The 116854-nt window shown below is 32.2% G+C and overlaps 1 protein-coding gene and 2 long non-coding RNA genes across 4 annotated transcripts; 2 read left to right on the forward strand and 1 right to left on the reverse strand.

Moving 5' to 3' along the window:
• The first annotated feature begins 2352 nt into the window (after positions 1-2352).
• On the forward strand, positions 2353-82351 carry ImpL2 (Ecdysone-inducible gene L2). Of its 2 annotated transcripts, none has more exons than XM_088237786.1 (7): positions 2353-2411; positions 46770-46930; positions 62120-62286; positions 62552-62726; positions 74863-75083; positions 77096-77218; positions 78239-82351. In XM_088237786.1, exons 2-7 carry the CDS (start codon positions 46807-46809, stop codon positions 78242-78244), a joined length of 816 nt encoding a protein of 271 aa, XP_088093912.1. In that variant the 5' UTR covers positions 2353-2411; positions 46770-46806; the 3' UTR covers positions 78245-82351. The 2 variants fall into 2 exon arrangements, with proteins under 2 accessions (XP_088093912.1, XP_088093913.1); XM_088237787.1 differs by lacking the exon at positions 2353-2411 and adding an exon at positions 22589-23122.
• Positions 82352-84740: 2389 nt separating this feature from the next.
• On the reverse strand, positions 84741-93908 carry LOC148273999 (uncharacterized). The gene is made up of 3 exons (XR_015824408.1): positions 93852-93908; positions 90430-90582; positions 84741-84852 (listed from the first exon to the last, which is right to left on the reverse strand). It is a non-coding gene; the product is annotated as an uncharacterized LOC148273999 (long non-coding RNA).
• A 13748-nt stretch (positions 93909-107656) lies between these two features.
• On the forward strand, positions 107657-110849 carry LOC148274000 (uncharacterized). The gene is made up of 3 exons (XR_015824407.1): positions 107657-107725; positions 108936-109121; positions 110761-110849. It is a non-coding gene; the product is annotated as an uncharacterized LOC148274000 (long non-coding RNA).
• Positions 110850-116854: the final 6005 nt, after the last annotated feature.

The following is a 116854-nucleotide window of genomic DNA, read 5'->3' on the forward strand; positions in this document are numbered from 1 at the left end:
AAAAAAATACTATTTTTTTTTTTTAAAGTTCCGAATGCTTGAAGGTCAAATTTTGGAAAAATCTCAATAAAGTATAAAAATTGACATATCTCCCAAACTATTAAACTTTAGCTAAGGAAAGTAAGGTCCAATAATCAGCAAATGACCTCCTCTATATGCGAATTTGCCACGGCGGGTTTAGTTCCAGTCGCTTTACTACTACTACTACTACTACTACTACTACTACTATCACGCCATTTCCCCGTAGGGGTAGGCAGAGAGAATGGACCGCCATACACGTCTATCCTGGCATACATTCCTAGCTTATTCCACATTCATACATCTTGTCATTCATGCCCTTCGGTTCTGTCTGCTTTTGACATGACCAGTTTTAAGATTTTGGTTTATCTGATCATGCCACGTCTTCCTCGGTCGTCCTCGTCTCACGTTGCCTTTCATTTTCGCCACATATACTTGTTTTACCATTCTTTCGTCGTCCATTCGTTCTATGTGATTAAACCATTCAAGAGACCCTTTCTTAATCTTATCAGTTATACTTGACTCAGATTTACACTCTCGCCTGATTTCATCATTCGTAACCCTGTCATACATTGATTCCCTACACATTCGTCTAAGAGACCGCATTTTAACCGCGTTCATTCGGCTTTCATCCTTCCTCTGCCAGTTCCATGTTTCTCTTCCATACATAAGTGTTGAGACTAAAACTCCATTGTGCACTGCCAGTTTAGCTTCGATTACAATATTTTAAACTAGAAATTATTGTGCTTAGTACTCCGTTCATTTTGTTGCCCGCATTCACTCTTCTTTCAACATCTTTTTCTACTTTTCCATCTCTTGAAAACATGCTTCCTAGATACATGTTCTCTAAATCATTTGAATAAATCCGTAGCACGTGACAACAACAACATAAGTGTTGAGACTAAAACTCCATTGTGCACTGCCAGTTTAGCTTCGATTGACATATTTTTAACCAGAAATTACTGTGCTTAGTACTCCGTTCATTTTCTTGCCCGCATTCACTCTTCTTTCAACATCTTTTTCTACTTTTACATCTCTTGAAAACATGCTTCCTAGATACTTGTTCTCTAAATCATTTTAATAAATCCGTAGCACGTGACAACAAAATAAATTATTTTAATTAAATTACAAATTTAAAAGCTTCAATTAAATTAACTCAACAATAGAATCACCATGTAAAGCGCCCTTGAGGTATTTTATTACGAAAATGGCGCTTTATAAGTTATCCATAATTAAATTAATTTAATTAAATTATACACAAACTCTGTATCCATAATATACTTCTACCGACATATTGAAACCATTGTATAAATTCTATGTGTTTTGTTTCAAAGAGAAAAAAAAAATATATAACCCATTACAAACTTTTCTATGTCTCCCTTCATCCCCTCCCCCCTTTTTAAAGTATTTATCCCACAACATAAAACGCTTTTATCACCTAATCCGTGCATGTAGGGGTTGCCTATTAAAATGCATGTCGTGTTGGTTTTATATTTTTATGCAACAATTATGGTGAAGGTGTATAGTGGGTTTATCGCAGGAGGCTAAATTAGCAGTTCACAAGGGAGTTCTAGTTCCAACTCTAATGTAATGTGTGGTAAAACGATGTATGATAGGTGCACAAATGTCGAGATCCGTGAACTGTGTTAGGTTGAGACATGCATTATCAACAGAATCAAGAATGGGGTGCTGCGTTGGTTTAGACATGTAGAGCGAATGGACAGCGAAAGAACGGCTAAAAGGATCTACGATGCGAATGGTGATGGATGCGAAAAACGAGAAAGGCCGAGAAAGACATGGCACGATCAAGTCCAACAAATACTTGAAGATGGACATGTCAAAAGTAGGAATAATCGGCGTGCGTGCATGAGAAGATGTATAAATGTAGAGGAAGCGAGGTCTGTATGCTAAATATAGTGATATGGCGCTCTATCCTCTCTGCCTACCCTTACGGGGAAACGGTGTGATGGTTTGTTGTTGTATAGTGGGTTTCGCATGTTGGTTTAATTGGCGTCCTGATAAAGAGACGGGTACGTCTCGAAACTGGTTGATATTAAAAATTCGGTAAGTAATTATATTTAAGGACATTTTGTGTATTTAATTATTATTTGATGATGTAAAATCTTATCAACACAAGTAAGTTAAAACCATTGAAAAAAATAAAACAATCTTGTGTTAATTTGAACCACTTGTTGCTGGGAGAAATTATTCGCTCATTAAGGGTTGTTAGGGAGACAAATTGCTCTTAACTGTTGCTCACGCATGGTGGCATCCGATGGGGTGGTTCTGTACATATATAAAGGGGATGGAATCTGCTGAAAACGTCTCAGTCCCCTTTTCCAAGTGTTCTAGTGAAGACCCCGGCGCTGAAATCATCCTGAAATTCCTGAAAAGTAAGTGAAACAAAACATATTAAAAAAATATACATGTCAAATAATAAAATTTGACAAATAATGTACAAATTTAATCATCGCCGTCCAGACACTAAAAATGACTGATTTTAGTTAAATATGCAATTTGAAGCGTAAAAGCGTTCTTTACAAGACAAACATCGCCAAGGTAACTTAGAAAAAAGTTTCGTTATCCGATTTTTTTAAACTTCATTTCCTCTTCATTCCCTTTCCATACCTAATGGTGCGTAGGGCACTGCATTGGTACATCAATCGCAGCGTATCTTGATATTTTTTCTTTTTTTCTTACACGAATGTAAGATAGTCTTATAATTAAATATTTCATATCAACCATGCCAGGAATCGAGCCCGAGACCTCTTGCATGGCAGGCAAACGCGCTGACCGCTACACTACGAGGCTGACAGATTTGTTGTTTACCAATAATAATTTATATTTAATATTTTAATTACTTAATGCATTCGCATTAAGTAATTAAAACTAAATCCGAGATAATCGCATTTAAAGCTGTTTTATTCTTTTAACGAATTATTTCTCCCACATTTAATTTTTGTTTTAATTTTTTTTAAAGCTTTATGAGAGAAATCTTCATTCAAGGCATAGCGTAAAATTTTAAATCAACATCTTGCACCTACATGTATAAAAAAAAATTTATAAAATATGTCAATGTTAAATATTTCTAGTCTACAAAAACGTAGAACTAATATTGACTCCATATATATGTTCGGCATACTAAATGGTATAATCGATGTTCCATCATTACTGGGACAAGTAAAATTCAATATTCCGACTCGTAGGTTGAGAAACAATGAAGAACTGTTCATCGATCAGCATAGAACAAACTATGGCCTAAATTCTCCAATGACCCGCCTTTGTCGTATTGTTGACTCAAGAAAAGATCTGGACTTTTTTGGTTTAAGTTTACAACGATTTAAACGAGCACTAAATAAATAGTCCAGATCTTGTCTCGATGTCCCTTATGTTTGTCAATGCTTATTTTTTAAAAAAATGTTTTAAACTATTCTTTTATTGTAATATTTAAACCTTATAAATCGTATATATGGACAATGTCCGTTAATAAATAAATAAATATAAAGACGGTTGACTTAATGCATTCTGTCATTCCTTGATGCATTAAAACACGCAAAAGAAACATTTCTTTAAAAACAATATTTCGAGTTTGTCCAAATTTTTGTAGACAATGACTGGATTCAACTCCCTGGGGAGCTGTTAACATTAACATATTACAATAGAGATGAAGAACATTTTAGAGAATATAATACAGAAGTCTAGGCATCTACAGGGCTTATGACCTATCTTTGGCTGGTTTTAGTGGCCATTTTACACACCGTGTAACGTAAACCATTCTGTCCATATTTTAACATCTATATTCTATCAACTCTTTCATCTGTTGATGTTTGTGAAGTTAAAGAGCTGAAACCTTTATTTATGCGGGTGAGATTCATCTTTTTGAATTATTTCACCTACATACTAGGCAACGCCTGAAAATTTTATGTTTTAAATTTCTATACTTCTTCATGGACCAGGTGGATTTATCAACAATATTTTGAGTTTTTCTGAATTTTTGTAGACAAGGACTGGATTTAACTCCCCAGAGAGCTTTTAATATTAACATATTACTACAGAGATGAAGAACATTTAAGAGAAGGTAATAAAGAAGTCTTCAGAATAACTTCGCAAACATCAACAGATTAAAGTATTAAAGGAATACAGATGTTAAAATATGGGCAGAATGGTAAATGTTACACAGTGTGTGAAGTGGCCATTTAAACCAGCCAATGATAGATCATTCCCCAATGCCCAAAATTCTTAGGTCTGCCAACAAACATACCAATCTTGATTTCTTTGATGACAAGTTGTCTTTTTTCAAACGATCACTGAACTTAATTCAATTAGAAACACCTCTCCCCCGCTTCCACTCCCACTGAGTCTACTATATACCATTGTGTCTTTCTGCTTTCTTTTACAATAATTTTCTTTGTATAAATATGTCCTTTAAAATGCCCATTCAAAAGCCGTAGAGAAGACTATTATCTCGCGTATTTTGTATGTAAATACGCGAGATTAAAGCTTTTTCTACGGCCGCGAGAGCGTTTGGAATATCACTCCTGCTAACTTATATGACACGGTGTTTTCTCACAATGAATCATCATCGTTGAAAACACAAAAGTGAAAAAAAAATTGGCTTAATAATTTACAAATAAAATAATTGAAAAAAAAACATTCTCATTGAGTGGCTGAATAACGAATGCGGGGACGTATATAATAACTTTATAGATTAAAAAAAATTAGAAATATATAATAAAAAAACTAAAATACATAATTAGTTACTAATACGTTAGTATCCAACCATCAAGTGATATTTCCATGTATTCTTACGAATAGATTGTTATCTGAAATTCTGAGTATTTTCAGATAATCTATTTGAAGGGTAAAAATGATGCAACACTCTAGGAGTTGAAAGTATTTTCTGATGCAACATGACAGTGCATTTTAGTCACGAAAAAAAAACTAACTAACAAACCAGCGCGTCGTTTCTCCGCAGGGGTAGGCAGCAGGGTGTATATGCGAACGTGTATAAAAGCGATTATGCGCAGCTTACCATTATATTTGTCTATCCATAATAATGTTTTAAGGTTACTTTATTTACAGAAAAACAAACAAATAATTACTTTTTCTTATAAATCTTGTATTTTTCTCCAAATATAAATGAAAATATTATTCAAGCGCGCCCAGCGCCCGCAATCAGCCGAGCCGATTACTCCAGCTTAGTTATTTATACAAATAAGTGTACTGTATTTTGAACATGTTAAACCCAGTGGCAGGTTTTTTTTCCTAGAGTAAACTTGCAGATAGCACAATTTTTTTGAAGATTCTCGAAGTTATTGTGATATCTCTAAAACAGCATTTCAAACATTATTTCTTAAGGACTATTATTCTTTGAGGTGATACTTTTGACATATTACTCGCAACACATGTGGCGCTTGACGCGGCCGTTTTTGGCATTATTCATTTCTAGAACAAGTCGGCCAGTTGACATTGCAATCGTTATGAGAATACATAATACTGACTAAATTTATTGTGCTACTTTTCATACACTTCTATGTAAGTTTTTAATTTTTTTTTAAAAATAAATATTTGCGTTCTTATGATTTACTCAAATATTTAATTTTGAGGGCCATTTTCAACGAGTTGTAAATAACTCACTATTAGAAAATGGAATCAAGTTGGGGTAGAGTGGGATTCGAACCACGGACCTTTGGTCTGTGAGTGACTAGCCACGGGACCACAACCCGACTTATGTTAAGTTATGTGTTAAATTAATGGATAATATAGCTACAAAATATATCACGAAGTTATGTCGTTTAAGCTGATTTCATAGATGAGAGTTGTTGTATCACACAGAACCACAGAAAAATAACAATTTATATTAGGTATATATCACTTACATTATTAGATACGCCCCTTCTTTATTTACATTTAAGTCAAGATTGAAATGTCACTATCTAAATATTTAAATTGTTTCTTTATCCTTTTTCTTTCCTTCCCATCCCCTCTCCTCTCTTCGTAGTAAAGTGTTAATTTTTAAAAATATATTTATATTTTGTTAATAATTTAATTTTTGTTTTTAATTTTTGTATAAAATTGTAAGATTCAATATGTCCATGTATTTATAATTTTCTCAAATTGAACGGTTTGGGTAGGTAGGAAGAAATTGCCTTAAGGCAATATGCCCGCCCTTATATTTATATATATTGTGTATGTATATAAAGTATCAAATAAAATAAATAGTGTGTACCTACTATGTAGGAACAAATAAATGCTATTTTTTTAAAGATTACCTGTAAATAAAATCACCGTTCGCCACTGGTAGGCCGGATGGGTTAGTTATATAGATATATTCTTTACATATGATTCATTGAATCTTTTATAAACGAGAATACAATTATAACTGTATATATAATTCAATAATTAGTCAATTAAACCTAACAAACGAATACATTTAAATCAACAATCAATTCAAATCAATAAATTAAGATCAGTAAACACGAATCTAATGCCAAGCTGTCCTGTCCTGCAAATATTCTTCGAAAGCAGGCTGTGCTTGACTAAATCTTTGAATTTTTTTGTTGGCAAAGTCTAAATTTCAAGAGGTACCTTGTTGTAAAATAGTATGCAGTTTGACGGAACGCCACACCGCTCTGTCTTTGCATACATACCTCTCTTTCTCTACATTGATACATCTTCTCATGTACGCGCGCCGATTATTACTACTCTTGACATGTCCATCTTCAAGTATTTGATGGACTTGATCGTGCCATGTCTTTCTCGGTCTTCCTTGTTTCCTGCGTCCATCAGTATTCGCATCGTAGATCTTTTTAGCCGTTCTTTCGGTGTGAAATGAGCCAATCATGCGATATCACGCAGTGGGCTCATGGTTTGCACGTGCACAGCGGTCTAGTCTCCGTGAATGTACTGTAGTGCCAAGACATAGTTTTTAATAAATATTCCATGTAAGCAAACGCGCTGACCATTACACCGCGAGGCGGATATTGATGATAAAAAGTAAAACCAAAGTAGGATTAAAAAGATGAAATAACGATGAAGATATCACTATATTTTGAGTTTGTCCAAATATTTGTAGACAAAAGGCTGCATTTCATCCCCTAGGGAGCCATTAAGATTAACAATTTACAACAGGGATGAAGAACATTTTAGAGAAGAAATATGAAAGTCTAGGCATTTACAGGTGGTTACAAATGGTGAATGTTACACAGAGTATAAAGTGGCCACCTCAACCAGCCAACGACAGGTCATAAGCCCTTCCCGACTTCCATATTTCCCTCGCAAAAAAATTTTACCTCTGTTGCAACAAATTTAGAAAAAAAACGCAATTTAAATGTATTATTAAAAAGAGTATATGAGAGAACTTGGCAAGAGTTTTGACGGTTTTTCGCTTCTCAAATATTATGTCCTCAATCTCCGTTGAAATATACGCCAGTGTAATTTGATTATTCATTCTGTAATTAAGTTTTTGATTACGTAATTAAAATTGAGATTAGCCTATTCAAGATGTTTTTGTAACCATTAGGGAATTTAAGGTTATAAATTATAATTGTATGCTACGAAAGTTTGTTCATGGAGGATAAAATTCATATCCATATTATGAAACTGAAAATACCCGTGTTCGTATGTTTGTTTGTCCGTCACAGCGACTCCTCCGAAACGGTAAGTCGTGGTGACGTGAAATTTAGACACGTCATTCAAGATGTAAGGAAGAGGTTCAGTGCTACGGGAAAAACACATTTTAAGGTCAACATTCCATTTTTCGACAAATATTTTTTCTCGTCATTACTCCGCACAAATTAAAACTTTTTGACGCTGAGTCGTAACAACGTGAAATACAAATCTACTACTACTTCTATTACAACATTTCCCCGTAGCGGTAGGAAGAGAGAAAAAACCGCCACACACGTCTATCCTGGCATACATTTCGAGCTTCTTCCACATTCCTACATCTTGTCATACATGTCCTTCGATTGTGCCTGCTTTTGACATGGCCAGACTTAGGATTTTGGTTTATCTGATCATGCCACGTCTTCCTTGGTCGTCCTCGTCTCACGTTACCCTTCATTTACGCCATGTATACTTGCTTTACCATTATTTTTTTTTACATTTTTTTTGCACCACAACAGGCCAGGAGGCCTAATTACAGTGGTGAATTACATCACAGAGCACCCAGGCTTGAGAAAAATCATATTTTAATTTTTGTGTTCTCACCGGGAATCGAACCCGGAACCTCCCGTGCGTGAGTTAAGCGTCTTGACCACTACACCACGCAGGCCACCATTATTTCGTCACCCATTCGTTCAGAGTCAGGGTTCAGGGTCAGAGACCCTTTCTTAATCTTACCACGTATGCCTGACTCAGATTTACACTCTCGCCTGATTAATTATATCAACTTACAGTTATATCAACTCATTTTTTTCTTCTTTAGGTTAACTAATGAGTTGATATAACTAATGAGTTGATATAACTGTAAGTTGATATAACTCATTAGTCAACCCAAAGAAAATTTGTTCATAATGATCCTTAAGATAAAAATAACTTTATTAAATTTACTTTCAAATAACTTTGAATTATCTATCCTTACCTCTGTTTTGTATGAATACATTTAACTCTTTAATACCAGTCCGTCCAGAAGACCAGTCAGATACCAGTCTCGAAGATATTGCGAAAGCGATGAAACCGGTCACTGGATATTCCAAATTTGTGGATTAAAGTATCACTCGTGTTTTATTTATTATTTTATTTATTTAGTTCTATGTAACATAGTCTAATATATATTTACAACACAATATTTACATCTATACTTATTCTAACATTATTTATCACTATTATTCACTTAATATCCTAATTTATAATATTAACTGTTTCATATGTACATTTTCATTAATTATATTCACTATTTACACTATATACTACCTAATATTTTTCACATATATACTTATTACATTTAGGTGCGAAGGTTTTCACGGTCACTGTTATCAATATTATGTATCTTTTTTGGGTGATACCGTGTATGTTGGATTTGATCCGACGTTTCGGCTACCATTGCAGGAGCCATCTTCAGGGAAAACTGTGTGTTTACATACACAGTATCACCCACATACACGGTATCACCCAAAAAAGATACATAATATTTATTACATTTAATTTTAAATATATTTACATTAATTTCATTTTTTATGCTTTCTGGCATTTCTTCAAATAGTTTTATTCCCTTGTACATGCGGCAGTTCTGGGACATTGCTTTTGATTTCTTTTCCAGTCTTATATTTTTAGATCCTCTTGTTGCATAGTTATGAAAGAACTCATTATTTTTTAGTTTATTTTGAAAATATCTCGGTACTATTCCTTTAATAATTTTGTTCATTTCATTGGCAACATTGAATTTGATTCTTTGATCAATTGTCATGATATCTAAAAGTTGAATCATTTTCTTAACATTTGTTCGTCTCCCACATCTTGATATTATCCTCATCGCTTTGTTTTGTATTATTTGGAGTCTCTTAAGATCTCCTTCATTACTTAAATATAAAATAAATTACTTAAATATCAATAATCAATGTGGGGAATGATAATACTTTTAAATATCAGCAGAGAGGTTTCAATGTCTTATTTATTCCTTATCCTTCCTTCCTTCCCCAATCTTTATTATCATATAATAAATTACAATGAACTTCCATCAAGAATTTTCACTTACAAACTTAAACTACAACAGTGTAAGTCACTCTCCAAGAACAAGAGTTTGTCTCTTTTTTTGGAGAGTTATAGTGATAACATTTACCATATGTATAAAAGTAACCTTTTAATGAAATTTATTAATAAAACAATAAAAAATAAATAAATAATAAATAATATCATTCTAAAGAAGATAACGTAAAAAATAATCAAGTATAAATTATACAAATTTATTATGAAGGTTTTGTTGGCTTTTCCTTATAGTAAATATTCTTAAGACCTGTTTGATTTCTAAACTACGTAATGTTTATATTAAAATCTAATACCATGTTCAAAAAAAAAACTAATGCCAAAACGTAAAAAAAAATAAACACGTAAAATCCAACATAATTATTTTCACATATTACAACAGAGGTGAAGAACATTAAAAAAAAAGGGAATAATGAAGTCTAGGCATCCACAGAGGTTATGGCCTGTCATTGGCTGGTTTGAGTGGCCATTTTATACACTGTGTAATATTCAACGTTCTGCCTATATTTGAACACCTATATTCCTTCGATGCATTCATTTGCTGGCGTTTGTTTGGACAAACTCAAAACATTGTTGATAAATCCACCTAGTCCAAGAAGAAGTACATATATAAATTGAAAAATATTTTCAGGCGTTGCCTAGTATGTGGATGAAATAATTCAATCATATGAATCTCACCCGCAACAATAAAGGTTTCAGCTCTTTAACTTCAAAAACGTCAACGGATGGAAGAGTCGAAGGAATATAGATGTTCAAATATAGACAAAATGGTAATTCAACAATATTTTGAGTTTGTCCAAATTTTTTTAGACAAGGACTGGATTCAACTCCCTAGGGAGCTGTTTATATTAACATATTATAACAAAGATGAAGAACATTTAAGAGAAGGTAATATAGAAGTCTAGGCATTTACAGGGCTTTCATAAGCCAAGATGATGCCTGTCAATGGCTGGTTTAAGTGGCCACTTTACACACTGTAACATTTACCATTCTGCCCATATTCAAACATCTTTATTCCTTCAATACTTTCATATGTTGATGTTTGTGAAGCTAAGGAGCTGAAACCTTTATTTATGCGGGTGAGATTCATCTCATTGAATTATTTCGTAAAATAACTTTGAGACTCATCTAATTGAATTATTTCACCTACATACTAGGAAACGCCTAAAAATCTTATTTTTTCAATTTCTATACTTCTTATTTATTTATTGACACTTTATATACATATACAATAAATACACATATAAGGGCGGGCATATTGCCTTAAGGCAATTTCTTCCTACCTACCCAAACCGTTCAGTTTGAGAAAATTATAAATATATGGACATATTGAATCTTACAATTTTATACAAAAATTAAAAGCAAAGATTAACAAAAATAAATATATGTATAAAAAAAAAAAAACACTTTACTATGAAGAGAGGAGAGGGGATGGGAAGGAAAGAAGAAGGATAAAGGAACAATTTAAATATTTAGATAGTGACATTTCAATCTTGACTTAAATGTAAATAAAGAAGGGGCGTCTCTAACATTAGTGGGTAGATTATTCCACAATCGTGCGGCTACTACTGTGAAAGAGTGGAGAAACTTCTTCATGGACCAGGTGGATTTATCAACAAAGTTTCACCCGCATAAATAAAGGTTTCAGCTCTTTAACTTCACAAACATCAACAGATGAAAGAATTGAAGAAATACAAATGTTCGAATATGGGTAGAATGGTGAATGTTACACAGTGTGTAAAGTGGCCACTTAAACCAGCCATTGACAGGTTATAAGCCCTGTAGATGCCTAGACTTCTATATTACTTTCTCTTAAATGTTCTTCATCTCTGTTGTAAAATGTTAAAATGGAAAATGTTACATGAATTCTCCTTGACGTGTTTGGTAAATCGGGTTTACAGCGATTTAAACGAGCACTAAATAAATAGTCCAGATCTTGTCTTGATGTCCCTTATCAATGCTTCTTTTCTTTTTTAAAAATGTTTTAAACTATTTTTTTATTGTAATATTTAAACCCTATAAATCGTATAAATGGACAATGTCCGTTAGTAAATAAATAAATAAATAACCCCCCCAGGCACTCGCAAGCTAAAAAGTAAACGTTATACGTATAAGATATTATTTACCTTTTAATATTTCACCGTTTTTGCTTGTATATGTAATTTTTAATACTATTTAAATGCTATTTGTGTTTTTTTCTTTTTATATACTTATTTTGGCTTGTATACATAATTTCAATTTTTTCAACGTTTTTGATAAAAAAAATAACCTGTATTGGGTGTGCGCATATTTTGTTAATAAAAAAAAAAGATTTTATTTTGTACTAGTTCAGTATGTATATATACATCCATGTAATTTTTAAACTTTTTCAATTTTCTTTCCCAGATTGCATAATGTAAACATTATTTTGAATTTATTTCCATGCCTAGTATTCGGTTTATTCTGTTATTTTCAAGTATTTTTCATACCCTTTTTAATTTGTAGTATATCATAATTTTAATTCTTCTGCTTTTGTTAAATAATATTATAGTTTAAAATTTAAAAACGTCTCTAAAAAAATTATTATCTGTATGTCCCTAAATGAGTTTTTTTTTAAAAAACTCCTTGGGAATATTGTATATAATTATGTATAATATGTTTTCAATATAATAAAAAAAAAAATTAAAAAAAAAATTAAAAATCGGTAGGATTGCAATTGAATTCGATAAATCGGTAGACTGCTCATAATATCGGTAGATCTACCGAAAAATCAGTAGGGTTGGCATCGCAGCCGGCCAATTCCATCAAATGCCTTATATTAGTAATTAAATTTCTTGGAATATTTACGAATCGAAATAATTTTTAATTAATTCTTAAAATTAAAAAAAACAGGTCACACGATTTAATTATGTGTAATTTTTAACGTGTCAAAGAAATCTATGGAATGTGTCGTAAGCGTATTAAAATAATACGCACTTTAAAAACTCATTCAGACCCGTTTATTAAAAATAATATTTAATGTCGCGAAAACAGAATCATTTTATGTTGATACCTATATAATATATTATTTTTTCATGTGTAAGTATTTGTGAATCATTTTAACATGGATTTCGCCCTTGTATATCCACCACCGAGGTCAAATTAAATAAAGATGATGCTTCATAGATCGATTTTTGGAAATTACGTTCTGAAAAATAAGCATTTTAACGAAGCTCATTTGAACACTATTCTTAATTCTATGAATGTAAAATATCGTAATTTTACGGTAATTTTGCCGTGGAAAATGAAGACTGTATTTTTAATTCTTTTATTTATTTATTTGACACTCTATATACCAGTGGCGAACGGTGTCTTTTTTTATAGGTAAGCTTTAATTTTTTTCATAATTTGTACCTGCATGTACATACATACATATAAGTAATCTCGCAAATGAATGGAGGCGTATAAAAAAAAGTATATACAGGTACACGGATTCTTTTTCTATGGTTTTGTGTAAAAACAACTTCATCTCTCCAGCTCCAGTTTCACCTGCTGGCAACAGAAGACGCAATACCTACTTATTTTTAATCAAAATAATTTTAACCAATAACCCAACAAACCTTTGAATACATCTGTTTACTACCAAAAAGTACAATTTATCTTACTTAAATGCACTGTTTTAGCTTTGTTCGGACGAATATGTTAGTTGAAGTGTAAAAACTGAAGTGAAAATATTTTTTTTAGTTTTTGGCTACTTTTCAAAAATGTATTAGCTTTTTTACAATAGGGAAATATCATATACTACAATTACCTAAACAGAATAATCAATTGCATTTTCAAAATCAATATGGATATTGTGGAGACATGTTTTCTTACATAAATGCAAAAAAGAAATATATGTTGCAAGAAAAACGCGACGTGTTTGGCCTTGGTTGTGGTGACGTCAAGATTCGTGATAATTATTGCTACTTTGCCCCAAATAATTAACAAAAAAAATTTTCACTCTACTGTATTTCATAGACCTTTACTCAAGATATTGATGTTATGTTAAAAAGAATTGTGTGATTTGTAATTATGCTTCACCAACTCAATGGAGAACGCTAAGTTTGCGATGTCAAGTAGTGTAATAGAAATCTATTTTTGCAAGATTTAGAGACGGTTTTGAATTACGCTATTATTTAGAAAGGTATGTTTTTATGTATAGTTTATTTTGGCATCAATAACTAATTTTCCATTTTCGGTGAAGTTTGCTTCAAATACTCTCATATCGAAAAAAATAAAAATTAGTATTTCATATCCGTTTTTTACCAAAAATTACCGTAAAATAACGTTTTCTTTACCACCTGAAAAAAAATTAATAAATAAATAAATCATAATATGTAGTAACGTTATTTTTTTAATCTCCTGGCGCTGTCACAATTATTATTACAATTCACCAATACCTAGACTACACCGGCCAGCAGCCAGCGGCCAGCGGCTAGGTAACAAGTATGGTGAAGTTGATATATTTCGTCTGTCTTTATATAAATATAGGTTAAGTATTCAAAAGGTTATAAATTAATTTGTATAAAATTTCTCTATTTACTATTTTTTTTCTCATGTATCTCTATAATAATGTATAAACTTATATGTATGTATATGTATGTGCATGTGTGTGTATGTGTATGTATATATATGTACATGAATGTATGTATATGTGTGTGTATGAATGCATATACATGTGTATGTATGTGTGTATGTTTTCATATATAAAATTAATTAATAATTTTCTATGTACCCATATACATATGTTGGTACATTTTCTTATTTTTACTTATTTATTTATTATATACATACTGCCTAAGCCAATTACAACAGTTACATGAAGAAACATAAATGCAAGAAACTGAACAAAAAAAACAAAAAGAACATAAAACTATTTAGCAAAGACAAACAAGGGCAAAACAATAATTGTATACAATATATTTAAAAAAAACGAAAGACCAAAAACTTTGAGCTAAACCATGCCAATCCAACTTCATCCCACACTGTTTAGTCGCGAAGAGATCTACGAAAAGCCGGAAGATCTATCCCAAAAAATTCCAAGTCGTGTGATGAATTGACTAATCTACACATTCTGGACATTGGGGCATAAAAACCAAAGTTGCTCTTAGAAGATTTTATAAATGGCAGATTTTGACTTCTGGTGACACGGTTGGGAACATGGAAAGCAATTGATTGCAACAGAGATGGGACATCACTTATAGCATTAAGTATTTTGAAAATGCATATAAGGTCCATCTCAGTTCTACGTCTCTCCAATGAAGACAGATTAAGAAATTGCTCTATTTCAAAATAAGAATAATTACCCCTTTGTAATCCGAGCAACCATGCCACTTTTCTTAGAAAACGGTGTTGGACAGACTCGATACGGTCAATATGAGTCCTGTAGAATGGAGACCAAATAGGAGAAGCGTATTCTAGATGGGGTCGAACTAGTGAGCAATAAAGAGTTTTGATGGTATTAATATTTTTAAAGTCCGCCGTCACTCTATTACTCTTGTATCCTTTAGTTTTTCTTATGTTATCTTTAATTTTAACTAAAGTTACATACTTATGTTTCACTGCTGCACTTGAATGTAATTTCTAATATATGTAAAAGCCCGTAGGGCGTGCAGTGTAAACTCAATAGGTCTAGGATTGTAACTTTTTGCCGTATCAGATCTGGCCACTGTTGCACTCCGTCCCATCTTTTTAAAATTAAAATTTTAGACTCCAATGCCTGCGAATGTGGAGGCATTGGAGATCTTAATCACATTTTTTTACATGTCCTTTAATGACTGGGAGGAAAAAAATATTTGATATTTTACTTATGTTTTTTATAACCTTTCCAATTCATTTATCTCAATTTTTTTCTTGTACAAATTGTTTATTGATCAATTCTGTTAATTTTTTTGAAGTTCAAACTGTTTCCTTTTATGATTTGTAATAATTGTGTCATTGAAATAATTATGTTTAAATTAATTCTTTATTTTTTTACAATAAATATATCTTACATTTTTAGGCTTATGTAAAATATTTTGACATTATTACTTCCGACGTTTAATTTTTAATTTTAATTTTAAAAGTTATAATTTATCATTAATATAAGATTAAGTTTGTTAATATTTTGATTATTTTGTTGTAATTTTTCTAGTTATTAAGTTCTATCTTCCTTCTAATTTTACTGTAAGTTTCTATTTTCTGTTGAATAGGCACTATCAGGTTTTGGTGGGTTTTTCTGTTAGTGCCAATTTCAATTTATGTTGAAATTTTTATTGGTTTGGATATGTGTTTATTATTACAATTGATATTTTGATGTTACTCTTGTACTTATATTTTTCTTGTCTTTTGTTTGTATCTATATTGTTATTCCTGTCTGTTTATGTTTTTCTTATGTTTATAAATGTTATTTGTTTTTGGCCGATGTTATCAAGTTTTGGTAGTGGGCCCTAATAAAGAAAAAAAAATAATACGAACGCAAATATTTCTTTTATTTGAAAAAAGTGATTAAGTCAAATGTATGGCGCGATTCAATGAGTTAATGTAATTATTTACGATAATCACATGTTGAAAGAGATTTATGTGTTTCTTAATGGTCCACTTATCTTCCCAATTTCAATGTTCTGATAAGAGTTTTAATTTGAGTTATGAGATACTTATGCCCACGTATTTGAATATATGATTATAATATTATACATTCAGATTCGTTTCTAAGAAATAATTGTGTGCGGGCTAACCCTGTCAAATAGATAAGGCTGTGTTATAATATTATTATAAACACATGTCTGAGAAGTTCGATGAGACAGAAATACAAAAGTACTCAAACATGAATTTCATTTATTTATTTATTTACTTTTTTTTTTTAAAAATATATTTGGACCCCTGTATTTAGTAGCCTCACGTATCATGTACAAGGCTAAGGTACTCGGAAAAAAAAAGTTTTTGTTTGTCTTGGAAATGGGATGTTCGATCACTGATTTTGGTTTATTACCTTTATGAGTCCAATCACCATTGTTGCAAATTTCAAGAGCAATGGCGCGTGATAACTACTTTTTACTACAGTGTGGATATCTGTTAAGGATATTCCATCTTTCCTGCATTCTGCTTCAAGATTATGGCGTTGCAAACTGAAAAATGGGCACTGAAATAACAGATGTTCTATACTCTGTGAAGAAATATCATCGCATGGACAATAGTCATCATTCCTTAATTTAAACCCATATAGATAACTTCTCATAGCTCCGTGTCCGGTAAAAATTTGGGTCGTTTCGAAAGTACTTTGGAAGTTTGCTGCATCAGCCAGCGTTAGGAAAAACATTTTAGTGATTTTACCTGCAGAAGAAGCGCGGTAATGATCCTCCCAACGCTGCAGTATGTTTTGTTTTATACAGCGTTTAGCAAAGCTAAGGGGAAATTCTGAGAAGAAAGGTGCCGTTCTTTTACAAGTTGCGGCTCTTGCTCGTTCATCCGCTCTCTCATTTCCTACGATACCAGCATGTCCTCTTATCCAGCATATTTGAATGTTCATCCCTCTTATTTTTAGATGCTTAATTTTACTCTGAATATCTACAATGAATGGATTTACCGACCGAGTATCTGTTATAGCTTGAACGCCCGAACGACAATCTGATAATATTTTTGCAATAACCCATCTCTCTGGTAGTTTCTTTAATAACCATTCGAGAGCTTCTCGTATTGCGAGTAGTTCAGCCTGGAAAACTGAGCAGAAATTATCTAATTTAAATGTTCTGCCTGGTAATTCTTTATCACTCTCAAAAGGAACGAATGCCGCTCCCACTTTTCCGTCGAGCAGGCTACCATCCGTAAAGATTCTAATTTCGTTGGTAGCATAAGGAGGTATATCTTTGTCAAGTTAAAGAATATTTTCGGGAATTCTTTCGCACGGGTGAGGTAAATCGAAGTAGTTTGCAGTTCCTTGATACTTGCGATCATCTGGAATGGAATACAGCTTACCAAATTTCTTGACATTGTAAATGTCCTTCCTTTATTTATTTACTTAAAGACAGTTTGAAGGCAGAGATATTTCTCCAGACGCGATTTAAACAGAGATACTGTAGTTACATCTCTGATAGTGGATGGGAGATGATTCCGAGAGAGAAATTGTGGATGGGTATTAAAAAGGTGCTTTGAGAATTAGAACGAAGAGGTTAACCACGAATTGGTAAGCGTTTTATTTTTTCACGGAGGTAAATATGAGCGTTTGGACTATCGAGTACAGAGAACAAAAGTGAGATGGAGTGATAGTATCTCCACTGTCAGATGTTGACCCTTCAGTTGCCTATGATAATTTAGATATTATAATAATAATATTTGGCTGATTTATATGGCGCCATTTTTGTGAAATATCACCTTAAGGGCGCTATACAATTGTATACTTAAAGTTACATTACACTAAACTAAACAAACTTACTACTATGCTCTATTTTTTGTAAATTTCTTGATATCATTCTAACTTTGCTAGAATTCTACTCGTCCATGCGCTTTGTAGCTGCACGAGGATTGTTTATCTAGCTTTCATATATCAACTTTAAAATACCTAAACTTTGTAAATGGGGTTTAGAATTCCAATCGTCTATGCGCTTAGTAGCTGCAAGACGTGTTGTAATCTTACCCCTTTTTACTATTCATATTATTTTATTTTTTTTAGTATCATTAATACACAAAATTTATTTGTCAATTTTTAAAATGTGTAACTGGGGGCTAAATTTCTAACTGTCTATGCGCTCTGTAGCTGCAAGACGTCCTGTAATCTAGCTCCTATCTTTTATAATTTTTGATTGATCTTAATTGAAAACGAGGAACTAGAATCCCAACCGTCCATGCGCTCTGTAGCTGCAAGACGCACTGGGATATTTATTAATTGTACAGCGCCCTTGAGGTGATTTTCACAAACATGGCGCTATATAAATTATCCAACTTTATTTATATATATATATTTCCTATCTAACTGCAACTAGAGAACTTTTTAAACAAACTAAGCAATTAAATATAACTGAACTCTTTCAACTAGAATCATTTAAATTTATCCATAAATTAGCCACTAATGTAATTGTAGACGAAGAACTTAAACTTGTAAAAAATTGTAGTCAACATGGACATATACGAGAATATCAGACAAATACCATATGCAACTTTCTAAAACAAGACAAGGACAATCAAGACTAATGATCCAGGGACTGAAATTATACAATAAACTACCAGACAAAACTAAACAAAAGACTCAGACAAAGTTAGAATGATATCAATACATTTATAAAAAATGGTAGTAAATTGGTCAAGTGTTCATGCCAAGAAGTAAGCAATAAAAAACTAAATACATCAAACACTGTTACAACTCCATGTTTAACAACGGGAAATAGATGTCCGGAGAGAAGCTTTTGTAGACAGTAGGTAGATACCGTCACCATGTGGCCCGCTGGCTGCTAGATAGTTTCTGGAAACGCACGTGTGTCATATACTAACTTTAATATTTTATTTTGTTGTCTTTGTAGTATGTTTATGTCATTTTGATATCCTGTTCCCCATAGTAGTCGCGTATAACATATTTTGGTTTTTACACAGGCTTCATACATTAGAATTTTGTTATAGTTTGGACACCTCTGTGCAAAAATATCAGCGTGAAGCAAAAAAACTTCCACATTAATCACTCGCTAATGGGTGCCGTTCACACGTGTTCAACATTTGAGCTATCTTTGGAATGCCAGAGTAGCTAATTACTAACTCTAACTGACTCCCTATTCACACTACCCTCTTATCTAATTCCTTATCTGTCCCTAATCGTTTTCTCACGAGTCTCAAGTGAGAACCGAATCGCTGACTTCGAATCGAATACAATATTCGTTCACATTTTGTAACCGGTTCGGAGACAATCGGTTCTGAATTTGAAAATCTGTTCAGATTTTATTTAATTTTATTTGGGAAATCAACAGTTCTACATACATATTGATAGTAAACAGATATAGTGTATAAACTCAGAACTAATAACAGATTTCCACAAAGTATACAAAGTTAGTTTATTTTATTTTATTTTATTTTATTTATTTAGCATTTCACAGTTTTAAAATGTACAGAGTTTATTTGTTTCAGGTCCCGACTAGCTAGGAAATTCCTGTGTTTAGGAAGGACCTTATTTTATTCATGTGTTTTTTTTTATTTTTAATTTCATTAAACGATGCTTAATAAATTCAAAGAATAATAATAACATTGTAAAAAATCAATAAAAATTTAAATTAGAAAACATGCAAGTAATAATAATAAAAATTTAATCATAAAAATAGATTAGAAAATATGCCATTAATAGTAAATAAATGAGACACAATTATTATAAATTATAAAACATACCGATAATAATAAAGTAAAGAAAATATATTACATATCAAATAAATACATATAAGTTTAAACATATAAACATGTTATTTTCATGTACTCGTAAATCTTTTTCAATAATCAAAGAATTTTTAAATATTTTTTTTAAGAACTGCAAGTTATTGTAAATTGGGCGAAATAAGGACAAGGATGTTTGAAGAGAGGATAAGGAGGGGACGGGAGATGTACATATTTATTATTATAATGTCTACCAAGTTACATAATGCATTTTTAGTGTAAATTTTAAATCTAACAGAGTGATTTTTGTGTAATCTATATCTTTAAATATTGTATTGTACACTGAAAAAGTCATACGAAAAAAAGCATTTTTAACATACGATGTTTTAATTATTGGTACATGAAACAGGTGATACCGTCTACAAATCCTGGCTGGCACATGTATTGTTATTAAACTAAGTAGTTCTGTACAGTCAACTATTCCTGTCATAATTTTGTGAAGCAGTAGTTGGTCCGCACACACTCTGCGGTATTGTAGAGAAGTGATTCGATATTTTATCTTTATTTTTTATTTGTCTTATTGTTCTAAATAGGGAAATATCACATACTGCGAATATCGATAAAAATATATGAAATAGATAAAAAATAATTATTTGTATTTTTCAAATAAATATGGATATTGTGGAGAAATGTTTTCATACAAAAATAAATTTAATAAAAATACGTCGCTAGAAAAACGCAACATGTTTGGGTTTGGTAATTGTGACGACAAGATTAGTGATAATGCGCTAAACAAATTTGGATGGACGTGAACAAATAAACATTAATCGTGACGTATAAGGGGCGTGGTCAACGGCAAGACTGTTTTTGCGGGAATTCAAAATTAAAAAATATTGTTTTTATTTTAATATTATTTTTTTACTAGTTTCAGTATTACAATTCAAGAGTAGTTCAAAATATTAATTTAAAAAAAAAGAAAATAAGCGATGACAAACATAAGGGACATCGAGACAAGATCTGGAGTATTTATTTAGAGCTCGTTTAAATCCTTGTAAACTTAAACCAAAAATGTCCAGATCTTGTCATGAGTTGACAATACGACAAAGACGGGTCATTGGAGAATTAAGGCCATAGTTTGTTATATGCTGATCGATGAACAGTACTTCATTGTTTCTCAATCTACGAGTCAGAATATGGAATTTTACTTGTCCCAATATTCGACATAACCCCTTCATGTAACTTGCCAAACTCACAGTGAAAGGGGCAACGAAAGCAGTAGAGTTAAATTGAATTAAAATCGGTTCATGAAATATTTAAAAAGTGATTCGTTTATTGGCAAAAAAATCATGTTTTTTTCATATTTCTTTTCGGCATCTAATGGTGCATAGGGCAGTGCATTGGAACACCAATCACAGCGTAAATTGAGCATTTTTGTTACATAAGGGTAAGACGACCAGTCTTACGCTTCAGGTACCAGTCCAGGGACTATGATTTATTCTAGTGTGAAAACACTCATTAAAATAAATATTCCAAATCAAACATGTCGGGATTCGAACCCGAGACCTCTTGCACAATATGCAAACGCGCTGACCATTCCGCCACGAGGCCGACCATTTTTTTTAGTTTGAGCGAAACCGACAGGAAGAGAGGGGTGCTTTTTTGATAAAGGATAATTACATAGCAATGAAATACATAACCATCAAACACTTGAAGATGGACATGTCAAGAGTAGGAATAATCGGCGTGCGTGCACGAGAAGATGTATGAATGTAGAGGAAGCGAGGTCTGTACACCAAGATATAGTGATATGGCGTTCTATCCTATCTGCCTACTCCTACAGAAAACGGCGTGATGGTTTGTTTGTTTGTTTGTTGTAATAAATAGACAGTTTTAATATTTTTGTTTAACATCTTTCTCTCTAAAAAATAAAATATTCTGTAAAAGATTCTAAGGTATTTTTTTTACAGTTATAAAAAAAGGAAATAAAACTATGAAAAAAGCATAAAAATATTCCTCATTTAGGGCAACAAAATATATCATATAAAAATGGAGTTCATATCTTTAGTTTGAATCTAGGATAGTGCGTGTTTTTTAAAAGAAGGAAAATTTTGAAAATTTGGGATCAATGAAATATTATCAGTAAAAAAGGAATTAAAAATGTTTCCGAGCTAGCCTCGTTTTACAATGTGGTATTTCTAAGACACGATTCCTTCTTAAACTTGATCTATTTGAATTACTTGTGAATAAATTTCACTGAAATATTTTAAATCCCCTGACTGGCTGGCACCTGAAATGTAATACTGATCACCTTACCTTCATGTAACAGAAGAACAGAATTTTGTTTAATAATTCAGTGCCCTATGCATTATTGGATGCAGATAAGGATTTGACTATGACCGTCATGCAAAGGTGACGTACAAAAAATAACCGGTTAAAAATAGACTAGTTCCTGAATATTAATCGATCTCTTCCGTTCTTGCTACAGACCCGTTCTTCAATCACCAAAGGCATCTGTCATAAGTTACTCGACTTTATTTGAATCAGTTTAAATTCAGCAGCGAACGAAAACACTAGATTCTAATACACAGCTATCTCGTTGAATCACCGTCGTATTTTTATTCCTTAACTTTTCTAAAATAAGCGGCAGATTGTTTACATTATTTTGCCAAACTTTGAATATTGTGTCTCTCGCATTACTATCAAAGCCAGTCTCAGCTGATTACTCTTCAAGAGACCAACACTGTTTTGTTTTAAATATTTTTGCTGTTTGAAAATGTCCAACATGTGCGCCCTTTGATTTTTTGAACGCCGCCCCGTTTTTCGACGCTCTTTTGCTCTATGAGAGAAGAGATATTTCTCCGAAAATCTTTTACAATGCCGGTTAAAAACAGGCAGAATATATTCTACTACTGTACGATAAAATAACGTGTGTAGATTTTTTAACATCGCTTCCTAATAGTAGTTCTTTTTCAAATCGTCAAAATAGAAATTTAATAATAGAAAGTGCATAACGTCAAATTTCAACTGCAAGTAACGTGAAAATTTCATCAGCCCTTCGCTCTGCGATAAATTTTTGGTGAGTCGACATTTGTAACTATTTATTTATATGTTTTATTTATCTTTGTGTACATAATGTTAATTTTACATTGCCGGGGTCATTTCCAAATGGCAATTTCTTCCAACTAACAAATAAAATAAGAGTTTAAATTTTAAAATTCAAGTTACAAAACATAATCTATCGAAACACAAAAAAATGACTTTGTATATAAATTCCCTTAAATCAATACCTTTACTCAATGGGATAGAGGAAAAAAGAGGAAAGAGGAAAGGAGGAGAGATTAAGGAAGAGAAAGGAGATGTTTCTTCAGACGTGATTTAAACAGAGATACAGTAGATATCTTTGATGGTGGATGGGAGATGATTCCACAGTCGAGCCGCATGAACACTATATGAGTTAGAGAAGAAAGAGAAATTGTGGATAGGTAATAAGAGGGTGATTTGAGAATTAGAACGAAGGGGTAAACGATGACTGATAAGCGTTAAAGTTTATCACGCAAGTATATAGGAGCGTTAGGACTATGAAGGAGACTGAACAGAAGTGAGAGGAAGAGATATCCTTTAGCCATTTCAGTTGCCTACGATAATCAGAAATGTGGTCATATTTCCTTAGACTAATGCATGTATTCTGAAGTCGTTCAAGTTTATCGAGTTGTGTACAGCATAAATCAGTCATGGAAACATCAGCGTAATCTAGAATGGGTAGTAGTAATGCTTGTACAAGGGTGCATTTAGTATTAATGGGTAAGAATTTTTAAACCTTCTAGTGAGTGTAGACTGAAGAATATTTTGCGGCTTAATTCATTAGCATGAGCTCGCCAGCATAGATGTTCATCCATTAGCACTCCTAGATTTTTTATAGATTTCCTGTATTTGATATTAGTACTATTGACATTAAGAGGATTAAGTGAAGACACGTCTAACTCATCAAGCGATCTTTGACTACCCGCGAACATAATTTGTGTTTTAGATGGGTTTAGAAGTAAACCATACTTTTTTGTCCATGTTGAAACGCCATTTAGTGTAGGTATTAGACATCGTTTCTATTCTAATATTTATTACTTAATTTAAATACTATAATGCTCTAAACAGTCAATTCATTAATTTATACAAAGATGCATATAATAAAATAAAAAAAAACCTATCCCTAACTCCACAAGGCCAAAAGACCTGTGTTGACTTGGGATACAACATAATGAAAAGTGGAAGCATGCATATTGTTCAATAATACACAAATAACAATTATTACATAAACATATACGAGTATTTATATATAGAGTAACATATAAAAAAAAAAATGTGTTGCTTTTAATTGAAAAAAATCTCTTATTGTTTTTATGTATATTTCATTTTTACTTTTTATGTTTATTCATTTACATATGTTTTTTTTTTCTTTTTAAAACTAGTATTTTACCGTATCTTATTTGAAAAAAAAAAAATTATAAATGGTATATTTTGTAATTTATTTTTGTTCTTCAATTTTTATTATTATCGGTAAGTTTTCCAATTTATATTTTTGTTTAATTTCTTAATTACTCATTTTATATATTATAATGTGTATTTGTGGTTCAATTTTTATTATTATCGGTATGTTTTATAATTTATAATAATTGTGTCTCATTTATTTACTATTAATGGCATATTTTCTAATCTATTTTTATGATTCAATTTTTATTATTATTACTTGCATGTTTTCTAATTTAAATTTATATTGATTTTTTATAATGTTATTATTATTCTTTGAATTTATTAAGCATCATTTAATGAAATTAAAAATAAAAAAAACACATGAATAAAATAAGGTCCTTCCTAAACACAGGAATTTCCTAGCTAGTCGGGACCTGAAACAAATAAACTCTGTACATTTTAAAACGGTGAAATACTAAATAAATAAATAAATAAATTTAAATAAACATCTGGATTAAAACACGATTATTCGTATATAAATCTATGCAATGTCTCGGAGCAGTGTCCTGCAATGGTCTCTTTCCCTTAGACAAAATCCAAACTAGTACACTTCTCTTGAAAATGGCTTTTGTTTTACGGAACTTAACATGTTCATCCAAGGCGTTGCACACTCTTGAAAACTACCGAAAATTACTCAAAATGAATGATTTTAACTAGTATAAAAATAAATGAAATAAATCTAAGTTTCCATGTTTGTTTGCTAATTTGTGGAACCGTGGAATAGGTGAGTATTTGGCATAGTTTGACCTATGCAAATCAACAGCAAAAGAAGTATTTCGTCCCGTCCCACGCTGTCTCACATAAAAATTCACACAATTTAAAAGTTCGGGACTATCAAGAACATTATTGAATAACTTGAAAAGCAGCACTAAATCTGAAATTTTCCTTCTATCACTAATACATATTAATTTTACCTGCTTCATTAAACATTGGAATGTTTAATTTGAAATTTATAAATCGTGTATTAGACCTTCTACATACTGTTTATATGGGTAACATAATAAGGAGACCAAACTGAGGACCCATTTAAAAAAGTGGATTGTGGTCCCGTAGTAGTATTGTGGACTCACAGGCCAAAGGTCCGAGGTTCAAATACCACTCTACCACAACTCGATTTCCATTCTTCCAGCACAAGTCATTTACGACGTTTAGGAAATGGTCTGAAAGATGAAATATTTGAGTAAATAACAAAAACTCAAATATTTCTTTTAAAAAAAAAAAGCTTTATAAATAAAAGACGAGTGATACTTTAATCCACAAATTTGGAATATCCAGTGAGCGGTTTCATCGCTTTAGCGACATCTTCGAGACTGGTATATTTATTAAGGAGTTCAATGCATTTATACAAAACAGAGGTAAGAATAGATTAAATTATTTTATTATTTATTTTTTTATTTTGTTTATTAAGAAAAACAACAGCAATACAAAAAAATATACACAACATTATAAAAAAAAAACATAAAATAAAGCCAAATCAGTTTTCCACATAAATACAATTATAAAAATCCAGTTCAGTTAAATATAATTTATAGAAGTGCATGTGTGCGAGTTTTTTTTTGTGTGTGAGGATGCGTGTGTAAAAAAGTGGAGTGTGGTTTTGGTAAGTATGTGAATATGTGTGTGATTGTTTATAGGTGTGAGGGTAGGTTTAAGGACAGGGTAAGTGTGTATTTGATATGAGTGAATAGAAACAATTTAAAATGGAAGTAAATTAAATAAAGTTATTTTTATCTTAAGGATCATTATCAAAGTTTTTTTTGTGTTAACTAATGAGATGATATTATGGTATTTTAATGCGTTTCAGTATTTAGTATTTATAAAATACTGGTGGAATGTATAATGGTGAATTTTACACAGTGTGTAAAGTGGCCACTTAAAACAGTCAACGACAGTTCATAAGTCCTGTAAATGCCTAGACTCCCATATTCCCTTCTCAAAAATGTTTAGCCTTTCTGTTGCATTAAATTTAAATTAAGATCATTGCCCAAATACTTTTTTCTGTGAACGTTCCCTGCTGTCGTGCGAGTCATATGTAGGTTTTTTTTTTAATATGATCTCTATCAAATCTATCTCTATCAAATCTATTATCACTTAACTTACTTTTATTAAATGGGTACCTCTTTGATATGTCGCGACAATATCACCTTCTTAGTGATTTTTTTAGATATTGCTGAATCAAAGAAGCTATCTTTCACCGGGAGAGAGCTTAACTCTTAAAAGACTGTGGTAAATAATTCCTTTGCGCGCGGTGGTGTAACATCGTGTTACCACTAGTAAAAGACGGAATACTCTAAAATTCAGGCATTAAAAAAATAAAAAAAATATTGGCGTACTGTTTAATAATTCTTTTTCCATAATTTATGCAAATAAAGATATAATTTTGCCCTGTTGTAGGAAAATAAAATAAAAATCATAAATACGCTTCTCATATTGCGCGCGTGCGTCCCCCATCACAGTCATAAACCGACTGAAGACTGAATCTGTTTTACCCAACACCCGCCACAGAACAGCGTCTCTGTCTTCCTTATTATGAGTTCTGTCTTCGTGCTCTCTCTTATAAAAATGTGTTGTTGAATTAGCGGACATTCATTCTTCGCGTAGCAAAGATTTTTTTAGTATTAACATCCAGCATAATTATACAAATTTTATTTTCCAAATCCGGTGTGAAAATGTCCATTTGAAGATTACAAAAAAATACTAGTTTATGGTTTTTAAAAATAAGAGAGATATATTAAATCTTGTGTCCTGTGTCGACTAGTGTGACATCACAGCCACACAAGAGTTAAAAAAAGTTTTACTTACTTCAATCACAATAGTATTAACAATATTTTGAGTTTGTCCAAATTTTTGTAGACCAGGACTGGATTTAACTCCTTGGGGAGCTGTTTATATTAACATTTTACAACAGAGATGAAGAACATTTAATAGAAGGTAATATAGAATCTCACCCGCATAAATAAAGGTTTCAGCTCTTTAACTTCACAAACATCAACAGATGAAAGAATTGAAGGAATATAGATGTTCAAATATAGGCAGAATGGTGAATGTTACACAGTGTGGAAAGTGGCCACTTAAACCAGCCATTGACAGGTCATAAGCCCTGTAGATGCCTAGACTTCTATATTGCCTCATTTAAGGTATTCTTCATTCCTGTTGTAATCTATCTATCTATCTATCTATGCATATAAAAATGAATCGCCGTGTTGTGTCTCGCAAAAACTCGAAAATAGCTTGACAGATTTACGTGCGGTTTTTTGTAAAATGTTCTAATTTACGTCCTTAAGGTTTACAAACAACAACATCTTCAATATGTTGAGTAGAAAAAAAGTTACAAGCATATATGTGTTTTCATCGATTTTCCATGGTCGCATTCGACTGAAATGCATATTCCAAAAAAAATGGAGAATGTTGATTTTTTTTGTAAATGAAATAGTTTGTATTTTAACGTTTACAAACATAAATTATTTTCAATGGAAACTGAATTGATTAATTTCTTATTTTCTACATGCTAACATATTTTTAATGGATTTTTAGTAATGTTTAAAAAAAATAACCGACACTCGAGACATTTTTGAAAAACGGATTCTTACACAGAATGCACCGCTGCCGGTAAGTAGCGAAGAGTTTGACATTTGCAAAAATAATTCTTTATTTAAAAAAATATTATTTCATGCTTTGGAATTCAACCACAAACAAGTACCAAGGTACCTACCTATGTAATTAAATTCAATATTTGAATATTAAAAATGTTTAGTTTTGGAATTCAATAAAAAAAACTTAGGTACCTACATATCAATGAAAAGTAGTTTTCCTTTTATCCAAGTTTTTGCACGCTTTCGCGATACAGCCATTTTTCTTTTATTATTATTTATTTATTGACGGACTTATATAGTCCATTCCAAACACAAACACATTTTCTTTTACTAAATACAGGTACAAATGAAATGAAATACAACGTTATAAAATTAAAGCCCTAACAAAAAAAAATACTACCTCAAGACAAGATCTGGTCCATCTTAGTTTTTTGGTTTCGAATTAAATGTCAAAGTCACGTCAAAACACGGCTGACGATTAAAGAATGACTAAATACGCGTTGGTCAAGAGTTGAGTGTCATAACATTAGAAGGTTCGGGGTAAAACGATGTCTGAGTTTTCTTCATTAACACGTATTCCCGTATTATCTACATGGATTATGGCACTAAAATAGTGATTTTTGCACGTTTTTGATTTGAGCACAACGAAGCCTCTTAGCCAATCATATGAGGAGTTGAAACGAAAAACTAACCCTTATTACGAATATATAATGAGCTCAAAAAAGGGAATAATAAATAACGTGTGTTCTTTTTTACGAAATAACGTTTGCAAAACCAGTTAATGACAGGTAAGCCAATGTTCGGGAATATAAATATTTTTTTAAATCGGAATTCAACCCTAAACAAGTACCGAAGTGCCTACTTAAATTCAATATTTAAATATCAATAGCTTTTTGTTTTGGAATTCAATCATCAACGAGTACCTAAGTACCTTATTTTCAATGAAAAGTCTTTTTCCTTTGGTTCGAATAGTTTTTGCTCGCTTTCACGACACAATCAAGTATTTTTCTTTTCATTTTGAGACAAATATTAAATTACATTTGAATATATTGCATATAAACAAGAAATACAAGAGCGTCAAACAATTTAACTTGCGATCAACCTAGAACCAACAGAAAAAAACAGTTTTGTATATTTAGCAATAAAGTTCTACAATGCACTTTCTAATAGCCTAAAAAATATACAAAACATAAACGTTCTTAAAAAATACCCAAACAAAACAGTTCTTACAGCCCGTGTTAGTGATATGTAATGTTAAATTATCGACTTTTTATTGAAACTATTGTGTCATAATAAATTATAGACCAGCACTATTGCTGATTGGGAATATTTCGTCTAAAAAAAATATGTAATGTAATGAAATATACAAATTTAAAACGATATATTTTGTCATTTTCGTAATTTATTTTGGGTTCGAATAAAATAATGTCAAACTCACATCAAAACACGGCTGGCGATTAAAGAATGACTAAATTCGCGTTGGGCATGAGTTGAGTGTCATAATTTTAGAAGGCTCAGGGTAAAACGCTGTCTGATTTTTCTTCATCAACACGCATTCCCGTATTTTCTCCATAGATTGTGGCACTAGAGTAGTGATTTTGCACGATTTTGATTTGAGCACGATGAGGCCTCTTAGCCAATCACACGTGGAGATAAAAGAAAAAATAAACCCTTATTACGAATATATAAATAGCTTTAAAAAGTCTAAAATAAAAAACGTGTGTAATTAATTACGAAAAAAATGTTTGTTCAACCAGTTAATTGCAGGCAAACTAACGTTCGGGCAGGACAACGTCTGTCGGGTCCGCTTGTTTGTTAATATTTGTTAATTTTTTTCACATTATTAACTATAATTAATTAAAAAAATAATGTGACCTCACTGGGGTGGGGTGGGGGGGGTTACCCTTGCCGACAATATATTTTTTATATCTCAATATGTCATATATTTTTTTTCTTAAGTGGTTTACTTGATATTTTTTTTTTGAATGTGGTAATATTTATATTAACTATCGAGATATTTCATAATAAAATCCTGTCGTGAAGGACAAATTTAATTGAATAGTAACAAATAAATGTTTGATTAAGAAGATAAATCTATGAAAACTAGTTAAATGGTTTGTTTCTTTCTAGAATTATCTAGAAATTTCTAGATAAATGAACTTATTTAAACCCGATAAAATATGAAATCTGCCATTAAAATGTAAGAAATACTCAATTATTATAATTATATAAATAAAAGTCAAACTTGGTAAAGATTATCAGATTGTAGAGTTACCAAAAAGAATAGGACAAAGTTGGGCTGCTTTCGGCAAACTTAAATATATTTGTGAAAATAAACAAGTCCCTATATGCTTGAAAAGACAAGTATATGAATCGTGCATATTGCCGGAGACAACATACGGACTAGAAACCATGTCTATAACACAAAAAAGTAGCCAGAAATTAAAATGCACGCAACGATCCATGGAAAGACAGATGCTCGGTGTATGTCTAAGAGACAGAATAAGAAATGAAGAAATAAGGCGCCAAACTGGAGTCGTGGATATCATGGATCGTACAGCGAAATTGAAATGGCAGTAGGCAGGGCACTCGGCGAGACAAAATGATGGCAGGACATCCAGAATAATAAAGTGGAGACCATGGGCAAATAAAAGAAGTGTTGGAAGGCCACAGAAAAGATAGGTCGACGACAATGCCTCTATTGCCGGTAAAACGTGGATGATGAAAGCAGGTGAAAGGAAGGAATAGAGACGTTTGAAAGACGCCGCCATCCGCCATCCAGCAGTGGAGAGAATAAGGCTGCAGAAGAATATAATATAATATAATCATAATTGTTATAATTATCATCATCACTAGTCTCTTTTCGAACCTAATGGTGCATAGTGAACTGCATTGGTACACCAATCGCACTATATCTTCATGTTCAAGCAAGCATTTTTGGCTTGAACTGGGATTAATTGGAGTTAATGATTGCTTTGAAGTGGTCACTTGTACAATGCCATTAATGTCAGGGCCTCTATGCTAGCGAGACGCTTCTTTCAATGCAGTAACGAAGTGAAGAAAATCATATTTACTTCGTATTTGACGTCCATGTATACAGCGGAACTTTGGAACAACTATACGCAAGGAGCGTGGAATAAATTAAGGATCACGTATAACAACTCATACCGACAATTATTCGGATTGCCTAGGTACTGCAGTGCCTCTGAAATGTTTACAGCTGGACGAATAAACACCTTCGCTGCCCTGCTTCGCCAAAGAGCCTGGAGCCTATGGGAACGCCTAAAAAAGTCTAATAACGAAATTCTCTAAGCCACTGCAGAGTGGATCCAATCACCAATTGTTCAAGCGATGGCGCGATATGTTAAGACAACCATAAGTGCTGCAATATAAAATTTTATTTTATGTTTATATTTATGTTTATTGTTATATTTATGTTTGTTGTTATATTTTTGTTTATATTTATATTTATGTTCATGTTTATATGGTAGAATTGGCTCTGCACTTTATAGCCATTTTACTGGAATAAAAATTTAAATAAATAATAACGGAAGCCTTTTAAAAATGTGAAGGAGAAATATTTTAAAATTAAATTGAGCAAGGAACGCGGAGTAAAAAAAACCACGTGATGATTACACTAACCAGGCGAGCCATAATATGACTTGACCTTATAATGCGGGTATATTTTTACAACTCTAGGGGTTTTTAAAAGTTAATTTGTCACTATATTTCTTTAAACAGACCATCATAGATAAAATAAAAACATGTTTGCATATTTCGATACAAAAAATCCTTAGTTTTCAGAAAACGCGGGAAGATATTCACTCAATACATAATTCAAAATATTCTTGACGTCAATGGAACGATAATTCTTCTTTTAAATTTTACTTATCTTGTACCGAAACACGGTGGATCAAAACATACGAACATTAAAAAATATATTTTAACTTATGTTTTTTTCACTTTAACTGGCCAAATGATTAAAATATTGCGTGTTTTTATTTATTTATTGTAATTAATTTATTATGGTTCACAAACAATAAAAAAAACATACGACATTGGTATAATCCATGCAAAAAAATGCTTTTGCTGGTTGGCGGAAATTGAATGAATGTTAAAAAAAATGCTTATGTAAAAAAGTTTTATTAAAAAAAAGTAATAATAATCACAATGAACCTATTACAACAGAGATGACCACTTTACACACTGTGTAAGACACACCATTCTGCCCATATTTAAACATCTATATTCCTTCAATACTTTTATCTGTTGATGTTTGTGACGTTAAGGAGCTGAAACCTTTATTCACGTGGGTGAGATTCACCTAATTGAATTATTTCACCTACACACTAGGCAACGCCTGAAAATCTTATTTTTTCCATTTCTATACTTCTTCACGGGCCAGGTGGATTAATATATTAAAAATAATAACAAGTAATGTAATCAAACCACCTTATGACGTATATTCTCCTTAAGCACTTACTCTCAAAACTCAGAAGTTTGGTGTTTTGAGCTTTGGTAAGGTGCCAAGATTCGTACCCAAATAGGAGTACTGTGTATTAAACAAGAGTTGAATAATCGGCATTTTGTTTTGACCGAGTATAAACAAGAGTTTCAGACAATACCCATCATGTTAAAAGTTGCTTCAGCAATTCCTTGGCGAATTGCGAGCTCTTTGTGCATGCCACCATCCTTAGTTATGTGAACTCCCAAGTATTTAAAGCTGTCAGCTTTCTCGATCCTCTGTCTATTCTTATAGAGAGGCTGATCAGGGTCAGGACAGGATTTGTTGCACATAATCTGAGTCTTTTTGGTATTGATACCAAGGACCCAGACGAGTAGAGTTTTCATGCAGTTTGTCAACGATTTCCTGAAAATCACTAACAGACTTTTCAAAAAGTATTGCATCGTCAGCATACTCCAAGTTGCACAACTTTAGAGTTAGTTCACTTCTATGCCTCGATCAGGTGGTATTGATTGAAGCAAGGAACTCCGAAATAAAATCAAAAATCACCTAATAACAAAAAACACTATTCTGATAGTAAAATTCAGTAGAATCCCAAGAATTTTGATCCACCGCGCATACTTGTCATAATATCATATATTATACATTTTGCTTACAAATAATGATAATTTAAATAATTGTTTATTATATTTGATACCCTATCATTCATAAATTTCAATACAATAATTTATTTAAAAAATCAATGTCATAGATAAAACTGTATCAATCATATAAATTTGTTATTAATATTCAAAGCATTAACTTTGTGGCCAAACATTTTGATAAATGTAATTAAATATTTGTATATAATCACTTACCGGTTTTGAGACGTACTCGTCTCTTCGTCATACGAACATATTTGGTTTAATTATTTTTAAAAAAAAACTTACATTACTTTTAATTTTTTAGAAACAAAAATTAAACCTAAAAATTATATAGCACACAAAAGTTTATATTAAATTAGATAATAAAATATTTAAAAGGATTAATAAAACAAGAAAATCAGAAAGTAATGTTTTATATAACAATTATACGAAAGGTTTAATTATCATTCACCATCAAAAGTTCAATTGGTTTGATCTATAAGAACAACATCCTAAACTGAATAGATCCGATACGTAAAAAAAACTATTGCCGAGTTCCTTGAGTCTATTTCATTCAACATAACAAGTATACACTGTCCGTGAATTGTTGCTATAAAACGTTGGCACCCGTCCAGTAATTCTTCCAGGCACCCCGAAGTTGATGAGAGATAACAGTTCAGGGCTATCACATTTTGAGTTTACAATTATTACATTTTATTTTTTTAGAGTTATTTTTTATCATTGATATACTTAAGCATAAACTTCGATTCGTGACAAGGAGCTGAGTTCTATTGAAATACAGCAACACCTTTAGGACAACATTTACTCAGTTCTGTACTCAAGTGCTGCTCCAATAAAGATTTATACTTTAGGCCTTAAGCTTTCATTCCTTCTATTGGTATCAAAGATCTAGTCCCCATATACGAAAAGCAACCCCAAAACATCTTCCTCACAGGATACTTCACCATTTGCTTGGTCAATATGAGCCACAGTTAGTTTTTCATCCCCAATTTTTCTAACAAATTTTGTGAGATATCCCTGCACGAAAAAGTGGGTCTCATCTGAAAACAGCACCTTCTTTCAGTCTTCTACAGTCCATTTGGTATATTTTCTAGCCCAAATGAGCCCTTGCTTCATCATACTTGACGTCAGGAGTTGTTTCTTCTGTGGTCGAATTGTTTTTCTTCCAGATTCAACGAGTCTTCTTCGTACTGTTAGTCATGTATCATCACCCCAGTGGCTGCCAAATCTCGTGGAAGTTCGTAACTTGTTTTTTTGGGGTTGAACTTATTATTTCTGATTAAAGATATTTCATTTCAGACACTAGTTTTCCGATTTCTTCCACATTTTTTTCCACAATATGTCACACATAAAGAAAAGTTTGAGAAAATTCAATGGACATTTCTTAGACATCTTAACTGGAGATGCAGGTATACCGATCTCAATTATATGTCTTCCTGCAAAAAACACCACTTGTTTACTTTAGAAGATCGCCGTCTACTGTTGGACATGGGGGTGCTTCATGACATATTCAGTGGACGCCTTGATAGTCCGGCTCTTTTGTCAGAGTTATCATTAAATGTCCCCGGCTACCGCACCCGTCACACGTCGAGCTCTCTATTTCATGTGCCAGCAGTTCGTACGAACTATGCCCAGAACTCTCCACTTATACGTTTTGCTAGTGAATATAATTTGAACTTTCCCCTTATTGATCCATTTGATAGTAAAAAAATTACATTTAAAATGCGCGTCTTAAAACATACTTTTTTGTCTTATACTTAGTTTCAATAATAAAGTTTTATTTTGTTTTATTAAATTTTATCTCTAATTCTTAATATTTTAAATATATTTATATTTTCGATACCTGACACCCTCTTTCCAATATAACACCCACACACCCACCCTCTCATTCACTTACACTCACACAAACACACTAGTATGTATTGTACGTGTATTTAATGTATTTCTGTGGATATCTGTCATTGGTTTTATTCTCTGTATATGTTATTTGTTATATTTGTATTACATGTATTACTGTTGATATCCCCAATAAATAAAAAAATAAAAAATAAAAAAAATCCCGATTCTCTTTGCTTCAACTGACCCTTTTTCTCTTTTCAGCTTAATAATCTGGCTGACTGCTCTCTGACTCACAAAACATTCATTTGTAATCTTCTCTGAGTCATTGATTTATGTTCACTTAAGGTTATAATCTTTTCCCTTTTCCTCGGCAAGATATCCATGATTTAAACCAACTCAAAAACACTGTTTATATGCAAGCAATTTATAAAATAAGTCCTTTATTGAGAAAAAAAAGCCGTATAGCAACACCAACGAATATATGAGCTCCGAAAGGATAAATAAACTATAATTCACAATTTTTGGTGCTAAACAACTGTCAAATTGACATATGAGTGTTGCTATACGGCTTTGTTAAGAAAAAATGTAATACGATAAGTACGATACGTAAGAACATGGTATTATCTTTATATATATAATTCCTCCGTACTTGTGATATCACCGTACTTCTCCTAAACGGCTTAACCGATTTACGTGCGGTTTTCAGATAAATATAGATCTTCGCGCTGTGCATGTTCGTAGAAATTTTCAATCTAATATCTAAAAAAGAAGTGAGAAGCATAAATGTTTTATTCATCTACTACCAGAGTTGCATTCGAGGAGAATGCATTTGCAAAAAAATGGCAAAATGTTATTTTTTGTGTATAAAAGACGTTTGTTTTTCAATGTTAACAAACAGCATTTGTTTTTTGTGGATCTAAATTAGATTCTTCTTAAATTAAATTCCTTATAATTTGTACTCATTTTATAGGATTTTTGGTGACACCAAAATAATATTAAATTCACATTTTTAAAAATCGTATTCCTACAAAGGTACTTCCCTCTGTTGGTGAGACGACCGGAGTTTGACGTTTGCAAAAAGAATGTCATATCTGAAAAAATATTTATTTTATGTTTTGGAATTCAACCATAAACAAGTACCTACTTAAATTCAATACTTTTTAAATATCATCAATTTTTAGTTTTGGAATTAATCCACAAACAAGTACCTAGATGAAAAGTATTTTTCCAAGCAGGCAAGCCGACGTTCAGGCAGGACAACGTCTGTCGGGTCCGCTAGTTTATTAAATAAATAAAATACGAGTGATACTTTAATCCACAAATTTGGAATATCCAGTGACCGGTTTCATCGCTTTCGCGACATCTTCGAGACTGGTATCTTTATTAAAAAGTTAAATGTATTTATACAAAACAGAGGTAAGGATAGATAATTCAAAGTTATATGAAAGTAAATTAAATAAAGTTATTTTTATCTTAAGGATCATTATCAATTTTTTTTCGGATTAACTAATGAGATGATATAATGGTATTTTAATGCGTTTAAGTATTTAGTATTCATAAAATACTGGTGGAATGTAGAATGGTGACCGGTTTCATCGCTTTCGCGACATCTTCGAGACTGGTATCTTTATTAAAAAGTTAAATGTATTTATACAGAACAGAGGTAAGGATAGATAATTCAAAGTTATATGAAAGTAAATTAAATAAAGTTATTTTTATCTTAAGGATCATTATCAAATTTTTTTCGGATTAACTAATGAGATGATATAACGTTATTTTAATGAGTTTAAGTATTTTATTTTATTTTTAATGACCCATCTTTCGTGAGTGTGATTTTTGTCAATTATGATTTCTGAAAAACAAAGGGTAAAAAGTCATTAGTAAAAATATATTACAATGGGTAAAGTAATGGAGAATGCACGTGTGTTATCTGTTCATTAAGTAATTCTTCGTCGGGTTTATTTTTGCTGCAATATGAATTATTTTAACATTATTTTTCAATTCAAAGGAATGTTTATTTTATATTAAATGATTGGCAAAATTTTAATTATCTTTGTTATTAGACCATGATTGTATGTGCTCTTTTATGCGTGTTTTAAAGGCTCTACCCGTTTGGCTTACGTAGCATGTATTTTTACAGCGGTTACAATTAAGAAGATAAGTTCCTGAGTTTGAAAATTTATATTTTTAGTCTTTAGTATTTATATATTTACTTTAGATGTCGCGCAAGTGATGAAACCGGTCACTGGATATTCCAAATTTGTGGATTAAAGTATCACTCGTCGTTTATTTATATAATAAATTCCAATCGTCTATGCGCTTAGTAGCTGCAAGACGTGTTGTAATCTTACTCCTTTTTACTATTCATATTATTTTATTTTTTTAGTATCATTAATACACTAAATTTATTTGTCAATTTTTAAAATGTGTAAATGGGGGCTAAATTTCTAACTGTCTATTCGCTCTGTAGCTGCAAGACGTCCTGTAATCTAGCTCCTATCTGTTATAATTTTTGATTGATCTTAATTGAAAACGAGGAACTAGAATCCCAACCGTCCATGCGCTCTGTAGCTGCAAGACGTACTGGGATATTTATTAATTGTACAGCGCCCTTGAGGTGATTTTCACAAAAATGGCGCTATATAAATTATTCAACTATATATATAATGAACTTCCATCAAGAATTTTCACTTACAAACTTAAATGTTTTACATGGTATTACAATAAGTCTTAATTTTCTTTCAAAGTTTGAATAACGAAGATTGATTTTATTAAAAAAAATATAAAAAAATCGATGAAGAGTAAATTAATTACTTTACAGAAGGCAAAATCCAAGCAAGAATTTCATTATTTTCACATTCCTAAAAATAACATTTTTAATTATCTTTCAAAAAAAGAAAAATATCTTAAAATATCAAGTAATACGGAATCTCAGAAATTTTCACAAGGACACTGCGTAGTTAAGCGATTTATAAATATTTTTTTCAGTATGTTCAAATGTTTGTAGACATGGGTGAATTTTCGGCTGGATTCATCGAGATTGAAATTTATTGCGACAGAGAGGGTAAACATTTTTGAGACGAGAATATTAAACAAGGCTTTAAACCTGTCGTTAGCACCAGCCAACCATTAAGTTTTCAATCCCTTGGCTAGCGTTTCGGATTCGGGGATCAGGCGTTCGAGGTTCGAGCCCCACTCTACTCCAACTTTATTCCTATTTTCCAATTGTGAGTTATTTACAACTCGTTAAAAATGGCCCCCAAAATTGAAATATTTATCTATCTCAAAATTTCAGGTTTCAGCCCCGTTATTTCTTTTATCATTATTCATAATCATCATTTCCTTTCCGCATCTAATGGTGCACAGGGCACTGCATTGGTACTCCAATCGCAGCTTATCTTGATCATTTCTGTTTCTTGAAGGTAAGATGATGAGAGTTTTTCGCTTCAGGTGCTAGTCTAGGGACTATGAAATATTCTGATGCAAAAACACCTTTTTAAATAAATATTTCATGTTAAATATGGCGGTAATCAAACTCAAGACCTCTTGCGAGGTTGGCAAACACGCTGATCACTACAGAACTAAAACAAAGCTTATGATTGTTGAAAGAGCCAATATGCTACAACCATTAAATCGACTTCGAGACTTTGAAAAAGCGCAAAAAAAAAATATTTTTGCTCATTCATATCTGCGGGCTATGCATGCACATTGGGGTGGACGATAGTTTTTTTTCTAATTTAGAAATGAAAGGGGTCTAAAAAGTTGCATTTTGGATTACTCGTAATACAAAAAATATTTTATACTACTTTTAGTCCTCAACCAGAGCTTGAAATTTTCGAAAAAGTCAATTTTATGCGCTAAACCGGCTGTCATTTCGTATTTAAGTGAGAAAATTAGTCTAATTAAATTGTATAACGTGCATAAAACCTTATTTAATAAGCATCTAAGGGCGAGTTGCACTTTGTTTTATAATAAATAGGTAGCATTGTTTTAATGAGTCATTGTTTTCGTCAATATTTTCCAGGCGCTCAACGGAATTAGTTCCGCGGAGTGTATTTTTTTTGCATTTCGGTAGTTAAAAAACGTGTTCAAATTTGTAACGTGATTAAGTTATATCTTTACTAACAAAATATAATTTTATCAATAAAGATAATTAACAAAATGTTCAGACAGTTATAAACTTCAAACCTAGGTTGAGGGCCAAAAGTAGTATGGAATATTTTTTTAATAATTTTTACGTTCAATGTGATCTAAAAATATAACTTTTTAGACCACATGTCTAAAAAAATAAAAAACTTCATACATCATCAGCCCACTCTAATGCACATCAGAAATTAAAAGTCGTATCCTAATCGCAAAAAACGCCATGACTCAATAGGGTATTTTCACGTTTTTTTTTTATTTTGCAAAAAAATAGAAAAAAAAAATACGATGGTAACTGTACAGTTTTTATTTTTTTATGTCCACGCGTTAATTTTTCAGAGCGGTTTAAAAACGGATACTTTGAATTGGCGCCAAAACGAACATTCGGATGCCGTATGGGCTTGTGACGTCACGCGTTACGAATTTGACTGACCGTTCAAACAAATTCATACGAATTTGTATAGCCTACGTGTTGTTTTTGTTGTAATTGGTTGTTTTAACTAATTAACGCGCATAAAATGTCTTTAGTTATAAGATACAAGTACTGTTTAATTCCGATGCGCACAAACCCTACGGTGAAGACGCAAAATAAAGCTTTTTTCGCCATTCCTAGTACTTAATGAAAAAATGCAGAAAAAATGGTTTAACGCATTTGAACGTTATGAAACGAGATGTTAAAAAAAACAAACCACTATTCTTTTTTCCGTAGGTCTTGTTCAGTACAAAATACTATATTTTATGGTGTAGACTGTAGACTATAAACATTTACTAACAGTAGGTACTGAAATTAGCACTTATAAAGCTTGACAGGTACTACAATACTAAAATAGTTTATTTTTTGAACGTTATTGTTTATATTTGTATTATATTTCTGTACTTATGTTACTTAGTATAATTTGTGGAACTGTTGGTTTTCTATATGAATAAAAAAAAAAAAAACAAAAAAATTCCTGTATGAAAACCTACCTTATTTATTTGTGAAATTTATTGCATTTACAAAATGGCAACTAACCTTGAGATGCTGGACAGTCTTCACACTTGCAAGAATCTATTATTTCCTAGACTTCATCGCAAATCAACGTCACCGAGTACGATTTGGTTCTAACTTTAAGTTCTGCTGGGGTGACTCGACCTTTTACCATTCAAATATCACCCGTCCGTTTTACTTGAATGTAATCTATGGCACTGTCTCCGTAATTTACCCTAGCTGATATATTAATAAGTAAATCACATTTAATAAAAAAAGGCATTAACACGCACTCGAGCAACAGAGATGTTTACAAGCAATGGTATTTTATGGATTATGTTGTGTCAAAGTCACGTTACTTCCCTTTTGCATTAAATGTACGCTAAACAATATATTTATAGTACATGCAAATAACACAACTATCTGAATGAATACATTCTGGAAGCAAACATTATATATTTGCTTACCTTACGGCCTTTACATTTCAATACTCGAACTTAAAATGTTTGTATTGGATGAGAAAAAAATACCCATCATGATTATATCTATTTTGGGCAAGTTATCGGACTTTCCTTGTAAAAAACCAATTTTAGTCATAATGCTATGGAAGTTTATAAATGAAAACAAAAAAAAAACAAAGGAAAAGACGAAATTTAACTAGAAAAAACAAATAAAAAGCCACAAGCCGCCCGCGTCGGAGTATCTCAGTATAGGATTTGAGTGAACGTAGGATATATAAGTCACGCGTGACGTCATCAACCCTTTTGGCCAGTTACGGGCCGTTTTATTTCTATCAAACTTTAAATAGGAAATTATAAATGAAAACATTCATTTCAGATTTTGATAGTAATATGGTACGAATCGTAAAAATATTCTTTAAATACTGAATACATTAAAAATCATATCCCCAGTTTATGAAAATACCCTATTGATTAAAATTTGGCAAGATCAGGGCATCTTGAAGGAAACTAAAATGTTTGTAATGCGTACGCTGGTGTTTCCAATATTCTCATATGGCGCAGAAACGTGAACTATTAAATCGCGTGAGCAGAAGAGAATAGATGCCTTCGAGATGTGGTATTGGCGTCAAATGCTGAGTATCCCATGGACAGCTAAAAGAACAAATGTTTCCATACTGCAGGAACTCAACGTGGAAGTTTGCTTATCAGCCATATGCTGGCAACGTATTCTGCAGTTCTTTGGACATAGCTAGACGTGTCTTAAAAAATCACGAGCAGCGTGCCAAGACGAAAAAGCAGAGACAGACCTGCAGCTGGATGGATCAACCAGGTGAAAACAATGTCACGGGCGAACCGTGGAGCTGTGAAGATGGCACAGAGCCGTGAAGGATGGAGACGCATTGTCAATGGAATGGCTGGGGAGAGTACCAACGATCATGCCTCTCAGAACTGAGGAACGTCAGAGAAGAAGTAACAAAATATTTGTGCCATTAAAATATGTATGTGTAAAGAAAAGTGAAACCGCGTCAGGTACGGGCCAAGTGCTTTCACATTCTCAGGTTTGACCAATGGATCCCCGAAGATGCGGCTTCTTTTGGGATATAAAGCATCACATTTACATAACATGTGTGAAGGTGTTTCATCGTCTGCTCGGCAGAACCTTCATCTTGAAGTTTAACAGCAAGGTGTTTATTTAATCTGCAGTGCCCAGGCTCTAGTGATAATCCTCACCTGGCTTCGGATTTTGGTATAATGAATCGAAATGATAAAAAAAAACCAGTTAAAAGAAGGAAAAATCTTTATAAACTCTATCGTTTCAAGTTCTTAGAAATCAATTCTAAGAAACACTAAAGATAAGAATATGTAAACTTTTTAGACACTAAAAATGATTCAAAAGTAATGTCTTAAAATGTTTTTTTTTTTTTAAGCTTCAATGACAATTGACAATCAAAACTGTGTCCCGGCGGATAAAGAATACAGTTCTATGCGTGAAATAGAACCAGAAACCTGGACGAGCGCTTTCGACCCGAAGCGATGGTTGCTCTCGATGTTGATACTTCTGTATTCTTGGGCATGAAATTAGATTCGAAGGGGTCTCATTTTGCTGGATTATCGAACAGATTTAGTTCTGCAGCCAAAGCTGTTAAAAGGTTCGACATCTTACTGATGTAGAAACAGCTAGGTTGGTCTATTTCACTTACTTCCACGGCGTTGTCTTACGGTATACTGCTGTGGGGAAGTTCTGCAGATATTGATTCTTTTTTGTGCTGAAGACGAGAGCTGTTCGAGCAATTTACAATATGAATCCTAGAGAATCACTTAGAGATCAGTTTAAAGAAATCAATATATTGACAGTCACATGTCAATATATTTATGAAAACTGTGAGAAGAGATTTCCATAGGTTTAACACGAGAAATAAAAAAATACTAGTTGTGCCCACTACTAGACTGTAAAAAATCAATAAAAGGGTATTTTCACAAGTCAGGAATAACGTAAAAAATATTACCCATATTTCGAGCGGATTTTTCAATTCTAATGTTATAACTATCAATGCATTCAAAACATGTTTTCATTTATAATATTCGGGTTGAAAAATGGTCTATTAAATATTTAAAAAAAACTACTGAATTTCCTCATCATACCTTGTTAAAGAAGCTTATGAAGCTTAGAAATCAGTCAGTAGAAAAGAAAATCTTCTACTACTACTACTACCATCACGCCATTTTCCCGTAGGGTTAGGCAGAGAAAATGGACTACTCTAGCTTTTTTCACATTAATACATCTTGTCATACAAGCCCTTTGGTTCTGCCTGCTTTTGACATGACCAGACTTAAGATTTTGGTTTATCTGATCATGCCACGACTTCCTTGGACGTCCTCGTCTCACGTTACCGTTCATTTTCGCCATATACACTTGTTTCACCATTCTTTCATCATCCATGACCAAACCATCTCGGAGACCTTTTCTTAATTTTATCAATTATACCCGACTCAGATTTACATTTTCGCCGGATTTTATCATTAGTAGTCCTATCATACATTGATTTTCCACACATTTGTCTTAGATATCGCTGTTCAATCGCATTTACTCGGCTTTCATCCATCCTGTACTAGTTCCATACTTAAGTGTTTGGACTAAATCTCCGTTGGCACTGCCAGTTTAGCTTCGATTGACATATTTTTTATTAGCAATAACTGTGCTTAGTGCTCCGTTTATTTTGCTGCCCGCATTCACTCTCCTTTCAACATCTTTTTGCACTCTTCCATCTCTTGAAAACATGCTTCCCAGATACAAAAAAAATGGTTAAAAACAAAGTTTTTTCATATTTATTTTTTGTACATTACTTTAGTTTCTTCTGTATTAATAATATTTAAATTTGATAATGGAACATAGACACGTTCCGGTTTTGAATTTCAAATCTTCGGAAAAGGAACACAAGGAGCATTATTGGATATTCAATAGGTATATGAAGCGAGGGAAATTCGAATATTCAAACATATTTTAGAACCTATTTAAACCGTTACTATAGGGAGACAAACTTTAGTTTGCCTTCATTCCGCCATTAGCACATGTCGCATTTAGCGCGAATTACATTTTAAATTTTTGTTTCGAACGCATTCCATTACTCATTTTAAAAAGTTTAAAAAAAAAATAATGTTCTAGAATTTAATTCAACAAATTTTAAATTCGAGTATTTAGAAAGATTCTGATTTCGACACCAAAATACAACTGTGATAAATAAATATTTATAATTAACAAATTTTTTTTTTTGCGATAGTGCTTTTTGAGGAAAAAAAGTAAGTGTATGATATTTTTTTATTAAATAATGTGTAAAGTGGCAAATTGAACCAGCCAATGACTGTGAGCCATTCAAAAATGTCTAGATTTCAACAATGTTTTAGTATGTCCAAATGCTTGCAGACTGGCTGGATTTCCTCCCTAGGGAATTATTCATGTTCTAATTTATTTCAACAAAGAGGGAAAATATTATTGAGAAGGGAATATGGACATCCAGGCATTTACAGGGCTTATGACCTGTCATTGGCTGTTTAAGTTAAATGCCTGGACGTCCATATTCCCTTCTCAATAATATTTTCCCTCTCTGTTGAAATAAATTAAAATATGAATAATTCCCTAGAGAGAAAATACAGCCAGTCTGCAAGCATTTGGACATACTCAAACATTGTTGAATGAACTACCTGGTAAAAGAAGAAGTATGAAAATTGGAAAATTGTTTTCAGGCGTTGCCTATTAGGTGATTTGGTTCAGCCGGATGAATCTCACTCACATTATAAAAGTTTCAGCTCCTTAACTTCACAAAAGTCAACAGATGGAAGAGTTGAGGAAATGTAGGTGTTCAAACATGGGCAGAATGGTGATTGTTACACAGTGTGTAAAGTGGCCTCTTAAACCAGCCAATGACAGGTCATAAGCCCTGTAAATGCCTAGACGTCCATCCCTGTTGTAATTTGTTAATTAAAATTGTTTCGCCTTGTTTTTGTGATAGAGCCCACTTCAAATCGATTATAAACTCCAATAAATCACAATTCAAGCAAAAATGCTCGCTTGTACATGATTTTTATAAGACTTTTGACGAACGAAATATTTTTGTATAGTAGCAACTTTCTTACGCCTGGATACTCTTATATGTCAATAGGCCAGAATCTAGCTATATTTTTTTTTGCATCTAGCATCTCGTTTCGGAAACTGACAGTTATGTCAGAATTTAATTCGACTTCAAAATTTACGTTTTTCTCTCTTATATTTTAAATAGGCTTTTAGTTTAATTAAAATTTAATTTAATTTTGTTTATTCAGAAAAACAACAGCAATACAAAAAAATATACACAACATTATAAAAAAACATAAAATAACAGTTTTCCACATAAATACAATTATAAAAATCCAGATCAGTAAAAAAAATTGCCAACCTCAAAACGAATTACAATTTAAGTAAACCGTTATCAAAGGTAAAATCGCTCAGTGACACAAATTTTTTTTCTGCGCACTTTTAATGCGTAGATAAACGTATCGAGGGGTTGTAGACCCGTCGGTATAAACCGACGTACTTACATAAAAACTTGATGGTGGGGGGATCGGTAGTATATCTTAGTTATCTCGGTAGATAAAATTTTATCTTCAACTACGACATCATACTGAAGCTATGTCATTTTAGAGCGTAGATATGTGTACCGTGACGTACGCTTCCACTTGTTTAACATCGATGTACCTACCCAAAACTTGAAAGTGGGGGGTCGGTAGTATATCGTCGTAATCGGGAGAGAATTTATCTTTAACTATACCGTAAAGGTGAAGGTATGACGTCTTTATCTTCCCATCATAATCGAGGCACAGGTATACATCATACATTCTATAGACTATTTCTTGCAAATCCTCCTTGCTGCTTGCTAAAAGAAATGCATCATCAGCGTACTGAAAAATTAATAATATTTCCTTCAAAACCCATACATTATATCTCTTTCATACAGTTTTCCATGCTTAAATGAATGTTAATTATCAAATAACATGATTTATTTATTAGTTGGGATAATATACAGGCAAAACAGAATAATAATATATTTTGTAAATCAATTATGTCATTTTGTACCTGCATTATACCTTAAAAAAATCAAATTTCTGACATTTCTAACCTAAAACTAAAAATTTGAAAAGTAAATTCGAAAAACGCATGAAAAATTGTTTTAGAATCTTTTTAACCTTTTTAACACTTTGTATCCCGGAGCCGTGTAAACACGCGATTATGTAACCATGCGTTGTGTCCCGGTCCCGTGTTTTCACGTGGTTTACAAGCTGTCTAAAAATGCGCATTTTATTGACATCTAGTGACTTTTATTAGTACTTTTTTGCTGCTGGTAAACCACGTGAAAACACGAGACCGGGACACAACGCATGGTTATTACAATCACGTGTTTACACGGATCCAGGATTTGTATCCTATTGTGCTTTGTAGGACAAAACAAGGAGTGAGGCCCTGTATATGTGCGGACATTGCAATGCGCAATGTGGCTCTCCATAAAGGCCAATGTTGGTAAAACTATCATAAAAAATTCTTATTTAATTATTTCAAATAAATCTGAGAAGTTTTAATTGATTTAACCCAGTATTTTCACAATTATTACACTTTTATGAAACCCTTCACCGAGCATGAAATTTCACAAAAATGGGCCGGGCACGGGGTAAATTCTATGTGTATTCGGCAGGTGCTCAAAGTGTTAAGTTTCTGTAAAGCTAGGGTTTCCTAGGACAGCGGTGCCCGCGTCTTAACGGCCGTAGTGAACGGTGATGCGGTGGACAGCCGTCGTAACGGTGCCTAGAGAGTGGTTTCCTAGGAAAACGGTGTTATCAACACCATTTAACACCGTTTCTCTAGGAAACCCCTCCTCTAGTCGACGTTACGACGGCTGTCCACCGCATCACCGTTCACTACAGCCGTTAAGATACGGGCACCACTGTCCTAGGAAACCCTAGCTTAACAGTCATAGGCTTCGTTTTCCATATTGAGTCCCAAGTTGTGGTAACTAACTCCATAAATTGTGGTAAATAACTCCATGAATTTGATTGTTTCAGTTTCCGTTTTCCAAACTCGTAATAGAAGCTTCTCATCATGATGGTGACCTTCTTCACAGCAGCGTTGGTGATGCTAGCCAGCACCGGTTTCGTGGCAGCCCTTCCCATGTACCAAGGCAACCAGGATGACAACCAAGTCGACAATTCTCTGTCAGCAAACTGTAAGTTATCATTTTTTAATATACTTTAGACGCCTGTAGTTAGTTGCAGTTTACGTCTTGTACAAGACTATGGAACAATGAAAAATTCTCAAATTATTATTTTGGCAATGGGAAAATTGATAATTGATTCTGGTTAATTACTTTAATGCGTCACATCACCATTGTTGCAAAATCCAATTTCAAGAAACGCATGATAACTTTTTTTGATAACAATGTGAATATCATCATAATCACAGCCTTGGCTGTATCCAAGAGTTTTCTCCACTCTTGCCGGTCTGCAGCCCTTCCTCTCCAGTTCCTCACTTCCAACAAGCCGTATCCGCACTGATGTAGTCTACCCATCGCATTTTGGGCCTTCCTGGCCTTCGTCGTATATGTGGCACAGCGACAATCAGGCATTTTATGGGGTTTTTGTTGTCAATTCTAATTATATGGACAGCCCCCCTCGATCGCTCAACCTGATGGAGTTAATTACATCAGGCGCTCCATAGATGTCATATAGCTCCCTATTTTAGCGACAACGCCAATGGTTGATTTCTCTCACAGGGCCATAGAGAACTCTGAAGATTCCTATTTAGAAAGCTTCAATAGTTCCATCAGTATTCTTTGTTAGAAACCAATTTTCGGAGGCATGTATCAGGATTGGTTTGATCAGAGTTTTCTTCAATATTATCTTAGTACTCGTATTTTTTCGTATTGGCTTATGAACAATGTGACTATCCACTAGAGATATTTCATCTTTCCTACATTCTGCTTCAAGATTATTGCGTTACAAGCTGTTAAACAGACATTGAAATAACAAAAATTCGACACTCTGTGAAGAGATATTATCGCACGGGCAAAAGTCATCATTCCTTATTTTAACTTTCCCCTCCCGGTGATGTGTAGCTAGTACAAATTACGTCTTTTTTCTAAGCATTTTATCGAAAATCGGAGATAAACATTGTCGAGGCGATGAAATAAAAGAGTACCGAATATACGACTGTCTCAAAGACTCTTTACGTCTCACTCTCGATGCTATATGTATATTCACGAGCGAGAGAGACAATTTCACGCATCACGCACATAGCCTGTACCACTGCCACATTAAGCCAGTTATGCGTTCAGTTGCTCTCGGAGCTTTGTTACGGGGATCCTCTTGCTCGTGCTGCGAGCGTCAGCCTATGATTGTTTCCCGGTTTTAGCTATTAGATTAAAAATATTAACGCTTTTGACTATTATTATTAACGTTTTTTTATCTCTCATTGAATACATTTTTGTTATTTTCTTAGGTTAACCTTTTCTTTTATTTTTCTTTTATTTCTTTTTTATTTTATTTACATTTTTTAGATCTGAATTTTAATAGGTAATTTTCTAATTATTTTTTTTTCTGTAGATAGGAATTAAAATTTTGGATTTACTTTGTTTTGTTTTTTTATCTTGTTTTGATTACATTTATGAGCCCACACTATTTATATATGTGTTTAATTTTTTTCTTATATTTAAAATATATTCAAGTAAAGCAATTTTTTATGTTTATTATTTTATACTTATACAGTATTATGTCTGTACTCTTTTTATTTGATTATTAATTAAAACTCATGTTTGAGCACCCGATGACAAACTATTATTTATTTATATACGGCATTTCTGCCATTTACATTTAAGTGGTATAAAGAGTGCTTAAAAAAAAATATTTAAAAAAAAATCGAGTATGAAATATTAACATACTCGTACTGTACACGTACACATTAATAATTACTTGAAATACATATATATTTTAAAGAAATTATACAATAACAAAATACATTAATCAATAAAATTATAACTATTCCAACCCAATCTTCTGAAGATGATTTGCTCTTTTTGATAAAAATATGTTGGTCACTTTATTTTTTAAGTTAGGCAGAGATAAACTAAATATATCAAAATGTGATGCATATTCATTCCCGGTATTCTGTAATCTAACAATAGGTGAGTTATATTGAGCTACGGTTCGAGAATTTTGACAATAAAATATTGTAGATGTTCTGCTTAATCTAGGTGGTATCTTAATCTATTGAATAGTTTATCGGGACAAAATATAGTTTAATACTTCGTTTTCTTTATGATGTTTTAATATTGTAATGATGTGTATATTTAATTGAAAAAAGACTATGAAAAAAAAAATACAAATGGTTAAAGCAATTGCCCATGAATATTTATTTTTTCGATTTTATATCTTTCATTTTTGCATGTGTACCGAACACAGCACCGGAACGCGAGGAAGTTTTGAACACAGCAAGGGAAGTGTTAAATCTATTTATGTAGATGGTAATAACCATTTCATTCCATTTTATTCAAATTATATATGTGTCTGGTTTAGTGAGCTAATAGATCCCACCTCTTTCTCGCATATGAATTTTTTATATATTAGTCTTGGGTTATTCAATATTTTGGCATTTTTAGAGATCCTGATAAATATGGAGTCGGTCTCGTGGTGGCGCTTGGTCAGCGCGTTTGCCTACCACGAAAGAGGTCTCGGGTTCGATTTCTGACATGGTTGACATAAAATATTTATTTAAAAATGTGTTTTAAAAAAAAAAAAACATAGTCCCCTAGACTGGCACCTGAAGCGTAAGACTGGTCATCTTATATTATTTATTGTTTCAGCATTTACTTTGTGGAAAAACATTTTGAGGATTGGTAATCCTGATTACCCGAAACTAGTCGTATTTTTAATGTATTAAACTCTTGTGTGGTAAATTTACAAAGTGTTTTATTTTAGATAAACTGGCCATCTTACTTTCGTGTAACTAAAATGATTATAATTCGCTGCCATTAGTGTACCAAACAGTGCCCTATGCACCATTAGGTGCGGAAAGGGAATGATGATGATGATGGACTAAATATTTAATTCAAAACTACCTAATATACCAAAATATGAGATACCTATAATTTTTTATGTGTTTAGGTTTACTTATACCCGTATGCAGAGACAAACCTTAAGGTGAGGAAAGTACATTCTATTGTCTTCATCTTCGGGTTATTCTCTGCATTTGAAATTAAAATCACAAACAAGTACCTGGATAAAAAGTGTTTTTCCAAGATAATAGCAGGCAAGCCAACGTTCGGGCACGACAACGTCTTTCGGGTCCGCTAGTATATATATATATATATATGTATATATATTTGAATCCTTAATATAATACTTACAAAAATCGTATTGAACGTATTCAAAATTATTTTCTTAGACAAAAAGATTTCAAAAATAATGTTTCATTTTCAAGTAGGACTGAGTCCGCTAATTTTCACAAGGTTCAAAATCTCGCAACTCGGCGTACCGTACCATGTTGGATATGAGCTTTCTCTACAAAAATGTTAATAACCTAATTGATAGCCCAGAAATTGTTAGAGGCATTTCATATCGAGTCCCTGTCCGTAGAACTCGTCAATCTGTACTCTTCGACATTCCCAACTCAATTACTTATTATATGAAAAATAGCACTCTTCGAAGAATACAAATTTCCCGTAATGACAGTTTTAGTGACATCGACATATTACATTGTAAATACCATATTTTTATCAGATCTGTTGAAGACATTTTAAATTTATCTCCTGCTTGAGTTTTAACTTTTAATTTGACTTATCATTTTATCTTTCAATTTTAAATTTTAAATTTTAATTCTTAATTTTAACTTTTAATTTTAACTTTCAATTTTAACTTTTGAATTTTAATTCTTAATTTTAACTTTTGATTTTAACTTTCAATTTTAACTTTTTCATTTTAATTCTTAATTTTAACTTTTAATTTTAACTTTCAATTTTAACTTTTTCATTTTAATTCTTAATTTTAACTTTTAATTTTAACTTTCAATTTTAACTTTTGAATTTTAATTCTTAATTTTAACTTTTGATTTTAACTTTCAATTTTAACTTTTTCATTTTAATTCTTAATTTTAACTTTTAATTTTAACTTTCAATTTTAACTTTTTCATTTTAATTCTTAATTTTAACTTTTAATTTTAACTTTCAATTTTAACTTTTGAATTTTAATTCTTAATTTTAACTTTTGATTTTAACTTTCAATTTTAACTTTTTCATTTTAATTCTTAATTTTAACTTTTAATTTTAACTTTCAATTTTAACTTTTTAATTTTAATTCTTAATTTTATCTTTTAATTTCAACTTTCGATTTTAACTTTTTAATTTTAATTCTTAATTTTAACTTTTAATTTTAACTTTCAATTTTAACTTTTGAATTTTAATTCTTAATTTTAACTTTTGATTTTAACTTTCAATTTTAACTTTTTCATTTTAATTCTTAATTTTAACTTTTAATTTTAACTTTCAATTTTAACTTTTTAATTTTAATTCTTAATTTTATCTTTTAATTTCAACTTTCGATTTTAACTTTTTAATTTTAATTCTTAATTTTAACTTTTAATTTTAACTTTCAATTTTAACTTTTGAATTTTAATTCTTAATTTTAACTTTTGATTTTAACTTTCAATTTTAACTTTTTCATTTTAATTCTTAACTTTAACTTTTAATTTTAACTTTCAATTTTAACTTTTTAATTTTAATTCTTAATTTTATCTTTTAATTTCAACTTTCGATTTTAACTTTTTAATTTTAATTCTTAATTTTAACTTTTAATTTTAACTTTCAATTTTTACTTTTTAATTTTAATTCTTAATTCTAACTTTTAATTTTAACTTTCAACTTTAACTTTTTAATTTTAATTTTAACTTCAACTTTTGATTTTAATTTTAACTTTTGATTTCAACTCTTAATTTATACTTATTCATATGTACATTTACTACCTGCATCTAATTAATTATTGTTGTGAATTTTTACAAAGAAATATAAATGTTCATGGAAGCAGAGAGAGAGGGAGAAACGTGGAATTGGAGCCATACAATGTCTTCTCCCTTTTATGTACTTTTTATTTAATATTCATATTTTTACTTTTTTGAAATTCAATTATTTTTCCCCTCTCCTCTGCATTCATAATAAATTAGTATGAAATCTGTAATTAGTCTTACTTTTTTAAATTGTTCTTTTGTACCTTGAATTTATATAAAGACTATGATTTCTAATGATAAATAAATATATACATAGTTGGATAATTTGTACAGCGCCATTTTTGTGACAATCACCTCAAGGTATAAATGTATAAACTGAATCAATATAACCAGACGTATTGTAACTTTTATTCTATAAGCCCGCCAATGTTCACTTGACATTATGCAACTAACTAACTAACTAACTAACCATCACGCCATTTCCCGGAGGGGTAGGCAGAGAGGATAGAACGCCACACCACTCTGTCCTGGCACACTTCCTTTGCTTCCTTCACATTCATACATCTTCTCATGCACGCACGTCGATTATTCCGACTTTTCACATGACCACTTTCAAGAATTTGTTGTACTTGATCATGCCATGTCTTTCTCGGCCTTCCTCGACTTCTACAACCAGACACATTCGCATCATAAATCTTTTTAGCCGTTCTTTCATCATTCATTCGCTCCACATGACCGAACCATCGCAAAAGACCTTTCTTCATTTTGTCGATAATGCTTAACTCAGCCTTGCATTCTGCTCTAATTTCGATATTAGGACACCTATCATACATTGTTTTTCCGCACATTCGCCTGAGGGATCGCATTTCAACAGCATTCAGTCTACTTTCGTCCCTTTTTTTCTAACTCCATGCTTCGCTTCCATACATTAGGGTTGGTACCAGAACTCCATTATGAACTGCTAATTTAGCCTCTTGCGATAGACACTTATTTGCTACGACAGACTTTAAGGCACCATTAACTCTGTTACCGGCACTAACCCTCCTTTCAATAACCTTGTCCATATTTCCATCTCTAGTAAACATACTACCCAGATATACAAATTCTTCGACCTGTTTCAAACTATCTCCATTTACTACAATCTTGCATTCAGTCATAGTTACATTTCTTTCAAAGACCATGACGTTCGACTTTTGCACATTCATTAGCAAATCACTCTCCTTGCACACTTCGTAAACCTTTGTAACCAAGGATTGCAGTTCCTCTTCGCTGTCAGCTAGGAGGACTGCGTCATCGGCGTACAGAAGGCAACTGACAATTAGATTACTCATTTTCGCTCCCACATCCATACTTTTCAATTCTTTCATACATTTATCCATGTATTTTTTTTTTTTTTTTTTTTTTTTAGAGTCTTTATTCAATAAAATATACATATTATTACATTATAATACATTATAAAGAAAACAAAGTATTAAGATATATTTTGTCCCGATAAACTATTCAATAATAGTTTGTCATCGGGTGCTCAGACATTAGTTTTAATTAATAATCAAATAAGAAGAGTACAGACATAATACTGTATACGTATAAAATAATAAACATAAAAATAGTTTAAAGATTTTTTTTTTTTTTTTAGTAAGAAAATAGAGTAAAATAATACAATTAAAATTAAAGAATAGTAATTCACTTAAATATATTTTAAATATAAGAAAAAAAAAAAAATAATAGACACATATATAAATAGTGTGTGCTCATAAATGTAATCAAAACAAGATAAAAAAATAAATTAAACAAGGTAAAGTAAATCTAGAATTTCAATTCATATCTACAGAAAAAAAAAAAAATAGTAAGAAAATTAAAAGTACATATTAAAATTAAGATCTAACATTTTACATTTGTAAATGAAATAAGAAAGTAAGAAAGTAATAAAAGAAAAGAAAGGTTAACCCAAGAAAATAACAAAAATGTAATTAATGAGGGATAAAATTTTTTTTTTTTTTTCAAAATATGTATATATGTAAAAAAATAATAATAAGTAAAAAATATTAAAAAATTTAAAAAATGTATTACATAAATATTACATAAATAATAAATCAATATAGGAACGTTTTATCTACTAACCACTTACGTAATAGAAACTTAATTTTATTTTTACTATGACATGTTTTCATGTCAAGTGGCAACAAATTAAATACTTTTGGAACAATATAATCCAACGTACGTTGTCCATATTTATTTTTAAATTTTGGTACTACTAGGCCATCAACAGATGTAAATCTTGTTAGATAGCTGTGTTCTAATTTATTTTTATATATCGAGCTGAACATCTGTTGGATAACAATTTTGCTCCATAAAATACCCTTAACTGGTAAAACATTTAATTTATCATACATAAATGGGGTATTATTCCTCTGATTGTATACATAATTGGGTGCAATCAATTTGACAAGTGCATTTTGAACATTTTGTACATATTTAATGTTTGTTGAACAAGAATGTCCCCAAGCAGTGATCCCGTATCTTATTATAGATTCTCCCAGAGACAAATATACTAATCTTAGTGTGGAGAGAGGAACTAAAAACTTTAATTTGTGTAGTGTATATGTTGAATAACCACGGTGACATTACACATCCCCGTTTGACTCCTTTAGGGATGTCAAACCAGGAAGTTAATGACCCATTTACCCTTACACACGCTACACTATCTTTGTACAAAGAAGCAATAGCGCGGACAAGGTTGTCACTCACTCCATACTCCGATAGAACCATCCATATTTTTTTCCTATCAACTCGATCAAATGCTTTTTGCAAATCAACAAAAGCGCAAAAAAGCTTCTTCACTACATTATGTACAAAGAATTAAATAAATAAAATAAAATGATATGTGATTTAACTTGTTTGAACAGAGTTCTACTCTAAAGACACCATTGTGAAAATCCTATCGCCGGTTATCTAAATCAATGAATAATGCATTTTTTTATCTATGCGCATTATTAACGCATCTTGAATTTTGTTCCATAATGCAAAAGCGACAGATGGAGATAATTTGGAAGTAGATTCAGCATGATGGATCCAATTTCCTGTTGTAATTATGGTAATTGGCAATAGGATGTTGTATTTGGGTCGGCCCGTAATCCCACCTAACATATTCCAGACTGGAGTTAAGTCATTTGATTTTCTCAAACTCATCGCAGAATTAAAAATGACATAAAATACCAAGAGCAAATATTAACTCATTCGGGCCTAAGGGGGTTTCTAGTTTCTAGCAGGCGCGTTCCGCCCATAAATACTGTGAAATATAAAAAATAAATAACATTCATTTTATTATTTACAAAATATTGACTATTTTTTATTTATTAATACACACATTTCATATTTTACAAAATGGAACAGAAAACACTCGCAAAACATTACAAATTTTGCTTGTACTAGGAGTAGGCTCAGTACATAAAGGGTCGGCAAGCCGGAAATATTAGTATGCCTAATGTGGCAATCGGTTCCTATATGAACATATTACAACAGAGATGAAGAACATTTAAGAAAAGGTAATATAGAAGTCTAGGCATCTACACGGCTTATGACCTGACAATGGCTGTAACAAATAAATAACATACATAATTGTATTTTTGTTCCCGCAAAGCCGAAGCTTGTCTGCAGGTTACATTGCATTTAAAAAATATATATATAAGTAAGTACATAGTTTAATATTAATTGAAGAATAAAATATATTTATACACTTAAGTTTCACTTGAAATTAGTAAAATGCAACATTTTCAAAATGATTTGAAAAATATAAAATAATGAAACAAAGTATTATTGTAAATGAATATTACATTTTCTTAACCCATTGTACTTTTTTTTCATATACACAACCCTCTAATCCAACACCGAATATTAAAAAACGATAGCACATTTGGTTAAAATTTAATACAACATTTTTTTAAATCAACATCCTGTAGATTTTAAATGCGTTAGTGTGAATTGTCTGAACGCGCCAGCTTAAGTTAAACCACAAGTATGTTAGTAAAATAATATAACAAAATGTAAAAAGAACAATATTTTGAGTTTGTCCAAATTTTTGTAGACAAGGACTGGATTCAACTCCCTGGGGAGCCGTTTATATTAACATATTACAACAGAGCTAAGAACATTTTAGAGAAAGTAATATAGAAGTCTAGGCATCTACACGGCTTATGACCTGAAAATGAAAGTGTAACATTCACAATTCTACCCATATTTGAACATCTTTATTCCTTCAATTCTTTCATCTGTTGATGTTTGTGAAGTTAAAGAGCCGAAACCTTTATTTATGCGGGTGAGATTCATCTAATTGAATTATTTCACCTACATACTAGGCAACGCCTGAAAATGTTATTTTTTCAATTTCTATACTTCTTCATGGACCAGGTGGATTTATCAACAATATTTTGAGTTTGTCCAAATTTTGGAGACAAGGACTGGATTCAACTCCCTGGGGAGCTTTTTATATTAACATATTACAACAGAGATGAAGAACTTTTAAGAAAAGGTAATATAGAAGTAAAGTGGCCACTTAAACCAGCCATTGACAGGTCATAAGCCCTGTAGATGCGTAGACTTCCATATTACCTTTATATGGGCAAATGCCTGTTCTAACAAACCGATTTGTTGCGGCAAATATGGTTATTGAATATGTTTTCCATAAATAAAAATAATATTACAGAAATAGAAATAAAATTATAGCCCATAAGAGACAAAAAATATATATACAGGTTACGTTAACACAAAAAAAAAATATGTATTAGCATATTTAAGAAAATATTTAGAACAAAGAAAATTTTTAGTTGGTAAAATATTTAAAAAAAAATTACTTCTTAACGTAGCTTCTGGATATCTGTTCTGATGTCCATTACAATACGGATTTGGGCTTGGAGGGGGAGATTTAGCAAAATGTAAATTCTCGCCTTCCGCACAGATAGACCCGGCTTGGAGGGCGAGAACTATTTACGGAGACATGTCACAATAGTTCGTTAAAGGTCGCAGTGACGTCAGGAGCTTGCGTAGCACTGACCCTCGCCTCTAATAATAAAAATAGTGAAAAATTGTTCATTTTTTAAAAACCGTTTTCATTCATTTCGTAAATTTTCGTGGAACTTCGCCGTACAATCAAATGGTCTAATTTTTACGGTGTGTATGAAAACATTTTTATATCCGATTTCCCGTAGCTCTGAACTGCCTCATTACCTCGCGATGTGATACCGAGGTGTACAAAAATAATTGTTTCCAAAGTTCAAGGTGTTACGGCGTTGTATTACGTCACAACAAGCCATTAAAGTGAAATTCAACTCTTGTGTTATCCCCTGACGATTTTAATTTATTCTGTAACAGTATTACGAGTACCTGCGGTATAAAAATATTCTAAAATTCTGAGCAGTTATTTGGTTTTTCTATTTAGTTTTTCTAATTAGTTTTTCTACTTGGTTTTTCGTAATTTTATTTTCTCTCTATCTATCCTCGCCTCTGTTGTATACACCATGATTTAGTCTGACACACGTTTTGTATATCCGAATTATGTTTCCAATTATCATGTATTCATTGTACTATACGACATTTCTTAGGCATCCAGATGTTTACTAACTGAGATGGATATGTTCTCACCATCACTATGGCAGCATCATCTGCATGGCATGTGATGTAAATGACCTTATCTCCCTTAGTAGATTCACTCCTTTTTTATTATTAAAGCGTTATTTATATATATTTATTGTGCTTGTGTAAGAAAAGGTTTAAGGCGTATATATTGTTGTTGTATATTTAGTTATAAAGGTGCTAAACTTGCTTTGTTTCCTTGTTGTTCTCAATATGTGTTATTTTCTAAATGTTAATATTATTTATGTCCCGAATTGAGTTGTTGTAACTCCTGGGAATGTAATTCAACGTATTATACTTGTAAAATATTTTGTGTTATATGATTTATAAATAAAAAAAAATAAAAATCTACTCTTAGGTCAGCATTTGATTCAGGCAGAGAAAAAATTGTCGAAATCCGGCGCTGACCAAGTACCAAGTTCGGAGATCAGCCCCTCTGCCTGGAATCAATTGACATCAAACTTGCGAATCATCGACAGTCCCAATCAACTCAAATCTCAATTTTCCTTCCGAGCGGAACGCACACATTCTTTTGTTTTGCCCTCCCCTAACGGGGGTGGTATTCGGATCCTCTGCCTCTGACCACCCAGGGAGTTCTCTCATTGTAAATATTCGTGTTTTTACTTATGCTTGTTGTGATAGTTAAGTTTTTTTTGTGTTACTATAGTTTTAAGAAATTGTTTTTGTATATTTGGATACATTTATTTATGAAAAATGTTTAATAAAAAAAACTGTATGAACATACAGTCGCGTGCACAGAGTTTTTAACTAGGGTAGGCAGAAAAACAAAAAAAAGATTTACAGAATATAAGTGATAAATCTTACCAGTTTCCTTCACTCGTCACATTCGTTTGAATCACTATGTTGTTGACTCGTAGTTATTGTTGAAATTACCTAAGCCACATTAAAAATTCAAATAAATGCTAAATTTATATAATATATTACTTATTTGTTTATATGATTTATAAAATATATTGTTACGAAATCCTTTTTTTAAATTTATTATTTTCCACTTGTATGTTTATAAATTTTTATAAACCACTTTAATTTAGAGTTATACTTCGACCGGTTTCGAGGTTACTACCTCATTCGAGTAATTAAACTAACTTTTAATTACTCGCGTTGATATTTATATTATAAAATATTGTATGAAAGAGACAGAAAACGAAAGAAAGAGAGAAAAAGAAGATTGAATTAATCATAACGGGAATATTTTTAAAAGAGTTTTTGATTTACTAATGAAAATGAATTAATGTACAAAATTCTACGCCGATTATCATTATTGTTAGAAGTGTTTTGGGAACTATATAAGTATTTTTTCCTATAGTTTATTTTTAGTTTTTTATTCAAAATATTGTCAATTAAATTTGATTCATAACCATTATTAAAAGAGATCAATTTACATTGATCAGTTTGTCCCATCTCTAACGTTTTTGCAAATTGATGTAACCTTATAAAAACGTCGTGATAATTAGGTTTATTTTAATTTAAAAGCTAATTTTATATTTTTATGTTGATTTATGTGTCAAGCATTGTATAAAAAAAATAAATTGACACGCCAGATACGAACGATTTTTCGTGTGTCAATATAAATAACTCCTTAGACGTTCCTTCAAAGTTATGTCGTTTTGTCTGACAAATGTCATTCTAATTAAGCTATATTTTAAGGACTATTGTCAGTTAAACTCTTCATAATATTGATCACTGAATATACGTGTAACTTCTCCTTAAAACGGTTAAATACACATTCCCGTCAATATCACAAGTTTCACAAAACACAAAACTACATTTCGATTGTTATTGACAAGTAAGCGGAGACTATATTCTCTAGTGTATAAAACAAATCAATTTGAGGTTATTTGTTTGTCATTTTTTGATCTTTGACTTAAATAATAATTGAAAAAAACGCTAGATGTCAGTAATTTGTTAGTTTTGTATTTCTAAGCTCTTGTAAAGCAGTGCTTTTAAACTTACCTATGCATGCGTAATTACAACTGAAAAAAACCCAGACATAAGCGTTGTGTAGGAGTATACAGATATGATAATAAGAGGAAAATAGGCATTAGCAGTTCGTGCCTCTGCCGACATTAGCTCTTAGCGGCGCTACGATCGGAACAATACACTCTTAAAACCGAAAAACATTTGGCGCATTTTTCAAATTTTACAAATAGTTAGCGTATATTTTATATTATTTTTTGTTATTGTTTTAATAAAATTCTAGTAGGGTAGGCACTGCTTTTGTGCCTATATGGAACGCACGCCAATGTGATCATTGTACTTTACGACATTTCTTAGGCATCCAGATGTTTACTAACTGAGATGGATATGTTCTCATCATCACTATGGCAGTATCATCTGCATGGCATGTGATGTGATGATTGGCGGCCTCCGTGGTGTAGTGGTCAAGACGCTTGACTCACGCACGGAAGGTTCCGGGTTCGATTCCCGGTGAGAACACAAAAATTAAAATGTGATATTTCTCAAGCCTGGGTGCTCTGTGATGTAATTCACCACTGTAATTAGGCCTCCTGGCCTGTTGTGGTGCAAAAAAAAAAAATGTAAATGTAAATGTAAAATGTTAATGACCTTATCTCCCTTAGTAGATTCACAATTTTTTTTATTCTTAAAAGCGTTTTTTTTATATTTATTTATTCTGCTTGTGTATATTACAACAGAGATGAAGAACATTTAAGAGAAGGTAATATAGAAGTCTTGGCATCTACAGGGCTTATGACCTGTCAATGGCTGGTTAAGTGGCCACTTTAAACACTGCGTAACATTCACCATTTTGACCATATTTGAACATCTGTATTCCTTCAATTCTTGCAATTATGGATGTTTGTGATGTTAAGAGCTGAAACCTTTATTCAAGTATAGAAATTGAAAAAATAACATTTTCAGGCGTTGCCTAGTATGAAGGTGAAACAATTAGATTAGATGAATCTTACCCGCATAAATAAAGGTTTCAGCTCTTTAACTTCACAAACATCAACAGATGAAAGAATTGAAGGAATGTAGATGTTCAAATATAGGCAGAATGTTGAATGTAAAGTGTGTAAAGTGTCCACTTAAACCAGCCAATGACAGGTCATAGGTACTGTAAATGCCTAGACTTCTATATTACCTTCTCTTAAATGTTCTTCATATCTGTTGTAATATGTTAATATAAACAGCTTCCCAGGGAGTCGAATCCAGTCCTTGTCTACAAAAATTTGGACAAACTCAAAATACTGTTTATTGAATTTACCCTTGAAATTAATTTAAGTCCCATTCAAATACAAGTAGATAAATTTTGCCTTGAAAATCTGAACTAAAAGTAATGTACATATTATGTTATGAATATGAAATTAATTATATGATGATAAATAATTTGATGAATGATTCTACGAATTGGATTCAAAGCTGTTACGGGTTTTTGTAATAATTTGCCGTAGGTAGAACAGAGAAAAATACCTAATTTGGTGATATTAGGTCCGTAATTTGGTAGCTAGTTTATCCAATTTAACAAACAATCCCCTAATCATTAAACAAAATTAATGTAAACAGATTAAAAAAAATATATATATTTGAGAACGCTCATTTTGAATGTATTGGATGTTGGCATATGTTCTGTCCGTTTTTTTCCAAATGAAGAGAATAGGAGCATTCAACAAAAAAAAAAACATCAAATTAATGAACATTATTATTCATATTTCAATTTATTGCAACATTGAAGGAAAACATTATTGAGAAGGGAATATGGAAGTCTAGGCATTTACAGGGCTTATGACCTGTCATTGGCTGGTTTAAGTAGCCACTTTACGCACTGTGTGTGTAAAGTGGCCACTTAAATATGAATTTTTAGGTTTAAATTTAAATATAAATGACTCCCCAGGGAGGAAATCCAGCCTGTCTGCAAGCATTTAGCCATGCTCAAACACTGTTGAATTAACTACCTGGTAAAAGAAGAAGTGTTAAAATTGGAAAATTGTTTTCAGGCGTTTCCTAGTAGGTGATTTGGTTCAGCCGGATGAATCTTACCCGCATAATAAAGGTTTCAGCTCCTTTACTTCACAAAAGTCAACAGATGGAAGAATTGAGGAAATGTGGATGTTTAAACATGGGCAGAATGGTGAATGTTAACGAAAGCAGCCAATAACAGGTCATAAGCCCTGTAAATGTCTAGACTTCCATATTTCCTTCTCAATAATGTTATTCCATCTCTGTTGCAATAAATTTAAATATGAAATCCAGCCAGTCTGCAAGCATTTGGACATACGTTAAATTTATTTATTTATGACAAAATATATAGTTTTTTCAAACTTTACACCCATATACACTCACACACATATTCACATACCTACCAAAACCACACTCCACTCACTTACACACGCATCCTCACACAAAAAAAACTCGCACACAAGCACTTCTATGAATTAATATCTTACTGAACTGGATTTTTAATTGTATTTATGTGGAAAACTGATTTGGCTTTATTTTATGTTTTTTTTTTACATTATAATGTTGTGTTTATTTTTTTGTGTCGGTGATGTTTTTCTGAATAAACAAAATTAAATTAAAATCAATTCATATGAACCAGTGACGCCATTCAAAGAAGTTACTTTTAATAAAAAAAAAATTCGTAAATTTTCAGGAAACTTAGCGGTACTATTTAATGCTACAATTTTTACTGCGCGCAAGAAACCATTTATTGTATCCAATTTCCCGTAGGGCTCAAGTTCCTCAATGAAGTTACATGATGATGATGATACCCGTCTTACAGTAATTAAATGTTTTTTTTATGGTTTGATTCCAGCCGGCGTCAACTTCGAACCAGTCCGGCCAAATTGGGTGAAGATCTCTAAAGAACTCCCTCCCGTGGCCCGCCGCCCCTCTGGGGCCCGAGCCGAGCTGGAGTGCGCGGCCTCCGGCTCTCCCGCGCCTGTCATCACGTGGCTGAGGGACAACATACCCATCACAGAGGTATGTTACATTCGTGAGGGCGAGTTGTGTTGGCGAGATTGATCGTGCGTTCGCTCGATCGCCAAATTTAAAAAATAATTTTTAAAAATATATAAAACGTTGATGTAAATATATGTTCTAAATTTATATTGAATAAAAAAAATATGGTTGCATTATATGTTTCTCTGAATAAACTAATAGATACAATTTAGGCTGGTTCCTTAAAATGAAAATGACGCAATATCTAAATGAGTGCAATCTAATGTGCATACCTGTTTGAGTCTAGGCTGAGGACTATGAGAACAACGCTAAGTTCGAGGGTTCCGAAACTGGTGTGGTGAAGGCTCGCTCCAGGCTGATTATCAACAACTTCATACCTCTGGAAAAGGTTACCTACACTTGTATGGCTACCGCTGGGTCCAAGTCAGACTTTACATCCACCGTTGTCCACACCACCCACAGTAAGAGCCTTTTACTTTCCTATTTTTTTATTTTATTTTGCTTAAACATTCAAAGAGCCAGGTTGATAGCCGTGTACGTCAGGCAAGACTGGCGTTTAACCCTCCCTCCCCGGGGATGTGTAGCCAGTACACATTGCGTCTAATAACTATAATATCTTTATAAATATAATAAATATTGGGTTTAGATTTTCAGTATTCCTCCATTACACATTTACGTATCGACTGAAATATTTTTTTATTTAATAATAGGTACTTATTTATTAATATTGATGTTTTTTGTTGATATTTCTTGATAAAACTCCATAGTTAATGATAATGATAAAATTTATAAATAAACTTATCAATGAAACTTCTTGGTTTAGTTTTACTTTTTATTATTTTGACCAACGAGCGCTTTCGCCTAAGTAGGCATCTTCAAGACTTGTGATTTGTTTACAACGTTTACAGCTTTTATACTATTCTTAACATATTTTGGAGATAAGATAGAACAATATTTTAACAGGGGACAGAAAACATAAATATTTACAACTAGTTTGCTATACAATTCATTTTTGGGAGTTTTTGGACCGAAAGGGATTAAGTTTTATTATTTAAAATGTGGGAAGAGAACACATGGCGAAATACAACAGTGTGGGGAATCTACATTTTAACAGATAAAGTTGGAAAATACTTTGGTTTTTTGACAGGGAAGTTTACATACCTATAAATGAAACATTTTAAGATTCATACTTAGTTAATACAGATAATTTCATTACATAATTTTAGTAGTAAATAATTAAATCAAACGGAGCTATATTAAATTAAAGGTTTAAGTAAAGGAGAGTTTACATAATAACATTTAGTTAATAAGTTTACATACCTAGAGATAAATGACGAAACATTTAAAATTCATAATTAGTTAAGACAGAGTTAATAAGTTTACATACCTATAGATGAATGACGAAACATTTTAAGATTCATACTTAGTTAATACAGATCATTTCATTACATAATTACATTTAATTAACAAGTTTACATACCTAAAGATGATTGACGGAATATTTTAAGATTAATACTTAGTTAATACATTAGTTTTTGAAATGAAGTTATCATTTTGATAGTTAATTTCATGTTAATTATATTATTTTAGTAGTAAATAGTTAAATCAAACGGAACTTTATTAAATTAATGGTTTAAGTAAGGGGGAGTTTGATAATTCCAATTGCTGGTTAATTATTACTGCATTAAGTTTAATTCTATTGATTTCTAATGATTCTAATTTATCTAGTTTTTTCCCTTTGTTTTCAAAATGTAGTAATTTAATATTATTTTCGCTGTCAAAAGTATGGTTAAGCGAGTTTAAATGTGTTGCAAAATTAGATTTGTCATTTTTTAATCTATAGGAGGCAATATGTTCTTTGAGTCTTGTTTTTATTGATCTGCCACTTTGACCTATATATATACCTTCACAATCATTGCACTTTAAACTATACACTCCATTCTTGTCTAAGGTTGAGATCTTATCTTTATTATTAACAAGGCATTGTCCCATTGTTTTTTTATTATACATAGCTACATTAATTTTATTTTTATTAAATATTTTTTTAATTTTTTCACTTGTGTTTCCTATATAATTTAATTTTACCCAATAATTTGATTCATTTTTATTATCTATTGGTAATAAACCGTTACCTATTGCTTTGACTGAGTTTCTTTTTTGTTTTTTAATTAATAATTTGTCAATGAGATTTTTTTCATAACCGTTATTGAATGCTATTATTTTTATAATGTTTATTTCTTTTTTATAATTTTCATTAGACATTGGTATATTAACTAATCTATGTATCATTGAATGAAAAACTGACAATTTATGAGATAAATGATGGCGTGAATTGGCATGTATGATATTATCGCTAAATGTGGGTTTTCTATAAATGCTAAAGTCAAATTTACTGTCAATTATTTGTATGTTTAAATCTAAAAAGTTAATTTTATTTCCTCCATATTCCATCGTAAATTTAATTGAATTACTTAAGTTATTTAGTTCATTAAAAAATGTATCTAACTGTCTTTTTGTTCCTTTCCAAAGACAAATGACGTCATCAACATATCTATAATAAAATTGCACATTTTCAAATAATTTTGTTTGACATAATTTTGATTCTAAATAGTCCATGTAAAAATCAGCTAATATTGGAGATAATGGACTTCCCATGGCAAGACCATTCTTCTGAAGATAATATTTATTGTTAAATTTAAATAGGTTTTGATCTATACAAACATTTAAAATTTGAGAAATCTCATTTTTCAATTGAGGCGTTAAGAATTTTTTATAAATATATGTGTCTAATGCATTTTTAAGTTCATTTATAGGTATACAAGTGAAAAGATTTACTACATCAAAAGATATTAGAACTGAATTTTTAGGGATATTAGTGTCTTTAATTTTAGTGATAAGGTCTAACGAATTTTTTATTGTCCGACTAGGGTTAAATTTTAGAATACATTTTATGAGGAAATTCGCTTTTTTTGCTAATTTATACGAAGGAGCAGAGTTAAAAGAAACAACTGGTCTTAATGGCATCCCATCTTTATGAACTTTTGGTAATCCATATAGTCTCGGACATTGAGGGTTCATATTAAGTATTTGTTGACTTGAGAAAGTGTTAGAAAAAATAATTTTACATGAATCTACTACCGCTTTTATATTTGTTGAATAAATTTGCGTTAAATCTTTGGGTATTTCGGCAAAATTATCTGTAGAAAGGAGATTTTCCATTTTTTCAGTATAAACCTCTTTGCTAAGTATAACCGTACAATTACCTTTGTCCGCCTTTGAAACAATTAAATTATTAGATTTGATTTTATTTTTTATTTTTTTAATGATTTTTGTTTCATTATTTGAAGAAAAGTTTTTTGATTTACAGAAATCTGATTTAATTATAGAAGCAATCTCAAATTTTGCAGAAATATTTTTACCTAAAGCTACGTCAGAGTCTACTGCTAAATTTTCAAAATCTTGTTTATTTAAATTGACATTTGGACAATATTTTAGACCTTTTTTAATAAATTTAGTTCTAAATTATCAAACTCTACAGTGGACACATTTTTTATTCTATCAAAGAACTGTGGTGTTTCTTCATAAACTTTTTCTTCATCCTTGTCGGTTTTCTTCGATGTAGATTGTAATTGTGATTCCCAATAATCAAGTTTTTCCTGTTGTTTTTTAAAAAACGTGTAGATTTCATTTTTAATTTTGTGTCGGATATTATTGTCTGTTATTTCAAACTGATATTGATGTAATTTTGAAGCTAGTTCACTGTGGATATAATATAGATATGTACTCACGTTATCTCGTATGTGATACCACTTTTTATTTTCTAAAACCATCCAATGTTTTTTCGCTTTTTCTAGGACTTTATTAACTATGTTAGAATTTGTTTTTGATTTTATGTTAATGAATTTTGGCACTAAGTTACGACGTTTACACTCGCGAATGAACCACAAATGTTGAGAACACATTGCTTGTTTCCGTTTTAATTTGTTGTAAAACACTGTCAATTTTGCTGCACTTGCATTTTTAATAATATTGATGTTTTTTGTTGATATTTCTTGATAAAACTCCATAGTTAATGATAATGATAAAATTTATAAATAAACTTATCAATGAAACTTCTTGGTTTAGTTTTACTTTTTATTATTTTGACCAACGAGCGCTTTCGCCTAAGTAGGCATCTTCAAGACTGGTGATTTGTTTACAACGTTTACAGCTTTTATACTATTCTTAACATATTTTGGAGATAAGATAGAACAATATTTTAACAGGGGACAGAAAACATAAATATTTACAACTAGTTTGCTATACAATTCATTTTTGGGAGTTTTTGGACCGAAAGGGATTAAGTTTTATTATTTAAAATGTGGGAAGAGAACACATGGCGAAATACAACAGTGTGGGGAATCTACATTTTAACAGATAAAGTTGGAAAATACTTTGGTTTTTTGACAGGGAAGTTTACATACCTATAAATGAAACATTTTAAGATTCATACTTAGTTAATACAGATAATTTCATTACATAATTTTAGTAGTAAATAATTAAATCAAACGGAGCTATATTAAATTAAAGGTTTAAGTAAAGGAGAGTTTACATAATAACATTTAGTTAATAAGTTTACATACCTAGAGATAAATGACGAAACATTTAAAATTCATAATTAGTTAAGACAGAGTTAATAAGTTTACATACCTATAGATGAATGACGAAACATTTTAAGATTCATACTTAGTTAATACAGATCATTTCATTACATAATTACATTTAATTAACAAGTTTACATACCTAAAGATGATTGACGGAATATTTTAAGATTAATACTTAGTTAATACATTAGTTTTTGAAATGAAGTTATCATTTTGATAGTTAATTTCATGTTAATTATATTATTTTAGTAGTAAATAGTTAAATCAAACGGAACTTTATTAAATTAATGGTTTAAGTAAGGGGGAGTTTGATAATTCCAATTGCTGGTTAATTATTACTGCATTAAGTTTAATTCTATTGATTTCTAATGATTCTAATTTATCTAGTTTTTTCCCTTTGTTTTCAAAATGTAGTAATTTAATATTATTTTCGCTGTCAAAAGTATGGTTAAGCGAGTTTAAATGTGTTGCAAAATTAGATTTGTCATTTTTTAATCTATAGGAGGCAATATGTTCTTTGAGTCTTGTTTTTATTGATCTGCCACTTTGACCTATATATATACCTTCACAATCATTGCACTTTAAACTATACACTCCATTCTTGTCTAAGGTTGAGATCTTATCTTTATTATTAACAAGGCATTGTCCCATTGTTTTTTTATTATACATAGCTACATTAATTTTATTTTTATTAAATATTTTTTTAATTTTTTCACTTGTGTTTCCTATATAATTTAATTTTACCCAATAATTTGATTCATTTTTATTATCTATTGGTAATAAACCGTTACCTATTGCTTTGACTGAGTTTCTTTTTTGTTTTTTAATTAATAATTTAATAATAAAACTTAATCCCTTTCGGTCCAAAAACTCCCAAAAATGAATTGTATAGCAAACTAGTTGTAAATATTTATGTTTTCTGTCCCCTGTTAAAATATTGTTCTATCTTATCTCCAAAATATGTTAAGAATAGTATAAAAGCTGTAAACGTTGTAAACAAATCACCAGTCTTGAAGATGCCTACTTAGGCGAAAGCGCTCGTTGGTCAAAATAATAAAAAGTAAAACTAAACCAAGAAGTTTCATTGATAAGTTTATTTATAAATTTTATCATTATCATTAACTATGGAGTTTTATCAAGAAATATCAACAAAAAACATCAATATTATTAAAAATGCAAGTGCAGCAAAATTGACAGTGTTTTACAACAAATTAAAACGGAAACAAGCAATGTGTTCTCAACATTTGTGGTTCATTCGCGAGTGTACGTTCTTTGATAGAATAAAAAATGTGTCCACTGTAGAGTTTGATAATTTAGAACTAAATTTATTAAAAAAGGTCTAAAATATTGTCCAAATGTCAATTTAAATAAACAAGATTTTGAAAATTTAGCAGTAGACTCTGACGTAGCTTTAGGTAAAAATATTTCTGCAAAATTTGAGATTGCTTCTATAATTAAATCAGATTTCTGTAAATCAAAAAACTTTTCTTCAAATAATGAAACAAAAATCATTAAAAAAATAAAAAATAAAATCAAATCTAATAATTTAATTGTTTCAAAGGCGGACAAAGGTAATTGTACGGTTATACTTAGCAAAGAGGTTTATACTGAAAAAATGGAAAATCTCCTTTCTACAGATAATTTTGCCGAAATACCCAAAGATTTAACGCAAATTTATTCAACAAATATAAAAGCGGTAGTAGATTCATGTAAAATTATTTTTTCTAACACTTTCTCAAGTCAACAAATACTTAATATGAACCCTCAATGTCCGAGACTATATGGATTACCAAAAGTTCATAAAGATGGGATGCCATTAAGACCAGTTGTTTCTTTTAACTCTGCTCCTTCGTATAAATTAGCAAAAAAAGCGAATTTCCTCATAAAATGTATTCTAAAATTTAACCCTAGTCGGACAATAAAAAATTCGTTAGACCTTATCACTAAAATTAAAGACACTAATATCCCTAAAAATTCAGTTCTAATATCTTTTGATGTAGTAAATCTTTTCACTTGTATACCTATAAATGAACTTAAAAATGCATTAGACACATATATTTATAAAAAATTCTTAACGCCTCAATTGAAAAATGAGATTTCTCAAATTTTAAATGTTTGTATAGATCAAAACCTATTTAAATTTAACAATAAATATTATCTTCAGAAGAATGGTCTTGCCATGGGAAGTCCATTATCTCCAATATTAGCTGATTTTTACATGGACTATTTAGAATCAAAATTATGTCAAACAAAATTATTTGAAAATGTGCAATTTTATTATAGATATGTTGATGACGTCATTTGTCTTTGGAAAGGAACAAAAAGACAGTTAGATACATTTTTTAATGAACTAAATAACTTAAGTAATTCAATTAAATTTACGATGGAATATGGAGGAAATAAAATTAACTTTTTAGATTTAAACATACAAATAATTGACAGTAAATTTGACTTTAGCATTTATAGAAAACCCACATTTAGCGATAATATCATACATGCCAATTCACGCCATCATTTATCTCATAAATTGTCAGTTTTTCATTCAATGATACATAGATTAGTTAATATACCAATGTCTAATGAAAATTATAAAAAAGAAATAAACATTATAAAAATAATAGCATTCAATAACGGTTATGAAAAAAATCTCATTGACAAATTATTAATTAAAAAACAAAAAAGAAACTCAGTCAAAGCAATAGGTAACGGTTTATTACCAATAGATAATAAAAATGAATCAAATTATTGGGTAAAATTAAATTATATAGGAAACACAAGTGAAAAAATTAAAAAAATATTTAATAAAAATAAAATTAATGTAGCTATGTATAATAAAAAAACAATGGGACAATGCCTTGTTAATAATAAAGATAAGATCTCAACCTTAGACAAGAATGGAGTGTATAGTTTAAAGTGCAATGATTGTGAAGGTATATATATAGGTCAAAGTGGCAGATCAATAAAAACAAGACTCAAAGAACATATTGCCTCCTATAGATTAAAAAATGACAAATCTAATTTTGCAACACATTTAAACTCGCTTAACCATACTTTTGACAGCGAAAATAATATTAAATTACTACATTTTGAAAACAAAGGGAAAAAACTAGATAAATTAGAATCATTAGAAATCAATAGAATTAAACTTAATGCAGTAATAATTAACCAGCAATTGGAATTATCAAACTCCCCCTTACTTAAACCATTAATTTAATAAAGTTCCGTTTGATTTAACTATTTACTACTAAAATAATATAATTAACATGAAATTAACTATCAAAATGATAACTTCATTTCAAAAACTAATGTATTAACTAAGTATTAATCTTAAAATATTCCGTCAATCATCTTTAGGTATGTAAACTTGTTAATTAAATGTAATTATGTAATGAAATGATCTGTATTAACTAAGTATGAATCTTAAAATGTTTCGTCATTCATCTATAGGTATGTAAACTTATTAACTCTGTCTTAACTAATTATGAATTTTAAATGTTTCGTCATTTATCTCTAGGTATGTAAACTTATTAACTAAATGTTATTATGTAAACTCTCCTTTACTTAAACCTTTAATTTAATATAGCTCCGTTTGATTTAATTATTTACTACTAAAATTATGTAATGAAATTATCTGTATTAACTAAGTATGAATCTTAAAATGTTTCATTTATAGGTATGTAAACTTCCCTGTCAAAAAACCAAAGTATTTTCCAACTTTATCTGTTAAAATGTAGATTCCCCACACTGTTGTATTTCGCCATGTGTTCTCTTCCCACATTTTAAATAATAAAACTTAATCCCTTTCGGTCCAAAAACTCCCAAAAATGAATTGTATAGCAAACTAGTTGTAAATATTTATGTTTTCTGTCCCCTGTTAAAATATTGTTCTATCTTATCTCCAAAATATGTTAAGAATAGTATAAAAGCTGTAAACGTTGTAAACAAATCACAAGTCTTGAAGATGCCTACTTAGGCGAAAGCGCTCGTTGGTCAAAATAATAAAAAGTAAAACTAAACCAAGAAGTTTCATTGATAAGTTTATTTATAAATTTTATCATTATCATTAACTTATTTATTAATTTATTTTTGCACCACAACAGGCCAGGAAGCCCAATTACAGTGGTGAATTACATTACAGAACACCCAGGCTTGAGAAAAATCACATTTTAATAATAATAATATTTGGCTGATTTATATGGCGCCATTTTTGTAAAAAATTACCTCAAGGGCGCTTTACAATTGTATACCTAAACTTACATTCTAACTAAACTAAAGTGATATATTATATTTCCAGATTTAAAATTGAGGGTATGATAGTCTAAAGAAGTGGGATTTTAGGATCTGATCTGAATGTTTGTGTTCTCACTGGGAATCGAACCCGGAACCTTTCATGTGTGAGTCAAGTGTCTTGACCACTACACCACGGAGGCCGCCAAAATTGTAATATTACTACAAAATTATTAGGCACAAAAAAAGCATTTTATCGGAAATCGGGGATAAATTACACTTTATTTATTGTTTGCTTTGCAGAATTTATTACATAAGCTTATATCTTTGCATTTTTTGTTTATGTGCTTACTGTTTTTTCTTGCATATCTTTGTTATTGTTGTTTTTTTTTTTTACTTTCTAAAACTTTTTATTATATCCTTTTTAACTAATTTCACATATTTTTTCTGCATATTCTGTGTTTATTATTTAGTATGTTGGTATGTATTTAATTTTTATTTTTCGTAAATGCCTTTTGGGCGTTAATAAACAAAATAAATAAATAAATATACTTCGAAGAAGCAGATTACCTGCTTAAGACCATTTATGAAAGACGTGCAAGATGAATTGGACACAAAGTGTGCCACTCAGGTCTCCAACATGAAGTAATAGAAGGGATTTTTGAAGGAACAAACCACAGGACGCTCCCTCGTCAAGAATACCTCTAGGATTTATGCGAAGATATGAGTTGCAGGTCATATGAAGGTCTTAAGAGGGCCGCACAGGACAGACCGGAGTGGCGGAGGAGATGCAGAGCTTTGCTCCAAAAATCCATATAAGAGAATTGAAACCAAGAGCCTTTTTATTATTATTATTATGGATACCTTATATAGCGCCATTTTCGTAATATAATACATCAAGGGCGCTTTACATAGTGATTATATTGTTAAATAAATTTAATTGAAGCTTTTAAATTTGTAATTTAATTAAAACCATTTATTTTGTTGTCACGCGTCGGATTTATTTAAATAATTTAGAGAACAAGTGGGTTTTAAGTTTTTTCCGAAACATCACTTCACTTTCACAGCCTCGCACCTCTGCTGGGAGGGCATTCCATGCCATAGGGCCTGCGACCGCAAATGCGCGTTCACTAAATTTAGTGCGCTGTTCGCGTAGAGGTATAATATTTTTTCCTCTCGCCGTAGACGTAGCTGATCTAAACGTGAGACGCCTGTCAGCTAGTTAATCTGGAATGCATAGTTCCCTTAGATATTCCGGAGCAGAGTTGTGAAGTGACTTATACATAAGCCAACAGAGTTTGTATTCGACCCTCTGTGGAAAACGTAGCCAGTGTAGTTACCGAAGTAGTGGAGTGATATGACTGAACTTAAAGATTCCCAAAATAAGTCTCGCTGCGGCATCTAATACAGATTGTAGACGAGTCATTTTGTTCATTGGTAGACCTGCGTAGATACCATTATAATAATCGACTCTAGACACCACAAACGCATTTATTAATTGACGGGCGGCATCAACCGGTAAATTTTTGTGTATGCATTTAATTTGTCTCAGTTGGTAGAAGCATGTTCTACTAATTTGAGCGTCAAGAGAAAGGTCAGAATTTAGTAAAACTCCCAGTAGTTTAACGCCTTATACTGGAAAGATGTGTCATTTTGTCACCTACTCGACAATAGTCGATTGGGCATCTCGATTGTTTTGTCATAATGCTATTCTTGAAAACCCCCCGACAATTTAATTACAAAGACGAACTAGAAAGTGGCAACACTAACAAATCTGTATTTATCTATGGCTCTCTAACCTTTATTGTTTCTTGTCAGACTTCTTCGTTTGATTATTTTGTGTATGGAATATTATGATAAAAATAAAAGAATATGTGTTACTAAGACACTGCAACGTTGATAATTATTCTTTGCCTTTGACATAACACACATCTACATGTTATTAAAAATATTTCATATTCATTTAATGGATTTTAAAAACATATTGTATAATACATATCTCAAATACGGATTTTGACATTGAAGAGCGATAAAATAATTTTGAAATCAAGTTTCTAGTGAAACTTCATTTGATAATGGATTAAAAATAAGTACAATTGTATTTGTTGCACATTTGTTGATACGTCGTCATCATCACATTGATCAGTGTTGTAAATTTTAAGTTAAAATACAACAAAAATACCTACTCGTCATTCAAACATGAATGCCAAGCGTTTTACAAGAAAGAAGTTTGACAGCTGAAGTAACGATGTCGCATTCGATTGTCAATGTCGAGAGCTTTGTCGATTGGTTTTCAATCGACTGCATTCGTATGGGTGGTTTAAGCATGCTGTCACTCGTCGAATTACGGAAGTCGCATACGATTCTAAAGACGAATGAGTCCAGCAAAAAGCCTCTGAGAGAGGAACATTTAAATGAATTCTTGAACAGAAAGCTAGTGGGGAGTAAAATACTATACGTTTCAAGCTATAATAATTATTGACCAACAGAAATCCTTTGAGGAGATCTGTTAAGATTTGTTAAAGTCCACTCACTACTTCAATCTAACTGGCGAACGTAGCTATAGTTGGACTCGTCTGAAATCTACGGATTCTGCATTCCAGGAGATAATCAAAAGAAGGAACTTAACCTTCCAAAAACATTTTCGTTGCATTGCAGTATCTGAAAAGCTTCAAGAGCTGTCGATATGTGATGTAACTTACTGTTTTTTTTCCCGAACCTATATTCTATGCATCCCTTGTCCTATCAGTTAAACGTGTTATAGTTAACACAGAGAGGGTTTCTAATCTTTTAAATCTGATCCGGTTAAGTTTGCGACTCAACCACGGAACCACAAAACGATTCCCGGCTATATTATTTTCATGCGGAATGATCTGTAAAAATTAAAAAAATTATCTTAACTATTTGGACTCTTAGGTCAGCGTTTGATTCAGGAAGAGGAAAACTTGTCGAAATCCGGCGCTCCCCAAACACTAGATTTGGAGATCGTGCTTTTGCTGCCGCCGGCCTCTCTGCCTGGAACCAATTACCTTCAAACTTACGAATCATCGACAGTCCCAGTCAGTTCAGATCCCAACTAAAATCCCACTCCTTTAGATTATCATACCCTCAATTGTAAATCTGGAAATATAATATATTATTTTAGTTTAGTTAGAATGTAAGTTTAGGTATACAATTGCAAAGCGCCCTTGAGGTGATTTTTTACAAAAAAAGCGCTATACAAATCAGCCAAATATTATTATTATTATTATTATTGGACTGAACCTTCTTAGGAGGGAGAAATTTGAGTTGGAAATTTCTTGATTTTTTAATTGTTGAGTAGGTTTCAAATGTTTGTCTTGTTATTAATGTGCCTATTTCCTAACTTATTCAGCCCTTTTCTTGAGTTCAGTGTTGAACAAAGACCTTTCGTTAGGACCATTACAATTCCCTGTGAGCCACCACCTTTTGCCACCATCGACCCACAACACTCTTGATGTCATCGGGTCATCTGATCTGGGGTCTTCCTACTCTTCCGCGTCTGATTCTCGGCTTCCAGTCCATATTTTGTTTGTCCATCTGCCATCCGACATCCGAGAAACATGACCCGTCTAATTCTGCTATACTTTTGCTTGATATGCCATGTATTATTGTTCAATTATATTTTTGTTTTACGCGATGCATCCTATGAAGTTGAGACTTGTATCTCAATAAATGTAAATAATTCAATTTTTGTTTTCCCCGTCAGATGGACAGTCAAAGCCGAACCTCAGCGAATACCTATTGCTGAACCAGGAAGCCCTGGCTGCTCCTACCAAGCCGAGGGTCGTGTCCTTCTACCAAACTGTCTTGGAGAACCTAGGAACAACTCTGGTCCTCCCCTGCAAGACCATGGGCAACCCTAGACCCGAAGTGTACTGGATGGATAGTGATGATGCCGTCATTACTGGTCAAGATCCTCGTGTCAAAGTAAGTGGATAAATAATCTGATACAGCCATTAATCAATTTTCTTTTGGCATTTATTGGTCCTGTGGATCTATATTGACAAATTATTGGTGTTCAACAAAACACACACACAGTATTAGACAATTACGACCACACACTTTATAATTCCTGAACGAGTTAATTTATAATCTCAAAATTTAGGAGCGCATAAAATTATATGCACCAAGCAACTGCTTAAAAGCTTAGCAAGGCAAAACAAACCATTTGTTCTTCCTGAATGCAGGACCAATTTACCTTTGATGACGCCTGTGGAGAGGATGATTGGTTTGTTGAACAAACTATCAACTGAGGTGGTTCTTTTTCATGCTGGGATCACCAGTTTTAGACTCTTCCTCTCTAACTAAAATATACAAGACGTGTGTGAGACTCATCATGACGTATGCTGTGAAAACGCGGGCTGACACTGTTTGTACCAAAGGACTACTCAGAACTGCTGAAATGAAGGTTTTAAACATTTTGACTAGTAACACGCTCAGAGACCAAATTTAATATACAACAATTAGAGATAGGGTGATGGAGCAGATCCAGACGAAGATACTGAAGGGAATATGTGGGTAGGATTAGCAATGACAGACTTGTGTACGCTTCAGTCAGTAAAATCTCATCTGGGCAACGTCCGCCTGGAAGACTACCCAAGAGATGGAGAGGAACAGTTGGACCCATAGGAGATCTTGTTTTCTGTAACACAGATCTTATTATATTTTCAAAGATGAAGAATGTAGTTATTCAAACAATAAAATTCACTTCCCCTTTTTCTCAATCAAATGAAGTGTATATATTTTTTTCAATTCAATCCATTTATTTTAAATATAACATATACATTACAAAAATAAATTAAATACGTACATATTATAAAAAAGAAATAAAAATACACGAAAGAGACTCATGTCAAAGTAGTAGGAGAATCCTGCTCCGGAAAACCCCTTCGGATACATGGAACAGATCAATATCCAGAGCGATGTTGTTCAGCATAGCGGTAGCCCTTCCAACAGGCAGGGTGGTCCTGTATATCGGAATATGAAACAATCTATGCTGACGCTGTCTTAGGTAATTATCAGGAACATACAAACCAATGCTCATCATAATTTCAGAATTATCGATCATACCGCGCAACAATCGATAGTAATGTGTAGTCAAATACACATTCCTTCTAGTCTCTAAACTGTTGTAATATTACACTCCTGGATTACCTTCTTGCTACCAGATTACTGGGAGCTCCTTTGGGCAGTTTTTCTCGTTTGACAACGAGCAACTGTTCCGTGTATGTGGGCACCGCCAAGTAGACTTTTTTATTTTTTAATATTTTTATTTATTTACAATTTGATAAAACCCGTTAGGGTTACATTAGAAATTTAATATTGTCTAGTCATTTTATGTCTCGTCTAGTCTAGTTAGTTCAGTCATCATGTGTTTTTTCAGATTGATTTTAAATTTGTCTCCAGTAAAAGTTTTCAAGTAGTAAGGTAGGTCGTTGTAGTGTTTAAGTCCATTATGTAGTGTTTTTGACTGTCCTGTGTTTGTCTTTGCTTTTTCAATATGATAGTGTTGTTGTTGTCTGGTGTTATATTTGTGTATGTCAGCATTTTTGACTAATATTATGTCGTCGTCTTGTATGTTTCCCAGTGTTATTTTGTGCACAATTTTTAAGGTCTCAATTTTAGTCAAGTAGTTTATGTCAAACTGGTGTGTTTTTTTGTACAGTTCAGTCGTAGAAGTCAGGTAGGGCAGGTTGTATGTTAGTTTAAGAATTTTATTGTGTTGTCTTTGTCTTTTGTTGTCTTGTGTCCTCGGGTGCGGTGTGCGGTATGTGGTGGGCAATCTGTACACTTGTAATAGGGAGGTGTGCTGTAACGTCCATGTAAATTTTAAATAAAAACGTGCCAAATGAGTTTTTATGGATTGTAAATACAGTGTGTCATTTGCACTCTTTTCCCATATTTTTGATTGCACTACAGCGTGTTTTCTTTGTTTGTAGGTCATGAGGTCTGGAGAACTTATCATCGAGGCTCTACGGTGGTCAGACATGGGCCTTTACACCTGTGTAGCGAGGAACGCCTTAGGGAAAGATTCCATTAGCACTTTCGTGTATCCTACTTCGGTAAGAGCACTTTTTTTAATTACATACGTGTCTTATTTATCATATTAATTTAATCTTTTCAATTTCTTCCGTGCTTGCGAATAAAGAATTTGGTTTAGTGTGTGAAATAAAACCAGAATCCTTGTGGCCCGTGTTTTTGACTCGATGGTCACTGGCAAAAATCTTGAAGAGGAAGAGATAGGTTCGCTTCGTAGTGAAGTGCTTGGCGCATTGAGGTTTGGGGTTCGACTCCCAGCCGGATCGACTTGGAGTCGAATAATTAATAATCGATTAATTTTTTTGAAGTTGATTTTCACTTCAGTATTTTATTGGCATATTCGCAAAGTATTTAACCTGATTTTTTACCATAATAGTTCTAATCGTGGTGTAATGGTCAGCGCGTTTGTCTATCGTGCAAGGGGCTAGAGTTCGATTCCTGAAATGGTTGATATGAAATATTAATTTAAAAGGGTGTTTTTACACTAAAAAATATTTAATAGTCCCTGGACTGATACCTGAAGTGTGAGACTGATCATCTTACCCTTCATTTACAGTTTAATATTTTAACCACCCCAAAGGCGCTGTACAATAAATTAATGTCCCATAAAATATATTTTTTTTTATTTAAAAAAAAGATATGTTTGCGTTCTTATAATTTACGCAAATATTTAATTTTTAGGGCGATTTTGAACGAGTTGTAAATAACTCACTATTAGAAAATGGGAACCAAGATAGTGTAGAGTGAAATTCGAACCACGGACCTTCGATCCGTGAGTCCGAGACACTAGCCACGGGACCACAACCTGATTCTTGCAGCTACAGAGCGCATAGACGGTTAGGATTCTAGTTCCTTGTTTCCAACTGTCCCTCATGTAGCAAAAATGGTCAAGATACGCTGCGATTGGTGTGTCGATGCAGTGCCCTATGCACCATTAGGTGCGGAAAGGGGATGATGATGAGTTTTACAATTTCTTGAGTTAGATTAGAGTAAAAATTACCGTGAATTACAGAGATTTAATTCTATCGTTTTCTTTTTTTCAGAATTAAAAGGACCTTTGTACAGACTTGCATTCTTCATCGGAAAAATCACCTATAATGTTAATAAATCTCCATGTAAAATACAAGTATTCTTAACGATTAATTAAAAACATTACGAGTAACTTAATAATAAAAAATCTAAGTTTTCTTAAACCTTTTAAAAATATTATTATAGATGTAAAATGTAGAAATAATTGGAAAAAATTCACTTGAAAAATACAAAGAAAATTTCAAATTAATTGAGAAATAAATTTGGTTTGGATTCAATTTTAATTTAATTTAATTTTAATATTAAGGAACTTAACGTGAAATTAAAACACATCGTACCCCTGGCGTAACGGTAGCGAAACTCATAAAATTAATTTTTGTAGGAGAGCGGTATATAATTATCAGTAAACTAACATCCATTCGCAAAAAGGCATAATTTAAACATTACTCACTTGTTCCATCTAGCTTTGAATGTTTTCAGAAGTAACAATGGTACAATGATCACTGGAACCTTATACTGAACTCATTCGTCTTTGGAATTACGATTCCGTAATTCGACGAGTGACAGCATTCTCGAACCACCCATCGAATGCAGTCGATTGAAAACCAATCGACAAAGCTCTCGACATTGACAATCGAATGCGACATCGTACTTCAGCTGTCAAACTTCTTTCTTGTAAAACGCTCGGCATTCATGTTTGAATGACGAGTGTGTATTTTAGTTGTCTTCAACTTAAAATTTACAACACTGATCAATATTATAGTGATGACGTATCAACAAATGTGCAACAAATACAACTGTACTTATTTTTAATCCATTATAAAACGAAGTTTCACTAGAAACATGATTTAAAAATTATTTTATCGCTCGTCGTATTTGAGATATACTCGTATATTATACAATGTTTTTAAAATCCATTAAATGCATATGAAATATTTCTAATAGCCTGTAGATGTGTGTTATGTCAAAGGCAAGTAATAATTATAAATGTTGCTGTGTCTCAGTAAAACATTTTCTTATATTTTTTCATAATATTCCATACACAAAGTATTCAACGGAAGAAGTCTGACAAGAAACAGTAAAAGTTTTGTGGCAGGAGAGCCATAGGCCATAGATAAATACGGATTTGTTAGTGTTAATTAAATTGTCGGAGGGTTTTTGAGAATAGCATTACGACAAAGCAATCGAGATGCCCAATCGACTATTGTCGTGTGGGTGACAAAATGTTACATCTTTCCAGCATGAAGCTCCTGTGCCGCTATTTCTTGAATTTGAGAAAAAAATATAGTTGAACATTGTCATTTTTTTAAATTATGACGTATTTTCTCCATGCTTCAGTCAAAAACTATAATTTTCGACTTCAATTTCAATGTATTTATTCGATTCTTCTTCTTCTTATGGTTCCTCTCCCCGATGGAGGTTGGAAATCATCGTTGCGATTCTTACTTTATTGGCAGCTGCCCTGAACAAGGACTGAGCGCTGCAATGGAACCAGTCGCGCAAGTTCTCAAGCCAAGAGATGCGCCTTCTACCTGCACTGCGTCTGGCTTCAATCTTTCCCTGTAGAATGACTTGTAAAATTTTATATTTTTCGCCTTTCATCACATGCCCAAAGTACTCAAGTTTTCTTTTCTTTATAGTCTTCAGTGCCTCTTTATCTTTTTCCATCCGTCGGAGAACATCATCGTTTCGGACTCTATCCACCCGGGAGATTTTTAATATCCTCCTGTAGCACCACATTTCAAAGGCTTCGATCTTTTTTATTCGATACATTTTAGTAAAGGCATATATTATATTATCACATGAAAAATGAACAGTAGAATTTAGAAGTAAAAAGTGGTATAAAAATCGACTGTAATCAGAGTAAAGAAGTTACCCTCTGAACTTTTATTCACATGAGAACTGTCGACATCCGAAGAAATTCGGTTTAGTAAAGACATTGCTCTTCCTACTGGTATTATCATTGGCGGGCTGGTTCTGCGAGCAGGATGATAAAACAGCTTAAGCTGCTGATGTCTAAAGGAGTCATCAGAACATACAATACTCTCCATTACACCCAAGCTGGTCGTAATACCACAGTATAAAGCGGAAGAAATAAAAAGCCAACATGCTTTTCTTCTTTCCAACCAATCATTCCCCGTATGAAATCTGACGGGTACAACCACACATAGTACCCGTACTTTGTTAAGCAAAGATATCCCAGAAATATCATTTGAATCATGTCCAACAGAGTACTTCGGCTCGTGGAGCGTCCAGATCAGAGATCCACGCTCGCGTCTGCTTCGCACCAAGAGTTGTAAAGAAACCCAAGAACACCTTAGCTTTTGCCACTGTTATCGCTCAGGTGCGGCATGTTTTGAAATGTTATTTTTTTTTACTTTATACGTAAAATACAACTTTAAGTATTATTTTTAAAATATTTAAGATGACGTTAAAAACAATTTTTTGTTATTATTTTTCAAAGTTATTGACTATTTTTTTTATTGTAATAATGTACTGAAATATTTCAATAATTGATTTAAAATATTAAATGTTATTTATCATAAAAAATTCAAATCGGGTTGAAAACAAAAAAATCGTTGTCATAATCATTTCCATCGGTTATAGAATTAATAGTTTCTATTAATTCAATAACCGATAACTCCTTATTTCTATAGATCTTGCGATCTCTTCAAACAGTATATCAATCTTCGTCATGAGATGCAGACGTCCAAATTTCTATCCATATCTTTGGTGGTCGTCCTGGAGGTCAACGATCTTCTGAAGTCTCGTGCATCACGGACTTGAGAATCCTCGCTGGGTGCATCCTCTCAACGTGGTCTCTTTAGAATCGTCTTATCTGCCTACTCTATCTCACCGTGTCCTCTATATTGCAAGCATGTCTGAGGGTTTTACCTGCGATAAGTCACATTGTCTTCATTTCTGATGTTCTAAGGAGATGTTCCATCTTAACAGTGTCTGCTGTTGTTTCAGTTGTCTTGAGAATCTTTGCTGGGTCCATCCTCTTAAGGTGGTCTCTTTAGAATCGTCTCATCTGTTGACTCCATCTCACAATGTCCTCTATATTATAAGTTCTGCGATTTTCTTTGTTACGTATCCTATTTCTGAGGGTTCTACTTGCGATAAGTGACAATGTCTTCGTTTCTGATGTTCTAAGGAGATGTTCTATCTTAACAGTGTTTGCTGTTGTTTCAGTTGTCTTGAGAATCCTTGCTGGGTCCATTCTCTCAAAGTGGTCTCTTTAGAATCGTCTTATTTGTTCACTCCATCTCACAATGTCCTCTATATTACAAGTTCTGCGAAGTTCTTTGTTAGGTATCCTATGTCTAAGGGTTCTACCTACAATAAGTCGTAATATCTTCATTTTTGATGATCAAGTAGATGTCCCGTCTTAACAGTGTCTGCTGTCGCTTCAGTTTCACAAGGCATTATGAGTCTGTTGCATGTTTTGTATATTTGACTTTGCTTTCCACCAGCTTATGCCTACTGTCCCGAACAGTCTTTTAGGCGTTCGGAAATAACTGCTGCATCATTGGTCTGTTCTTTGACTTCATTATACAGATCGCTGCAACAATTTCCAAAACCAGGAACTTCATAATCTGTTCTATGGGTCTATTATTATATCCAAGATGCTGTCTAGATATTGTTAGACATTTTGTTTTGTCGACGGATATCGTCATATTATATAGACGCAAGATGCAACGTATATACCATTCATGGTCGTCTTCACTTTCTGCCAGTATCGTAGCATCACATAGCATACCACATTGATGAGCTTTTCTTCCATCTTATATCCGAAATTAAGAGATGTGACTTCCTCCAGGATCTTGTCTATGATCAGATTAAAAAGAAACGGACTGAGACTGTCACCCTGTCTAATTTCCCTTGAGTCAGAACTGATTATATAAACGATTTTTCCATAGCTGGTTATGAATACTATCGAATAATTTGGTAATGAAAACAATATAACTATTTTATCACTAGAATCGATTTTGTGCATACTTTCACCATACAGTTTTAAAGTTTAGGTTTTACATATAGAATGTTTTTCTCTACAAATTGTATTACATTTTCACAATAATTGTACTTTTCTATATTGAATTTGATTAAAGTGATGTTAAACAATTTTTTGGTCTTTCTTTTTGTTCAATAAACATTATTTTCCTATCAATCACAAGAGAGTGGCTACTCGATCAAAAGTTTATATATGAATAGTTATTAAACTAGTTTATGTTTGTATATTTTTTTAGTGCTTAAAAAAAAGTATTATTTGTGTGTTTATTACTGATCTTCCTGCCTGCTAATTGACCTTTCCCTTACTGTCCTAAAAACACCCGCGTGTTACTGTGATGTGTAGTCACTACACATTAAACAAATGCGAGATTAAAAAGGGAAAAATGAAATATTTATAGGGAATGGCTTTAATCAATAAAAGTTTTTTAATGAAATTTGATTATGCCACGTCTTTCTGCATCCATCAACTTTAACATTGTAAATCCTTTTGGCCGTTCTCTCGCCGTCCATTCGTTCGACATGTCCAAAACTACTACTTAAAAAAAAATCCCGCTCTCTATTATATTATTATTTTATATTGTAGTAGTTTATTCATAAATATTAATTGAATTACAAAGAAAAACGTTGTTCGATTAAACAAAGGACTGCTATTAAAAAAAGTACATTATGTATACTTGATAAAGTTGATACATTAAAAAAATCATTTAATAAAACCTGAAAAAACAGATCAATATGAAATTGTAGCAACTGACGTAATAATTTATTTAAAAGAATACAAAACTTGCTTTAAAAAAAAAAAAAAAACTTTCATACTTAAATTAACAGAAACTGAACAATTCTTTTTTAACCATGAAATAAAAAATGGTAATGACAGAGATAATTTTTTTTCCGAAAAAAATCACTAACAAGGGTTGACTAAAATAACTATCCTGGCAGCACTCAGTTAAATAATCAAATAACAAAGCTGTCATGGTGGCAGCTCGTCTTCCGAATTTTCAAAGGCGATTAATGGCCCTTTCTGCTTTTCTGCTTCACAATATTGTAAAACTGCGTAAGCAATTGTTCTAACATCAACACGCACAACTTTTGATGATCGCGGCATATTATTTAATGAATTATAGGAAGTAAATACAGAAATCAGGCACAATTTTTCACCACGAACGACTGCTTGCAACTATGTTGCATGGTGCGGGAGGCGGCAAGAGTGGGGGTTTAAAGGATATTAGTTATAAAATTAGTCAACGCCACGTTAGGCTGGTCGACCACACGGTTTTCTCAGTAATTAAATAGTTTGTTTCTCATTTATCGCTCAATTCACGATTATAAGACTTTCCACAATTCACCCTCGGTACAAAGCTTTCTCTAACCTCCCCTAGTAATTTGTAGTAGCGACCCCAAGCTGGTGTCATCCTAACCCTTCAATAATGTTTTGTGTATGTCCAAATGTTTGCAGACTGGCTGGATTTCCTCCCTAGGGAGTTATTCAGATCTAAATTTGTTGCAACAGAAGGAAAACATTTTAGAGAAGGGAATATGGAAGTATAGGCATTTACAGGGCTTACGACTTGTCGTTGGCTGGTTTAAGTAGCCGTTTTACACACTGTGTAACATTCACCATTATGCCCATATTTATTCCTTCAATTTTTTTCATCTGTTGATGTTTGTGTGAGTGTAAAAATGTTCTTCAACTCTGTTGTAATATGTTAATATTTACAGCTTCCCAGGGAGTTAAATTCAGTCCTTGTCTGAAAAAATTTGGATAAACTCAAAATATTGTTGATTTTATTAGTTAAAATACAAGGTTCTGATTGTGTAGTCCACTAAGGAAGCATTTGTTCCATCTGCAGAATGCGCATAGTAACTAGTATGGGAAAAACGCGCCTGTTTATTATATTTTATATTTGTTTATAGTGTTGGGGTAGCGATTATAATTTTGCATGGGTATTATTTGACTGAATCGTTGATCTGTTTTAAATTTTATGGAGAAATAAAAGATGCTTTTGCGCGATGATGGCAGATGCGGAAAAGAACAGTATGCAGTCAAACAAACTCCAGCAGACAAAAATCCTACCTTTAGGAAGACAGGAAAGGGAATCATGGACAGGAATCCGGATGCTATCTTCAAGTCCTGGCTTCTGGGTAGTTTTTCCCTTTTTTGGTGAACACAGCACTTTCACGATCGTTATTTGGGAGATATGAAGATAATGTGGCGGCGCGGCGGTCAAAAAATGTAAAAGTGTTCAGATGCGGGCAGATAATTAAAGGAAGAGCATCTGCATCTGCTGGCAGATAAAATTATAAACATGCGGTAGTTGGCAAAAATTATCAAAAAGAAAAAATGCGATTGTTGTTGTTGATTGCTATGGATATGGAAAATTGTTCTCATAGCAACCGTAGCTACCCCTGGCCATAGAGACGAGGAGAATAAACAAACATCGAAAGTTGGGAGATCACAGGATGCGTAGGATAGGTGGACCTCAATCCCACCAAAAAATACGAAGCTTGATTTGAAATTATTTATTAAATCATAAAATATTTGTAATTTTATAATTTATTCTCGACAATTTATTTATTTTGGATCTTCAACATGGTCCCACGTGAGTTAGTTTGAAGGCTAAAATAAAAATAAAAAAAATATTAGAAGACAATATAACAGAAATTGAAAAGTTACAAGCATTCCTTAATCTGTCTATATAACTATTTTTCTATTCAATGCAGGCGCCGTTGTTGTCCACAATGGTGACACGTATTTAAAACGTCTATTTTTTGCATGATTTTTTGAGCCAACAAAAAAACAGAAAAATTGCATACATTGTTTTTTATTCAATATTCTATATTACTTTTTATACTAAAGCCCGAGGAGGAATTAGGGCGCGGGCCGCCCGGTTAGAACAAAAAACATTGAAGTTCCATAGTTATCTGATAGTCCATAATTTTAATGTTTTTAAAACATTTAAGTTTGTAAGTGAAAATTCTTGATGGAAGTTCATTGTAACGAGTTCATTGTTGACGAGTGATACTTTAATCCACAAATTTGGAAAATCCAGTGACCGGTTTTATCGCCTTCGCAACATCTTCGAGTGAGTGTGTTTTTACTAATAACTTTCTACCCATTGTTTTTCAGAAATCATAATTGACAAAAATCACCAACGTTTGATTATGTCCAAATGCTTGCAGACTGGCTGGATTTCCTCCCTAGGGAGTTGTTCGTATTTAAATTTATTTCAACAGAGAGGGAAAAAGTTTTCGAGAAGGGAATATGGAAGTCTAGGCATTTACAGGGCTTATGACCTGTCATTGGCTGGTTTAAGTGGCCACTTTACACACTGTGTAACATTCACCATTCTGCCCATGTTTGAACATCCACATTTCCTCAACTCTTCCATCTGTTGACTTTAGTGAAGTAAAAGAGCTGAAACCTTTATCACGTGGGTGAGATTCATCCGGCTGAACCAAATCACCTACTAGGCAACGCCTGGAAACAATTTTCCAATTTTTATACTTCTTATTTTACCAGGTAGTAATTCAACAATGTTTGATTATGTCCAAATGCTTGCAGACTGGCTGGATTTCCTCCCTAGGGAGTTGTTCGTATTTAAATTTATTTCAACAGAGAGGGAAAAAGTTTAACAGCTCAATATCCAGAGTGTGTAAAGTGGCCACTTAAACCAGCAAATGACAGGTCATAAGCCCTGTAAATGCCTAGACTTCCATATTCCCTTCTCGAAAACTTTTTCCCTCTCTGTTGAAATAAATTTAAAGACAAAAATCACACTCACGAAGGATGGGGCACTAAAAATAAAATGCTTAAACTCATTAAAATAGCATTATATCAACTCATTAGTCATTATTTAACCCAAAAAATTGAGAATGATCCTTAAGACAAAAATAACTTTATTTAATTTACTTTCATTTAATTTTGAATTATCTATCCTTACGTTTTGTATAAATACATTGAACTCCTTAATAAAGATACCAGTCTCGAAGCTGTTGCAAAAGCGATGAAACCGGTCACGAATATTCCAAATTTGTGGATACTTTAGTATCCCACTCATCTTTTATTTATCTAATAAATTTAATTTGGTAATGTATCCAAAATAAAACAAGTTTATTGGATTATAATTCTACTTTATTTTTTATAAAATATACAAAGGGTATATTGTGACGCGTTTCGTCTTGTTAGGACATTTTCAAACAAACTAACTTAAATATTTACAAAGTTTCCTTGTATTCTAAAAATAATTGCTATTTTATGTTGTGGATAGATATCCATATAGAAATACAAGCCAAAATAAATAGTGTAATTAAAATTCAATTAGGGTATACTGAGTATATTAGAGAATTTTGGTTATATAAGGGAAGAACCTTCCATTATTTAAAAACATTTGTAAGGGTATGACTTTAAAATTAATGTAATAATTATAAAAATATTGATTTCATTTATACAGGTTTATTTTGAAAATTATTGTTGAAACTCTACTCTAATATACTCAGTATACCCTAATTAAATTTTAATTACTCTACTTATTTTGGCTTGTATAGAAATCCACAAACATAAAATAGCATTTATTTTTAGTATATAAGGAAACTTTGTAAATATTTAAGTTAGTTTGTTTGAAAATGTCCTAACAAGACGAAACGCGTCACAATATACCCTTTGTATATTTTATAAAAAATAAAGTAGAATTATAATCCAATAAACTTGTTTTATTTTGGATACATTACCAAATTAAATATGGAATTCTACTAATTGTTTGCATACACAATAAATAAAATAAATTTGATGTTTTTTTTCTCAAATATTCTTTTCAAAAGTCTATAAATTTTAAAAAAACAGCGATCAATAGTGTTTTTACTTGGAGAGATACATTGGAAACAGTTTTACTACTTTTAACCGCTCTCTTGAACAATACGCCAAATGTGACTTCCAGCATTTCAGCTTTAAGGTACTGAAATTATAACATTATACTTCTTGCAAATAATCTATATATATATATACATTATTCCTCTGTACGTGTGATGCAGTGGCGAGCCGTGATTTATTTTATTGGTAATCTATAAAAAATGTTCATTAATTTGTACTAAATATAAGTACCTACATAACATGTAAGTAATGTTATTATATAGGACTATTTTTTATGTGGTTCTGTAAAAATCAACTCAAACAACAATTATTATTAACCACGCGATATACGTAGCTTTATTCGACACTATTTTAATACAATACTAAACGTGTACAAAAGTTTATTAACAAATACCACAATAACATTCAGCAGATATTTCCATTATGATCTGTCATTGACAGTACTGTCGTGGTACTGTCAAGACTTAAGCACTGGCCGATTTCTTTTTAAATGAATAATGCCTAAAACGGCCACTGCGAACGCCACCTGTCTTATGTGATACATAATATGTCAACGGTATCTTTTCAAAGAAAAATAGTCCTTCGGAAATAATGTTCGAAATACTAGTTTCCAAATAGAGAATGTTCTAATAATATTTGTAATCTGCAAGTTTGTTTTAGTACTAAAAAAGCCGACTTGGGTTAAAGACGAAAAATACAGTGTACTTTTTTGTATGGAAGAATAAGCTGAGGTAATCGTCTAGTTTCGTCGTTCAGTGAGAATGGGCTGGACGCTGGCGCTAGGCGCACTTCATAGATTTTTTTTTGTAGAAATATATATATGGTGATTTATAATAAATAACAATTATTTTATTTATTTTCCCATAAACATGGTTACTATAAATTATTATTATTAAAAGTAAAATATAATGGTAAGCTATGCATAATCGCTTATTTTGACGATTCGCCCCTGGTGTGATGTCACCGTACTCCTCCTAAACGGCTTAACCGATTTACGTGCGGTTTTCGGAGAAATATAGATCTTCGCGCTGTGCGTGTTCGTAAATATTAAAATCTTCAATCGAATAGGTAAAAAAGAAGTTAGGAGCATAAATGTTTTACTCATCGATCTACCAGGGTTACATTCCAAGAGAATGCATTTGCAAAAAATGGAAAGATGTTGTTTAATGTGAAAAAAAAAGTTTGTTTTTGAATGTTTACAAACAGCATTTGTTTTTTGTGGATCTCAATCAGATTCTTTCCTTAAATTCCTTATAATTTCTACTCATTTATTATTTTTATTATATTTTTGGTAACACTAAAATAATATTAAATTTAATAAATTTTTAAAAATCGTATTCCCACGTAAGTACAGCCCTCTGTTGGTGAGAAGACCGGAAGTTGACGTTTGCAAAAATAATGCCACATTTGTTAAAATATTTATTTTATGTTTTGGACAATATTTTGAGTTTGTCCAAATTTTGGTCGACAAGAACTGGATTCACAGATGAAAGAATTGAAGGAATATAGATGTTCAAATATAGGCAGAATGGTGAATGTTACACAGTGTGTAACGTGGCCACTTAAACCAGCCATTGACAGGTCATAAGCCCTGTAGATGCCTAGACTTCTATATTACCTTCTCTTAAATGTTCTTCATCTCTGTTGTAATATGTTAATTATGTTTTGGAATTCAACAAGAAACAAGTTCCTAGGTACCTACTTAAATTCAATATTATTTAAATATTTAAAAAAAATAGTTTTGGAATTTAATCACAAACAAGTACTTATCTATGAAATGTATTTTTCCAATGTAATAAATAGCAGGCAAGCTAACATTCGGGCAGGACAACGTCTGTCGGGTCCGCTAGTTATTTATATAATTATATAATTCACATGCTTGTCAAGCATATTTTTTTTTGAAATATGCCCTTATTATTCATTCCTACGTCTATTCATTTTTAAAAAAAAATTGCAGTAGAAACCCTTAAAATCATGTTTATAAATTTTAAATTCGGTTTGAATTTATTGCAACAGAGGGGGAAAACATTATTGAGAAGGGAGTTTGGAAGTCTAGGCGTTTACAGGGCTTATGACCCGTCATTTATTTATTTATTTCACACTTTTTATACATATACAATATAAATTAAAATTGCCTCTGGTTCAATTGACTGTCCTGAACTACTTTGCAAACTTTCTATCAATGTTCCTTCCAAAGTTTTAAGAAATAACCCTCTTCTTCACATACCTCTTGTTTCATCTAATTATAGGCAAAATTCATATTTATGGCGAACTTTTAATAATTTTAATGTACTAAATAAATCATTTAACATAGATTTATTTGAAAATAATCTTAATAACGTGCGGCGTTTGCTTTCAAAATAACTCGTAGTATTTTTTTTCTTTTCTTTTAAATTTACATTTAATTACTATTCATTTTATGTTCGAGAATCTTTTTTAACTTACTGTGATGCTACTTGTGAAAACCTGTAATTGGCTTATTTGTTATTTGTTTTGTTATATAAATATGAGATAATTATAGCTGTTGGTTATCCAAATAAATAAAAATAAAAAAATAAAATATATACATATAAGGGCGGGCATATTGCCTTAAGGCAGTTTCTTCCTACCTACCCAAACCGTTCAGTTTAAGAAAATTATAAATACATGGACATATTGAATCTTACAATTTTATACAAAAATTAAAAACAAAGATTAACGAAATAAAAATATGTAAAAAACATAACACTATACTATGAAGAAAGGAGACGGGATGTCATTGGCTGGTTTAAGTCAATAAATTTAAATATGAATTACTCCCTAGAGAGCAAATCCAGCCAGTCAGAAAGCATTTGGACATACTCAAACATTGTCAAAATTAGGCCATTATTTTTCAGAGAAGATCAAAATTACAGAACGCCCTAAAAATAATGAATAAATGTTTTTTTTCTGATTTAAGGACCACCCTTCTAATAAGTGTAAGCCCTTAAGTTATTACAATATTTGAGTTTGTCCAAATGTTCATAGACAAAAGACTGGATTTCACCCCCTTGGGGGGCGTTGCCTAGTATGTGAAATAATTCAGTCAGATGAATCTCTTCACAACAATAAAGGTTTCAGCTCTTTAACTTCACTAAAATCAACAAATTGAAGAATTGAAGAAATATGGATGTTCAAACATAGGCAAAATGGTGAATGTAACACAGTGTGTCTTTAAACCATCCAATAACAGGTCATAAGCCCTGTAAATGCCTTGACTTCCATATACCCTTATTTAAGGTATTCTCCATCCCTGTTGTAATCCCTTAAGTTATTATAATTTAATTTAAGACAGCATAAAAAACTTACTCTTTCCTTCGTCACAGTTAATCATTCTCATAGTACATTCGTTGGTAAATTCCCTTACGACTCCTGCATCGTCCTTAGAGCATACTGGCTCAACGTGTCTGGTGCAAAATTTAGGGCAATCGTCCCCGAAAACTGCCGCCACCCAAAGAAACACTGAAAACAGCATTGAAATATAATTAAATGTTGACAATACTAGAAACTCAGAAGCATGGTAGCACGCACAAGGAGCTCGCAACTCGCCTAGAAAATGCCAGAATTTTAGATCTTAATTTGTCGCAACATCTTTTTCTTCTCCTTTTCCACATCCGCTCCTAAAAGGAGCCTGTGGACATCACCAGTTGCCTCCAGGAGACCCTATCGCCAGCCAGCACTCTCGCCTCTTTCCGCGTCAATCCAAAGCCCCCTAGTTCCGCCGAATAAAGTCGAAAGAGCCAACTTGGGTTAAGGTTCTCCTGAGGCATAAGCAGCGCGTGTCCAAGCCAGGTCCACCGCTGCATCCTCAAGACGCTTGTCATAGGAGGCGGCTGCGTCCGTTCTCGGACTTCAATGTTAGTTATAAAATCGAACCACCTTATACCTAATATTTTTCTCAAGCACTTACTCTCAAAACTCAGAAGTTTGGTGTTTTGAGCTTTGGTAAGGTTCCAAGATTCGCACTCATATAGGAGTACTGGCATTATACAAGAGTTGCATAAGCGGCATTTCGTTTTGAGCGAGTATAGACTAGAGTTCCAGACAACACGCATCATTTTAAAAGTTGCTCCAGCAATTTCTAGACGGGTTGCGAACAATTTGTGCATGCTTCCATCCTCAGTTATGTCAACTCCCAAGTATTTAAAGCTGTCAACTTTCTCGATCCTCTGTCCATTATTATGGAGAAGCTGATCAGGGTCAGGGCAGGATTTATTGAACATAATCTGAGACTTTTTGTATTAATATTAAGACCCAGACGAGTTGAGTTTTCTTGCAGTTTGTCAACGATTTCCTGAAAATCACCAAAAGACTTTTCAAAAGGAACCGCATCATCTGCATACTCCAAGTCATACAACTTTAGGGGGGAGTTCACTTCTATGCCTCGACCAGGTGTATTGTTGCAATGGAGAGGGAAAACATTTTTGAAAGGGAATATGAAAGTCTAGGCATTTACAAAATATACAGTGCTCTATGCATCACTTGGTGCGGAAAGGGATTGATGATGACAATCATGTATTTAAATTTACAGTTATAAGTCGACCTGTTTTTCGTGTCTATGAAAAAAATAAAATAAGTAAAACGTTCTGAATATTATTTATCATATTGGATAACCTATCCTTGAACTTTGAAAGTGAATTTGTTACGAAAAATAGATTATTTTGAAATATAAATAATAATTTTATCGACTTCATGTTTGAAATAACAATATTTTGAGTAGGTATGTCTTAATCTCGGTGTCCGTGCGGATTAAGAATACAGAATTTTTATAAAAATGGATTTTTACTTTTTAAAATAATTAAAAATAAATATAATAAAACATGTAAAAAAAATCAATGTACGATGCAAAAAAGGAATAACCCGCTAAGCCTCTATTTTAGAGGGTTGTCATCGCTGAAAAGACAGAATATGGTATATTAGTAATACACTACAACACCCCCAGATCAATGAAGAAGTTCAGTGTTTTTTTATTTTTTTAATACATAAAATTTTATTTTATTATTGTTATTTTTATTTTTTTAAGATCGATTTGTGTGCAACAACTATGGTGAATGTGTATAGGGAGTTTTGCATGTTGGTTTAGTTGGTGTCCCGCCGAAGAGACGGGTACGTCTGAAAACCGGTAGACATAGAAAAATCGGTAAGTGTTTACATTTACAAATATTTATTTTTTTTAGTGAAATGTTCAACCACAAAGTTACTGGTTTAAATATTAAAAATAATTTAAAAACCGTTTTGATGCTTTTTTTAATGAGAAGAGCCAAACAAAAAGCAGTGCATGAAATATAGGCGCACCAGGGGTTATCTTCTCTACCCCCTCGTTTAATTTTTTTATTTGCTTCATAAATGGCCACACTAATGATAAAACGTCAAAAAATATGAACACGTGCAATCAAACATGACGATTTTCATTTAGAACATTATTGCGACAGGAAGCATTACCCAAAACACTTAATTAGGTTCAATTGACCAAACCGTATTTGTTTTATTTCCGTTTTTGAAGCAGTTTTATAAGCCATTTGACGTTTAATCATCAATATCATCATCAACTATAGGGTGCCTGGAAGAATGACTAGACAGGTGCCACCGTTTTGTAGCAACAATTCACGGACAGTGTATATTTGTAATGCAGTATTAAATAGACTTCATGAACTCGGCAATAGTTATTCCCACGTATCTGATATATTTAGTGTAGGGTATTGTTCCTATATAACAAACCTTTTGAACTTTTTCAAAGATGGTGAATGGTAATTATATTTATTTATTCATGCATTTCATATACAGTATTTTGTTCACCTTGGCTAGCTGTGTTAAATAGTACTTATGATTTTCTTGTTGTTTTACTGTAGAATGTTTTATTATTTAAACATTCTACTGAATATGCTGTATAATTTTTAGGTTATTTTTTAAATATAAATCTTGTATGATTTTTTAAATTTTTATAAATCTTGTTTTTAAAATTCATGTTTTTGAAAAAAAAGGAAAAAAATATTAAGCCAAATATGTTAATATTATAAATGTTTGTAAAAGGCAGATTTGCCGTTTATGTTAATAAAATAAAATATGGCCATTATATGAAGCAAATAAAACAATCTTCAAATTATTGTTTTACATTTTTTAGATCTTAATTTTAATAGGCACTTTTAATTTTATTATTATTTTTATTTTTTCTGTAGATATGAATTGAAATTTTCGATTTACGTTGTTTTATTTTTTTATCTTGTTTTGATTACATTTATGAGCACCCACTATTTATATATGTGATTATTTTTTTTTTCTACATTTAAAATATTTTCAAGTAAATTGCTATTCTAAAGAATTTAAAATTTAAATTGTATAATTTTACTTTATTTTCACTTAAAAAAAATATATATATCTTTAAACTATTTTTATCTGCTTTTGTTGAGTTTTTTTCTTCTTAATAATATTTTTCAAAGCATCAAAACAAAATTATATTATTCGTTTACAGTCTGTACTCGTTTTATTTGCCTATTAATTAAAACTTATGTCTGAGCACCCGATGACAAACTATTATTGAATAGTTTATCTGGACAAAATATATTTTAATACTTTGTTTTCTATATACTGTATTCATATTATAATAATGTGTATATTTTAATGAATAAAGACACTACGAAAAAAAAACACGCTCTAGGGGGTAGAAAAGATCCAGAATACCATCCTAGGAAAGGTTGCCTGGCAAATAATAATAATAATAATCAAAAACTCACCGAATGTAAATAATATTAAGAACTTCATAATGCGAATAAGCGTTGGTTAATGATAACTGATTCATTATTTTTATTAATATATTTCTTTTAATAAGGTTATCAAAACATGATAATATTTTATTACATTTCTGGGAGGTAAATGCTGAAAGTACCTATGTCAGATTTTGGTCAAATGAGATCCCAGACTACTCCTTAATAAGCATTATCAAGGTGTTTTACAAAGTGAATCTACACGGTTTTAAGGGCCAGACCACGAAAGCTTAAAAAAAATTATAGTAAAATTTTTCCAACAAGTCATTTTTAATTATTTTTTATGATCTCAAAATGTAGAAAATTTCTTGGACAAACAAGCCCTCCACAAACCCCTGCCCCTCTCCTACCCAGCCGCTTCCCTTGTCCGCGTCTATACATCTTCTCATGCACGCACGCCGATTATTCCTACTCTTGACATGTCCATCTTTAAGTATTTGATGGACTTGATCGTGCTATGTCTTCCTCGGTCTTCCTTGTTTTCAGCATCCATCAGCATTCACATCGTAGATCCTTTTAGCTGTTCTTTCGCTGTCCATTCGCTACATATGTCCAAACCAACGCAGCACCCCTTTCTTGATTCTGTCGATAATGCATGTCTCAGCCGTACGCAGTTCACGGATCTCGACATTTGTGCACCTATCGTGTATCGTTTTACCACACATTCGCCTGAGGGATCGCATTTTGACAGCAAATAACCTACTTTCATCATCATTTTTCCAATTCCATACTTCGTTCCCATACATTAGAGCTGGCACTAGAACTTCATTGTGTACTGCTAGTTTAGCCTCCTGCAATAAACATTTGTTCTCCCTGTTCCCGACACTCACCCTCCTTTTCATCCCTAGTAAACATACTCCCAGATACACAAATTCTTCTACCTGATTCAGATTATCTCCGTTCACACTGATCTCACATTTAGTTATATTTTCATCCCTTTCAAAAACCATCACTTTCGATTAATCAATATTCATTAGCAAATCGCACGAAATAAAAACAATAATATTTATTTTTTATTTTTTATTTAAATCTTAAATTAGGGCACACATATCATACATATTGTTATGTGTGTTCTAATAATAACATTGCAAATATATTTAATTTATAAATTGTTTATCACATATGTCTTGACCATTATTTTAAATTTTGATATGTTTTTTTCTTCATAAATATTTTTTTCCATTTCGTAATACTTTTTAATTGCTTTAAATAAAATTGAATTTTGTGACTTTGCCTTTTTCCCAAATGGAAGTCTAATTTTGTTCTTTTCTCTAGTATTGTGATCATGCTCATGCTGGTTCCGATCAATTTTTTCCCAAAATTCTGTTTTTTTATTAGAGTTCTAATAAAATTATTTTTATGAACAAATATCATTGTATTGTAAAATATTCTTTGTTTATATGTTAATAATTTCATTTCATTTACCATCGACTTTACCCTCGTGTATCTGTTTTTTTTCAAAATGATTCTAAAGGCTTTATTTTGTAATACAGTTAGTTTATCTATGTTTTCTTTGTTTGATAAAAATAAAATGCTACTACAGTAGTTAACGTGTGGTTCAATAATTGCTTTGTAAATAGTTTTGCAAGAGTCCTTATCAATAAATCTTCTGATCCTTCCCAAAATTGATATTTTTTTTGCAATCTTATTTATTACCATCTTAGCGTTTTGGTGAAATGTAAGTTTTGAATCCAACATTACACCTAAATATTTAATTTCAGTGACTTCATTAAGTTTTTCATTTTCTAATATTTGACATGAGTATCCCGGTCAAAACATCTTCTTGAATGTTTTTATGTAACCAAAATATAATTTCATTTCGACCGGCAGATTACGCCTTCTAAAATTTAGACCAAATGTTGGTACATTGATTCTCTTATAACCTCTAAGTAATAAACCTACGTATTATTACTCTGAGTATTGAAAAAAGTAATTTATTTAAACGATTTATTAATATTTATTTATGCTGTATTACGTTAGTTCATAACATATAAAGAACTAATATAAACTTTTAATAACATTACATTTGTTTTTACGAAATTTCTCGATAACGTATTTTTTCAAATTAATTTGAAATATTTCGACATTTTTTATCTGCTTTATTTCTTCAGGTAATCATTATACAGCTTCAATCCCTTGTACAATGAGTATTAAAATCTGTTTTTCTCCTCATTGGTAATCTTATATTTTTTTTATCCCTTGTTTCATATGTACGGCATTGTGGGTTAAATTTTGTAATTGTTTTTATTTTATTCACCCCCCAATTTTTTTATGCATAAAAATTGCTACATTATATTTAATTTGCTGCTTTACTGTGAGCGAGCCAATTTCTTTGTGCATTATTTCTACATTAGAATAGATATTTCTTTTGAGTATAATCCTCATCGCCTTATTTTGAAAAATTTGTACAATTTTAATTTCACCGTCATTACATAAAATAATAATAGAAAAACAGTAAGTTATTCAACAATGTTTGAGTATGTCCAAATGCTTGCAGACTGGCTAGATTTGCTCCAAGGGAGTTATTCATATTTCAATTTATTACAACAGAGAGGGAAAACATTATTGAGAAGGGAATATGGACGTCTAGACATTTGCAGGGCTTATGACCTGTCATTAACTGGTTTTAATGGCCCACTTTACTCACTGTGTAACATTCTTCATTCTTCCCATGTTTAAATATCCACATTTCCTCAACTATTCCATCTGTTGACTTTTGTGAAGTAAGCCCCTTCTCAATAATGTTAAGCCCTGTAAATGCCTAGACTTCCATATTCCCCTTCTCAAAAATGTTTTCCCTCTCTGTTGAAATAAATTTAAAAAAATTCTTGTCTAGTTTTGAAACCGGTCGGTGGAAAAAAAAAATAGTGTTTAAAAAAAACGTTGTTTTATTTATTTTATTATAAGGAATATATGTTATATTCATTATAATAAAATAATTACAATGAAGTTATGTATGTTATTTGTGTTTTTTTCTTTTTATATACTCTTTTTGGCTTGTATACATAATTTCAATTTTTTCAACGTTTTTGATAAAAAAATTTAACCTGTATTGGGTGTGCGCATATTTTGTTAATTAAAAAAAATGATTTTATTTTGTACTAGTTCAGTATGTATATATACATCCATGTAATTTTTAAACTTTTTCAATTTTCTTTCCCAGATTGCATAATGTAAACATTATTTTGAATTTATTTCCATACCTAGTATTCTGTTTATTCTATTATTTTCAAGTATTTTTCATACCCTTTTTAATTTGTAGTATATCATAATTTTAATTTTTCTGCTTTTGTTAAATAATATTATAGTTTAAAATTTAAAAACGTCTCTAAAAAAATTATTATCTGTATGTCCCTAAATGAGTTTTTTTAAAAAAAAAAACTCCTTGGGAATATTGTATATAATTATGTATAATATGTTTTCAATATAATAAAAAAAAAAAATTAAAAAAAAATTACAATGAAGTTAGTGCTTCAAAAAAAAAATATATAAAAAGCTATGTATGTATATTAATGTTTTATTTCTAAGTAATAAAATATTTTTGAGTCCACAGAACCGGTATGCGGTATGAAGTGGGGAAGCCTTCTAATTTAAAAAATATATATATATATATATATATCAAAATTATATTTACTAGTCAAATTGATTAGTTTCATTGTCTTTGAATCGCCTTGTTTGTCAATTATAAATAACAAAAATCAACAAAATTTTAATAACATAACAAATTGTAGACACTTGCATCTACATTATAAAACACCTGTCTACACACAACTTCTTTCTTATTTATCATTTCTTAAATTTATGCGTTTACTCTCTTCTGTTATTTTATTAACATAAATGTTTAAATTTTTGCAACAGAGAGAGACAACATTTTTGAGAAGGTAATATGGAAGTCTATGCATATTTACAGGGCGTATGACCTGTCGTCGGCTGATTTAAGTGGCCACATTACACGCTGTGTAACATTCACCATTCTGGCTTTGATTAAACATCCACATTTCCTCAACTCTTCCATATGTTGACTTTTGTGAATTAAAAGAGCTGAAACCTTTATCATGAGGGTAGGATTCATCCGGCTGAACCAATGCGCCTACTAGGCAACGCCTGAAAACAATTTTTATATTTCAACTTTTACTCGAAGTAAAAGAGCTGAAACTTTTATATGTGGGTGAGATTCTTCGGACTGAACCTTTTCAGCTTTTTTGGATAGTGTAAATAGTCGCCTAGTTACATTTTTTTTATCTTTATTTTATCTTTTATTATATTTAATCGCTTTTCTGATTTTAAGTTATGTTTGTAAAACTCAAAAATATTTTTTTTTAAGTTTTCAATGTTATTTTTTTTATTTTTTAATATTGGTATCGTATAGTTGTTTTTGTAAAGTAAAATATTATTATCTCTTCTGATTTGCTAAATAATTTATTTTCTGTTAATGATTATGGCCTAGGACAGGTTAAACCTAAAAAGCCACAACTAATTTATGTAGTGTTACTTGACTTAAAACTTTTAAATTTTTAAATGACTTAAATTGTTATGATTATTACCATCTTTTTTTTAGATATAAAATAATTTTATTGAATTAAATATATTTTTATTTTGTACTTCTTAAAGAAAAAATATGAAAATTATTTTTTTGGAATTTTATATTCACAAATTGTTTAATAAAAAACAAAGAAGTCTTAAGTCGAGCTAGAACGAACAGAGAACTCTCAACCACCATAAAAGTTCGTAAAATTTCGTATCTGGAGCATATAATGCGTGGAGAAAAGTACCACTTGCTTCATTTAATTTTGAAAGGCAAGATTGAGGGTTACAGAGCGGCTGGAAGAAGACAGAAGTCCGGGCTGCAAAATAAACGAGACTGGACTGGCTTCAGGACTGTGGAGTAGATTTTCCGGGCAGCACAGGACAGAGAGACTGTCGCCAGAGTGATTGCCAACGTTGGGGATACCTGACAGGGCACTAAGAGAAGAAGAATATTGTCTACATTTTGGAGAAATTCTCATCTTGGCTGAACTGCGAAATTGGTGGTAATGTATATTTTGCGTTTTTTTTGCATGTATTTGTTTTTTTTGTATTATCTAAATACAATGCAAAGAGCAAAGATATTAATAAAATTCTGCGTAAAGTCACCATTTGTTTTTTTTCCATAGATATATGTTCATCTTTTGTAAATATATGATCTCTGCAATTTGTTTCATTTCATTTCATTTCATTTATTTATTCAGATATTTAGAACATTACAGAAAAAAGACCCAATTCATTCTAAATACAATAATAGATCACAAATTACAGTAGATAGTTATGTTATTAAAATAATATAACAAAATGTAAAAAGAAAAATTAAAAGTTAGAAAGTGCTTTCCTAAGGGAAGGCCCACTGCCGTGAAATATGTCGACATCCGAGGCGATGCGATTAAGTAGCAAGATTGCTCTACCAACCGGCATAACCATTGGCAGGTTGGTTCTGCATCGCGGTAGGTAAAACAATCGACGCTGTCTTTGTCGAAGATAGTTATCAGGTACAAACAGACCTACATCCATCAGAATTTCTGAGTTATGTATGCGACCACCGATCACCTGGAAAAAGTGAACACCCAAATGAACGTCCCTCCATAATGACTGATAGCCTAGCATCCCCAGTAAAAAGTCGGTTGGGAAGATCCAAGGATAATATCCACACTCTTTAGGTACAGATAGCGCAGAAATTTTTTCTGCACTCTCTCCACCATCAAAGAGTATCGAATCTCATGTGGCGACCAAATAATGGAACTAAACTCCAAACGACTTCTCACCAAGGAATTATACAATGTCCTTATAATCTGAGTGTTAGAAAAGATCTTGGCACACGCACATTCTGTGTAAACTTTTTATTTCTTACTGGAAGTTGGTCAATTTTCTCACTCCTCACAAAATAACGTTATTAGACTAGACTAGACTTTATTCTCTTCTCCAAAATGTTATTTATCTCTGTTTTAATTGATTGATCTTGTATGTTTGATCAAACCTCGTTCATTTCACCTTTTAGCAAACATTTGCATTACTTGTGCCGCTGTTTACTTACTGAGTTTTTGCGCCGCTGTTTACTATGTTGTTTTTAAGTCACAAGCCGAAAAGATGATTAAAGCAATCAAACATATTAATTACGTAATCATTTTGAAAACCAAATGTTTTTACAAACGTTTAAAAACAACTTTTAAGCCTCGGCGGTAAACAGATCCAATTGACAAAGGCTGAATGTTGTCGAAATGCGATATCTCAGTATGTGTGGTAAAACTACGTAAGCCTGATGAGCAAATGTTAAGATTAAGGTAAGTAAGGCTGAGACAGAGACAAGCATTTGAGGTGATTTTCACAAAAATGGCGCTATATAAATTATCCAAACATATATTGTCGATTAAGCAGCAGCGAATCCGATTTTTTTAAAAGGCGGTTCGTTTTCTATTAAGGTTTTCTTCTTCTCTCATAATTATATTTGGAACGAATAAAAATTCTATTAATCTTTATTTTTTACTCCATACAACAAGTATACAGCAAACCCCCCTATAACGTAGAGATAGGTACCGCGTTATCGGGGGGAACGCTATAGGAGGTTAATGTTTTTAAATTGTATTTTTAAGTTTAAACCAACGCCAATGACTTGACTCTCGCGACAATTTTGGATTTGTGTGAATATCCCAACAGAGCAGCGAAGTGCGGATGAGTCATCAATGAAGTTCCACTGAGCGCGTCTATTAAAGTCAAGCCACACGAACCTATTGCGTTATACGGGGTACCACCGTTATAGGAAAAAACTGCCGCAAACGTTATAGGGGGAAACCTTATACGAGTGTACGTAAGAAGTGGTTTTACTGTATATTAGCGCGGTTCGATTTCTAATTTTTTAGAAATTCAAAACGTCTCTATGCGGAAAAGATGTTCAGGGCGTCCCAAACTTATAGGACATGAAGAGGAAGTACCTTAAATATCGTAGATAGTGTATTTTGCTGAAAGAAGACTTTATGCTACTTTTAAAAGTTAGTAATTCTGCATTCATAAATTTTCTAAAAATTACTTGCTTCGTCTGGGAATCGAACCGACTTAAACAAAAAAAAATCACCCTACTTTTATGATGCCAATCGAAAGAATAGCTAAAAAATAATAACTTTGCTTAAGTAACATAGTATTTAAAAAAAAGGAACAACATGAAATTAATCATTTTAATCAAATTAAAAACATACATGAAAGTGCCGTAGTCAATTTTTTAATCATTTTTAGTAGTATTTTTGTAAATTAATTAATTAAATGCTCAAAATGTGATCCCTCTTGTCTTACGCAAATCGCCAATCTTTTAATGAGTCCGCTGCCTGTTGATTTTCTTATCATTTTATGGTGAACACTCGATGTGATATGGATCAATTCTGTTTGCAACTCGCCCAAGTTCTCGTATCGCTTTTTGTATGGCATATCTTTCACGTATCCCCAAAAGAAGAAATCCAATGGTGTAAGGTCCGGGGATCTGGCCGGCCATCTAATAGGTCCATTTGTACCAATCCATGTAGGAAAACATTCATTTAGAAAATCTGCTGCTCTCAGACTATTATGAGCCGGAGCTCCATCTTGTTGGAAAATTAAGTTTTCTTGCTCCTCCGCGTAAAGATTTCTTATCTCATCCCTTAAAATTTGAAGTATTCCTAAATACTTTTCTGTATTCAAGGTTCCTTGGTAAAAGTGGATTAAGAAAACCCGGTTTTTTAAAAGTCCGCACCAACAGTTGAGTGAAAAACGCTCTTGGTTATTCGTTTCAGTGACTCGTAGGGGATTTTCTTTAGACCAAATACGATTATTGTTGCGGTTATACATACCGTTATTGCTAAAGTAAGATTTGTCTGTCCAAATAATATTATCCAAAAAAATTGGATCTTCGAGCAAGCGTGCCTGGATATCAAGACAGAAATTTTTTCTCCTTTCTGTATCGCCCGGAAGTAATTTTTGAACCAATCGTCCTTCAACATAACTCTTAAAACCGTGTTTTTTTAATACACGGTGTATTTTACTTTTCGAAACTCTAATTTCAAGTTCTCCTTCTCTCACCGATGTTTTCGGAAAAGCCGAAAAGTAAATTAAAATATCAAGTTCTTCGTCGTTGATCATGTGGTTTTCTTGCTGTGGTTCTCTTGGGCGTTTATCGAAACGTCCCAGAGTTTTCAAATTGTCCACAAGCCTTTTCAAAACTTTACGAGACGGTATTTGTCTATCAGGATATTTTACGCTATACCACCACAAAAAATATGCTTCCATTAGATCAAAACTTACTTGATATGCCATGTTTGCAATAAATTAATACGATAACACTTATGTAAGTGAATTAAGACTAAGCAGATCAATATCCGAAAAACAAACGCTCGCACACACTGTTCCATTTTCAAATTTAATAACAAAATTTATGAAGTGGGTACTTATTTACGAATAATCAATGCTATCTTTGGAATGATAATATCGCTACTTTTCGAACTTCGTCGTCGGCAATAAATAACTTTCTTGAAATTTTACGTTGTTCCTTCCTTTTAAAATACTATGTTACTTAAGCAAAGTTATTATTTTTTAGCTATTCTTTCGATTGGCATCATAAAAGTAGGGTGATTTTTTTTTTGACATTTAAGTCGGTTCGATTCCTGGGAATCGAACCGACGACGTCTGGACGAAGCAAGTAATTTTTAGAAAATCTATGAATGCAGAATTACTAACTTTTAAAAGTAACATAAAGTCTTCTTTCAGCAAAATACACTATCTACGATATTTAAGGTACTTCCCCTTCATGTCCCATAAGTTTGGGACGCCCTGTATACAATCTTCAATTCATTGACAGACACGTAAAAATAGTAAAATGTAGCAGAAAAAACATTTAACTCAGGTTTGGTGTACCACAGGGTTGCTTTTGGGACCCTAACTATTTATGGACAAAAAATACTATAGGTAAAAAACATTAAATGTTTGTTCAGAGTCAGTGGCGATGCGTGAGCTGGTTCTCGACAGTAGGTATGTTAAATTTTGTAAATGTCACAGCGCAAATGGATTACAAAGAAATGGAGTGAATGGCTGACCTTTTTGTAGATTTTCTTATTTTTCTGCTTAAGCGGCAAAACTCCAAACCGAACATGCACTTCAATCGCGGTCAAAGCGGACAGTGACCCCAGGTGGCAAAATAATGAACTGAATAGTTATTGAAACTATAAAGGTGCAAAAGGGACAGGATTCAAGTAGGCGAGAGAAAAGGAGACAGGTATAGGAATTTATTGACGCTGTGACACATTTTCAATCGGCCTAACCAGTCAGATTGGGGTCACGTGGCTAGTTTTGTGGATTTACAGGCCAAAAGTTCAAGGTTCGAATCCTGCTCTGCAACAACCTTATACCCGTTTTGTTATGGTGAATTATTTATAACTCCATAAAAATGGGTCCTTTAATTAAAACATTTGAAAAATTAATCCAAACGCATAGAAATGAAAATGAAGATTTTACAACAAAAAATTAAATCAAATATATGACCAAATCAAGTCTTATGCCATTCAAAAACATCCTCTTAATACCTATTTACAATTCCTTTTTCTTATCTAACTCATACTCGTATAGTGTCCATGCGACTTGACTGGAATCATCTCCCATCCACTATCAAAGATGTTACTACAGTATCCATTTTAATTACGTCTGAAAAAACATTACTTTTCTCATGCTCTATATATCCTCTCCTCTTTCCACTTTATTCAATTTTATTATTGAGTACTAGTATTGATATGAGGTAATTTATATTCAAATGACGTTATTAATATTTTTTATTTTCTATTGAATACGTTTTGAAACTTAAATAATAAAAATAACACTGTTAGTTTACTGTCAACATATTGCAACAAAGATAAAGAACATTTTAGAGGGATAATGCCGTGCTTCTTGCTAGCAGCAAAGAAGACCTTCAATTCTTGGTAACAAAAGTCTACGATGTATGCAAGAAAAGCGATTTGCTTATGAATGTTGATAAATCGCAAGTGATGGTTTTTGAAAGGGATGAAAACATAACTAAATGTGAGATCAGCGTGAACGGAGATATTCTGAATCAGGTAGAAGAATTTGTGTACCGGGGAAGTATGTTTACTAGGGACGGAAAGGCCGAGAAAGATATTGAAAGGAGGGTGAGTGCCGGGAACAGGGTGAACGGTGCCACTAATCTACTTTGGCAAACAAATGTTTATCGCAGGAGGCTAAACTAGCAGTTCACAACGGAGTTCTAGTTCCAACTCTAATGTATGGGAGCGAAGTATGGAATTGGAAAAATAATGATGAAAGTAGGTTGAATGCTGTCGAAATGCGATCCCTCAGGCGAATGTGTGGTAAAACGATGTATGATAGGTGCACAAATGTCGAGATCCGTGAAGTGAGTAAGGCTGAGACATGCATTATTGACAGAATCAAGAAAGGGGTGCTGCGTTGGTTTGGACATGTAGAGCGAATGGACAGCGAAAGAATGGCTAAAAGGATCTACGATGCAAATGTTGATGGATGCAGAAAACGAGGAAGACCGAGAAAGACATGGCACGACCAAGTCCATCAAATACTTGAAGATGGACATGTCAAAAGAAGGAATAATCGGCGTGCGTGCATGAGAAGATGTATGAATGTAGAGGAAACGAGGTCTGTATGCCAAGATAGAGTCTTATGGCGTTTTATCCTCTCTGCCTACCCCTACGGAGAAACGGCGTGATGGTTTGTTATTGTTGTTGTTGTTGTAATAAAGAAGTCTAAGCATCTAAAGGCTTATGACCTGTCATTGGCTGGTTTAAGTGGCCACTTTACACACCGTGTAATATTCACCATTCTGCCTATATTTGAACATCTTTATTCCTTCAATTCTTTCATCTGTTGATGTTTGTGAAGTTAAAGAGCTGAAACCTTTATTTATGCGGGTGAGATTCATCAAATTGAATTATTTCACCTACATACTAGGCAACGCCTGAAAATGATATTTTTTCAATTTCTATACTTCTTCATGGACCAGGTGGATTTATCAACAATATTTTGAGTTTTTTAAAAATTTATAGACAAGGACTGGATTCAACTCCCTGGGGAGCTTTTAACATTAACATATCACAACAGAGATGAAGAACATTTAAGAGAAGGGAATATAGAAGTCAAGCATCTACAGGGCTTATGACCTGTCATTGGCTGGTTCAAGTGGTCACTTTACACACTGTGTAATATCCACTATTCTGCCTATATTTGAACATCTATATTCCTTCGATTCTTTCATCTGTTGATGTTTGTGAAGTTAAAGAGCTGAAACCTTTATTTATGCGGGTGAGGGTAATTTATGTTATTTTATTGGTTGGTTGGACGAAGTTGTCAATTGGCATTAAGCCCGACAATGTACAATTTAAAGTTTGTACAAAAAGTAAAAAAAATAAAATATATTAATAGAATCATACTTGGTGGGAAAACGAACCCCCACGCGGATGCGGGGGCAAAATAGCGAGGGGTGAAGCCCCAGGGTTTCTACGATATTATTGAGCCATGGACTGTAATTAAATTTAATGAAAATAAGTGAGTATCCTCAATATTCTGAATGCAGTGTCGATTGGTCGAAACCCCAACAAATGATATGAATTAGGAAGGGTGTCACTGACCTTATCTTCGTTCTTGATGGACTTGATGGATCCGACTTGAAACTTGCGAGTGGGACTAACACGAGCGCACTGGTGGTTGGTGGAAGCAAAGTTTTATAATGCGGAACACTCGTTCAACGAAATAAACGCGCAATGTACGACACGAGGTCTTAATGTGGCGGGTGATCAAAGGATACTCAGGATATGCAGGTGGGAAGTGAACATCGGTTGTGGGTAAAAGGATGTAGAAGTTGTGACAATACTTGATTTAAGCATACCTACATAATTTCCAACCAATACAAAAAAGTTCAGATCAATTATTGATTTCTTTGATAACAAGTTATCTTCTTTCATACGATCACTGAATCAAATTCAATTATAAATACCTCTCTACCGCTTCCACTCCCACCAAGTTTATTATATACATACCACTGTGTCTTTCTACACATACATAATTAGGCGTAAAGTTTTACAATAATTTGTTTATTTTATTTTTAATTAAAGTTTTACAACAATTTTTTTAAAATTTTATTTTTAATTGTTAATATTTTTAGGATAACATGTTAATTACAAAAAAACGTGTTTTTAATCAGTGCTACAATTTTTTTTATTATTAATATAACTTTTTACTTCTTTTTGAAATATGTTGTATTCCTGACTGCACTTTTTATTTTCTTTGTACGTTTCATTAAAGAAAAATATTCCTCTGTTAGTATAATGATTATTATTATGGATAACTTATAAAGCGCCGTTTTCGTAATAAAATACCTCAAGGGCGCTTCACATAGTGATTTTAAAGTTAAATTAATTTAATTGAAGCTTTTAAATTTGCAATTTGATTAAAACAATTTATTTTGTTGTCACATGATGTTGTGCTGTGGTTGTTTGTGATTTGGGAATTAAGGTATTACCACCTGTTCTAGGTTGCATACTAACGTTTTGTGACCTAAAAACACAAACAATAATTTTTAATAACAATTTTATATCCAAGACCCTATTTTTTTTAAATAATTGGACAGTGGGAAAAGTTGACGGTTTTTTAAAAATAACTTTCATAATTATTTTTTGTTATTTTTCGACCGGTAATATATTTGTTTTAGCAGGTATACAGATCTCAATTATATGTCTTCCTGCAAAAAACACCACTTGCTTACTTTAGAAGATCGCCGTCTACTGTTGGACATGGGGGTGCTTCATGACATACTCAGTGGACACCTTGATAGTCCGGCTCTTTTGTCGGAGTTATCATTAAATGTCCCCGGCTACCGCACCCGTCACACGTCGAGCTCTCTATTTCATGTGCCAGCAGTTCGTACGAACTATGCCCAGAACTCTCCACTTATACGTTTTGCTAGTGAATATAATTTGAACTTTCCCCTTATTGATCCATTTGATTGTAAAAAAATAACATTTAAAATGCGCGTCTTAAAACATACTTTTTTGTCTTATACTTAGTTTCAATAATAAAGTTTTATTTTATTTTATTAAATTTTATCTCTATTTCTTAATATTTTATATATATTTATATTTTCGATACCTGACACCTTCTTTCCAATATAACACCCACACACCCACCCTCTCACTCACTTACACTCACACAAACACACTAGTATGTATTGTACGTGTATTTAATGTATTTCTGTGGATATCTGTCATTGGTTTTATTCACTGTATATGTTATTTGTTATATTTTTATTACATGTATTACTGTTGATATCCCCAATAAATAAAATAAAAAATAAAAAAAAAGCAACACCCCATCCGATTATTCTGTACTGAAATGTGGATGCAAAGTAAAAATATTTTGATTTAAATAATATTTAATATAATAAATAAACATTATAATCTGGGATAAAACGATCTAGTCTCTAATACCAAAAAAAAATCAGATTTAATTTTTCAAAATGTGTCAATGATGTTCCTTGATCTGCACGTCATTATTTCGCAACCGGCAGAAAAAAAATATATATTGAGCTCAATGGAAGACAATCTTGAGAAATGAAAACAAAATTGAGCCTAAGAAACTCCGCTTCATGAAAAAACTCTGCTCCATCGTCAAACTTTACCAACGTTTTGAGAAGTGCAGATTTTTTGTGCAAACAGATTTTGGTATAAAACGGGATACGTTGATGGAATCTCACTATCTTGTTCAGTTCTTCTACGTACACAGATAAAATTATTTTATCATGAAGGCTTTTACTTTTGCCGTCTGTAAGTACATTATTTGACTGACACAGAAAACAAAGACTAGAAAAAATTACTTTCTTAAGTTTCTAAATAGCAAGAAATTACATCATGTCTATTTCTTTTTCCCATATTTTTAACTGTTGCAAATTTTCCTGCTACTTAGTCATTAAAAAAATAAAATAATTGTGTTGATTTAAAAACATCAAGTTTAAAAAATAAGTAGGAAAAAAAAGTATTTATTCCATCTACCAGTATGTTGCACTAACAATGCACAACACTCTTTCCTCTATTCTTGCTCAAACTATAATGCTTTTTTTCATCTATTGATATATTTAACATGCCCTTAATTTATTAATTAAATTAAGACACATTCTTTTTGGCTGGGATACGCTCCCACTTGCTATTCAATGATGCTCACGCTTCCACATACCTGAAAACTTACTCCCACACATACGCACCTCTGCACATCCTCTCATACAAATACACACAAACACACCCTTTTGTTGTACCATAATTTAAAATGTATGATTTTTATTAAGAAACTTGCTTTTCTGTCTTTGAACCGTATCTTTTTTATGTTATTATATCTTTGTTGACTGTTTGTTTCTGTGAAATAAATAAATACTTCGGCGAACTTATTGCAGAAAGCAATATCTTTCAGCCAACCAAAAAACAGACTGGAAAGAAGAGTTGGTCGAAGTTTTGTACTAAAAAAACATAAATATATATCAAAAGATACATTCACAAAATAAAAATAACATAATTAATTAAAACTAAAAGCTGCGTTAACTATTATCATTTTTTTAAAGCACATTATTTCATACGTATTAAATTATGAAGAATGTAATGTTGTTACTTTTGAAATATCTGTAGATCGGGTTGGGCGTTTCAGGAGAGTCTCGTTTTAGGAGCTTCTCCGCATTTGCTCTAATGACGAGAAAACCACAGAAAACTCGACAAGAGAAGTTGCACTGTTGTCGTTCGGCAACAGACCTTCCTATCCATTTGAGGAGCGTTCGGCATTTGGTATCCTGCTATCACTGATATCTTATTGCCCTAACTACAACTATCATGTATAATATCAAATATCACCAGACTAATCACCTTAGCTTCTTCTAACACACGATCAAGATAGTATGCAATTTATTAAGCACTCATTATTAAGCACAACTAAATAATATTTAATTACGCGTAATGATGACTTTTATGTGTGTGTTAAATTATTTGTTTAAAGGCGTCTTCTTCATGGGAGTTTTTGCGTTGAGTTCTGCGCAAAGCGAGGATGAATGCTATGAAATCTACTATGACTGCGGGTTCGGACCTTCACGTCCCCTTTGTGCCGAAAATTACTACGGATATCTGTGGACCTTTGAAAACGAATGCTACTTAGGACTTCATAACTGCCTGAACCCATACGACGGTAAGCTTTTATGTCAAAAGTAACAGTCAAACTGCAGAAATAATAAACACCTTACTAGAATAAACCTTTCTGAAACATCTAAGTGCAGTCTTCTTCTTCTCTGTCGTTCCTCAGTTCTGAGGGTCGTGATCATTGGTACTCTCACCAGCCATTCCATTGACAAAGCGTCTCAACCCTTCACGGCTCTGCGCCCTCTCCGCAGCTCCATATAGGGTCACCCGTGACGTTGTTTTCACCTGGTCGATCCATCGAGCTGCAGCTCTGCCTCTGCTTCTTCGTCCTGGCACACTGCCTACGATTATTATTTTCTCCAAATTTTCTAGGTCACGTGTAGCTTTGTGTCCAAAGAACCGCGGAATACGTTTGCAGCATATAGCTGATAGGCGAACTTTTACGTTGAGTTCTTCCAGTATGGAGACATTTGTTCTTCTGGCTGTCCATGGTATTCTCAGCATTCGACGTCAACATCACATCGTGAAGGCATCTATTCTCTCCTACTCACGTGTTTTAACATGAGATAGTAAAACACTTATACACATAATGTAAATGTAAAGCATCACATTTCACAAAAAAAGATGAACGCAGAGTTAACGCGGTCGAAATTACGAATGCGTGGGAAATCGATGTATAACAGGGCTACGAATGATTAAATCCAATGAGAACGCAATCTCAGACGGGTTAAATTCGTAATATTACTGGGAGTTTCATAGTTCATGATCGATGACACACACACACGCTAAATAATTTCACCTGGCATAATAGTTCACCGACCGATGAATCAAGTCAGCATTTTCTACAGAATCAAATACAACATATGCATTTCTAACAGTATTACGCTTTAAGACGAGATCATCGCCCTGCAGTACATTCACATCGTCCCTACAATGGAGATATAAGGAGACCACAAGGCGCAGTCAACGCCCAGTCGGTCCAGTAAAGTTTATTTCAGACAGTTCAGTCAGTCAGTCAGTCAGTTAGTTCCAGCATGTAGTTCAATTGCAGTCTCTTCAACCCATCGTCGCCACTACGCTCGTGCTACACAACCAATCTTATCCGTCATGTAATAAATATGCATTAAACAGCAGCCTCGAGTCTTCTGTCAATCTCTAACTGGGGCAGGAACTCCACCAACTCTCAACAATTAAATTCTTACATTGCAATAGGGATACTTTGATAGTTTAACCATGTCGAATGTATGAAGAAAGAACGGTAAAACAGATATATAGGACAATAATAAATAAAATCAAATCTCGAGTCTGGTCATGTCAAAAGCAGACACAACCGAATGGCAATTACGACAAGATGTATGAATGGGAAAAAAGCTTGGAATGTCAACCAATATAGGCGTGGTGCTTCATCCTGTCTCCTTATCCCTAAAAGAAGATTTAAGCTTTCAAATGGTCTTACTGACTTTGCTAACTTCGCTCATTAACTGTCGATACTATAGTTGCCCAAACGAACAGAATACGATTATATCTTTATATGATGCAAGTTTATAATATCCATCACAATCTGTTATCTCTTTCATTTTGCACCATTGTGTGCTATTATATTGTTATTTATTAAAAACAATCACTTCATTTTCAATGTTCCTTTTTTTGTATACGTAAATAACTAAAATATTTTGCCTTTTTTTCAGAATACTACCCGCTTTTCCGTGGACGCTGTGAGGAAATCTGAACACAATAAATCTAATCAATAAATAAATCTTCTAAACTGAGTACTTAATCAAATTTGTTTTATTTACTGTTAAAATATAAATTAATTTGTACTAATCAGTATCAGGATGTGAATATTCAGTAGAGCACTGAAGAAATTAATTATTTTGCTTACTGGTCTGGTAGGCTCGCAATCCATTTCTCTTTCCCAGTCAATTAGAAGATCTTTAATGGACTAAAAAATAAAACTATTTTAGCCTAGTATCATTAAATATTCACAATGTTCTAACATTGTTTTTTTTCTTTCTTGTTACGAAATGTTGAATTGAATTGAAACCATGGTACTCTCCTCCTTTTTACTATTTATATCGATATTTAATCAAATGTAACAGAAAAGCCTTAAAAACAAGTTTGGTGTACCACAGGGTAGCTTTCTGGGACCCTAACTATTTATGGACAAAAAATACCATAGGAAAAAAACATTAAATGTTTATTTGGAATCAACTTATGGTCCCGTGTCATGGGTTTACAGGCCAAAAGTCCGAGGTTCAAACCCTGCTCTGCAACAAACTTTTACCGTTTGTTTAATAGTGAGTTATTTACTAGCGTTATTTAATAGCGAGTTATTTATATATCCTTGAATATAGTTTCCAAATGATGAACATTAAAATATTTGCAAACTAAAAGTTTATAACACAACATAAATCAATTAAAAAACCAAATCAAGTCTTATACAGTTTAAAAGCTTTCACTTAATACCCATCCACAATTCCATATTCTCTAACTCACAATAGAGCTCATGCTGCCTGACTGTGGAATCATCTACCATCCAATATCAAAATGTTTCTACAGTAATCATGTTTGAAAAACATCTCCTATCTCTTCCTTAATATATCCTCTCCTTCTTCCTCTTTATTTCTTTTCCCCCTTGAGTACTAGAATTGATTTTAGGTAATTTATATACAAATCTTGTCATTTTTATTTTTAACATTTTATTTAATTTTCTATTAAATACGTTTTGAAACTTGAATTATTGGTTGGTTGGATGAAATTTTTTGAAATTTTGAAATGTGGCAATAAGCCCGCCAATGTACAATTGATATTGTATTTTCAAAATGTTAAATTAATTATGACGAATAGCAAATAAACAATCTATGACTAAACACGATCTGTTCTCTAATACCAAAAAAGTTAACGTCTAAGTTTTCAATGTATACCAAACGTCCGAAGAAGGTAGATAAAACTGGTTGCTTTTTTGAGTTTTTGGATTCCTAGCTCCCATGAAAAACAATTTATTTAACAAGCAAAACAATCGAGCAACGCCAATCCTAAATATCTAAAGTGTGTAAAGAAAATTATTGCTCTAGTGCCATGAATACATCGGACTGTGTCCAATAATTCCCCCACTCCACCTTACTTTCGCCGCTCGCATTCGCGAAGTTGCCGGGTAATGTTGCTTGATGGGGATAAAGAAAACATAACACAAATGTACCGTAAAAAAGGTAATCTGTTAAGTTCTCTAAAATTTTATTGTGCACGCGAAAACATTGATTGACACAACAGAGTAGAAGTAAAGGGTCATTTAATAAGAGTAATTTAATTAATGAACATTGAACTTAAATTATATAAAACAATTTTTTTTAAAATAAAACAGATATTTTTATATCATGTCAAATAAAATTTGATGTTTTAAAGATAAAGTCGTTCAAACTTCCCCCACGGCGTTGTTTAATCCGAGGTATAAATTTCATTTATTCTTTCATTAGATGAGCAAAGTAGGGTAAAAAAATTTACTACCATGGCACCACTAACGAAATTTTCATTTTGTTTCTTCGACTATCTGACAGACGTAAAAATAATTCAATTTTTAAGTAATGCATTTGTTATATTCATTTGCAAATTACAGATAAAATGTGATTGCATCACTTTTCTTTAAGATCCTAGCAGTATTTTAAAACTTTAAAAGGACACAACACGGCATAGTTGAATTCAAACCAGAAGTTGCGTACTGAGCGATGTCTACAAAGAAACTAATGGGTCAAAACGTAAACCTACTCATTTATGAGTAGTTGAGTACCTAAAGTTTGCCATTTAGAACCCTACACCCATAATTAATAAATTACAATAGTGCTACTGAAAGTGAACTGACATTTATTGATATATATATAATATTTCAAATATCTGCCATCTAATAACATACAAAATGATAAAAATAAAGTAATGTTCATGTAAAAAAGTGAACTGAACAGGAATGTTGCGTCTCATAAAACGAAATAATACGGACCAAAATGGACACCAAGTCGTTGGAACAAAAGGCATAATAGTACTACACACGTGCGTTTCCAGAAAATATATAGCAGCCAGCGGGCCACATGGCGACGGTATCTACCTACTGTCTACAAAAGCTTCTCTTCGGACATCTATCTCTCTTTGTTAAACATGGAGTTGAAACAGTGTTTGATTTATTTAGTTTTTTATTGCTTACTTCTTGGCATGAACACACCAATTTACTACTATGCTCTATTTTTTTATAAATTTATTGATATTGTTTTAACTTTACTGGAATTCCACTCGTCCATGCGCTTTGTAGCTGCACGATGATTGGTTATCTAGCTTTCATATATCAACTTTAAAATACCTAAATTTTGTAAATGGGGTCTAGAATTCCAATCGTCTATACGCTTAGTAGCTTCAAGACGTGTTGTAATCTTACTCCTTTTTACTATTCATATTATTTTTAGTATCATTAATACACTAAATTTATTTGTCAATTTTAAAAATGTGTAAATGGGGGCTAAATTTTTAACTGTCTATGCGCTCTGTAGCTGCGAGACGTCCTGTAATCTAGCTCCTATCTGTTATAATTTTTGATTGATCTTCATTAAAAACGAGGAACTAGAATCCCAACCGTCCATGCGCTCTGTAGCTGCAAGACGTACTGGGATATTTATTAATTGTACAGCGCCCTTGAGGTGATATTCACAAAAATGGCCCCATATTAATTATCCAACTATATTGAGTCGCCTTCTGTTTGATGTGCGCATGCGGTTTCTGGACTATTCTTAATTCTATGGGAAATACATTAATATGAAGAAATTGTTGTTGCACTCAATAATTTCTTGTCGTTGCCTTCTTTTGATTAGATTTTAATGTATTGTATTTTCCCAAACCTCGTCCAATCTTTAACTCGCATGTTTGTTTTTTCGTTATTCAAATTTTTTCAACATTACACAAGCCTTTCTACTTCGTCGACAAAACATTCTATTTGCATTTGACATTATTGACACAATTGGAGCTAAATTATCACAAACCTTTCCTAAGTGAGAAAAAACTCCGCGAGTTCCTAAAATAAAAACGTTTTTATTTTCATAGTCATCATCATCATCATCGGCCGTCTCTTGTCCAATGGTGAACATAGGCCTCCCCCTTTAGTCTCCATATCTCCCTATCCTAAGCCAACCGCATCCAACCACTTCCTGCAACTCGTCTTATGTCATAAGACCTGCTGACACTTCTATTCGTTCTGGGTCACCATTCCAGGACTTTTTTGGTCCATTTAGGTCTGTGGTTCTGGCTATATGACCAACCAAGCTCCATTTCTGGTTGGCAGTCCTGTGGACCACATCGGTGACCTTTGTTCTCGCTCTAATCCATGTATTGGTTTTTCTGTCTCTCAACGAAATACCCAGCATTCTCCTTTCTATGGCTCTCTGTGTCACTGATATTTTGTGCAAAAAAAATTTCGTGAGCACAAAAGTTTCACAGCCATATGTCAGCACGGGGAGAACACGAGCATCAAAAAAACTCTTCTTTAAGGAAAGTAGTTTTCATAGAAGTCTTTATAAAACTATTTGTTTTCTAGTTAACACATTACAACAGAGATGAAGAACATTTTATAGATATGGGCTTTTGACCCGTCACTGGCTGGTTTAAATTGGCACTTTACACACTGTGTAACATTCACTGTTCTGTCTATGTTTGAACATGTATATTCTCCAAACAAAAGACTCAGACAACCTTTTCAAGATATGCTAAAAATAGTATAATTAACAATAGTCATTAACAACAATGAAAAAAAATATATCTGCTAAACATACATATCACAAGTTTCACAGAACTCCATTTTAATTTTTTAACAACAAAATAAACGTGGAACATATTTTCGATTGTATGAAAGAAATCGATTTGAGGCGTTTGAGGTTATTTATTTGCTATTTGACCGTCTTTTGTTAAATAATAGTTTTAAAAAACGCTAGTTGACAGTAACGAAATCGTTTGTTCTTTCTCAAACGATGCACTAAAGTTTGTGAAAAGCACTGCTTACAAAGTTACCCATACACTCGTAATTACAACTGAAAAAAAACCCACATATACACGTTTTGTTCACGTAAACACAGCAGCAATATGAACAGAATAAGCATTTGTAGTTTGTGGCTTAGCCGACCCTGGCCGATGGCGGCGCGCCGATCGGTACGATACAGAACTTAACTGAATTGTATCTGGCGCATTTTTCAAATTTGCAAATTACTCGCATATTCTATATTATTTTTTGCTATTGTTTTAATAAAATTCTAGTAGGGTAAGCTTATGTGCCTATACGGAACGCACGCCGCTGCTTGTACGTCTACGACTATAACCATCACGCCAATTCCCCTTAGAGGTAAGTAGAGAGACTGAACCGCCACACACGCCTATCCTGACATACATTTCTGGATTCTTGCACATTCATACATCTTGTCATACATGCCCTCGGGTTCTGCCTGCTTTTGTCATGACCAACTTTAAGATTTTGGTGTATCTGATTATGCCACGTCTTGCTTGGTCGTCTTCCTTCCACGTTACCGTTCATTCTCTCCATATATACTTGTTTTACCAAGCTTTTATCATTTGTTTGTTCTACATAACCAAACCATCTCAGACACCCTATCTTAATCTTACCAATTATACCAGATTTACACTATCGCCTGATTTCATTATTCGTATCTTTCATATCCTGTAGAGTTTCAGGAATCAGAGTTGTCCGGTGTACTCTCACATATACATAATGGGGAAATATCACATAATACGAATACCGATAAAAATGTATGAAATGGATTAAGAATAATAAAATATTATTTCAAAATCAATATGGATATTGAGGAGAAATGTTGTCATATATAAATTTTAAAATATATATTTTTTTAAAATACGTCGCTAGAAAAACGCGACATGTTTGGCCTTGGTAGTTGTGACGTCAAGATTCGTGACAATGTTCTAAACCAATTTGAATGGCCGGGAACAAATAAACATGAATCGCGACGTATTTGGGGCGGGACCGTGGAATGACCGTTTTTGCGGGAATTCAAAAGAACAAATTAAAAAATATTTTTTACGCTAGTAAGAATAAGCAAAAAAAATTTTTTTTACTGAACGTGATATTTCCCTATTCTGAGTAGTCAGGTTACTCTCACAATTACATAATCGTTGGGGGACCGGCAATTGATACAGGCAATTTCTTATTCCGCAAAAATATATCAGTTCACCTGGAAATTCTTATTATAAAATGACTAAACTAATCAATTAGCTTTCTCAAAACCATGTGTTTCGGATTCATTATCTTTTATGCAAGTGTCAAGCCATTCCTTCCTTTGATTCCGGTGGTCCTTGTTTTGAATCCCAATGTACCTAATCCTCCCTGACGGCGAGTCAAGAAAGCAACGCGTGACAACACAACAATAAAAACACAAGAACGAAAACCGTAACGCGAGCGTGACAGTGATTTCGAATCACCAACATACAAGGAAACGTTCAAAGTGACCAGTGCAAACGATAACGGTGTTTTTCTGGACCAGTGCCAAAGGGAGGAAATCGTAAGTCCTTACTCCTTTCATTCATTCCAGGATTGACACTCAAAACCATTAAGTCAATTAGTTTACCTTAAATCAAACGTTCCCTGTTTTCTTCGAACACGCGTATCGCGAGAGGGCAGGCCTTGTTTACAGTCCCGAGGTCGAAGGTATCGAGCATCCAACACCATGTGAACGAAGCCGCGGGTAAAAGCTAGTCGGTATATAATTAACGAAGAAATATGGATGA

Source organism: Micrasema longulum, unplaced genomic scaffold (genome assembly GCF_059751315.1).
Source record: "Micrasema longulum isolate JH-2025_06_02 unplaced genomic scaffold, ASM5975131v1 h1tg001783l, whole genome shotgun sequence".
In the NCBI taxonomy this organism is placed as follows: Eukaryota; Metazoa; Arthropoda; class Insecta; order Trichoptera; family Brachycentridae; genus Micrasema; species Micrasema longulum.

Bases quoted from the DNA above. Each gene is read 5' to 3' on its own strand.
- ImpL2 (XM_088237786.1), top strand. From the start codon at position 46,807: ATGATGGTGACCTTCTTCACAGCAGCGTTGGTGATGCTAGCCAGCACC. The intron at 46,931-62,119 runs GTAAGTTATCAT...GTTTGATTCCAG, and splicing joins CAATTCTCTGTCAGCAAACT to CCGGCGTCAACTTCGAACCA. The intron at 75,084-77,095 runs GTAAGTGGATAA...CTTTGTTTGTAG, and splicing joins GTCAAGATCCTCGTGTCAAA to GTCATGAGGTCTGGAGAACT.